Source organism: Argiope bruennichi, chromosome 7, assembly GCF_947563725.1.
Source record: "Argiope bruennichi chromosome 7, qqArgBrue1.1, whole genome shotgun sequence".
NCBI classification, from domain to species: domain Eukaryota; kingdom Metazoa; phylum Arthropoda; class Arachnida; order Araneae; family Araneidae; genus Argiope; species Argiope bruennichi.
This window is the reverse complement of record NC_079157.1, coordinates 108396466-108540644: the sequence shown is the minus strand read 5'-3', so window position 1 is coordinate 108540644 and position 144179 is coordinate 108396466. Positions and strand designations below refer to the sequence as shown.

The following is a 144179-nucleotide window of genomic DNA, read 5'->3' as shown; positions in this document are numbered from 1 at the left end:
CGATTGCATTGAATAGGATGGTTACGAGAAAATAATAATTATAAAAAAAAATGTTTACTCTATGCATTGATACAATCTTCATAAATATCACCTGTATGCAACTCTTTCCACCAGATAACGCCATTTGAATTCGTAATTTCAAATCTTAATATTATTTTTTTCTTGTAAAAATATTTAAATATTTATCACTTGCTTATACCATTGATTTGATTAAACTATTGTGGATCTGTTTTTTAAATAGAAAAAAGTGGTATCTTTATTATTTGCAAAGACAAAAAAACTATTAACTAACTTTCTATCCAATTGATAACTGTTTACACCTAAAAATAAAATCTGCTCCTTTTATAAATTCATTGGTTTAAAATGTAATTATGAAAATCCATTCCTTGCATGCTGGAATGAAATAATTGAAAAATTTTGGTACCTAGAAAAATTTCCACTCACTTATTATTTGAATGATGATGATGATGTTGTGTCCGCGTTACAACGGAAAGGGGGATGCAATAGCTTCTGAGGGCAAAGACCCCTGAGTGCCCGGAAGAAGAAGTCTGATTTCCAGTTCATATGAAGATGACACTCACACACTCGCTTGCGCAACCCCTTTTTAAAGGGGGCTCTTTTTCTCACACCTCACAGATAGAACACAGGGTAAAAAACAACCATGTCCGAACCAGGACTCGCGCCCAGGATGCCCAGATCACGGGGAAGACGCGCTACCCCTATGCTAGGACGCTGGCATTATTTGAATCATCTATCATTATTAAAGTTTGTCTATTAGAATAAACCTATCTCATTCGATTACTTCTATTGACGTTAGCGTTGTGAAGATGAAGTAATAAATATGCGAGATAAATTGATATCCCATTCTTGATTTTTCTATACTACTGTACTTTTACAAAATCCATAAAATAGAAAATAATGTGTTTAATCGTTCGTTCATTAATATTCTTGCAACAAAAGTCGCACATAACTTGTTTAATTGCTTTGACAGACCTGACTCCCCCTCCCCCCAAAATATTACACTTCATTCAATCCCTGAAGTCCTGGAAATCTACATTTGGCACTCGCATGGTCCGCCAGAAGTACACTGAAGTAATTATACTGCGCCATTCATACATAACGATTATATGACAATATTTAAAGTTGACATGGTCGTTTTCTTTAATCGAGGTAACTTTGAATCGAATAAAATTACTAATGCTTAAATTCGAACTTTTTTTTTTTGCCACAATTTGACCTCAAAAAATTGCGATTCTGCTATAGGAAGGAGTTTAACTAAGTTTCTAAGAACCAATGAGCAATCGCGAGTGGCAAAAGGTGTGGGGGAAGAACCTTTCCTTTTTAGGATGGCTTACAAACTTTCGCCCACTTAGGAGTCACTCTTGATAAATAGAAATGCATATGTAAACTTAATTCATGTTAACTTATCAAGAATTATCTACTGAATGTCATGATTTGTACATTTACTCAATTGCAAGTACAAATAATTGATTGAAACTGAATTGTGTACGGATTTTCTTTTCTTTTAAATATCTTTGGATTTCTTAAGTAAGAGGTGTGTCCCGAGCAAGGATGGTGCATTAGTTGTTTGTGAAATCTGATTCCGCTTATTTCTTATCTGACGACACGTAAAATTTTGTCCTGCAATTTCGTATCTTCGAATAACTATATATCTCAATCACATTTCCAAGTGATACAGACAGTAAGTAAAACATTTATTTACTTTTTATCGCTGAACTTCACTTATGGGATACTTTTTTTGTCTCTTCTGTTTACATATGTATGTGCAATTAGCTGTCTAGTTCTTGTGGCATGTTTAGTTTTTAATTTAAATATTAATATTTATTGTTAAATTGAATTGGAAATGTTTCAGAATCATTATTTTACAATAGCTTTATTGTAATTAATATATACTCTTAAAAGATAAATTGAAATAAGTAATTTGAGGGTGATTATTTTTGTTTTGAAACAATAATTACATTCACTTAATTTTTCTCCCTTTTGTTACATTTTAAGTAAATGCTTTTATTGTTTGTGTTATAAGAAAATAGATTTAATTCTTAGATATTAATTAGATTGTGATTCACTGTTGATGTTTTATTTTTAGTATTGGTATTCGATTGATAGCTAAGAGTAATCATGTGACTTATCTCTTGTCTCATAAATTTCTGCAAAAAAATAAATGCTGTCACTTTGTTTTTTTCTGTTGATATATAGAGTAATTTGAGTTGCCAGTAATTTGAGATAGCTTTTGACATTGATGAAGCTTCAAGAAAATTACTTTGTTTGTCAACTCCTTTTCTTGTTTGTTCTCCTTTTTTCTCCTTTAATTAGCAAGTATGCAGTTCGTTCAATTAGCCTTTTTTATTCATTTTGTATATGAGTCATATAATTTACAATATTAAAAAAAAAAAAATTGAACTAATATATTGTCATTTCAAAGTGCTACCAAATTCATAATACATGGAATAAATGAAATAATTGTTATAAATAATTTTAATGGAACGTGTATCTGAAAATTTATAATATTGAGTTAAAACTTAATTTGTAGCAAAAACAATTTAGTGAATCACAAGCTTCTGTTTTATAAATATTAATGACCAAATTAAGTGTGTTGCTCATTTATTGTGCAGTCAAGTTAATTAAGAGTACATTATATATATATATATATATATATATATATATGTTTAATATTATCCAACTTGTAATTGTATATTAATGTTTTGAGTGATTTCAATATTTAAATATGATTATAGCTTTGTAATAATTAATATTTAATGGATATTTTTTTTAATTAAGAAAAGACTGCTTTTGACAGTTTATTAAATTCCTTTGCTCTTCTTAAAAGTTGCCATCATTAAAAGTTCACTTTTGATGTATAATTATGAAATGATATATTTTAATGCACAATATTGAAAAATATTAATATATTATTGTATAAATAAAGGAGTAAATTCCTTAAGTTTATTTGAAAAGCTTTTTCATACCATTTTGTATTTTTTTAAGTATTAATTGAAGTTAAAAAGTAATTATAAATATCTCCTAAAAGATTATTTGTCAAAAGTTATTAGTAAAAGATCAGTAGTAAAAAAAAAAAAAAAACGTAAAAGCTATTAGAATTTATTTGAAATTCTGTCCATCAGTGAACTGCAATCCTATTTGGCTACATGTATCATTATAAAGCCTTGTATATATTTTGGATATTTTCTCTGAGACATAATTAAGCTTTCTATAATATTTATTGCATTATTTTGTTAAAAAGTAATCAAACTAGCGAATTATATTCAATTATATCAAAAGAACCAAACAGCATAAAATAAAGAAAAAGAAACAAACTGACTTTTTTTAGTAATACTATATGTAAATAAGTAATCAGATTAACTACATTCTGATTTCTTGATCCTCTAATATAAACATGAAGTGAGTTTGACTCATAGCACTTTGAGATTTATTAATAAATTGGAGACATATAGATTTCAAAGATGAAATCTAATCTTCAAAATTTGTAAATAATATGCCTTGAAAGAGGTTATCTTTTTCCTAGTTTTCCTAAGAAGAGGAAATCCAAATTATTTTTCATTACCATACCATTATTAACTTAATAAATAGTAATATTATTTGAAAAAAATTACACTGTTTATATGTTTTTACAGCATAACAAATATAAAACTTTGCAATATCTGAATTAACAATGCTTTCTGATGGATGGTATTATTAAAAATATTAATATAATAAATATTATAAAAAATAATAAAAATTATATAAATAAGTATTAATAAAAGATTTTTTAGTATATTATTATAATCTAAGATATTTAATATATATCATGCTAATTTGTCTAGTATTCTTATTTTTAAGAATTGAAGCTAGAAGATGATAGCAGATGGCTATCTTGTTGGAGACGGCTCCTGGGAGCTCACAGTCTTGGTCACAGATCTGCAGGTTGAAAGAACTCTCAGAGTCAAAGGGGACCTCCATATTGGTGGACTTATGCTCAATTTAGTTGAAGAGCTTGGTAATTATTTTTCTTGTGCTCTTTAACTCAATTTTTTTGAACTAATACTTTAAAATTGCTTCTCTTCTGTTCAAATCTAAGTGTGCTTCAATGTAAGAGATCTGTTTCTTAGTGACATGTCCAATAAAAAAAGTCTTTTGTAAAGTTTAAGTATTTAGTTGAATAACTTTGAAGTATTTTGCTAGTTTGTCATATGTCAATTTCTCTTAATACAGCCCTTGGGTTGGTTTTTAATGTAGGGAAATATTTAATTTTCCTTATTTATATCATTAAACATTAAATTATCCTTATTTTCTTATGAATATTATTTTATGATGAATATATCAGAATTGTATATCTATATGTGTAACTATTCATTATTATTTTTTTGCTGTAAGTGAATCTAATTTAAGACTATTCAGTCATCTAAAAATTTTCAAATTGTTACAAACAGAGTAGGATACATTAATATAGATTATGATCAATGAAATCAAATACTTATATAATCTTTAATACATCTGCTACAATCTCGACTACCTTGATTTATTCAACAAATATAAAAAGAATGCACACCCTAAGAACATTATGGAAATCTATTCTTTGCTTAATAGAATGCATCACACTTTAAAAAATCTTTAATTGTAAATCTAAATCTTAAAAGAAAATATCAGTAAAATGCAAATTGAAAAATAGTGTAGAAATTATATTTGAGGTGTAAAATTTCTGATAATTAGGTGTAGACCACATTGTCATGACCCAAAAGTTATAAAAATGTTTTATTATTATTATTATTATTTTAAAGGTAAGATTTTGTTGTATTGAGTTTGACTAATTTTATGTTTGGTTAAGTAATTTTAAATCTCATGATGAGTAAATATATATTGAGAGTTTTAGAGATAAAAATTGCATTGTTGGATACCTGTTAAAATACTCTAGCCAATATTTAATTATTTTCATCTATTCTTATCATTAAATAATAATTGAAATAAGCATGGAATTCCAAATTTTTAGTGATTCTATATTTTGTTAATTTTTTATAACTAATCTATAGAATAACGGTTTTATTATTATGCTATATATTTTCTCTCTGAAAAGATTTTCTGTCTTTCATGTCTTATCAAAATCATATATACATTTAAAGATTTGGGCTTGTATAAGATTGCTATCTTCAACATAAATGTTTTTAAAAGGTTTTTTTTTTTTTGAAACTTTTGATTTCCAAAACTTTTCCATTAAAAATTAAGCATGTAATAGGTCTTATAAATGTATTAGAGATATATTTTATAAATGCTATCTTTGATATGAGCAAGTAAAACAAAGACGCATGTAAAAGGAACTAAAATAGAACTAATACATATGATTTTTTGTGTTAATCATTTGAATTTTTCTGTCTGAATACATTTTTAAAAAAATATTATATATGCCATATTATATATTCCTAAAATTTTTAAATGCTTTAAAGGATTTATATAATTTTCTTATAAATTTTAGATGTTGCCATTGATTGGTCTGATCATGCTCTATGGTGGCCAAAGAAAAATATTTGGTTGTGTCGCACTCGATCCACTCTAGATCAGTGTGGTATCCAAGCTGATGCTTATCTGCATTTTACTCCAATGCATAAATATTTGAGACTGCAACTGCCAGATTTGCGATTTATTGATATAAAGGCTGACTTTTCTGCTAAAACATTCACTGCAGTGAAAAAGCTATGCAAGGAGCTTGGTAAGTTTTTTTTTTTGTCTTTAGTATTATAATTAGTTTAATAATTAATGTCATAGCTAATGAAATCATTAGCTATTTTTTTTTTTTAAGGAATATTATTAAAATGTCCATGTTTTGCATATATTCTGAATTAACATATATTTTTAATTTTTTTGACTTTCTTCTAAAGTATTTTTAAAATGCAAGTAAAATTCCTTATTGTATAACATATGTAAATTTAATGTTAAAATACTTCCTTGGTTGAATTTTTAATAGGGTCTTTTTTAAGCCTAGTATAACAAATATTTTGAATTTGTTTTCTAAAATTTTTAAATCTTGCATATTTATCCACATACTGTTTATATTGCATGTTTTTTCAAAAAATGTTTCCGTATACTGAAGCTTTAGATTTAAAATTACTCAACTTTCTCACACAAAACTTGTTTGGGTAAAAATCCTTTTGAAAGTTTGTAAAGGGGTGCTACTCAGGATCTTTATCTTATTATAATTCAAAGTTATGAGACTAATCTGATGATAATTCTTGTACAACTTTGTATAAATTTATTCATATAATTTCATCATTAGTAGGGCTTAATCAAAAGTATAAGTGATAATTTTTGCTTTAAAAGAAGCTCTGCACAATCGCTATTATAAACTATATACATTTAATATGACAAATTCATGATATATGTAATTAAACATTAGACTAAACGTTTCTTTAACTAGGCATAAGACATCCAGAAGAATTATCTCTATGTCGACCTTTGACATCTGAACATTTGAAAAGAAATTATCCTCGTGGGGTGGGCTGTACTCCTCGCCAGAGAAGCAAGGAACCAACTGCTGGGATTAACCTTAGTCAAAATAACAATAACAAGTCTGATGGTTTCTTAACTCCAGACACATCTGGGTCAGCTGGAACTCCTTTGAATACAGTAAGTTTACAACTTCTTTTTTCTAAAATATCATGCATTTAAATATTTTCAATTATTAAATGCTCAATGAAAAATCGGGAAGAACTCTGAGTATAAGATTTGAGAATGCTAAAATAAGAAATTGATGTTTCATTTATAAATGCATCTAAAAGATGATGAAATTAAAATTGAAATGCATGATAAATAAAATGTATTCTGCATTATTATTTAGCACTCTATAAGAAGTGCAAAATTGAAGTTTGTCTTATTTCAAGAAAGAAAAGTTTTTATGTACTTATGTTGGGGGAAATGATGTATATATTTTAAACAGTTTTCTTTTTATATTTTATCTATTATTGTAAAACACAAGTTCTTAGAAATTTGAATATTCAAATTTACAGATATATTTAATTGTTAAATTTTTGTATTAGACTTTTTAATGAATTTTAAAAAAAATTATTTAATGTAGAAGCAAAATTTTAATCAATTCAAGTTTTTACTGTTCCGAATTATTATAAAATGTTCGTTTTAAGTTCAGTTTATCATTTCACTGTCATATTCCCTTTAAGTCAAGCCTGTTTTTCTCTTTAAAATCAGATATATATATCTATATATATATATATTTAATATATGGGTGCTGGTTTCACTAACTGCTTTTGTTTTTAGTCATGGAATGATGGAAGAAATTACTCACCATCTACAGCTATGTTCAATGGAAATTCATCATTTCTGAATTACTCAGCGGATAGCAGCATGTCTGCTACTGATCTTCCTCTTGCTCACAGCCCTAGAACTCCAAATGAAGAAGCCCGACATAGTGTCTTGCGTCCCAAAAGTTTGGCAGAAAGAGCTCGTTTGAATGCTGGGTATGTATGACTTAAATCCTCAGTGTAGGCTTTGAATTGTTTTAGTTAATCTATATGCAAATACAAATATCTCCATATATTAACACAAACTTTATTTAATTGACTGACAGATCTTAATTAGATCTTTTGAATAAAAATTTCTTTAATTAATGAAATTGTAATGTTCTGTAAAAGTAACAATTCATGGTGAGAGTAATGGTATGAAAGAAGGAAATGCTTATTATTTTAATCACATGAGCTGAGTTTCACAATGAAAACAATAAAACAGTTTTTTTCTTTCTTTTTTTTACATATCTTGTTAGAATAGTGGGAAGTTTTATTAGAAAAATCATTACAAATAATTAACATGCTACATAATGTACATGTATATCTCAAGTTTTTTCTTTCCAAAATTTGCTTTGAAATTAATGATCTTTAATAATATACATTTGGCTCATGTTTGTTTTTCACAGTTTCTTATAATTTTAAATTAATGATCATAATCCTGAGAAAATATAATTCCCTAAATAGTTGTAAAAAGTGATTTTTCAATTCAATGAATTGTTTGATAGTTTTGAGTTAAATGAAGAGATCATTGTATTATTTGGGCAATTGAAAACATAGCACATTTTTGTCTTGAGACTTGCTCTAATCTAATTTTTTTTATATTTAGGTGGTTGGATTCTTCTTTGTCTATCATGGAACAAGACATTAGAGAGTTTGACACCCTTCTGCTAAGATTCAAGTTTTATTCTTTTTATGATTTGAATCCAAAGGTAATTATTTAGTCTTGCTTAAAAAAAAATTCTTAAATATAAAAAGTAATTATGCTTTTATCTTATTTTTAATTGAATTTCAAATAAGTCATTTTCAGATATATTCATTTTTACCTGTGCTTAAGTTTTATTATTTCTTATGAATGGTATATATTTTAGTATAATGAATATAATTTTAATATTGTACATATTGTTTTTTTATTCTTATAAAAGCAATTCTGTCTTAAGATGATCCATTGTTAGTAATATTATTTAGAAATTAGAAATTTTTACTTATGCAAGCAATAACTGATTTTATACTCAGAATTTAAAATTATAGTTTGCATTATTTTTATATGAAAAATTACATACTAATGCTCTGTAAGATTAATGTTTGAATTTATTTTGTAATTATTTCTTATTTGAATTTGAAATATTAATGAATTTTAGAAAAAAAGGTTTTCTAAATTCATTTGATTGAGAATTCTTTTTTTTTTTTTTAATCTAACAATTTGGCAAATAAATTTTTCTAATACTATTAATTTGGATAATATTATAGAAAGATTTTTAGTTTCTAAAGTACAAGTGGGAAAATTTAGTATCTTTTTGTCGATGGAACTTCCGGCTGCTCTTATTCAAACAATCTTTTCTTCTCCTAATGTTGCTACTGATAGTTGGGATGTACTAAAGAAGCCATAAACAGTTTTAGTTGTTTTGGAAACTTGTGTAAGTTGTTTGAAAAGTGTGTCTGACCCACCTGCTGCTTTAAGGCCGACTATTTTTGGAAACTGGCGTTCTTTCAGAAAGTTTGTTCCATTTTTTTTCCCTGTTTAAGTTGGGCTGCTTCCAGTTCATTCTCACACTTCATTCATATGCTCACTTTCACTTATCTTTTGGCCTTCTTTCATTCTTGTTTCGTCTGCTAACTTTAAGATAAGAAGCTCATTAACTCTAAGATTTGGGGTTATATTGCGAATTTATTAAACACTTGAATTGTTTCATGTTTATAATGGTGGAATTATATAAGTGATTTTTCTCTTATATAAATACTTCTTGATGTACTTGAGTTTTGAAATTTTATGCACTTGCATGGTGTTGATGACAGTACATTACTTTAAAATTTCCAAAACTTAGTTATTAAGTAATAGAATTGAATTTTGATTTCACACTGGTGGAAAGATATGGTAATAGGTTAGTGGAAAATTGATTTCAAGATACAACATTTATAGAAATTAAAAGAAAAAATAAATAAATAAATTTTTAAAAAACAAACCTTTTGTTCATTAATAAGCATTTTTTAAAACTAATTATTGTGTAATAAATAGTTTTTAAAAACACTTACTAAATTAGCATACTAAATTTACTGCCTACAAAATTAGATCAGTTTTATAGTAATGAATGTCTTGGAATTTGTGATACATTTAACATGTATAATCTTTTACACTTATCATGCTGATTGACTGTGATATTCTAATTAAATACAATGAAAATTTTTTAATGCATTTAAAAATAGTTCTTTTGATGCAGAATTTTTATGAAACATTTATTTTTTCTTTATCTCGGAGAGGAAATGATCCTTATGCACAAACATTTTTTGCTAATAGAAGTTAGTTATTATTAATCACTAGAATAAATTGATATAAAATAATTTTATTAGTATATTTAACTTTTATTAGTATATTTTCTTTATTCATTATAGATCAAGACTTGTTAGCAGATAGTCAAAAATATATCTAATATCAAAGGTTGCTGTAATATTACCGTCATTCTCATAAATTACTTGATCATGACATTTTTATGTATCTTTTGTTATATGGGAAAATGCTGTAATTATTCGCTTTCAAATAGATAATGGTGATTTAGATTAAACTTTTTTTGAAATCAGTTTAATGTAAATGGAATTAACCATTGATGTTCTCTATGACTGAAAAGTGTCCATTATATAATTTAATATAATAAAGAATGTTGCAATCAAATACATAATGTCAAATCTGAAATGGTTCTGCTGCCTTTTATTATTTCTAGTTTAAATTTGAATGTCAGTTATTATCAGTGCAGTCTTTCACTTCTGGCCATTTTTTATTGGATTGTGAAACTCACTTGACATATACTTTATTTTAAGAATAAGTAAATTATGCATGATGATGAAAATTAAGTATAATATGAAAGAGAAGTATAATGTTTTCAGCCTTTAGTGTGCTAATTTGAAAGCTCAAAGTTATTCAAAAATTTTTTTTCCTTTGTTTGTAAGTTTATATAAAAAAAATTCAGTGAATTTTGTTTAAAATATTGATAGTATTTTTATTAATGACATTACCTGTGCCATTAAAACATTAAGATAGTTATTTTGCCTTCTACTGAATCAAGTATGCACTTTCTGTAGAATACTTGATACATTTTAAGAGTGAAATATTTTTAAATGCTTTTATTTTTATGTACATTCTTTTTTGTATGATTTATATAACTGGGTGTGCATTATTGTAAATTATATGCTGTTACACTATTTATATACTTAAAGTATGAATGGTGTGAATGTAAAGTTAAACATATATAGAATTTCAATGTGTTGATCCTTAAAATGTATCATTTTTTTTAATTTAAAAGTTTTATTTCATTCTTAATTCTTGTGAAAAGAAATATATTAAACAAACCATATATTTCTATAGTATGATGCTGTGAGAATCAACCAGATTTATGAGCAAGCTAAATGGGCAATTTTAGCTGAAGAAATTGATTGTACTGAAGAGGAAATGATGCTCTTTGCTGCATTGCAAGTAAGTATTAATACTTAGAAAATTCTTAAATGCTTATTAATATGCAGAAAATTCATAAAATCGTATTAATGTTTCAATATTTTATAATTTCCATATGTATATAACTTTTTAATTTTATGAAGAAATTTTGTTTCTTTTATTGTATGATGTAGATTGTAAGTTATTTTAAATAGTACAAATTATATTAATGATTATTCTATTACTTGATATTTGAGTGATTAGGAAAATTTTGTTAATTCTTTATATATAATAAATTATTTGTATATATTTTTAAAATGCTATCAAGATTCATGTACTGTAATTTTTTATTTAATATTTTAATTATTTGGTTTCCATTTCTTTATTTGGCCCAACTTTATTGCAGCTCTTTTCCTTTTTAATTTTATTTTATTATTAATTGTTAATTTAGTTCCATTATTTTGTTTCATTTTCTTATTAGTTTTCTTTCTCATTTCTGCATTAATTTTGATTTCTAAAAGAAAATTCTAACTCTGGGTTTTAATTACAGTATGTAATTCAATCACTGAATAAAATTTAAAAATTTTTTATCAGTATTTTCCAACATTTATAATTCCTTTAACTCTTGATTGTGCCTAATTAAACTTCTCATAAGCAAAGAAAGCTAATTTGTAATATTAATAAAACTGACTGCATTGATAAAGGAATTCATTATACAGGGAATTTAATTTATAATGCTTAGGAGTTAAAAGTGAATTGATTAGGTTAAAAATGAAATGACCTGGATTAACAATGTTTGTTGAATAAATTTTTGATTTTACATTTTATTCTAAGTTTTATAATTTTTAGTACAGCATCATAAGAAATGGAAATAGTATTGTAATATTTCTATAGCAATAAAGCTAACATTTGCTCATGATACTCAACTATTCAAATGAATGGCACTTTCATCACACACCTTTTAGAAAATAATATTCTGTGAGCAGATGTAATCTCATATCTGAAATTGCATCAAGTTTTTTATGATATTTCCTCTTAATAGATATGCAAGATGTTCCTTTCATGAATGTAAGGTTCATGAAGATTTTATTCTTTTATCTCTCAGTTCTTGGTGCTTCTCTGTTTGTTATCCAATAGATTTTTAGATTTAGAGAATATCCTTTTCTCACATAAAATTGACAAAAGTTTATAAGTACCCCTTGTGTTTTGTATTTCCTACTATCATGAACTTTACTTTTCTCTACTTCTAATTGGTTAGCTGCTTATCCTTGGGGTTTCGGGAATCTGATCTATGTGAATTGGAAACTTTACATGAATTGAAAACCTCTGACTAATAAAGGATTATTTCAAGTGGTTTCTGTTTATATGCATTCATTAAGCACCTACTTTTCTATCCGAGTTAAATAATCTACGATTAGTCATTGATTGCTTCCCTTGTTTATTAGGTCCAAGTCAACTTGCAGGCAAACCATCCCCAACCAGATATATATCATGATGATGAAGATGTCGAAACAGCTTTAACAGATCTGCAAGTTACCTTGGAAGGCACTTTGATCAGCAAAGGGAAATCCAACATCACTAATGTGCCAGAACTCTCGGACTATTTATCATTTATGAAGTAAGGCACACATATACAACTTTTAATTGATATTTGCTTAATGTTTGATTTCATTTTTTAAAAATGACATTTTATTGAACAAAGAATTTGAAATTAATTTGGCATGTAATTAATTATATGCACTTGATAGTTAATTTTAGTATCCCACTTCCCCCCAAGAAATGATTATCAATATATCAACACAAAACAAATTTGATTTTGAAAAATTAAGTTTGCTTTAAAGGTTATCATAGGGAATTTGATCTTCCCCATATTGTGTAAGTGAATTTCTTTGATTAACTGATTTGAAAAGACCAGGTTAGCATTATGAGCCATATACTTAGAAGAATCTACTGTATTACCAAACAAGAAAAGAAACAATCTGTATTATAAGGAACCTTTGTTTTTAATCAAAATGTGTCTATGATTGAATTTTAAATATTCAAGTATAAATGAAACTTAAAGCTGAGTTAATTTTAAGATTGGAAGACAATTTTTTTAAATATCATATTATTTATTATAAAGAGTTACATAATGTATTATGGCAATTAATATTAAGAAAATTTGGTTTTTGTGTACAGAATTTAAAATAGATAATGTGTTGATTTGTTAATGCTTAAAAGCAGTTACAAATAAAATAATTGTTTGATGTATTGATCAGTTTTTAAAAAAAAATTGGGGAAGCTAATTAATTTATTTCTTTATTTAGGCCAAAACGTTTCACCTTGAAAGGCTTTAAAAGATACTACATTGTCCTCAGAGATACCTATCTAAATTTATACAAATCAAAAGACAGTGAACCAAATATGAGCATTAGTCTGAAAGGTTTGTAAAATTATTTTTAAATTGTTTTCTAACCTATTTTAAATTGAAGAATTTTTTAAAAAAGGTTTTGAATTTTTAAAAAGAAAAGCGTATTTTTCATTAAATCTTGTTTTAACTAAAGTATGTTTATTTAAATAATAAAATTGTTTTACAGAACAATTTTTCTTATACCTCATCGCATTAAAGTTTTAAGAGCAGAAAATAATTAAATACAACTTAAAATTTGCTGGAAATTTTTATTTCAGATATATTGAATTTTTAAATGCGAGAGAGATAACAGCATGAACACAAAAATATTGTAATAAATAGACTGCATTGATAAATAAATGAATAAATTAAACTATTTCAGTAAGTCTTTAAATTTCAACTATCAATATTATTTGTGTTTTGTTTTACTTTGTCTTTTACTAATAGTCAATATTCAAAATTGTGGAATAGAATTGAATTGAGAATAGTGAAAAAGATTTTATGATCTAATTTTATTTATTCTGACTGATGAAATTGCATATAAACAGGAAATAATAGAAAACTGTTTTTTAATGAATAAACTGAATAATTTCTATTTAATTTTATTATGATGTATGGATATATTTTAATGTAATATTTTTTTTAATCTTCTAACTTATGAAATAAAGTTGATTAATATTTTTCATACATGAGTATTTTTATTTTACTGTTATATATTTATTAAAATATTTGTTATAGGTTGTGAAGTTACTCCTGATGTGAATTTGTCTCATGGGAAGTATGGCATTAGGCTTGAAGTCCCTAATCATGAAGGCATGACAGAATATTGGATCAGATGCAGTTCTGTATGTATTATTTTGACTAGTTTGTACATTAAATAATGTTACATTGTTTTGTTTCTCAAACTAGATTTCATCCTTTCTTTTATAATGTTAAATAACAAATCATAAATAATATATTTCCGTTCAAATTAAAAAAGATATTTATATAAAATATAAAAATTTATTAATAAAAATATATTATTACAGGTATAAAAAGGATTCTTCTAAAAGCTCTATGCATTTTATCTTTTGTCTTCTATAATATATACATTTGAAATTAATTTCTTTGAAAAGATGTTAAGAATGCTGACATTTCTGTAGTCTTTAAGAGCGCACAATTTTTAATCAATTTCATTAAAAGATGTTATTCAACTATGTTTTCTGAAGATAAAGTGGAATTGGGAAGAAAAGAATGAAAAATCTTTAAACTAAATTCTTTAATTGTCTAATTTTCTTTCTTTGAACAATTCTGAAATATTTTGCTAAAGAAATAGTAGTTAACACTTTTTTTTTGGGGGGGGGGAGAACTGTATTTATCAACACTTATTCAAATTGATTATTTAACTTTAAAAAGAAAACTCATGTTCCATAGCAATGAGATTGTAGTTCTTTTGATTCTGCTCAAAGAATCGGTGAAAAAGGCTTGAATAAATAGAGTATAAGTTGCCACTCTTGGAATTCAATGCATTACTCAAAAGTGAGAACTTCATAAAAAAAAAAAGTAAAAATAGAAAATGGCCTAAAGCTTTACACATTTCATTATAAAAAAAAATGAGAGATATAATGCTTCCAGAATTTTATTTTTTAAATTCAATATGTAAAATATGCACATTCTGAGCATTCTTTTATTTTTAACATTTTTAATAAAAAAATTGTCGGTTCAGACATCTATTTAAAAAATACTTTTTGGAATCTGTACTAATAGAGGATTTATTCTTTATAATAATTGCTATATATAGAAGTAATAAATCTGTCAATGTTATTTAATCTTAAAATAAAATCCATTTGTTGATAATTAATGCAACTGACTTTTTTTCTGGTAAAAGTAATACTGCATTTAAATTAAAAGGATTAATCTTATATGCATGTTCACAACATACATTTTTCTTTTTGTGAATTACACTTTTGTTAATTCATGATATTTTGTTGCAGGAAGAGCAATATGCCAAGTGGATGGCTGCTTGCAGGTTGGCAGCCAAAGGCAAGACAATGGCTGACAGTTCTTATGAATTAGAAGTGAAATCTATCCAAGATTTCTTAAGTATGCAAAAGCCAGCTCCTGCTGCTGTCATAAGCCCTTCTCAGATTGATATCAATCCTGATGACATGGTTGCTCCTCGCTTTATACGGAAATTGAAAAGCCAAAAGGTACACCTGCTTCAAATTTCTCATTATTTATTGATGTTGTTCTTTTTTAGTTTTTATTTATAAATTATAAATATACACAAAATTACTTTATGCTAAGGAAGTTGTAATCCAGAATGTAATGCATTTTATTATTATTATTATATATTTTAATAATTAAAGATAATAAGATGTTTTCAAATGATTCTGAAATATCAGTTTCACATTTAAAACAAGTAGATGGAATTGAACTAAGTGTATTTTGTATTGGAAAATTTCATAATTGTTGCTCAATTAACCAACAATATTAAAATAATAGCGCATTGAAGGTGTAAATTTAAATATATATGTAATATTTTCAATTTATTTTAATTTTATGTATAATTATTTCCTATTTGCTCAGATTTAACCCTTTTTTCTGGGATACAAGGAATTTTTATTTTCCTACATTGACTCTCCACACATTGAAATCAAATTGCTATTCCAGCAAAATTTTCTTCTAAAGTTATATAAGTTTAAAATATTTTGCCATAATCTCTTTATCCTGTTTTTACCTTTCCATTTGGACTGTCCTAATGGCCAGTTATAGTTTGAACAAAAAAAAAAAAAAAAAAAAGTTATTTTATAAACGGTTGGCTTTCTATAAAAAAACATGAAATAATAAATAATTATTTAAAGGACTCAATGGCTGCTGCTCCTTTAAGAAAATATTGTTTTTTGTATATCATATAGATATAAAGTTTCTGTCGCTCAAATTAAACCAGCTTTGCTCGATTGGTGGATCAAGGATTTATCCTGAATATATTGATAAATTTTAAAGTTAATTAAGAATTTACAAGGAAAAATACCAAATTTACTTTCTCTTGCTTTGAAAGATATGGGGAGGTATATTTCTTTAAGTAATGTTGGCATAAAGTGAACAATTATAGTAATAAGAATTTTCTTGGATTTTAAAATACATCTATTACCTGTATCTGACTTTTGGGATTTAATTATATGTTCAAAGGAGGTTAGCAAAGGAGAATGGCATGCTTTTATGGATATAGACAATAGAGCTTCCATCAAATACTTATTTGATGATGTTGAAATAAAACTGACATATATTATAGAAGGTGAAAGATAATGATGAGAAGAGATTGATTGACTAATAAAGTTAACTGAAAATAAAGAGATGGATAAGTATTGGTTCCAATAAAATTTGCAATGCATTGTTCATCTATATCTGTATATGATGCAACTGAAAGTTTATTCTGCTCTAAGCATTCTAAATTTTAAAATTCCATCAACAATCTTGTTAATTGGTAAGCATTTGAAGTCATGCTTTCATCATCACAAAGAAATCCATGATTTCCATGTGATAAATTGTTTTTTTTTTTAAATATGATCATAATTTAGGCAATTTTTGATATTATATAATTGTGCTGGTAAATTGGAATAATTGATCAATAGACTAGACTAACTACAATTTCTAACGATAGCTTGAATAAATGGGACAAAACTAGAATACTTCTGATTAAGAGATTCTTCTAAATATTGAGAACAATGGAAGATATAGATATATAAAAAATAATTCTTTGCGTGAATTTTAAAAAATGAGCATTATTAACTGAACAAAGAACTGGTTGAAATACTTTTTGTCTATGAGGTTATGGACATAAATGAAGCAATTCTGGTAGAATCTATAGAGATTATCTCCAAATAGACTATTAACAAACATATAGGAATAATCATTGAAAATTTTCTAAAACTGAATTATTCATTGATCCTAAGTTTGCCTTATTGATTTTTCTTACTTATCTTTTTATGTGTTTATTTTCATTGTTAGAATTTAAACACATTGCTTTTGATCATGCAGTAAGATATTAATGTTTCTGTATATTTTGCAACTTTATTCTTTTTATGTGCTTTAATTTGTGAAGTATTGTGGAATTTATATTATATTAAAAAATTGCGAGCCTGATATTGTGCCACCTCTATCTCCAGAAAATGATGTCTTAATTATTTAAGTTTTGTGAACTTGCTCTTTCAATCTCTTTTTGTTTCATATTTTTAATGTCAAATATATATTGCATACTCAACAATGTTCATGGCTTGAACTTGCTGACAGTGATATCAAAATTTTACAGTACAACAACCATTTATTTGAACATATTAACGTTCAAATAATATATTTATCATAAATAAATATTTATCAAAACTTTTTACAATTTCTCTAACTATTCTAGAATTTATATCATTTTATTGTCTGAAAATGAATTTGTTTTGAGTCCATTAATTAGATTTAATAATTGCTCCATGAAATGGATTTCACAAAAACGATTCTAAGTCATATTTTAATGATTGTAAAGAAAAAAGGTCATAGTAGTTGGAGGAGATTGGAATTAAGGAGATGCAATAAATTTTGACCAGTAAATTGACTTGTAAATATTTGTTTGCATAATTAAAATGTTTTTAATTGCATTATTTTAAAATTGGCTGTAAATATAAAATCTTATTTTAGGTTCTATGTTTTCTTGTTTAACAAGAGGTTTTCATTTCAGATTATTCAGCGTATATTGGAGGCTCATGCTAATGTAAAAGATCTGAACCTTATGGAGGCCAAACTGAGCTACATCAAGGCTTGGCAGGCACTTCCAGAATTTGGAATGTCTCTCTTTGTTGTGAGGTTTGATAATAGCCGCAAAGATGTAAGTTGCTTGTTTTCTTCGATTGTGTTATACTGTTTTACATATATGGATAAGATCTAATAAGATATGCATTAATGAAAGAGAGTATTAGAGAGTACTGATTAGAGGAGTAATTTCTTATGACTTGTTAAAAAATAAAGATTGAAAGTAATATTTGGCAGTTTCTTTTGTTGAAATCTTTGCTAAAATGTAAATTATTAGGTGTATATAATCATACTATTTTTATATTTATGCTATAAAATGTAATTATGGTACTTTGCAAAAAACACTAATTAGTTATTGAATTGTTCTAAAAATTTCATTAAAGGTCACAATAACCTTTACTGTTAAAATTATTTAACTTGCGTTGCAAAGAGTAGTTTTAATGGGTTTTTTAAAAAATTCTTTTGCAGTTCTAGAAGCGAAATATTTTATTTTTCCATATAAAAAAATGTAATATACTGCTTTAATACTTTTGGGGGGTGTTAATTTTTTTTTAATTATATTTCATGGAAATATATTTTTTAATATTAAATAACTCATAAAGCTATTTTTAACAATGTATTTTGTATCTATATAGTGATTCCTAGTAGGAGGAAAGCAAGAAAAATAATATAATTAGCAACCAGTAAATCAGGGAAATTCGGTCAAGAGAAAGTCAGAGAAATTTTTTTCACAGTTTCTGTAGATATCCTGTAGTCTGCATAAAATAGTGATAGCAAAATAAATCAATAAGAATTTGAAGGAAATGGCAGAATCCCCCCCCCCTCCCCCGATTCTTTTTGGAAATATGACCAAAAAAAGTGCAAACTGGAAAATAGAACTTAATAAAAAGGTTTTTGTGTTAATTAAATTAGTAGCAACACAGTAATAAGAAGTTGATTGAATTATGCTCATTTTGTGTACTGCCCATTTTCTCTTTCATTTTGAAAATATTTTTATCATTCATTTTATATCCACTAGTAGAAAAACATTTGCTTGCCGAATTATTCTCTGATTGGTGATGATTAACACTTATTCTGTGCAGATAATTCTGCTTTCAGATGAAAATGGTTCAACGCAAATGAAAACTTTCTCATTTTTATTTAACTGGACTTGTTTCATATTTTTAATTGTAATCAACTTTTTATTTATTCTTTTTCTCGCTTGAGAGTTTTACAATAACAGGAAAGTAATTTTTTAAAAAGTTAAATTTTTTTACTATTTATAAAAATGTTTTTTAAAAGATTTTTTTTTAATAAAATATACTATTTATTCTGAAATACAATATTTAATTCTTGTTATAAATAGATTTTTTAAAAAAATTTAATTTATATATGGCCAAGTTTTGCTTCAATTCAAATCATAAGAACTTCTTAATTTGAGCTTGTATGAAATTTGCACAATTCTCCAAACTTTTCACTAAAGAATGATATTTGAGAGTTACTACAATTAAATTACTGGTTTTGCATACTTTGTAGGAGCTGCTGGGAATTGCGTTTAACAGACTGATGAGAATGGATCTCTCTACTGGTGACCATATCAAAACTTGGCGTTATAATACGATGAAAGTGTGGAATGTAAATTGGGAAGTCCGACAAGTGCGTGTCCAATTTGAAGAAGAGAATGTTGCTTTCAGTTGTCTGTCTGCTGATTGCAAAGTAGTTCATGAATTCATTGGTGGTTATATATTTTTATCAATGCGATCTAAAGACCAGAACCAGACATTAAATGAAGATTTATTTCACAAGCTCACTGGTGGTTGGGTATGATATGGTCTGTGTTGCCAAGCTGTCAAATGCTATTTTGTTAATAAAAAAACCTATGCCATTTCTTTTTTAATTTTGAGCGGTTAATGACAGATTTTTTTTACAGCAAATATTTTATTTCAAAAAGCGAATATGTAAACTTGCTGCTGTGCTTGTTTACTTTGTTATATATTTTCAGCTACAAATATATTTTAGATATTCTAAGACAAATCGTTTTCAAGATGTTCTCATTTGTAATGAAATTTTTTTTAAAGCCTAATGAAACTTATTTTTTGAACTTTGTAATACAGGGAACTTGGCTTTCATATTTTGCTAAAAGCTTGTATTTTTCAAATTGTATAAGATTGAAATTTAAATTCAGCCCTTACTAGTAAGTGCCTCATTTTTAATGCTTCACTTACAAAATAAGTTTGTGTAAATTCATATTTTTATTTTGTTTAAGTGTAAATTTGTATTACTGCCAATTTTGAAAATTACATCTGTATAAGCTCAGATTATTATAACTATATTTCATTTTAATATAATTTCAACATTAGTTTATTAGGCAATTTAATACATAGGTATAATAAATGCAGTTTTTTTTTATTGCTATTTGGTGTTAATAATTACTTGGAAATTTTTTAAGTGTTCAGCATGTGTATGAATTAAAACTTGATTGTTCCATGGGAATTTTTTTTAATGCAACTGGTTTTGATTTTGAGTGCTTGGCATTTAAGACTCAAAAATCAAGTTTTAAATTAGTTTTAAATATGTTAAATATGATCATCTTTATAATGGTAATTTAAAAACTGATAATGTGTTCTTTGTTTTTAATTATGTAGCTTGACAAATATGAATATACATATATATTTTTCTTACTTTCTCGTAAAAACTGTAGATTAACACATCTATGCTATTATTTGTTTTGATTTTTGATCATTTCTTCATTCATTTTGAAAGTTATTTTCATTATGTTGAATTAACCTTTATTTTATTTTTAATATGTATATGATAGCTTTAAGATTTTAAAGTATTTTTTTATATTGAGCTAAATGAAAAGTTTTGAGTTTTATATTGAGTTATATTATACATGATATAATACTTTTGATTAAATATATTACATTTTCATTGTGAAGATAACTAAGTTAATAAAAGTTTAATCAATATTATTAAAGATATTTTTTATTATTTTTGTTTTGTTTTACAAAGGTAAAATGTCTAATTTCCATAATTATCCTAATTTAATATAAACAAATATTTGAGTTTGTTTGGTGTGTCGTACTCTGAAGTAGCAATGTAAAATTTTACTTTATTCTCCATAGCAATAGTTTTGTAGTTTCTATTTTATTTAATGGCAATTTTTATCAAGTGGCAACATTGCTATTTAATTTTAAGTGAAGTGTATGGGATTGGCATCTAATCATCTAATTAAATCCTGAAAACTATTAATAAAATTTTTATCTGATTAATTTTAAAACATGCAATTTAATTGAATAATTATTTTTATATATTATATTTATGCTAAATAAATGAAAATTCAGTAAGTTTTTAAATATTTTTCTTTTCATTTGTATTTCATTTAACATTATAATTTGATCATTAAATTTGCTATTTCATGTTTCAGTTATAATCTTTATCATTAATAGTTAAATATTATAATTAATGAATAATGGTAATTTTAAAGTAAATTTAATGTTTACTATTAGAACTTAAAAGCTATTATAGTGCTTTGCATGGCATATTTACTGCTGTATAAATAAACAGATAGTGTTAGGATTTGTGTATTTTTCAGATTTTTAAAAATTTTGAGTTTATAAAATATTTTATTTAATTTACCTTATTGATGATTTCTGACATGTAATCTTTTGATGATTACGAGTAACTTATAATTTGAGGTTATAGATTTTCACATGGAGATTAATTCAGATGTTGATGATGTTGTGGCAGTGCTATGTTTTTTGTGTTTGTATATATGAAAGAACTGCCTTGATTGAAAGGTGATGTTGTATTTAAGAAAAATAATTAGAATGAGCTTACCACACTTTAAGAAAATTTAGCACAGAAGTTATTCACTGCATAATGGGAGAAAAAATTGTGTATAAAGTATAAATAAATCAAATGGGATTGTTATCATGCATATACATTTTCATAGTTAGTAATTTGTTAAATTTATATTGATCAAGTTTCTTTTAAATGTTCTAAGAACAATTCTTTTAAATTAATAAAGTTTAGAAAAACCGAACTTAAAATATGTTTTGGAAGTAAAAGGTACAAAAACATGTTTTAATTATGTAATTTTGTTTGATTCTAAGAATCTTTGTATCTCCTTATCGTAATTTGCTTTAAATGCAATATTTAGCATGGAACTATAAAAGAAATTTGGAACTGGATTCTGGTCAGCAGATGTGTGTATTCAGAGTTTCGTGTTCATAATCGTGGCTCTGGTCATTTACATGTGTAAAATCTCAAATCAGGGTCTTTGTCTGTACTGTTATTTATCATTTTTTGAAAAACCTGCTGAAGTTTTAATCCATTCCTTATTAACAGTGAGCAGATTATCAAAATTTATATATATTTTTATAAAATTTTGACAAAAAAAATTTCACTCATGCATTTATTTTTATTTTCATCTCTTCATGTATGTGTTCAGTATATTTTTATCTTAAAAAATAGATTATTTCATTTTCCTGATTTAGGTATTTGTGAATGTTTTTGTAGGATTTCTTTCGTTTCTTTTATAGTCAAAACAGTATATTTGGATTGGACCTTTTTTTTTTTTTAAATGTAAATATCGAGGAATGTTTAAGTATGAATTTATGTGTGCCAAGAAGTTAGTTGTCATTGAAAATAGTCAGATTCTAAATAAAAAGAAATATTATTTAATTACTTTTAATGTTTTAATTCATAATTTTTGTGAAAGAAGACTGAAATTTGATAATCTTCATCATTTTTGAATTAAATTTCGTTTTATACTCTTTTGATTAACATATGCTGCATATTTTATTTAATGTGGACAAATGATCTTTATATGCTGATATCTTAAACTATTCTCGTGCCTTACTAATGTCGCACAATGGTGCATTTTTGAATTATATATATATTAATATGACCTGTTATCATTGAGATTTTTGTGAAAGTATATAATCATATTTGTGTAATATTTGAGTATTAAAATCTGTGTTTGTACATGCCAATGTGTAAACCTTATTTTTGTCGTTTAGTGTTTTAACTTACACTATAGCAATACTTATGTATAATTAAATTTTGTTTAATAAAGTTTTATAATCTCATCCAAACTGTTTTTTAGTTTCTTTTGTACATTTTCTTGCCACTAATAAAAAGTTTCTATAAAAGTTCATTTAATCAAATGCAATTTCTCTAAATTACAAGAGTAAGTCATTTTTAACTTAGCCATATATCTTAGATATAAAAACTCAGTCTGAGTCTAACAATTTTTTTATACTTTCTCTAAAAAGTTTGACTTTGAGATTTTAACGAATCTTTTCATTTTATAGCTCCCTAAATCTGGATGGAGGTGCGTGGAACGATTTTTAAATTATTTGTTTTAAATACAATGATAAAACACTCAATAAGCTCTATTGGTGAAATTAGGTAAATGTTTTTTGCACAAAAATCGTAATTTCTATTGAATTTGGTAAAAAAAATTGATGCATGTTAACTTTTTGTTCATGTGTATGTGAACATAACTAAAAACTGCAATAAGCCAACTTCTGCAATTTCAGTATGTGATCTTTACTCTGAAACTGTAGATCATCTCTCATTTTTAGACAAAATCTATTATATGTCTAGAATTGTACTTATGATCATGTTGACTTAAAAATGCTATAAATGAAATTTTATGATTTTATCAAAATTGTACAAATTTGCCCAAAATTAGGAATTCAACAAGGTGCATAGTGTCATGAAAAGTGCTTAAATTTGAAAAGCGTTTTTTTTAAGTACCTTAAAAGTTCTTAATTTTTGACAAGGATCTTTATAAAATATTTAATTTTTCTTGAGAAGAAGTGCAGAGATTTTTTTAATTGTTTCTGTAAATATTAATAACAATAAATCGAAAGCATGGTCTTAAAGGTTTGTTCACCAGGTGTATAAAAAACGAAAAGAAGTCAGGGAATGAATCCAGTGTGAAATATATCCATGAGATTAAACTCTTATTAAGATAATGCTTAATAATTTTTTTTTTTGCAAGCTCCATTTTTTTTCAACAATGGGCATTGCCATTTATTGAAATACTGGAATAGTTACCCTGTAGGGGCAGTATAAATGCATACTTGTTGCGACTTGTAAAACATTCGAACTTCAATTTTTAGTGTTTTAGATGTTGAATAATTTAAGTTATGCCTTTATGGTTAACCTTTTATATGTAAGCAGATTGGTTTGATCAAGGGTGAATTTGGTGCACCAAGGAGATCTATCGAATATGGAAGAATTTGTTCCAAAAATACTAAATACTTGCTGTGTAGCCATTATAGAACGTTACATATTTTATCATCGTTCTCGTTAATAAGTCGATACTGTACTATATTGAGTTTAAATGTAATTCAATGCTGTCTGTAATTGTTAGTCTATTGTGCAAAATCAACGGAATTTTAAACTGAAGTCATGTTTTCAATGATCATAATTGCTTTCACTGTGGTGTTTTTTTTTTGTTTTTTTTTCCCATTTATTTGAAAATTATTATTTGTTGGATCAGTCTTGCTAAATTTTGATTTCATAAAGAAATATTTTATATAGGTTTTATATTTAAAATCTGTAAAGGAAATAGTAAAAAATTTTCATTTTTAGTAACCAGAGTTAAGAATCTGTCATTTTTTTAAAACGATTTTTGCTTTTCCTCTTTTTGTAACTCATAAAATTTTCGTTTACCAGTGAAATTTCTCTATGCACATTTGAGCAAAGGTTGCCTGATGGATAAAACAATGCGCAGCATAAACCATTGAAGTTATGAGCATGAAATTTGGCGGAAATTGCTTTTTGGGTATTAAAGGCTCATCAAGTACGGATTTTTCAAAATTTTCATTTGAAGTTTAATTAAAGAATAAAAACTGTTTCATTTTTAATAAAAATTTATGAATGAAAATTAAAAAAAAAATTATTAGCATCAAAGCATATTTGCACAAAAATTATTTTTAAAACGTCTTAAAGGCTATAAAAGATGTCCTTACAATGGTATCAATTTTTTGAATGCATTTTTTTCTTTAGCTTTAATAATTTTTGAAAAATTAGTTTCGAACACAATTCGTAACAATTATTTTTATTGTAATGAAATTCAAAACAATAGCATTGCTACATTGAAAAGTTCAGCACGTGTTTTTGCCGCTCTTTAACATCATGATAATTTTTTTTGTTTTATTTTAATCTTAAAAACTTTGAAGTAGTTCATTGTACTCTCCATTTGACGATTGTTATTAAATTCTGAGACAATGTGATATATTATCTGACTTCAAAGGATAATTTTGTAAAAGTATCAACCGGCAATCTTTTATTTTCATTTTGTTTCTAACTACAGTGTTGGCGTCTTTTTTACTTTGTGAATTTGAATCCATTATTTATGAAAAACTAGAAATTATAAAATCATTTTTATTTCTTCGTAAAATATAGATTTTTTTTTTCTGTATTTATTAAAAAAGCTAAAGTAAATTTAAAAAAAAAATTTATTTCTACATATAGATTAAGAAACCGATTTTTATTAAATTTTAGAAATGTGAAACATTTGGAAAATCCCTTTACTAAATTTCAGAAATAAGAAGCGATAAGATAATTTTTTATATTCCGATTATTTCTAAATGCTTCTATTTTTCATTAAAAATTTTTTGAAAAAATAACTCAATTATGACATTTTTTTTCGTAAATTTTGTGGCAGTTTTACCAATCTTATGATGGCAGCCATCCTGGGTTGTTTTAGCTCTTAGTTTTATAAGGGTGTAAATAAAATGTTCTAGATTGCTAAATAGAGATAGCGCTGGAGAAATTTTCACTTTCCATCCCAGCTATTTCGAATCTTGTTACTTATTGCATGTATAAAAATGTAACACAAAATGTATTAATCGAAATTAATTGGTAATTTGTTAATTTTAAGAAATATTAAAAAGTTCATAGATTTTTATTATTAATTTTATAAAAGTTGAATTTTTTTTGGTAATAATAATTTTTTTAAAGACGAGTTCTAATTTTTTTTTTTTAATCAAATCCAAAGCGACATAATTTATTTTAAAATAGAAGATACTGAGCAAGTACAGACGTAAATAATAAAGTTTAAAAAATACACATTTAAAATTCATTTTTTAAAAAGCTTCAATAAAAGTTATCTATTATTATGAAAAAAAATAATATGCTTAGGAAATGCGCAGGTTTGCGCAGCATGGTTATACAAAGGTGCTTAATTTGTTTTGGTTAAACTGCTTACTTTTTGAAGCAATTTCTCACTATGTACCTTGTTCAAGAGTTGATATTTATTATTATCTTCTGTCAAGAAAATTCAACTTGAGGTTTTTATATAGTATAAGAAATTTTGTGTTAAAGAAAATCATAAATTTCAACCCACGCATCAACATTTTGAATCTGAAAACAATAACAATAAAATCACTTGTACCATAACTGTTGTAAATGTGCATAATCTGATAACAAAGCATTTTTCAAAAAGAAATTCATTACCTACAGTTTTTAAATAATTCGAGGGCACTCAACAATTTTCAGATAGTAAGTTATGAGAGGAAGATATAAAAGACCGCAATGTCTAGACTCGAGTTGATTTTCCAGGTAATATAAAAAAAAAGTTTTTAGGTTGTCGTTGGTTTTATACTATAAAACCAATTAAACCGACGAATCCAAGAGATTCAAAACTAGGTTAGTAGTTAGGGATTTAATCAAAGAACTGTTGTGAATTAGTCAAAAGTATTTTTGCGTGGAGTTTGATTCGTATGTTGTTAGATTTTATGTTCGTTCAATTTGTAAATATATTATGTTGAAGTCACATTCAGTTAGACACAATATATAAGTATTTTTTAGAAATGTGACAGTAACTATATAAAGTTCATAACATTTTCATGGACACGCGCAGCTGTTAAATTTCTTAAAAGACAATGCATTTATGGTGAAACCTCGTTTAACGAAAATAATTCTTTTCCGAATCTTACTCGTAATGTGAAACAATGTTTTCCATAGAGTCTATATATAGGGTATTTATAAATAAATATCTCAACTTTACAGGACTATTAAAAGAAAACAAAATAAAGTACAACTTATTGCTCATCAAAAATTACAAATAACAGTTGGAAGTTTAAATTCAACACAGTTGTAAGTATTCATTGCATGTCCCTCCAAAAATAGGAAGGATATTGAAGCGGCACGATAACTCATCCTTTAATTTTTCCTGGTCAAGGCGATACAATAAGTCACCCCATACTTTTTCAGTATCTCTGATGTGGCGCTTTGAAATCCTGCAAATATGCATGTCTTAAATTCCTCAACGTCTGTTTATAGCAGAGGAATAAACATCTGCTGTTTGATTTAGGCCTAGAAAAAATTATAATATTTCCATATTCATATATCGGCATCCTTTCTAAGTTTCATACCAAGAAAGAAAAAATGTGGGATGAGTTATCGTATCGCTTCGATATCCTTCACATTTCTGGAGTAACTCCGATGAACAACAAAATTGTATTTCACAAGTCTATTAAAAGAAATTAAACAAAATTGGGATATTTATTTATAAAATAAGCTAATGCGCTCTTTTCCTGAAAAAAATACTCAAATAAATTTATAAAAATGTAATTTATTAATAATATATGGCATTTGCAAGAATGTTGTCCAAAGACATTTGCTTTTGCTTATTCTTCAGAATGTGGCATTTTTTTTTAATGAAAATGAGACATGGTTTTCGTTTAGTGAATAAATATTTTATTGTATTAAATATTCCATTGAGTTACATATTCTTATTATATTCTAGTCTAATACCTTTTACTATCTTTCTGAGAGTAGCATCATTCCATGCTCATAAATTTTTTGTTCTTTGTTGGCAAAAAACTGATTCAGGTGATTTTTGGTTTCTTCATTTGAAGTAAAGATTTTACCATCTGAAAAATTTTGAACAAATGATAATCGGAAGATACTAGATCTGGAGAATATGTGGCAGTATATCCCGTCCAAGCTGTAAAAGATTTTTGTGAGTCATTGAACTTGTATGAGGTCTCACATTATCTTGGTGGAATACTACACCTTTTATATTAATCAGTTCTGCCTTTTCTCTTTAATTGAATCTCTGATGACAGTACACTTCAGAATTGATCGTTGTGTTGTTCGGTAGATCCAATTAAAAATATTCTTTTAAATATTCTTAATGTAAATCTGTTCAAATAAAAACTCTAGTCTTGTTAACACCATTTTATTTGCGTGCACATTTTGTGCCACTTCAAGTTGACTATCACAGATTAGGACACCTCTCTCAATACTAGCATTGGATGTCAAATCTCGAACATAAAATACCGTTAAAACGAATGGGCAAAAATTTCTCACGCGACAGAAACGCCATCTATGAGCTTGAACCTGAAACACTTTTAAGTTCAGATTCTCCCTTTACTTCACATAACGTAATCCCCGTTGTCAGGTAAATTAAAATTCAAGATACTAATACTAAGTATATCATTTCTTATTTTCTATAAATATTAATTATATCTTTTCATTTCACGTCACAATCACATAACAAATGTAATGTAACATTCGCTTGCACTTTGACTGATATGGTTCTTACGTTACAACATTTTTGTACCAATGAGGTGCGTAATGGTTTAACAGATCTAGCGGTTCATTTAAAAATTATAACTTGTCCAGAATTGAATCCTTTATAGTTAAAGTATTGTTTCTATTAATGAAGAAATCTAAAATAAAGGAATATGACTGTTATAATTCACTGAAAATTATTTTTGAAATTTGAAAATCCATTGATATTTACTTAACCTTATCTTTTTTTTTTCCCATTAGAAAATAAAATGTACTTTATAATATTTTACTAAAAAAATTTACATTTATATCCTCACATAGAATTATTATACCATAAAAATATTTTATTATTAATTAACAAATAATTTGTGAATTATTTGTTTTATTTGTGAAAGTGAGTGAATTTACTTGAAAAAAACGAATTTACTTCAAATAGAATTTAATTTCGTTTTTTTAAGGAGGGGCAGGCAGCCCAGTTTGATATTTCTATCGATTCCATTCTTTCATGATTTTTTTTATTATTATCATTAGAATTCGATGCAACTCACATAGCAGACTTTCTGGTTACTTACGGAATTTTCTCTCAAAGTTTTATTGTAGAACAAAGAACTTTAAAGAGTGAAATACAACCATAAAAATAAGAAACTTTTAGAATAAATTTGCAAAGAAGATGAAACCAACAATTTTTTTCTCTGTTGGAAATCTTAACCGATTTAGAATTAATTTTCTAATATGTAATTAGTACGCGTATTGTAACCTAGATGGCAGCATGTTTCCCATTATCGACAGTTCCTAAACGGCACGACGATATACAACATTGTTTGAGATGCGAGGTTTGGACTGAGGACAAGCCTATTTGAAAATAAAAAAAAATAAATAAAAAATAAAAGTGAGATTTTTTTTTCAAAATTTATATTAAATGTTAACATTTAGTAAATTATAACAGAATACTAAGAATCCTTTATTTTACATGTCGATGAATATGATTTAATCTTTAGGCAGTATTATCTATAAGTGATTTTTTTTACTTATTTTACAATTCATGCAGACATGATATGTAAAATTATTGCTGTAGAGGATTTGAAAATAAATGAGTTGAAAACAGACAAATTATTTCGCATCTTCAAGCTATCTATCTTTTAAATTTTTTCATTCGTTTAATAAGAATACTAAAACTCTGGAAAATATTTCTGGTGGTTTCGCTCCTTCAAAAAAATAAATGAATTTTTACCTTCTTCTTATTAATAGTAGTAATAAATGCGAGAGGAAATGTCGTGATAAAGACTTATGAATTTAGAAATGAATATCGGAATATAATTAATTCATTCCAAAAATTAGTTAAAATAATTTTTTACTCAATGGTAACATAATTACGTAACAAAAGAACAAATAATGAAACCTTGATTTTAGACCCAAGATACTCATTTTAAATACGTATAATAAAACTCTGAAATATGTAATTGTTTATAACGTATAATATAACAAATTATAAATATATAATTTATAAGCATATAAACATATTGGTGTTTACTCTAACCATGATTCGATAGCTAATTTTTAAACGATTAAGAAAGGCAAATAATTCCCACTGGAGAATTGTTCTAAATGGCATATAAAATTTGTTATTTAGGTCAATAAATGAGTTTCTGAAAAGAAATGTTTAAATTTTTTACTACCTCTCGATCGTAAAAAACACATTTAATCTGTTTCGAAGAATAACCCTTCACTGTTTGGCATATCTTCCTAGAATCGTCTAAACTGTTTTAAAATAGTGATATATTAAAGTTTTATTATTGGATCAGTTTTAGTTGCAGAAATACGGAACTTTTTTTTTCCCCTAAAAGGACCAAGGGATAGATATCATAGCTTTTTCATGTGTAATTAAGTATCATCATCAGTGTATTTATTTATTATTATTATTATTGATAAAGAACATAAAATATAATTATTGTCATTTAAGACATTTTTTCCATTTTTTAAAGACATTTTGCATTCAAACTCAACGACAGACGATTTGATAATGCAAACTAAATAAATCTCCGTAACTATTCAATATTTCTCTTCCCAGAAATTTATCTTTACTTAAGCTGCGTCATTAAACTCACATATCGTCTATTATAAAAATAATATGTAAATAAAGAGTTTTTTTTTATTCGTTAACATTTATTTTTTATTTTTTCCGCCTTCACTTTTCCTCTCCCATACTTCTGTACAAAAAAAAAAAAAAAAAAAAAAAGCTTTTTTTTATGTATTTTCCTTATTCATAAAATTTGGCTCGTGAATTCAAGAACACCCTGTATATAAAGATATATAATACTTATAGAAATATAATATTGGTCTTTTTTAATATATAATGTGAGATTTCCTTTTTATTGTCTCATACTCGAGGTATAGAAAGAAAAAGTACTGTAATACTTAAAGAATTCGAACTCAATAATTTGACAAATATCCATATTTCAAACTTCCTGAAATAACGAAAAATATATTCTCATCCATCAAATAAGAAATGCGTCTGTTTAGCTGTCTAAATGCGAATAAACATGTGATCTATAAAACGTAAAAATCAAGGATAAAATTTGGTGCGCAGATTTGGAATCTAAAATGTTGATCTCTATAATATTTTAAACCAAATTAGCCAACGCATTGACCATTTGTGAGTCTGTACATGTTCATGTACATGAACGCAATAATTTGAAATATATGAAATTTGGTATGTGATCTTGCTACTAGTCAACTGCAGTTCTGAATCAAATTTTGATTTCAATTGATCCAAAAAATTAGCATCCAAAATCTACACTCAACTTTCTTCACTCACTACAAAAACACAAAACACTTATGTGTGGAACTCTGAAAATAAAAATCAGAGTACTCCTGACTTTCATATCGTTGAGAAAGGTCCATAATTTTCAAGCCGGGGGAGTAAAAAAGCGACATCTTTTTTATGGAATATGTGAGAAAGAAAAAACCACTCCCGCTGGTTGAGTTATCTCAATCGCGTAAATTGAGTTTAAGAGAGCTTGACAGATTTTCATCGATAGAATCTTTCCAATATTCACCTCTGTAGGATAAAGACCACATTTAAATTTCATTTATTTTATTTATTGTATTTGTAAATTGTTACATTCACATACTCATGAATCAACAAACCAAGAAGGAATCAACTAATTGATGGATACGATCTAATAAAATTTATATCAAATTATCGCGTTTACATACTCATGAATCAACAAACCAACATGGAATCAACTAATTGATGGATACGATTTAAAAATTTATATCAAATTATCGCGTTCACATATTCATGAGTCAACAAACCAACAAGGAATCAACTAATTGATGGATACGATCTAATAAAATTTATATCAAATTATCGCGTTTACATACTCATGAATCAACAAACCAAAAAGGAATCAACTAATTGATGGATACGATCTAAAAATTCATATCAAATTTATATCAAATTATGGCGTTCACATATTCAGGAGTCAACAAACCAACAAGGAATCAACTAACTGATGGATACGATCTAAAAATGTATATCAAATTTATATCAAATTTTACCCATCAAGCTGGCTGCACTTTTTAATTTTCAGTTCACATGGAGAAACTGATACAAAACCCAAAGACAGAGATTTTAAATTATGACATCAAGATCATATAGCAGATATTTTGTTCGCTTGGTTCGTTTCTTTTTAAGTTATCATGTCCAAAGGCAAAATTCCGAAATCTTTTTTTTTTTTTCTTTCAGAATTTGTAAGAATCCTGAAAAAGAATATGACGATCTATTAAAATCTCGAGAGAGAGTTTTTTGACGACTGTAGTATTTTTTCACTGTATAAAACATATATATATATAGAGAGATATAAAAATTAAATTTTCGAATTCAATGATGTTGAAGAAAATATCTCAGATTATTAGAATATTGATATTATTTGTTTAACTTCCTACTTTTTAGTAGAACTAATTAAATTAAAAATATAATATTTAATTTTTTATTAAATATTTTTTAATTAATATATTATTAATTATTTTTATATATTATTAAATATGTATATTAATATTAATATATATATTTAATATATTAATATTATATATATATATATATATATATATATATATATATTAAATATATATATATTAATATAATATATTATTAAATATTTTTTAATTAAAAATATAATATTAATATTGAAAATTGTTGAATTAAACTTAAAAATTTAGTATACACAAACATAAAAATATAACTATATCAAATATCTTTAAAAATAGCTTATAAACTAAATGCATATTTAATGATTTAATTTCTATTAACTTATTAGTGACTTTTAAAAAAAGTGTTACCTTTATCATCGATTGACGTGAAATATTTACGTAATGATTAAATAAAAGAAATTTTCTAGGACATAATTTTTATTTTTTTAAAGAGTAAAATGATACATCACACAGACTTCAAAAGAAATTGAGGAAATCCGCAGTAACCATTTATTAAGATGAAATTTTGTAATTTATATAGATGTTAATTTTTCTGTAACCCATTAACATTTTTATTCTTTGTTATCCTTTTTACTTACAATGCTTTAATGATACAAAATTTTGTAACCATTCAAGTGTTCGACCTCGAGATTAATGGATTTCTACGTTTACAATTTACAGTTTCTACAAGACCAATTTTTATATTAATGATTATCTACAGAACTGATAAGTTGAAAACAAGCCGGTTAAAAGAACACTTTAAGATATAAAATGTGTTTTCAATGTTGTGAAATTTCAAAACGACTTTCAACCAAACATCAACAAACCGTATGGAACCAATGGGATTAGTTTCTCAAAAACTTTCCGCATGCTCTCTAACAAAGGAGTCATCAACCTCTCACCGAATGAAAATTGTAGATCTTGGGTTAGGTCGAAAACATCCTTTTTAATTTCTTTTTTTCAGAATCCTGCACATAAAAGCTGTGTGTTTCGTAGTATAGCGAAGAAAATTCGTAATTGTATATTAATTGAAATGTGTTGGCAAATAATTCTTACAAAAATATCTATTTGGCGATTAATTGCTAGGATGCGGTTAATACTAGAGTGCTAGAAAATTGAATACGTGTTTTGGATGACTTTTTTTTCCCGACGAATTGAAATTAAAATTTGACAGAGAACTGCAATCAGTTAGTCTAGTTATATTAACGTTCCATTTTACAGCAACGCTAGGGTTATTTTGGGACGAACCTCCAAATTTTGAACCGCGGTCAGGTGACGAGGACGACATGTGAGCTGGCAGCCACCTCTCCACACCATGCCACACAAGCGGGAGGACGTTTGGCCCTAACGGATTTGCGATGGTCTTACACGACGGTTTTTCGGTGAAATCGGCTCACGAACCTGACACCCTCCGGTTCCGAAGCCGAGACCTTACCGCCAGGCCACCGCGGCCCTCCTGCAATTGCTGTCACAAAAATACCAGATTTCATTTATTTAAGTCATTGTATTTTTGATTTATTGCGTTTATATACGTGCAAAAAACATATAATAGACGGTCAACCCTTTGACAGATTTGGTTCAAAATTTAATAAGAAGCTAAAACTATGAACCAAATTTCATTTGCTTAAGTCATATGTATTTGAATTACTGCGTTTACATGCATGCCGAAGTACAGATTGACAGACGCTCATCCCTTCTCTTAATGAATCCGATTCAAAATTTGATGTGGGTCTATATTTGCGACGTTGAACCCTTATACCAAATTTTACTTGCCGATTTTTTGTGTTTTGTGAGGATCTTGCTTAACAGACAAGCTTTCTTTGAATGGATGTCTTCAAAAGTAGTTAGAAATCTACAAATTTAGAGTAAAATCCATATACCAAATTTCATTTATCGAGCTCAACACGTTTTTAGTTATCAGATTCAGAAATAGACAGGCATAATGCAGAAAATATATTTGTCGAATCCGGAGAGATCCGAGACATAGAGATCGGAGAAAATCATGGGTTCAAAATTTTTGATGATTACAATATTTTCTTTTCTTATATTTCGTACACGCGAAAGTAGAAAAGCATACAAATTGCAGGTTTTATTAAATGAGGGACAAAATTTAACTTTATTCACAACTTTTACGAATATTGTAGTAATTTATTATAAGATTCAAAATGTTTGCGCTCAGTTGAATGAAACGAACAAATTGTAAAATAATATCAATCTATATATATAAAACGCTAACGTATGTGGCATATAAATGGAGCTTATTACTAATTGCCGAATGGCAAGAGTCAAATATAAACAAAACATCACCGAGTTTCAGATTGCTTCTTTCATTAAATATTTTTATAGCTGCACTAAATCAAACGCTTCTCTTAGCTAATGAATGGAGCTAAAAATATTATTAAAAGTGTTCTGAAGATAGTTTGCCATGTCACCAAAGAGGGTATAAATTTTGTAAATTTATACCCTCTTTTAATTTATATAAATTTTGTGTTAAAGAAAATCATAAATTTCAACCCACGCATCAACATTTTGAATCTGAAAACAATAACAATAAAATCACTTGTACCATAACTGTTGTAAATGTGCATAATCTGATAACAAAGCATTTTTCAAAAAGAAATTCATTACCTACAGTTTTTAAATAATTCGAGGGCACTCAACAATTTTCAGATAGTAAGTTATGAGAGGAAGATATAAATGACCGCAATGTCTAGACTCGAGTTGATTTTCCAGGTAATATAAAAAAAAAGTTTTTAGGTTGTCGTTGGTTTTATACTATAAAACCAATTAAACCGACGAATCCAAGAGATTCAAAACTAGGTTAGTAGTTAGGGATTTAATCAAAGAACTGTTGTGAATTAGTCAAAAGTATTTTTGCGTGGAGTTTGATTCGTATGTTGTTAGATTTTATGTTCGTTCAATTTGTAAATATATTATGTTGAAGTCACATTCAGTTAGACACAATATATAAGTATTTTTTAGAAATGTGACAGTAACTATATAAAGTTCATAACATTTTCATGGACACGCGCAGCTGTTAAATTTCTTAAAAGACAATGCATTTATGGTGAAACCTCGTTTAACGAAAATAATTCTTTTCCGAATCTTACTCGTAATGTGAAACAATGTTTTCCATAGAGTCTATATATAGGGTATTTATAAATAAATATCTCAACTTTACAGGACTATTAAAAGAAAACAAAATAAAGTACAACTTATTGCTCATCAGAAATTACAAATAACAGTTGGAAGTTTAAATTCAACACAGTTGTAAGTATTCATTGCATGTCCCTCCAAAAATAGGAAGGATATTGAAGCGGCACGATAACTCATCCTTTAATTTTTCCTGGTCAAGGCGATACAATAAGTCACCCCATACTTTTTCAGTATCTCTGATGTGGCGCTTTGAAATCCTGCAAATATGCATGTCTTAAATTCCTCAACGTCTGTTTATAGCAGAGGAATAAACATCTGCTGTTTGATTTAGGCCTAGAAAAAATTATAATATTTCCATATTCATATATCGGCATCCTTTCTAAGTTTCATACCAAGAAAGAAAAAATGTGGGATGAGTTATCGTATCGCTTCGATATCCTTCACATTTCTGGAGTAACTCCGATGAACAACAAAATTGTATTTCACAAGTCTATTAAAAGAAATTAAACAAAATTGGGATATTTATTTATAAAATAAGCTAATGCGCTCTTTTCCTGAAAAAAATACTCAAATAAATTTATAAAAATGTAATTTATTAATAATATATGGCATTTGCAAGAATGTTGTCCAAAGACATTTGCTTTTGCTTATTCTTCAGAATGTGGCATTTTTTTTTAATGAAAATGAGACATGGTTTTCGTTTAGTGAATAAATATTTTATTGTATTAAATATTCCATTGAGTTACATATTCTTATTATATTCTAGTCTAATACCTTTTACTATCTTTCTGAGAGTAGCATCATTCCATGCTCATAAATTTTTTGTTCTTTGTTGGCAAAAAACTGATTCAGGTGATTTTTGGTTTCTTCATTTGAAGTAAAGATTTTACCATCTGAAAAATTTTGAACAAATGATAATCGGAAGATACTAGATCTGGAGAATATGTGGCAGTATATCCCGTCCAAGCTGTAAAAGATTTTTGTGAGTCATTGAACTTGTATGAGGTCTCACATTATCTTGGTGGAATACTACACCTTTTATATTAATCAGTTCTGCCTTTTCTCTTTAATTGAATCTCTGATGACAGTACACTTCAGAATTGATCGTTGTGTTGTTCGGTAGATCCAATTAAAAATATTCTTTTAAATATTCTTAATGTAAATCTGTTCAAATAAAAACTCTAGTCTTGTTAACACCATTTTATTTGCGTGCACATTTTGTGCCACTTCAAGTTGACTATCACAGATTAGGACACCTCTCTCAATACTAGCATTGGATGCCAAATCTCGAACATAAAATACCGTTAAAACGAATGGGCAAAAATTTCTCACGCGACAGAAACGCCATCTATGAGCTTGAACCTGAAACACTTTTAAGTTCAGATTCTCCCTTTACTTCACATAACGTAATCCCCGTTGTCAGGTAAATTAAAATTCAAGATACTAATACTAAGTATATCATTTCTTATTTTCTATAAATATTAATTATATCTTTTCATTTCACGTCACAATCACATAACAAATGTAATGTAACATTCGCTTGCACTTTGACTGATATGGTTCTTACGTTACACCATTTTTGTACCAATGAGGTGCGTAATGGTTTAACAGATCTAGCGGTTCATTTAAAAATTATAACTTGACCAGAATTGAATCCTTTATAGTTAAAGTATTGTTTCTATTAATGAAGAAATCTAAAATAAAGGAATATGACTGTTATAATTCACTGAAAATTATTTTTGAAATTTGAAAATCCATTGATATTTACTTAACCTTATCTTTTTTTTTCCCATTAGAAAATAAAATGTACTTTATAATATTTTACTAAAAAAATTTACATTTATATCCTCACATAGAATTATTATACCATAAAAATATTTTATTATTAATTAACAAATAATTTGTGAATTATTTGTTTTATTTGTGAAAGTGAGTGAATTTACTTGAAAAAAAAACGAATTTACTTCAAATAGAATTTAATTTCGTTTTTTTAAGGAGGGGCAGGCAGCCCAGTTTGATATTTCTATCGATTCCATTCTTTCATGATTTTTTTTATTATTATCATTAGAATTCGATGCAACTCACATAGCAGACTTTCTGGTTACTTACGGAATTTTCTCTCAAAGTTTTATTGTAGAACAAAGAACTTTAAAGAGTGAAATACAACCATAAAAATAAGAAACTTTTAGAATAAATTTGCAAAGAAGATGAAACCAACAATTTTTTTCTCTGTTGGAAATCTTAACCGATTTAGAATTAATTTTCTAATATGTAATTAGTACGCGTATTGTAACCTAGATGGCAGCATGTTTCCCATTATCGACAGTTCCTAAACGGCACGACGATATACAACATTGTTTGAGATGCGAGGTTTGGACTGAGGACAAGCCTATTTGAAAATAAAAAAAAATAAATAAAAAATAAAAGTGAGATTTTTTTTTTCAAAATTTATATTAAATGTTAACATTTAGTAAATTATAACAGAATACTAAGAATCCTTTATTTTACATGTCGATGAATATGATTTAATCTTTAGGCAGTATTATCTATAAGTGATTTTTTTTACTTATTTTACAATTCATGCAGACATGATATGTAAAATTATTGCTGTAGAGGATTTGAAAATAAATGAGTTGAAAACAGACAAATTATTTCGCATCTTCAAGCTATCTATCTTTTAAATTTTTTCATTCGTTTAATAAGAATACTAAAACTCTGGAAAATATTTCTGGTGGTTTCGCTCCTTCAAAAAAATAAATGAATTTTTACCTTCTTCTTATTATTAGTAGTAATAAATGCGAGAGGAAATGTCGTGATAAAGACTTATGAATTTAGAAATGAATATCGGAATATAATTAATTCATTCCAAAAATTAGTTAAAATAATTTTTTACTCAATGGTAACATAATTACGTAACAAAAGAACAAATAATGAAACCTTGATTTTAGACCCAAGATACTCATTTTAAATACGTATGATAAAACTCTGAAATATGTAATTGTTTATAGCGTATAATATAACAAATTATAAATATATAATTTATAAGCATATAAACATATTGGTGTTTACTCTAACCATGATTCGATAGCTAATTTTTAAACGATTAAGAAAGGCAAATAATTCCCACTGGAGAATTGTTCTAAATGGCATATAAAATTTGTTATTTAGGTCAATAAATGAGTTTCTGAAAAGAAATGTTTAAATTTTTTACTACCTCTCGATCGTAAAAAACACATTTAATCTGTTTCGAAGAATAACCCTTCACTGTTTGGCATATCTTCCTAGAATCGTCTAAACTGTTTTAAAATAGTGATATATTAAAGTTTTATTATTGGATCAGTTTTAGTTGCAGAAATACGGAACTTTTTTTTTCCCCTAAAAGGACCAAGGGATAGATATCATAGCTTTTTCATGTGTAATTAAGTATCATCATCAGTGTATTTATTTATTATTATTATTATTGATAAAGAACATAAAATATAATTATTGTCATTTAAGACATTTTTTCCATTTTTTAAAGACATTTTGCATTCAAACTCAACGACAGACGATTTGATAATGCAAACTAAATAAATCTCCGTAACTATTCAATATTTCTCTTCCCAGAAATTTATCTTTACTTAAGCTGCGTCATTAAACTCACATATCGTCTATTATAAAAATAATATGTAAATAAAGAGTTTTTTTTTATTCGTTAACATTTATTTTTTATTTTTTCCGCCTTCACTTTTCCTCTCCCATACTTCTGTACAAAAAAAAAAAAAAAAAAAAAAGCTTTTTTTTATGTATTTTCCTTATTCATAAAATTTGGCTCGTGAATTCAAGAACACCCTGTATATAAAGATATATAATACTTATAGAAATATAATATTGGTCTTTTTTAATATATAATGTGAGATTTCCTTTTTATTGTCTCATACTCGAGGTATAGAAAGAAAAAGTACTGTAATACTTAAAGAATTCGAACTCAATAATTTGACAAATATCCATATTTCAAACTTCCTGAAATAACGAAAAATATATTCTCATCCATCAAATAAGAAATGCGTCTGTTTAGCTGTCTAAATGCGAATAAACATGTGATCTATAAAACGTAAAAATCAAGGATAAAATTTGGTGCGCAGATTTGGAATCTAAAATGTTGATCTCTATAATATTTTAAACCAAATTAGCCAACGCATTGACCATTTGTGAGTCTGTACATGTTCATGTACATGAACGCAATAATTTGAAATATATGAAATTTGGTATGTGATCTTGCTACTAGTCAACTGCAGTTCTGAATCAAATTTTGATTTCAATTGATCCAAAAAATTAGCATCCAAAATCTACACTCAACTTTCTTCACTCACTACAAAAACACAAAACACTTATGTGTGGAACTCTGAAAATAAAAATCAGAGTACTCCTGACTTTCATATCGTTGAGAAAGGTCCATAATTTTCAAGCCGGGGGAGTAAAAAAGCGACATCTTTTTTATGGAATATGTGAGAAAGAAAAAACCACTCCCGCTGGTTGAGTTATCTCAATCGCGTAAATTGAGTTTAAGAGAGCTTGACAGATTTTCATCGATAGAATCTTTCCAATATTCACCTCTGTAGGATAAAGACCACATTTAAATTTCATTTATTTTATTTATTGTATTTGTAAATTGTTACATTCACATACTCATGAATCAACAAACCAAGAAGGAATCAACTAATTGATGGATACGATCTAATAAAATTTATATCAAATTATCGCGTTTACATACTCATGAATCAACAAACCAACATGGAATCAACTAATTGATGGATACGATTTAAAAATTTATATCAAATTATCGCGTTCACATATTCATGGGTCAACAAACCAACAAGGAATCAACTAATTGATGGATACGATCTAAAAATTCATATCAAATTTATATCAAATTATGGCGTTCACATATTCATGAGTCAAAAAACCAAGAAGGAATCAACTAATTGATGGATACGATCTAATAAAATTTATATCAAATTATCGCGTTTACATACTCATGAATCAACAAACCAAAAAGGAATCAACTAATTGATGGATACGATCTAAAAATTTATATCAAATTATGGCGTTCACATATTCAGGAGTCAACAAACCAACAAGGAATCAACTAATTGATGGATACGATCTAAAAATGTATATCAAATTTATATCAAATTTTACCCATCAAGCTGGCTGCACTTTTTAATTTTCAGTTCACATGGAGAAACTGATACAAATCCCACAGACAGAGATTTTAAATTATGACATCAAGATCATATAGCAGATATTTTGTTCGCTTGGTTCGTTTCTTTTTAAGTTATCATGTCCAAAGGCAAAATTCCGAAATCTTTTTTTTTTTCTTTCAGAATTTTTAAGAATTCTGAAAAAGAATATGACGATCTATTAAAATCTCGAGAGAGAATTTTTTGACGACTGTCGTATTTTTTCACCGTATAAAACATATATATATATAGAGAGAGAGATAAAAATTAAAATTTCGAATTCAATGATGTTGAAGAAAATATCTCAGATTACTAGAATATTGATATTATTTGTTTAACTTCCTACTTTTTAGTAGAACTAACTAAATAAAAAATATAATATTTAATTTTTTATTAAATATTTTTTAATTAATATATTATTAATTATTTTTATATATTATTAAATATGTATATTAATATTAATATATATATATTTAATATTTTTTATTAATATATTTAAATATTTTTTAATTAAAAATATAATATTAATATTGAAAATTGTTGAATTAAACTTAAAAATTCAGTATACACAAACATAAAAATACAACTATATCAAGTATCTTTAAAAATAGCTTATAAACTAAATGCATATTTAATGATTTAATTTCTATTAACTTATTAGTGACTTTTAAAAAAGTGTTACCTTTATCATCGATTGACGTGAAATATTTACGTAATGATTAAATAAAAGAAATTTTCTAGGACATAATTTTTATTTTTTTAAAGAGTAAAATGATACATCACACAGACTTCAAAAGAAATTGAGGAAATCCGCAGTAACCATTTATTAAGATGAAATTTTGTAATTTATATAGATGTTAATTTTTCTGTAACCCATTAACATTTTTATTCTTTGTTATCCTTTTTACTTACAATGCTTTAATGATACAAAATTTTGTAACCATTCAAGTGTTCGACCTCGAGATTAATGGATTTCTACGTTTACAATTTACAGTTTCTACAAGACCAATTTTTATATTAATGATTATCTACAGAACTAATAAGTTGAAAACAAGCCGGTTAAAAGAACACTTTAAGATATAAAATGTGTTTTCAATGTTGTGAAATTTCAAAACGACTTTCAACCAAACATCAACAAACCGTATGGAACCAATGGGATTAGTTTCTCAAAAACTTTCTCGCATGCTCTCTAACAAAGGAGTCATCAACCTCTCACCGAATGAAAATTGTAGATCTTGGGTTAGGTCGAAAACATCCTTTTTAATTTCTTTTTTTCAGAATCCTGCACATAAAAGCTGTGTGTTTCGTAGTATAGCGAAGAAAATTCGTAATTGTATATTAATTGAAATGTGTTGGCAAATAATTCTTACAAAAATATCTATTTGGCGATTAATTGCTAGGATGCGGTTAATACTAGAGTGCTAGAAAATTGAATACGTGTTTTGGATGACTTTTTTTTCCCGACGAATTGAAATTAAAATTTGACAGAGAACTGCAATCAGTTAGTCTAGTTATATTAACGTTCCATTTTACAGCAACGCTAGGGTTATTTTGGGACGAACCTCCAAATTTTGAACCGCGGTCAGGTGACGAGGACGACATGTGAGCTGGCAGCCACCTCTCCACACCATGCCACACAAGCGGGAGGACGTTTGGCCCTAACGGATTTGCGATGGTCTTACACGACGGTTTTTCGGTGAAATCGGCTCACGAACCTGACACCCTCCGGTTCCGAAGCCGAGACCTTACCGCCAGGCCACCGCGGCCCTCCTGCAATTGCTGTCACAAAAATACCAGATTTCATTTATTTAAGTCATTGTATTTTTGATTTATTGCGTTTATATACGTGCAAAAAACATATAATAAACGGTCAACCCTTTCACAGATTTGGTTCAAAATTTAATAAGAAGCTAAAACTATGAACCAAATTTCATTTGCTTAAGTCATATGTATTTGAATTACTGCGTTTACATGCATGCCGAAGTACAGATTGACAGACGCTCATCCCTTCTCTTAATGAATCCGATTCAAAATTTGATGTGGGTCTATATTTGCGACGTTGAACCCTTATACCAAATTTTACTTGCCGATTTTTTGTGTTTTGTGAGGATCTTGCTTAACAGACAAGCTTTCTTTGAATGGATGTCTTCAAAAGTAGTTAGAAATCTACAAATTTAGAGTAAAATCCATATACCAAATTTCATTTATCGAGCTCAACACGTTTTTAGTTATCAGATTCAGAAATAGACAGGCATAATGCAGAAAATATATTTGTCGAATCCGGAGAGATCCGAGACATAGAGATCGGAGAAAATCATGGGTTCAAAATTTTTGATGATTACAATATTTTCTTTTCTTATATTTCGTACACGCGAAAGTAGAAAAGCATACAAATTGCAGGTTTTATTAAATGAGGGACAAAATTTAACTTTATTCACAACTTTTACGAATATTGTAGTAATTTATTATAAGATTCAAAATGTTTGCGCTCAGTTGAATGAAACGAACAAATTGTAAAATAATATCAATCTATATATATAAAACGCTAACGTATGTGGCATATAAATGGAGCTTATTACTAATTGCCGAATGGCAAGAGTCAAATATAAACAAAACATCACCGAGTTTCAGATTGCTTCTTTCATTAAATATTTTTATAGCTGCACTAAATCAAACGCTTCTCTTAGCTAATGAATGGAGCTAAAAATATTATTAAAAGTGTTCTGAAGATAGTTTGCCATGTCACCAAAGAGGGCATTCAATAAAAGGAAAGAAGATATCAAAGAAATCAAGAAACAGGCTTCAAGCAAAAAGTTGAAGCAAGCGTAAAAGTAAGTTGAACCATTGTCAGATAAGGAATCATGGTAAGACTTAATAATTTCTCGACAAATTCGTGCCGATGGTCCAAAAAAACTTTCTAAAAGTCTACATTCCTGGGTGTATACCAGAAATATTAAAAATACGGCTTTTAAAGTTGCAATAAAAATGGTGACGATTTTGTTTGGCGAAAAATAGCATTTTGGTGCTCATATACTAATCTATTAATCTTAAGTTTAGCCATAATCATTATAACTTGCCTACGGAAATTGATTCTCATATCATCCAAAACAATTATCAAATAAAAATGCTCTCTGTATTATCTTTAGACTAAAAAAAATACTGGGTAAAAGTTTACAATTGGATGCCTCTTGATCTTTTGGCGATTTTTTTACGCCAACATCGGTGCTAAGGGTAAAAATTTTCGGTCTGTAACCCAAAGTAATGTCAATGAAAATAAAACATTATGGAAACCAGAAGTAGCACTTCATAGCTGAAATTTTTCGCCAATCGAAGGGGCACCTAAATCTACACTAGAATCAAATATTGTTTTTAGGATATAAATTTCATTTTTGTACAATTTTTCATTTAATTTTTATATATTTACTTCAATTTGTTGCACTATCTGAATGTCTTCAAATGCTATGATGGGATTCAAACTCTCCATCAAAACATTCAAGCATGTGTTTTCGCAAATCATTCAATCCGTAGTAAGATTTTCATTTCCGCTTTTATTTCGCAATATATGCGTTTTGTAAGTTGCAGCAAATGTTTTAATTGAATTCATGTGTTTTAGTTGTATTAAATTATGTGATATTTTTTCAAAGATATATATTATATTTCAAAGATACATATTAATAATTTAACTGCCTAATAAGTTAATAATCTGGGCGAACAAACTGGTCGCCAAACGCGGCTAGTAATAGCAAAGTACGACTAAGGAATACAGTGCCTTAAATCGTAACCACCTGTATGAAATAAGTTACACCTAGGGAAAGATTAAATGAAAACACTTTCAATTATTTGTATTTATGTATATTCTATTCACAATGATATTTAGCATTTGCAATAATTACAAAAACAAGTTTTTTGGTCAGTTTACTTATTCAAATTTCGAAGTTAGTTATGAAGAAAGTAAAGACAGAAATGGATTAATAGTCATCAATTTCTATTACTATTTTTCTTTTTTTTTTGCTAGAAATTATTATTTTTTTATTAAATCGCGGCAAAATTTAATATTTTTCAATATATGAAATGCCTGTTTTCTAAGATCAGTTACCCTAATCCAGGAAAAGTATGATTCTGAAGTCAGTTCATTTTTCAATGAACATTTTCTATAAATAATTAACGTTTATAGCTTTATCCAAAAATAAGTTAAAGTCAACATTAGTACTCTCTCAAAAATTTCTCGTGCACTCCCTAGTAAAGAATGTTGTCCCCTGTCCTACCGCATGAAAATTGTAGACCTTGTGCATGTTAGTGAAAGGGCTCAGATTTTTATTTTGAGAGTTACCCATTTTGAGCGTTTTGTGATTCGTAGTACAGAAAAGAAAAGAAAACCAAATACACGTTGTGTAAGCTTTTTTTTATTGATTGATTTAAACCAAAATTTAAATCTACAATTTTAGTAATAAAATTTCATTAATTTATTCGTTGTGTTTTTAAATTTATTGCATTTACATGAATTCAAAATTACAGAATAAGAGACAGCCAACTTTTGATTGGAGTTATTAACAATTTGATACAGATCTAACCGCTAAATCTGCAATAAAAAAAGAACCTTAACTGTTAAATATGTATTCCAAATTTTTTCCATCTACTCCTTTCCGTTTTATATCGTAATCACTTGTATTTGGACAGTCAGCCAACAAGTGAAATTTTTCCTGTAAATTTATTTCGTACAAATTTTTTTAGAAACCTATAAATTTATTGCAAAGACTCTTGTGACGTTTCATTCTTCTAATTTAAATCTTTTTTTAGTTATTGTGCTCAGAGACAGAAATTCATAGTTCCTGAAATGTGTTTTTCGAACTCAGCGATCTAAAAGGTGAAGATTGTTCAAAATTCTCAATGTTTTTTTTTTTTTTTTTTTTTTTTTCTTGATTGGAATTAAAATCAGACACAGACTAAATTTTTAGTAGTAACATTGAATACTGAACTTCATTGATTTAAGTCGCTGCGTTTTTGAATTTATTGCATTTGCTTCAAAATTTGGTACGGAATGTAAAGGCTGCTCTCTTTATTTCATTTGTCAACTTAAAGCTTTCTTGAGTTATAATTCCAAAGATATGTTTCTTGAACTCAAGGAGAATTGAAACCTGGAGCTCCATCTAAATCTCGAGCTCGAACTTCTTGACGATCACAATTATTTCTTCTTTCTAGTATAGAAATACAAAAAATTAGATAATTGATATTGTGACAATATACAATAAAACCGAAAGATGGAAATTCCCGCTGATTTCGTTAATTGCCATCCAACGATTTTATTCTCTTATAGTTAATTATATGTGTTTCAATGAAAAAACAGAAAGCCAACGTACCACATTGGATACACGACAGAGGGAGATCATATTACTTTAATAAACAGCAAGTTTAGAAGCATTTCTTTTTTTGCCATTCAAAACCTAAAGGCCTCTTACTGTTTCGGTCAATCAAAACCTAATCCCGCCGGAAGGAAACAGAAAACACAATATCAAACGGCAAAAACCATTATCCGAATCTCAGACATGCCTACCGAAGGTCCCCTTGATGATTATCATCCCACCCATCGGGACAGGCGTGACACAAAATCCGGACGGACAGAAATACACCTGATTCTTCAACAGAAGCCTTAAAAAACATAATTTCTATCATCCTTAACGGATATTCTGGTAAAGCACGTTTCCGGAAACCGCTCTGCTGTTAAATCACCTCCCCTGAAGATACTATTTTCCCACGCGCTGGACGCAGGGAGTGTGCCGCACCTGATGACACGGTCTGGCACACCCGGATTCACCATGTCCGATTTTGTCACCTAATACGGATCGGACCTGGACACACCCTGCAATCAACAGTCCGTGCAGTCACTGGTTTTGAAGTTAAAGGATGTGGAACTAATATTAGGGACTTAAGCTAAAGTTTCTACAAGGATTTCCGAAGTTTCTTTCTACTAAATGCCGATTTGGTTATAAGGTGGGTGTAGTGGCCGGATTTTGTAGGGTGTTTATGGAACGCTAAGTGTGATAAATGGTTTATGCAACTGTTTGTTCTCACGTCATAACTCTGCTTGCTACTTTTTAACTTAACAGCTTGCTGAAAATAGTTCGTATGTAGGTGATTCAAATTATATGGCCAAACCATATGCTTGGCGCAGTATGGTCTTTTTTGGCTTTTGAGCCATTAAGCCTATTTAAACCAATCAACTTGTTGGGAGTTCTATTTTGAAGAAATGAGTAAGCATTCAGTTTTTTTTTTCTGATCGATTTTCAACCTATAAAAGAATGCAGTATTGGAAATACTTCAACACTTTTGTTTTCTCTCTATTTTTTTTTTTTTTTTAAACTTGCATTTGTTTTTAAAAGGTCTAGAAATCGCTATACATTTCTGCCAAACAGTTACTTTTAATTTTGGCTCAATCGTTATTCAAAAAATCTTATGTTGCTAAATAATGAATACATTCAAATTTTTTTAAATATATATAATCAAAAGAAAAACATTTTATTTTATTTAATTAACTTTCCGCTTAGTTTCATCGGTCTGCTGACAAAACATATTTCGATTTAAGAAAATTCTTTTTAAATGTTATAACAATTATTGAAAAATTAGGACTGTGGTATATTGGTATATAGGTAGATTTAGAGGATTTAATATTAAACTAATAACAAATTTTGGATGAAAATAGTAACTTATTTTATTTCGCATTTCATCTTTTAACAAGAAATTGCTCTAACACATATTAATTGGAGAATTAATTGAATTTTTCGCTTCAATATTGAATCGTAGTTAGAAATTTTTTTTTCACATTTTAAAGAGATGTTCGGTCTCGCATTCATGTCAGATATGGAAAAAAAAAATCCTCAATATTCTTCATTGGGCGAGAAAATTTCGGTTCCTTTTTTCCTCTTATAGAAGTTAAAAATTGTGAAAAGTGGTATAGCTACTTGTTAAGTGATAATATTAAAATGATGCATATCAATGGACATTTAGAACCACTTTTGCAAGAAAGAACAAACATAACAAAAATTATAAACGTACTTTGAAGGTGGTTGGTGTCTAAATAAAGTGGTTTCGCTCTCTCTTTTTGGTTTCAGGTAAGTTCAATTGGCAACTTCCAGCCCTCCACACCTGTAGATTTAGAGCACCTACATATTTAAAAATATTACTTAACTTTATTATTTGCAGACTGAGGGATGATCAATTCGTTGATAAATTCGATTCGAATTTCGATAAGGATGTACATATTAGGTGCTAAAAATGTGAGACAAGTTTCATTTATTTGTTTTCTGAATTGCCGTATTTTCATGCATGCTAAAGTGCAAACACAGTCAATTCCATGAATTTGGTTCTAATCTTGATGATGAGAATCTGCATTTTAGGTGCTAAACCCGTGTTGCCAAACTTTATTTAATATACTCTTTACGATTCGTTGCATCGTGCTCGCTTGTACTCGGGCAACCGGACAGACAGATTTCCATCACATGGATTTTATTCTAAATTTGATAAAAACCTACAGATTTGGTGTGAAGACCAAATGCCAAATTTCATCCATTTAACTCGAACCATTTTTGACACAGACAGAATCGTCCGAAACACGGGCAGAGAGACATAATTCCAGAAATGTGTTTTTGGGACTGAAAGTGATCTGAAAAGTAAAGATTCGTCAAAATCTCGAGTTCCAATTTTTTCACGATTATAAAACGTCCTCATTGTATTTTTTATATAATTATGTGAAAGTAAAAAGGGAAAGTTTCTTCAAAAGGAAGCTAAAAAGATGCTACAACAGCTCATGGTATTATTTGGTCCAATAATCATTTTCATGTAAGTATATTTTTTTTCCTTCCAGAGTGGCATCTCTTACTTTGATCTCGTAAGTTTATCATTTTTTCCCGCGGTTATTGAATTGAAGAAATTCAATAAGGATTCATTATTAATGTGCTATTTACTACCGAATATAATAGGATTTTTTAATATCCCTAAGTAATATGCAATGCATTTTCTCAAAACATTTTACGGTTCTTGTATGTATTAAAGATATTTTATAAACTTATTTGCAAAGAGATAATGTCACTAAATACTTATTAGTTTTATTTCTACTATCTTTAGAAACTTTTTTTTTGTTTAAATCCTTATTTTTTTCTACTCAATGGGTCTTTATTACTGGCTTCAAGCTTTCTGGCAATTTAAATTTTTAATAATATTTTCGAAAGTTTCAAATTTTTTAGTACTTTTTGCATTTGAATTTTTCTAACAGAAGAAATTGAATTTGTTTTTTTATTTTTGATGTTTATTTTTACTTAAATGAAGTAATATTCATTACGTATGGAGTTTTTGAGAAAAAAAATACGACTACGTTCTAATCAAAAGTCGTATTACCTTTAGAAAAAAGGTGATTGATTTAAATCTGAAATTTAAAAGAAAGAATCTAAAATGAAGACAATATTTAACTGAGAAAACTTAAGGAAATATAGCAATATCAACCATAATTTTAATTTTTTGAATATCACTATTACAGCTTTAGTTTGATTAGTAAATATCATCCTTTTTACCTTGTCTTAACTAAACAACTATTGAACCTGAACTTAAAAAGTCAAATCATGCTTTGCATACCTTCTTCCTTTTCTTTAAATAATAATAATTTACAGTTATAAGCAATATTTATAGCGAATACAGAAGTATAAAGTAAGCTGTTAGAGCAATATTTTTTTTTAAATAGAACTTTTTTTTGTTGTTGGGAAGAAAAAGTATTGTTTATTCTTAGCGGACATTTCTTATTTTACTTACTGTTTCTGTTTACTTTACTACTATTTCTAAAATCTTTTCAATATGAAATATTTCAATATAAAGTATTGAGATCTTTTTGAAAAGTATTAAAGTCTTTAAGTATTTTTTTTATTCATTTCATCCAAATCTCACAGACATATTACCTATTATTAAATCCTATCTTTTGGAATTTTGAGGTAATTCTTTGATTGAGTAAAAACTTATTTTTTTGAAAAAGCTAAGCATAATGTATTTTAAAGGTTTGGGTCCTTACTTATGCATGAGAGAATATTTCCAGATCATGAAATACAAGTGTTTAAAATTCATCTCTCCATGTATTAGGATGCAATCTATAAAAGTACTACATTGTAAGTCTGTCAGTCATGTTTTTCGATTTATTAGTCACAGTTAATAGAACAACATTGAAAACGTTAGTAATTTTTAAAAATTAAAACGAATGCAAATAATTTCATATTTCAGAAAGTCATAGTGAAAAACATATTAAGAAAGTATCATGCATGCCATCACTTGTATATTTCTTAGAATGACGACATGTTATTTCTAAAATCTGCTTATTTACTAAACTGTTACCGGAAAAAATTTCTGCATATATAATGAAGATTATTAATATAAAGTATTAACACAATTAAAAAAATCATTTGGTAAATTTTATCAACTTTTACAATACTCGTCTTTATCCTTTCGCATGATTTTCTTGGTTTGTGTACCATCTCTGTGTCTCATTTTTTTCGTATTATTATTATCAGTTCCTTTTCAGTATTCAATTTATTTTACCAATAGTGGGTGCGATAAAAACAGAAGTCTCCATCCATCGAAGCCTACACTTCCTCACAAACTCATAATTTATTTTTTTTAAAACTAAAAGAATTAAATTTGTGCTTTTTAAAGTGCTATTATTTTGATATTGATGGTTGACTGGCTATCGGATACGAAAGATTTTACATTAGTTTGAAAAAAATTAAATATGTTACTGAAACTCCGATTAAACTCTTATTTTTATATATATATTCATTCAATATCATCATATAGAATCAGTAAAGATTTCGGAAATTTTACGGCCATTGGCAATACGTTTTAAGAGATTCTTCCTTTTGTAAATCGATTAATTTACTTTCATATTTCAACACTTTTTTAACTTCATAATTATGTTAAGGATTTATTTTAAATTGATTATTTTTATTTTAGTAAATTTGTTGAAATATATATCTATATATTTATGAAACGTTTATCTGAACTCAAAATTAGGCTGAATTTGTTAATTATTATCTGGCAACAGTTCGCATGTTGGAATTGCTTACCTGCTCTCGGAAAGTTTGAGTCTTCAACATCAATACTGTTTTTTTTGGGGGGTGGGTGAGGGAGGTGGGGAGCTAGATAATATGAAAAATAAATTTAAGTCAAATGGTTTCTATTATAAATCTAAATTGTCGTAAACAAGACGATATTCATCTTCAATCTTAAATAAAAGTGTAAAGCGTTTTTGTATTTGGAGTGGATTTTTGGAACTACAGGAGCAGAGCCAATTTTTGTCGCCTATCAATTTCTCTACCTTGAAGTGTAATAAACCACTCAGAATGCTTTGTCGTTATTTCTAAGGAATAATTTAAAACAATAGGATGATAATCTGACATCTTTTTGTGATAACACGTAGAGTTCGCCAAAGTTTGATTGACACGAGCAAATTAAACTTTTTAATATCAGACGTTTTCGGTGGTTATTTCATTATGTAATTCACATTAAGTAGACTAATTTTGATGAAGCACATTTCATCAAAACAAGAAAAGGGAAATAAATTAAATTTTGATTTTTAAACATCGTGGAACTAAATATTTTTGTCTTCTAACATTTACATATATATATTTTTTCCAGTCAAAAAATTTTAATTTTAGAAATTAGTTAATTTAATTAACTAATTAATTATTAAATTAGTTAACTTTAATTAAAAATAAGCGAGTTGTGATCATGTTGTGAAAACAAATCACAACGTGATTCTTAGGGGTAAGTGAGTGGAACGATTAAGGAGTTAACACTTTAGCACTTTCATTTTTTTTTGTTTCTTTTTCACTCTTTATGATTGTACTATTATGATAAGATCAACAATAATTAATCGAACGTAATGAATCGTAACAATCGGAACTTGACCAGTTGCACTTGCAATATAAATAATATTCTTATATTTTTTAATTCATAGAATTTGTATATTTTACAACTTTATTTGGCATCTAGGCTTATAACATCTCTTGGATCGGCCTGGCTGCTGCAATCGTAGGCAGTTGCCTAAAATTCCTAATCGGAAATCCGCCATTGTATGGAATCACACTTGTATCAATTCAGGGCTTAAAGTTAAGAGCATGATTATTTATTTGAGCCATTCTTCAGGAAGCCGGAACTGAAATAAAGATGGCAAATAGCTTCGATAATAAGAAATCGCACGATTGCGAACTGATGTCTTACTCGTTGGTTCAGAAAAAAAAAAAAGCATCTGAAGAATTGTTTGACTTTTTCTCCTTGGAAACGCAGTGAAAGAACACAGGAAAGCTCTCATCACTGAACTTTTTCTTTTTGCAACGCAAAACCGAGTCAAGATTTTTCTGGAATCTGTTGTATCTCAATGCCCGGAGGAACAAAAAGTACGATACTGACAGCAAGCAGAAGCGAAACAATGCGAAAAAGAAGTCACCAGTGGACATTCAAAACGCGATCGAGGACACATCTAAGTTTTTGCTCTCGTCCCAACAGCACTCGGAAAGTGTGTGTGGGAAGGGGGGGGGGAGATTTCAAAAACTTTTCTCTTTCTCCGGGAGATGTTTAGGATAAACCACAAAGCAAAAAATAAAGAAGAGAGGGAAAAATCAACAAACAAGTTGCAAGTGCCAAATGCGATTCCCTTGTGGACAGCGGAATGCTTCTTCCGTTTCGGCCGCTACAAAGCTTAAAAAAATGACCACCAAATTTAGAGAAAGACAAGGGAAAAAAGTATCCTTTTCCCCAAAAGGGGGGGGGAAAGTGGCTGGTTGTGTAAAATATATACATATATAAACAAATCAACAAAAATTTCGCAACTGCAGATAGAGGGAGGGTAAGGGACAAAAACAGGAATTGCGAATGGAAATAAAATCCAAAATGGCGGTCGCCGCCGAACAACTGGGCGGGAAAAAAATTAAAATGGAAGAGAGGAAAGTCCACGGGAGCGAAATGGGAAAGCGATGACTGGAGCTGACAAAGAAAGGGATGATGTGTCACTATTTATTTCAGATCTGATAGAGTGTGTGGTGAACAGGGAGGGGCAACAATGCAGAGGGGGAAAAATGACTGGAAAGAACACATGCCTGTCCGGTTTCTTTATACAGCAGAGAACAAGAATTAGGCCTAATCGCTGTTCGCCCGTTCTTAGCAGCTGCTCCGAAGCACCAACCTGTCTTCAGCGATGTTCTTTTTTTTTCTTTTTTTATTTTAGGTTCCTCCTTACACCCACACCTCTTGTTTGGTGTTCCGAGCAGACGACATCTGTTAAATTCTGATTTCGGAAGGAGAAAGGCAGCAACTCAACTCCCCTTGCGTTTCTGCCAACCGGCTCATCTTTTACAAGTGTGACATTGCGGCGGACCGCAGTTCTTCTGTTGAGTTGAATAGCTTAAATTTTTTAAGCTTTATTTACGTTTTCCATTTTTTCTTCTTCTTTTCTTTTTCGCATAGAGGCAAAAGAGCATTTCATGAGTGCTGTTTATGAATCCTGGAAAAATTCTCACACTGTTAAATCGATATTTAGGTCATAGACCCATTATTGATGTATGCAAAGCTGTATTTCATTTTGGAAATTTGAATAAAATATTCGCAGCGAAATTTATATCAAACACAATTACCGGAAAAACGCACGGCACAGGAAAGCGATGATGCCATGAGTATTTTTCAATCATCAAGCGTCCAGAAATATTATGCTCGATTTACTGATTTTTGCATGCATATTCTAATGAAAGTTATTCTTTTACAATCTAGTCGCATAAACAAGTGACGGGAGCATGGGAATTTTTCAAATCGAAGAGATATTCAAACGGTCTAGTAGATTTATAGATTAGAAAATTTAAATGCGCTCCATGTAATGTTGCTGAGAAAGATAAAGAATAAAAACAGCAACCATTTATTAAAATCTTTTTTTGAATTTTAAGATTAGATTTTGATTTATTGTTTTATATCGGGGTGCAAAAACACAATTCAAATAAATTCGCAATTAGAAATAATTCTTCTCGTTAAGTGAGACATATTCTCGTTAAATTTTTTAACACGAAAAACAGTAAAAAATTTTATCAACTGTATTTGAATTCTACAGGGGAAAAAAAAATAAAGTTTCATAATAATAATGTTTTTATGAATATTAAAAATAACACTCATTATTATTATAGTATAATTGATTGATAGTTAAAGTTAATTTTTTTAATATTCTGTCTTTGACATTTGGTTCTTGAATACGAAAATTCTCATCAGAATATATATGTTTTACTACGACTTTCACGTCTGTTTCCATCTGAAAATGGATTAGAAATTCGTTTGGGAATCATAGAATTTTTTTACAGAAATATAATATCAAGTTATTAAGGTAAGATAAATTTCTGCTTCTACGGGAACCAGTAACTATGAATTATTTATTTTGATGTTATTTTTAATTCCTCTACTTTCTACGAGTGAAAGATACATAATTAAATAGATCTGTGGCACAGTACTGTGCAAATTAATTGGGACAAACTCCATTTTTTATAAATTTCTTCATTTCTCGGGAATTTTCAGCCTCAAACCGGTTTCAACTGCATTTTCTTACAAAAAAGGGTTGTTCTTGACTAGTCTAAACTGGTTTGACCATGTGATCATCACATGTAGAGCATTTTACCATCAGTTGTGTTTCAGTTGCTGCAGGAGGTTATGTTTAGTTCTAATGCATATTAAAAAATGAAGGAATAGAATTGGTATCCTCAGTCAGCACACTTCAATAACAATGAGGAATATTGCTGCAACAGCTGGAGTTGGAAAATTGAGTGTTTCAAGGAGTATTAATCAGCAAATTTAAGTTTGGGACCTTTTCTCCAAAACGAAAGAGTAAATGTGGATACAAACGCAATACAACACCTCAGACAGACAAATTTCTTGTAAAAAACAGTAAAATGCGCCCTCGCAAAACAAGTACATATCTTCAGAGATAATTATTAGCTACTGGTGTGATCATTGATTCATTAACAATATGACGAAAACTTATTGAAGCAGGGGGATGGGTAAACCTTATATGCTGAAGGAGTGCTTAACTATTCTTTAAATTTTAGCAAGATGTTTCAATCCTGTTAATATACTGTAGAATGTTCTCGCATAATACACTCCAATTGAATTTCATCAATTAAATGTTGTTATTTCAGTTTAATGATGTAATTTTAGTAATTCCAAAAATTAATAACTCCATAAGAAAGAGTACAGAAAAATCAGCTTTTGGTGGCTTTATAAAAAAAATCGTTCGATTCAATTAATGTTTTTAGTTTAAATAAGAAACCTTTTTGATGATAAAATGCTTTTGTATATTATAATATTTTTATACGTTAAAATATTTTTTACGTTAAAAATGTTATACATGAAAGTATTCAAATCTCGGACAATGCCAGATGTATTATATAGTTTACTTCTATGCAAATTATCGCAAATTAGTTGGGCTAGTTTACTACTATTTAATAATGGGAAAATTCATAAATTGCTTTTTTAAGTATTCCAATTCATATAGCAGTTAGATTAAACAATAGTTTTTAAAACATTTATATTTGGTTTCATTCCATTTGTAAAAAATTCCTTTACCAGGAGATATAGAAACAATTTTTTATAACAAACAATACCATGAAGTGTGTAAAATCTTACTGAGTTAAATTTAGTTGATACTGTTTATAAACTAATTTTAGTAGGAAGATGTAACCGGTAATTAAAGACTATGACATCTAAAACATAAGAATGAATCATTTGTGAATTGTATTTAAAAGTTAGACTTGCCTTTTTTTCTCTTGGATACGAAACACCGTAATCCTAATGAATGAAATCAGCTAGACAAAAGTCTGCTTATCTCTTACTGCAACCCCCGGGGGGGGCACCTCGAAATGAGGATGAGATGCTTCCGGTATGGTGGTTGGTTGTCGCCACCCTGGAGGGTACACTAATAGGTGGGGGATCTGACTCCTTCCATCGATGACAGGACGTACTTCCTTCGGGGAGGGTTGTACCGTGGATGGTGACGGAGCTTAGGACTATTTGTTCCCTCCAGTGTTGCTGTTGCGACAGTCCGGTCATTCAGTTTTATGGTTTAAATCCGTGTGCCTTCGTGGCGGGTCGGAGAGTTAGATGGTTGACATGTCTCTTGCTGCTCTGAGCATACAAATAATAAAATTAACAAGCCTAAACGATGAAATTTGATAAATGGTTTTATCATTAGAAAGGAAGAGGCTTATAAAATTTTTCGCCAATTCCATCATATGATTATATGTCTATCACTACATTCATTCAATTTTATGTGGTTGTGATGACCAAATATTTGAGGAATTTAAACATGTAATTTATCCACCAAATTTGTAGGCAGCATCCAGTTTTTGACCAAATTGATCAAAGGAAAGATGTATTGTTCTAAAATGTAAACATAATGAAATTGTGAACTTAAAGAGCATAAAACGCATCATAATATGAAAGTATAGGAAAAGAGGAAGGGAAGTTTGTATACCAGCTATTATTTTGAAACTGTTCCGTAGTTCCTTCATTATATATCAGTACTATTAGTAAATAAAAATGCACGGGGATGTTGACTCTATACAAGACAGACCATTTAACTTAGAACTACAGACTTGGCATATATATAAATATTAGAGAGTGGAATTGTGCAACCTTAGAGTATTTTTTTTTGAAATTTTAATTAATTAAAAGTAAAGCGAAATCTTGGCTTTATTTTTCGTTATAGTTGCTGAAAATATTATTGAACAAAGCTGATTTTGGCAACATTTTAAAATGAAAAAATAATTATCTTTTTTTTATTATTCCATTTAATTACGCAAATTTTTTTCTGAATTTTGATAATTTAAAAAATTGCATGGTTTTAAGCAGCATATTTTATTATTTCAGTGTGAATTTCACTGCGTTTTCATTTTTCATCAAATGTTTGATTGCTTGTTTTTTTTTTGTTGTTACAATCTAAGGAAGAAAAATTCTGCTTATTATTTAATTATCGTACATGAAAAATCAGAAAGTAAGACTATATTATGAAAAATAAAGTGCGTGCAATTTCAAATGGATAATCCAGTCACTCTAGTTTTAAAGGGCACTATGATATCATGGGATTCGGCTCGAATGAAAGGGTTCATGAACTCAACAAACAGAATATGTGTAAGGTAATTAACATTGTTTTAATGTATTTCACAATATGATGCTTAAAAATATTCTGTTGAAAGGATAATGAACTCTTAATTATACATAAAAGATTTAATTGCAATCCAACTTATATTCTGGTGAACCAGCTGGTCACCAAAAGAAGCGAGTCTATAATGTTTAGCCACATTTTAGCTAGTTGTGGAAGCATGAATTTTAAACAATTTGAATAATTACGTGAAAATTCTGAATTTCACATATTCGAACATGAGCTAAAAGTTTTCTCTCATATCACGCGTGACTGGGAGAGTAGAAAGCAGGTGATGTATTACCAAATGGTAATCGCAAGTGAATCACACGCGCAGTGGGGTAAAAAACTGACCAAATCGTGTCATTTAATTCTATGCTCTGTAATCCGCAGCTTGAATTTGTCACCCACAACAAAAGATAGAAATAAAAACGACAATTTTTTTCCCTGTGTCCACTGTCGTTTCAAGCGCCGCTTTCGAATGCTGATTGTTCGAATCGAATTATTTGGTGGAGTTTCGGCAGCTGGACACGAAACGTAAAAAGCAAAGAGATCAAAAGGTCATTTTGTCCAGTTGTGGATGTGTCTAAACGATGTGTTTTTAATGCGGTTGTGTAATACGGTGGTTTCGGTGCAGCTGTTTCAAACAGCAAGGAGAGAATGGGGGGGGGAGAGTGAAAGATAGTAAAAAGTCAGACGATTTTGAGTAGAGGGATCGTTTGTTAATTTCAAACAAATCTGAAAAAATCAAACGGTCTGTACTGGAAATATGTGTAATTTATACTCAACTTAAGTCTGCATTCAAAATTTGTACTTTCTTGTATATGGTGTAATATAAAGTATATATATAAATGCAGTAATCGTAAAAAAAATATGACTTCTAGATTTTGTAAAATATTCATATTTTAGAGTTTGCCGAATTCGAAAAATTATTTTTAAAATTACCTTATTATGTTTTCATTTCTTGAGAACATTATAACTTCTACGCAAGCTAGATGGATGAAATGTGGCTAGTATTAGTATTATAGAAGTACGCGGCCTATTATTAGTAGAGATTTTCTCTAAATTTTGTTTGAAAGCCTCCTATATAAAAATCTGTCTTCTGTCCATCCGTGTCCAAGTGAATATGATAAAAATTAACATGACAAATTTCGTACTTTATTTTAAGATAAGAGTTTTTAAATTTTATATGAAATTTTGAGCCATATCTGCCAAAAGATTCTTTCCGATTTGTTTATTCGTAAGCAAGTGAATGTGATATTTCAAATGAATATATTATATAGATATATAAAACATTTGTCTATTTATGTTTTCGTATGTACATAATGGATATAAATGGAAACTCAGAATGATGGATACTTTTATGGAAATTTAAATTTATTCAGTAAGTGAGGAGACACTCAAGTGGCTTGCTCGAATTTCTTACGAAGCTAAGCAAAAAACGTGACATTTTTGTACAAGTATGAAGATTAGTGTTTCAGGATTAGGTAGAGGAGAGATCAGTGCTTCTTATTTATAGTCATATCATATAAGTCAAGTTCAAATGATTTTTAATACTTTTAAAATGCATTTATTTTTATCATGCGTTTTGCGAAATTGTCTTATTTCTTAATTACAAATTATCGAAAAAAAATTATCGGTATGGGAAAACTACTATGAATAGCATAGTACTCTGAAAGTTATTTAACTATTTAAAAAATGAAATTCAACCAGCATGTGATCTCCTCAAAAGTTTTCCGCACATCCTAAAATCTCCCTTTCCCTTTCCCACTGCATAATAGATGCTGATCTTGGACGCTACGAGTGCTCAAGTTTTAAATTTCAGTGTTTCGCACATAAGCGTTTTGAGCTTCGTAGTTTAGAAAGAGAACTAAACATGCATTTGTCCCTCCTTGACCGTCAAAATTTGACAAATAACTTCATTGTGTTTATATGCATATTATATATGTGCGAATTGAGTTTATATGCAATTATATGCAAGGGAATATGCAGATTGATAGATAATTACCGTTTTGAAAGACGTAGCTCAAAATTGAATACAGATCTACATTTAAATGGATTAATATAAAATTACGTAACAAATTTTATTCGTTTAGCTTCTTAAGTTTAGTTTTTTGTAGTTGTTGTGTACAGATAGACAGAGAAATTTCCTGTACATGGATTCAATCCAAAATTTGATAAAAAATCTACCTATTCGCCTTTAAGATTATATACGAAATTTCACTTGTCTAGTTCAAAGCTCTTTTTTAGGTAGGCGTAATTCCAAAAATGTATTTTTCAGATTATTCGGGGGGGGGGGGGGGAATCTGAAACTTGAGGATTCATCATGTCGAATTTGAATCATATGATCGAATTTTTTTATAATTACAATATTTTTTCTTTGTTTATTTCACTTACAAGAAAATATAAAAAGAAACTCTTCAGAAATTATTATATAACCCCTTCTGTTTCAACATAAGCAAATGTGTCAGAATTTTTTCTTTTCTTTTTTTTCCATTTAGAACATGAATTATATTTTTCATTCGGAAAAATTTTCACCTGTTCAGGTTTATTTTTCATATTCGAATAATAAAACCATTCCATTCTAATTAGATACACGAAAGCGCACTGCGAGTGGAGCTTGGTTGTGTGTTTATTGCATGACAAGGTCGACAATTTGCCAGTAGGATTTTCAACTGCTCAGTGGCAGAAAACGATATTTTCTTTTTTCACAGTTACAGCTGTCTGGTAGCTCACAATGGCGGAACAATGACTTCATTCTCATGTTGTAAGTAAAAAGAGCAAATAGTCATATAAATATAATCAAAAATTAAAAAATAATATTTGAGTGAAATGTTTTAGTGGTCTGTTATATTATGATTAATTTGATTTATCATAGTAAATATTATCTGTTACAGGCTTCGATCATTGCATTGTTATTAATTTATAATTCACAAATTTCAAAAAATAAAATACTTCTGGAAATACGAGCAGTGAATAAAGTATATTCTTGTGGTGAAAAAGTAATTTATTTTGAAATTGTACAATACTTAATTTTTTATTTAATTTCAACTTAAAATAGTAAACTTTTTGATATATATGAATAATTGCATATCACTGAAATGTATTCAAAATTCACATCTTCTAATACATTCATATAATTCATAGAATTATATTCATAATGAATTGATTTAATAGAATTATATTCGCATGATATATATTAAACTTGCTTCGTCAATTTCATTTGGGAAGGAATGGAAAAAGATGCATCTTCACCGCAAAAGATTAGACAGTGAACAATTAGATGTCGAGTAAAGTACCCATTTATATTTATCAGGTGACTATGGCATCATATCAGTTATCCCCATTCTATTTATAGACAAAATTAATGATTCTAACGCAGTTTGAAAACTTTCCAGAAAAATCTTATTCTAATTTCCATGTTTACTCTTAATTTAAAATTAAAGCAGTAAAAAAATGTCAGATTCGTTTTCGATATCGTTTGCTAGTTTAAAAATAGTTAATCAAAAATAATTAAGATGACTATAGAAATTAACGCTGTTCTTTAAAAAAACCTGAAATAATCAAATACAATTTTTCGCTGTCATTATAAAATGATGAGGTAAGGAACTCTGATGGCACAACAATTCTACATTTATGAGGGAAAAAAAGCGAAGAATATCTTTTTTTATTCTTTACGTTTTCAGGAAGTGTTGAAAATCAAAAGAAATGACTCGTTCTCCAAGTTGTATTTCACGCCTCTTCATGTGGAGTCATTTTTCACAGTTTGAGGGTCAGATGCATGCTTTCAGAAAATCCCTCAATACATCATTTTCTCTCCCTCCGTTATGTTTAGGAAAGTGCATCATTTACGCTCCCGGTCTATTACACTGCAAGCAGCAATGACTATCGACCGAAAAGCAGTGAATGACAGTTGCCAAAATTAAGCAGGCAATTTAAACAAAGTATGCCTGGCTTCAATGCATTTATTAGCTCATAATTGTCATTAAATTAGATTTATTATTTAAAGAGCCTTTATCTACATTGTAACTGACTGATACAAATCTGATTTGCAGTGAATTCTCTTTTTAAATTTTAAAATTATTTGATATTTTATGAAATTACATTTAATTTCGTAAACAACGGAAGTTGAAATATTGTTTTATCCCAAAATTACTCATCCTTTTAGTGTTTGAGATTTAATTTTCCATATAAATTTTAATTGTTTCTATTTTAAAACATTTCTGTTGTTCTTTGAATTCCTTTAGAAGACTTTCAAATAATTAGATAATTATTACTATCGTATATTTTTATATCAAATATATGCGAGTTAAAGAGTAACAAAGAAAATAATATTACTTATTATGAGTATTAAAAGCGAGAGCCTTTATTGGTGATGAGAATTAATCATTATTATCCTATAAATAGAGATGTAAATCAAAAATTATATATGACGAATCTGTTTTTTTCATATAAATTATTTCAAAAATAGGAAAGGAAAAGGTAATTAGAAAATAAAAAAAGTTCGTTTAGATTTAAAATATTTTATTGCACACAATAATTTAATTTTAACGTTGACATTTTTGTTTCAGCAGAATGGGGTTTTCTATTGCAATTTTTATTCTTATTGTACTGAATTATTTTTTCTTCGGTTTCTTTCTTCTGTTATTTTTTATGATCCAAAGAGTTTGACCTACAAGTTAAGAAAATATATTATTCAATTTAATGAAAATCGAAGACCAATGCTTTGCCAATAGACGGGGAAGTTAAAGATAAAGTTGAAAAATGAAGAAAAAGTTGAACCCAATTAGAATAAGTCTTTAAGTTTATCTACAAATGCACAAATAGAAATGTTTAACAAATTTTTAAATATTTTTTTTAATTTTTTTAAATTCTTTGTTTTAAAAGTTCTGTTTATCTAGAAATTTTCTTTTTTTTCTTTACTAAACAGAAACCTTTTATATATTTAAAAAGTGCTAATGTGTGTTTTTTTATTGAAAATCAATCAGAAAATAATAGAACTCAATTTGCTCAAATTGCTATAGACATTTCATTTTTAAAAGTATATTGTTGTGCAACTCTTTAATCTTAAAATTTTTAGATCATTTGTTATCTTTTCTATCTACAAATGAAATATTGAAAACGCGCGACAAATATTATTTGCTATGAATACATTTAAGCAGCTTTGATTCTGAGTTATTCATTTAAAGCGCATAAAAAATAGAAAAAACTTGAAAATAGCATAAAGCGATAAAAAAAATTGATTTTTTTTCTTCTCTGATTAAATATAAACATTAAAAAAGAAAACTACATGATGTTATCCTGATATTCTTGTTTAAACAAAATATGAAAAACTACCTCACAAAATACTTTTCTTTATCACTTTATATTGATTTTGAAATAGACTTTGATTTTTGCGAGTGAGTGTTTTTTTTTACTTTTTTGTTAATTAAATTTCAAATATAAACTATTCGCCCATTACTGTAATTATTTAAAAGCAATTTAAAATTAAATTATCAATTTAAAAAATGCTTTTAATTTTTTGTAATTATTTTTGAATGAATTGAATGACATCAATAATTTGTATCTTAGAAAAATAATTTATAATTTTCATATTTAGTAAAGTAATTTCAGCATTTAAGTACAGTACACTCCCGATTATCCGCGGAATTGGGTGGCGCGGCCGCCACGGATAACAAAAATCGCGGATAATCCGAAAAAAGCTAAAAACGGGTATAGCAAAAGAGAAAACAGTCATTCCAACTTTGAAAAACCGTTTTATGTACAATAAAACGTAAAATAAACAGCAGGAAATGTTTAACTAACGCTTAATATTTTAGTATATCACTCAAAACTAACCTAAAATGCATTTTGGTAATGAAAACAGAAAAGTGCTTTGTACTTACGAGAGGCGTCAAGGATACACAGAAAAATGAATACATATGTACTGTTTTAATACTGTAATGTATTATGTAATTACAAAAGCATAACTGTGAAACTGCACCTTTTTGAAGAAATGAGTAAAAAAAAAAAAAAAAAACTTTGTGTGGCAGGCGCGGATAACCCGCCCGCGGATAATCGGGAGTCTACTGTAGTTTGATTTTACCTCCGCTGTAAATTTAAGTAGTATCTTTTATTGTATTAAATAAAATATTATAATGCGACATTCGACAGAAGTTAAATAATGCATAACAGAAATGAAATTTAAATATTTATAAATAATTTATTGTTAACCATTATAAATTTTGCCCAAAAAATTTTCAATTCTATTTTTAAAAATATCAATAAATTTTAGTTAACTCATTTACCTCACCAAAATAATTCAGAAAATATTCGATTTTCAAATGAATACATCAGAAAAAAATAATAAAAAATATGACAAATGAAATACTATAAAACAGTTTTTTTTTATTGTAGGACTCTCAATTACAAATTGCCTTATTCATTTGAATAAACCTAGATTCATTTGTACTTTGACATATGTTTTTTATTTCTTTTTTCTATAGCAGTTATGAATTTTTTGATGACTTATATTACATGTAATACCGAAAAGGAATTTACTATATATTAAATAATAGAGTTGAACAAAAATCCAATAAAATGAATTTGCTTTCATTTTGTACCATAAATTTCCTAAAATACAATGATTCTGAGATGAGAACAACTCCAAGATTATCAGCACCAGAATTTTTTTTGTGTCAAATTTCATCTTTAATTGCATTTTGATACATAAGATTTGATGTTCTGATCAAAATTCCAGAAATTGTTGAATCAATAAATTATACCAGCAGAATTACTCTTCCGAAAACTTTCTCACATATGCTCTAATAAAGTTATTATCCCAGATAATGCTTGATGATTCTTAATTAGTGAACGTCAAGTGCAATAGTTACGAAATATTAACCTGTGGCGCGAATAAAGCTTTTTTACTGAATCTAGTATCGTGTCATCCTTGGCGAATTATTTGGCGACTTATCTCTTCCATAAGGGTAATAGTATCCGAAAATCGAATTTGTGTTTTAGACCTGTTTTCCCCAACCGATTGAAACAAAAATTTGACACAGTGCACTTGTAATAAAAAAAATCTAAACCAAACCAAATATAAGTTCATTTATCATACCAAATTTGATATATTTAGGTCTTTGCAATTTCGAGTTATTGTGTTTACGTTTTTCTGAATGTGCAGACAGACAGACGGTCAATCCTTTATTGAATTTGGCTCAAATTCGATTAGTGTCTATATTATAGAGATTAAATCAGTTTACTGAGTTTTATCTATCTAGCTTTCTTTATTTTATTATTATATGTTAACTTATATTCAAAAAGGAGACAGGCAGATTTCTGCTGAATGAAGTTTGCACAAAATTTGGCGACAATTTATAAATTTGGTTTAAAGGCCATTTATTGAATTCCATCTGTCTAGTTCAAAGCATTTTTGAGTTATCTTAGTCACAGACAGATTGAGGGACATACATAATACCAAAAATGTGCTTTTTGAAATCAAGGAGTTCTAAAATGTAGAGATTCGTCAAAATATCAAGTTTTTTACTATTACGATACTTTCTCCATACTTCGTATACGAGAAAGTAAAAAAAAAAAAAAAAAAAAAAAAAAGTCAAACGAAAAATCATAAAATAAAAACGGTTCTGAAATTTGTGGCTCGTTATCCGATTTCCTGAATGATTTTTAAGTTGTAAAAAAACTGCCTTTAAGTGATTAAGATTTTTCTTAGCTATGGATAATTCTGTGTCATGATTTTTTTTTCTCAAGATATCTGTTTGCTATGATTCATTATAAATTTAAATACGTTTCTACCTAATGATATTTAGCTAACAGAAATAAGATTTACCAAACACAATGATTGTCAGAATCTGGACGCTCTGAATATCAGATATCAGATCTAACTGGAATTTTACGTTCGAAAATATCTTCTGCAATGTTCTAAACAGTTTTTTTTTAAAAAAGCAAAATATAACTGAAAAAGATTGCAGAACAAATTTGCCTTTTATTCTGGGTGATAAGTGTCTTATTAAGATATAACAGATCTTATTAAGCCAAAAAAGATCTTTCTAAGAGATAGATTATTTATTCTTCATCTTCTTGTATATCAGATTTTAGATCTAACTAGAAGCTTAAAAAAAAAAAATCTGAAATTTTTGGCTGGGAGTCAAATTTCCTGAGAGCTTTTTAGGCGGCAACAAGCCCCTTCAAAATGAAAATAAATTGACGCCCCGGCGAACACGGTCTCCGAGCGGAGGCGCTGAGAGCAAACCTGTGTCTGGGGCTCAGTAAATTAGGGGAATTTGTGCGCCCCGGCACCACGACCCGTGCGGGGCGAACTGCAAATGAAATATTGCCTTTAAAGTAAGCCCTGGCCTGTCTCGCTAGTCGCCCCTAGCTGGAAATTGTTCATGGTTCTGGCGAGAAAATGTCGATGACATAATACGCAAAACTTTTATTCTTTGATAAAAATCTATGAACTTTTGGAGGTGTCAGTTTAGTTTCTGGGTTCTTTGAATGGGCTCTGCAGGAAGGAACAAGTGTGAACAACTTTTCGTGCTTACTGGTGGGAAAGCTAAGTCATAAAATATGCAATCTATCTGTAATATTTAAAAGCTGTTTTAAACAGAAAAATAAAATTACAATCAGATGCAACTTGGTGGAACTAGAATAAATAAAATGTTCTCAATTCGAATTCATTGTTGAATTTCCTATTACTATAACGTCAAACTATCAACTAATTCGAAATTATTTTGGTTAATTTGAAGTCTAAGACGAAATTTGTAAAAGATTGCTTTTATTTCTGAATTGTTTTTGTTAACGTTCAACGTTTTATCCTCAATGGTTGGAGGAGAGTAATGTGTTCATGGCCTTTAATTTACGAGAAGATTTTGTGGCTCAATGTAAATACGTTATAAAATTTCTACATTACAAGATGTGAACTGCACAGCTCATTTTGAAATTTTATTGTACACTAGTCGCCTTAAGTGACAAATTAGTTCAACGGAAATATTGGCTATATTTTATTATTTCCGATAAATTGTTTGTATATAACTTACATGTCCATAATTACATCAACTTGTCTAATATTATTAATTGTTTTCCTTAGGTTCTACTTAACATGCACATGAATTTCTATAATGAAGACAGATCTATAACATCAAATCGCTATTAAAATTGTAAATCTGTCATTTAAATTTCGTAACTACTTTTAAATTCCTTTAAACTTCGTAACTACTTTTTTATTTGTCATGTATATTACACAGATATTAAACAGAATCCCTCTTCTTTTCCTTTCAAAACTGAAGAAAATCACGCGATTAAACATGCGATGAAGTAATGAAATCGGTTTGAATTTCAGGGTAATGTATTGTTGGAACTTCGGCGAAAAAAATATTTAAACAAAAAAATTTAATAAAACTCACGTGCTTATTAAATTAGCATCTTTTATAAAGACAATTTTCAAATTTTAAAGCGATGTAAAAGTTATTTTTGTGCAATAATATTTTCAGAAGTTATCGCTGAGAAACATTAAAATTTCGCTAAATTACCTTTTTAATTAATTAAAATTAAAAAAAATTGTTTCTAGAAGTATAGTTTTGCTCTCCAAGATATATCCAGTTAGTACATATTTATACCCAGATTCACTAGATACTCTTCAGTAGATCTAATAGTCAGGTCTGTAGAGCGTCAACACACACATCTTTATTATTAATAGAGGTTTGTTGTATTCAAACTGATGCATACTGTTTGTGTGTTAAAATTACTTATTAATTGAAATTATTTTTAAAATGTTAATTTTTAATTAGAATTTCTATTAAAAATCAATTGAAATCCTAATTCAATTTTCGCATTTATTTAAATGACTTAATATAATCTATTAATAATAATTTATCAAAATGACTTACTTTTTTATTAATTATTTACAAAAACTATTATATATTTAAAGCAAATCATTTCTATTACTTTTAATTTAAATATAGCATTTTCTTTCGTAGAATTTATTATTAAATCCATCTTTCCTCAATTCAAATTTCAGAAGATATTATATGTTTGCTGTATTCTCATCAGCATCAAATTGGTTACGTTCCTTTGCATATTTCAACTGCACATATTTGAAAGTTTTATGGGCTAAGTTTTCTAGGATCATTTATCGTTTGCTGCATTTCCTTGTTGCGCAAATATAATTAAACTTACATATATTAGGAATTACCGACCTTTCTTCTTATCTTTCTTAAGTTTAAAGGTACATCATACACTTGAAACAATAATGTATCTATAGCCGAAATGGAGTTAGTTTTTATGACATCAAAAACAGAAAAAAAAAACTATAACCTGGCTATCCCGTCCTACCTAAGCATCATGGGCTTAATTGATCGACCATCATTGCTACAGCAAAACTGAGATCTCAGGTCCATGACTGAAAAAAACATATCTACTGTCATGACCGATTTCCTTCCCATAGGAGATACGTCCCGTCATTGGAGTGGAAATATCTTGACCCCTCAACAGTATTATCTTTGCCAAGTAAACGAGAACCTATTTATTGCAACTTCTCCTCGTTCAAGATGCCTACCTAGAAGAAAAAGATACAGACGTAACTATACTTCTCATGCTATTACTTTGTGTTTTGACGTACTATAATGTAATTTTTCTTCCTACAAATTAATCAATGGATTCTAAAATTAACTTAGCTCGGTGATCTTATTTTGCATCATGTAGTTGTGATTTAACTCCATTGTTTAAATATAAGAGAAAAATTTTCCTTCATATAATAACGTTTATATAGGAGAATTTGGAATGTTTTTAATTCGTTTTCATCCATAATTAGAATTTTTCTGAGCCTTTGAATTTTCAATTATCATTACTTAAATTATGATAATAGTCGTATGATTCGAGGTTATTTTTGAAACCCTCATCACTCATTTCAGAGAAACTGTTTACAGTATAAGCTGTTAGTTGAATACAATAGAAATTACATATTAATGAAAGTTAGAAAAGCAAAATGTAGTCAAAGTTTGAAGTTAATCACAAAAATAAAAATGTAATTAATATATAATTTTATAAATTATTTAGGAAGAAAAAGATAAGCAATATCAGTGTAAAAAAAATTGAACATCTATTTTTATATTGAATTAACAGTTAAGCAATGCTTTATAACGTAGTGAATGTGAAAAATATTTGGTCGTCCTCTAAGTAGATCAAAAGTCATGTAAAAAGTAATTAGAATAACATCCATGTGAGCTGATGAAATTTCTTTTTCCTTCTCTTTTTTTCTTTTCCTTTCTTTATTATTTTGTTTTTTGTTTTTTTTGTTTTCTATTTCACATCTCTTTCACGTTTGGTACTTAATATTTTTACACCGTGATCTTCTCTTAAATACATTTACATTTTCCCCCCGGATGATTAGAGCTTTGAATAATTCCAAATTAGCTCTCAAAATGTAATATAGCTCTATAAATATCATAAAATATCATAAATATATAAATATCATCACTATAAGTATCATTATTATTATTAACTATAATAATAATAATAATCTTAAATTGTCTATTTTTAGTACAAAAACACAAATGGAGAACTAACTTATGTTCCGTTGAATCGAACCACGTACGTGATATTATAATCACGCAATAAACGTAAATGCGCATGGCATTTAAAATCGAATCTAAACGATGTCTTAAGCTTTGTTGCATGGTCACATCTCTGTTTTTGGGAGACAAAATGCAAAACGGATTCCAAAATTAAACAGATGCGCTCTGTTAAACAGGTGTGTCAAATGAACATGAATTCTATTGAGGAAAAACCGTCGCAAGTAAGCCAAGAAAGGAGATTAATTAATTAAAATCGATTAATAATCATAACATGCAGTAAAAAATTGTCATTTAATAGAATTTGGCTAATTTGGCTGTTAGAATCATAATAAAAAAATTCACTCTATTCAAATTTCAAATAGAAAAAAAAAACGAGTTTAAAAATGACAAAGAAAAGAAAGCCATACTTAAATAGCAGTATAGACTCATTTTTAATTTTCTATCGTTTTAAAAGAATAATACATTAACTATTAAACTTTACATTATTTCAATGCATTCAGGTATGATAGTTACAAATTGAAAACATTTTAATAGTTTAAAAATAAAAATTTCAATAAATTAGTAAGTAATTTTTTTAAAAAAATGTATTAATATATTCTCAAAAAATAAAGAGCAATTTTTCAGCACTTTAAATATACAAATTGTAGGATGAAATTTCAAAATTATTATTCAAAATCCATTTACAAATAAACTATAATCACAATTAAAATGTTCAAACGGCTTTTTTTTTGTAAAGTGAGAACATTTTGATTGTTGAAGTTTATAAGAGTTAAAAAGATTCAGTGATCAAATTACTTTTCCCTGGTCACCAAAATACTTGTTACTGAGACAGAAATTAGAACAATTTCTGCCTTTTTCTTTTCTCCAAATTTTATAATGAAGTTAAATAAACCAAATTTCGAATTTGCCAATTCTACAGTAATTTGTTTATTGAACACAAGAAAAAGCATTCAATGAAATTAAATTTTTTTCTAGACATATTTCTTTTAATCTAAACATTCCTAGACAAATTTCATTTAATCCGCACGCATATATGAGCATTGGTTGAGCGTTCTTTCCTAGCTTTCTATTCGTATAAAATTTTCTTTGGAGCTTAGAACTATTTCCAAAAGAGGGAAAAAATCTTTCTCCCTACTTACTGAAGAGAAAAAAAAAAGTCTCCCTATCCCTAAACAGTGCTTTGTTTTTTGACATCTAAGAGCAAAGCGCATTTTGCTGTTAACACAAATCTCAGCCTAATAAAAAGATCCAGAATATATCAGCCCTTGCTACTTGCGGTCGAGAGTGTAAAAGTAACATTGCCATATCACTACATCATATTCTCGCCTGCTCCGATACCGCTGCCATCATTCTTTTTTATAAACTAGGCCTAATGCGCGGTTTTGTCCCCATGGGAAGAAAAAAACAATCTTTTTTTTTTGTCGGTGTCTTTTATCGTCTGCAAAAAAAGAAATAGCTGAAATGTCAGCGAGCTAAAAGCCATTCGCGATAAAATATTTTTTTTTTCTTTTAAAAATCGTCTGCTGTTGCGATAGAAAGCAAAGAGGCTGATAAATTTTGGAATTTATAATCTTAATTTTACTTTCGGACTGGCAGCAAAAAGGGATTTTAAGATCAAGTCATCGAAGTGGCTGGAGAGAAAAATCTGCTATCTGGTAACAGTTAAAGTTAAGAGAAACAAATATTAAACGACTCCTCTTAGAGACAGAAAAGGAGATTTCAATTCCTTTATGTATTAGCTATTGGTTAGGAATAGTGAATAGTATATTCATATCGATAAAAAGATATGGCAATAACATTTGTTTGAAATTGAACTTCTAACATTAAAAAAAATCTCTTTAGACCTTTGAAATTTAAGTAGTTTTAAATGTTTGTGCTTATATCTAAGATAATGAATTTTTGATGATGAAAATAAATTTTGACGATGTAAGTGAATAACATGAATTGGAAATTCTTTTCAAATAAAACGAAATTGAGATTTAAAATTTTATTAAAGAATGTTTGCGATTTTTACTTTCAAGATTGCATTATCTTTTATGATTATGGTTTCAGTTAACATGTTTGTTAAAATGATACATTTTCTCTTTTTCAGTCAAAACAGGAAGGAAATTCAAAAATAATGCACAATTTAAATATAAAGAAAATCTAAATCCGATAACTTATTCGCCGAACCAAAGTTCTAGAATATACATTTTCAAAATAGATGCATGACACGCGAGTTAGGTGGGGTTTTTTTTTGTATTATTCTTAAATTATTTTCACACTTATTTAATAAAGTAAATAAGAATGGATATTTTGAAGCTTAGTTACTTCCGAATTTTGTTGTAAGGTCGTGCCTTCGTGTACCACTTTACATTCTTTATTTAACTTCTTTACAAGATTTAACCGCACATTTTATTATTTTATCTCGTTTCATGTTTATAAACATAGAATTCTATGCCCGATTTTTTCACTTGCCTCTTGACATTCTAGAGCTCTAAAATGTTGTAAAGTGGCGTGTTTTCTATAATAATGAAATATTTTCGTATTTTCAAAACTTAATTATTAGTTTCTGATTCATTTTAATTATGTTTTATTCTAAGCTCGCCGCTCCATGTGGCAGCAGTGTGAGAAACAGTGTCACGATATATGTTAGAGTAAATTTTAAGTTAAAGCATAAAAAGTAGGAATTAATGAAAATAAAAAAGTTTGAGGAAATAAAGAAATGAAAAGCAAAATATAATATTTTTTTATCAAGAAATTGGAGCTCAAGACAAAAATGTATATATATGAAACAATTAAAATGATATACTATATGAATCTTATAAAAAAGAAAATTGAATATTCATTAAAAATTAAATTATATTTTGAACTTTGTTGAAATTCAATATTTGCATCTGAAATTCGTGCTTTTACATTTTCGTTTTGAACTGCAGTTATTTTGACTTAAAATCTGCATTAAATATTTTATATGCATGTGTATTTTAAAATTTTGAAAATTTAAATTTAATGCTTTTTTGAAGTTTGCAAAATGGAATTTTGTTGATCTTTTACTTAGTGACTTCTAAAGCTTAGAAATATTGCACAGTTGTGTGTTCTTGATGATAATACAAAACTTTTATGCTTCTATAGTTTATCCTTCTATAGTTATCTATTGATTGATTGATCTGAATTAATTTTTTCCATGGTAATTGACATACCTGGAGTTAAAAATCTTTCATGCAAAATATTTTTATCGTAGGAACTACTCTTGTATAAATATTATAATATACAAAATATTTTAAGACATATTATTGGGAAATAAAAAATATAATTGTGGAGTAATCCAAAACTTTAAACGTTGCTCAACAATACAGTGCTAATTAATTTCCCTATTTTAAAATCAGTTGCTTTAAAATTTCTAAGGAATTAATAACAATTGATTGAAAAACTGCACAAAAATGAAATTATTATCATTGAAAAGGATAAAATTCTAATTTTAAGTTGATGTAAATTTTTTTGGAATATTCTCTTCTGAAAGTTCTATCGAAATAATCAGATTAATTTTCAATAGCCTAAAACCACTGCTGACATCAAACATCTGTTTCATTTACTTACAGGAGCTTTATTATTCTTTCTTAAATTACGTTCTTAATTACTTTAAAAAATTAAATTCTTATTGTTAAATTACTACTGTGGAAAAAAAATAAATTCCTATTAAAAATGTATTAAAATAAACGGAAATAAAGAAAACATACTGATAGAACAATTCAAAATTAACAAAAAATTTTAAGACGTTTAATTTTTTCAAAATTAATAGCAAATGAAAAACATACTATACAATAATGAAATTAAAATAACTGAAAGGTAAAATTTTGAATTTTAAGATGGTTTAAAAATATTTTATCTGAAATAATTTCCTTGAGGTTTGTGTGAAAAAAGGCAAAATTTTGGTTAATATCTAATTAATTAAATATTTGATTAATTTTTGAATTTCAAACACGTTGACAGTATTCTTTATCTTGTCTTAAATAATAAGTATCCAAAATTTGGTCCAATTCGATCCAGAAATAGATTTGGCACACAAATACATACATACAAAAATCTTCCAGAAAGTAAAGAGCTAGTTAACAAAATTTTTTTCACTAAAAATACGTTTAGTGAAACAAATTTTTATATTTTAAGTGATTTAATTTATTTTTATTTTCCCTGATAAAAAAATTAAACAGCTATTTAAACGACAAACATTTCTTAAAAATCGAAATATATTATAAATGTGACTAATATTTAAATTACTTCAAGATATTTTATTAGCTTTATATGCTTTTGCAAATTTTTTTTTGAACACCAGATTTTTTGAGAGACAAAAAATGGTTTTTTGCTTTTTGACAAAAAATAGAGCGAATTTATTGAAATTTTCTATTTATTTTTATTCATAATATATTTGATATTGTTTTGATAGGTTGTTTCTCATTTGGAAATATTTCTTGAATTTTCTCAAACCGTAGGCAAAAATGTCTCTCTCTTTTTTAAAGCACACATACTTTAAAGTTTTCTTCAAAAATCCATGGGTATCTTTCATATCTCTTTAGAGAACTATAAAAAATGTGCGTTTTGAAACTAAGAAAGTTCTGGATCGGACGGAAAAAACGTTGTAGGTTTGCATATTATAATTCCATACTGGCTAAGACATGTAAAAATATTTCCACTCTGATTTAATTGAGCAGATTTTTAATGCGTGATATATAATGCGGGTGATACTGTATCAGTCTAATACTTTGTAGCATGCACTCAAAAGTATCAAGTATGCAAAACTGATATAGATTAAGACAATTAGGTAGTCGGTATTAACTCGATATTTTCGACTCGATTGATAATCTTGACCTTATACGTTTTCAGTCGAGTAATGCTATATTAGTTTGATACAAAATATTAATTCGATATAGTTCGCCGTTCTGTGCCAGTGGATAGAATAAGCCTGAATGATGGTTTAAAAAAACTATATATTTCATTTCTAGTTACAAATGACATTTATTCCATGCAGTGTGGCAGATGCAATTGAAGACTATTCGCCTTCTTTTGTATTAATTAAAAACACCACATTTTGTCCTTTCCTCTTCTAAACCATCCATCCATCACTGTGAAAATCAATTCATGAAATTCGGGAAGATCTCGGACCACCACCGTATCATTATAAAGTGGAGATCCCAAGAAGCGAAATATCAATTTGGAATCATATTCTTATCAAAATCAGCAAACAGTCTCTGCCAGGGTCGGTTGATAATTTGATCAATATGATAATAAGTATTAAAGTTTGATACTTGTATCAATATGATAAAGACCATTCTGATAAAAATATAGTTATCAACATGATACAAAGTAAAAGATTGTACTGGTGATACTATACACATATGGTATGTTTTATAATTACTTGCTTATATTGATGATGATGATGTCGTGTTCGCGTTACAACGGAAAGGGGAGTGCAGTAGATTCTGAAGGTAAAGACCCTTGAGCACCCGAGGGCACCTGCATATATTATTTCTTACCATTACCTGCAAGAAAAGTATTTCTGACGCATTTGTTTATTTTTTACTACAATGTTTATTAAGTGTTCAAGATTTATGAGATATTCAATGAATATAGAAATGTATTTGCTTTAAACATTTTGTTTTATATTTTACAAATATGTAACTAAAAGATATAGTTATTATTAGTAAATTAACTGAAAACAAACTAAGCATTGAACATGAATATAATTTTCAGAATATAACGATTTAAAAAAATCAGTATCAATCTGCTCCTGATTCAATCTACAAAACGGCAAATCAACTCAATCCTAATCTCAGCGTAAGTGTGAGAACAGATACCCATCGAAAGCCCAATTTCATTTTGACAGAGAAAGAATCACTTACCGGTTGTATCAGGTACAAGAGAGCAACAATATCAGCCAATACCTGATACAACTAACTATCAAATCAACCCTAGTGTGGTAATAATCGTTCATTTATTTTTCATGAGCTTTTTCCCTTTCTGGATATTTTGGAAATTTTTTTTTTGAAAAATTCTTTTTATAGAAGCATTTTTTAATTGATAAAATATAAAGAAATGTAGAAAAGAAATTTTTTTTTTATTAAAACGCTTTAAGTATAAAATTTACGCCGGCGTCCTGGCATAGGGGTAGCGCGTCTTTCCCGTGATCTGGGCGTCCTGGGTTCGAGTCCCGGTTTGGGCATGATTGCTCTTCCGTTGTTCTATCTGTGAGATGTGTGAATGTGCCCTCCTCTAAAAAGGGGTTGTGCAAGCGAATAAGCCATGCGTGAGTAGCAAAGTCGTACTCTTGGCCTTAGTTGGAGCTACTAAACAAACAAGAGACGCTCCCCCACCGGCTTAAATCGCTGTCTTCGCAACAGCGGGTTTATCCATAGCAAGTGCCATAAGAAACAACAAGTATAAAATTTAGATTTAAAAGTTAAAAAAATATTTATAAATAATTCTTTATTTTCATAAATATTTTTACAAAACATACTCTAAAGAAGCAGAATTATTAGCAAAATATTTATCGAGGTAAAAATGAAAATACCATAATTAAATATAACTCTCAGTCTATCTATCTGTTCAATCAACAATTCATTTTATTGCTTGATCAACTGAATAGTTAACACAATCCGATTAGTTTCTCGCATTACGGCAATCCTTAAATTACATTCAATAATGTAACTATTTCGCTTTAAAAATGTTTTATATTAAATATGCATGCTTTACGCTTGTTTGTAGTCTAAATGAGAGACCGTTTTGCAAGTAATGGCAATATTATATATTTAAATGAAATTGTTACAACGAAAAATCAATGGCATTTAACGACAGGATTATTTATTTAATGCGATTATTTTTTTAAAAAAAAATCAATATTTTTACGTTGTTTAAGAATTATACTATAGAAAATATTAAATTTTTATTAGTGCAGATTACTTTAACTCCGTTGCACAAAAAAGCCTTTTTTAGCAATATTTATATAGAGTCATTGGTACAATTTCACTCAAGATATTTTTTTGTCGTGTGACTATTTAAGCCAAATTTTTGCGCAGTAGCTTCTGAGGGTAAAGACCCCTGAGCACCCGAGGGCAGAAGTCTGACTTCTAGCTCAAATGAAGATGGCACACACACACACTCGCTTGCACAACCCCTTTTTACAGGTTCGGGGGGAGGGCTCATTCACGCACCTCACAGAGAGAACACAAGGAAGAGAACAACCATGCCCGAACCGGGACTAGAACCCAGGACATCCAGGTAAAGGAGAAGACGCGCTACCCCCTATGCCAGGACGCCGGCCACTCAAGATTTAAAAATATAGATAACTTAGTGATACGGAAGAATCGGAATCAAATGCAGTAAATGATTCATTCCTCATAATTTTCAGAATTTCGTAAAAGTGGTCTTCATGAAAAATTTTCTCATACTCTCTAATAATCCATCTTCATAAAGTTATGGACCTTGAATGAGACCATGAATGCCGAAAAGTACTCAGATTTTTATTTTAAGAATTTCGTACATAAGAGTTTGGTGCTTAATGGTATAGAAAAGAAAATCAAACTGGAATTTTGAATACCTTTTCTTTTTTTTACCCATTGAGACCAAAATTTGTTACAGAATGATTTTAATAATATAACGTATCGAATTTCATTTATTTATGTTATTGTGTTTTCGTGTTATCACGTTTACACGTATTCAGAAGTACAGACTGACAGACGGACAGTCCTTTGACGAATTTAATTCAAAATTTGTTAAAGATTTACTCTTTAGATGGTAAAATTGTGTACTCAATTTCCTCTATCCAAGTCGTTGCGTTTACATGCAGGAGGAAGGACAAACTTCAATACGTTAATGATGTGGTACAAAATCGAATCGATCTAATTTTTTTTTTTTTTTGACGATTACAATACTTTCTCTTTGTATAAATAAAAATAAAAATCAGAAATCGGAAATTCTAAACTTTCTGAAGATTGAAATGGTAGCCAAAGGATTGCAAAAAATGAATGTAGATCCATTAAGAGTAATTTAACAATTTACTGAATGAAATTAACCTCCATATTTTTTCCAGTTGCAAAGATAAAACAACAAATACATTTACTTCGAGATTTTAATCCGTGTTTTCAATAATAATTATCTGACGAACTTCTACGAAGCTGGTTGCGAATAATCGGTTAGTCCTAATTATGCCACCAGTCCGGATCTGTTTTTTACAATTCCCCAGACGATCTTCACGCGTCATATATCACTTCTCCGACACCCTTCCTTCGTGATACCACCTCGCAAAAAATAAAAGAAGGAAGATCCCACAGAATTTGAAATAGTAGACCCAAAAGGGGAGGAAAAAAAAGGAATATCGTGAAAGGTTTCCGCATCCCGCCACCACCGCCCTTCTCCGAAAAGTTTTCCAGCAGATAAGTTGCCAGCATCCTGCGCGATTCATCTTAGTCAAGTCGTTTGGAGAATGTTGTTCGGGACACCCTGTCACTCCCCATTGGGCGCAGGGTGCGCCAGCGCCACGGGGGAAGATCTTGTCGTTTGGCACTGTTAAGCCAAGAGACATTTGATGTTATTAACACGGCTTAAGCGAGTCAACCGCTGATGAGTTTCTTGCCTTGGAGATGTCGCCTGACGATTTTTTCTTTCTCCCTCCACCCCCTCAGACGATAAAAGGAGCTCGCGAAGTGACTTGAACTTGGAGAAGATTAACGCCGTGATAAATGATTCTGGCAGTTTTGGTGCCTGGGCCTCAAAGAGGTACCTCAACAGACGATATTCCGAAGGATGGGGGTGAGGGATGTTGACGACAGGAGTATGTGACGCACGTGTCTTCCGAAGTGTAAACCAATCTTCGGAATTTCATTCCATGCTTGTTTCGCTAATAATCCTTTTTGGAGTTTTGTACCAGTCACATGAGTTATGGAGGGCTGGGGCCCAGCAAAAATGTCGGTTGGCATTTACGTCGGTGGTGGTGCCTTGCCTTCTTTGCAAGTCATTTGTTAACTGCCGAAGTCACTTTGGAGCATCTAATAGTTAAATATGTTTATTATTGTTTGTGAAAGTAGCAGAAAATAAATGGCAAGTGGGAATTTTAGTTCAAAACCGATCGTAAAAAAAAAAAAAAAAAAAAAAAAAACTTTACGCTGCGCGTCCTTCAACTAAAATATAGCTTCATTTCAGTTTCTTTTTTAAAAGCGTCTGAAATACTTAGAACGTAGAGGTAAACGTTTAAATAAATAATTCATATGAAATGGAAAATAATAACAAGTAATACAGTGAAACTGAGATATTTAATCGCTTTCTCTTGTTCTAAATATAGAAGGAAAAAATATTATAATCATCAAAAAGTTGGACTTTAATAAATGTAAACTTTTAGAATATTCGTCTTTTATATTTTTCTGAATGTGAAATTCCAATTTTTGGAAATGTCTCTCTATTAACGCAACAAGTTAGAAAAATAAATGGCGATAAAAATCTTTAAAGGGTAAACTACATATTTGTCAGTACAGATAGGAGAAAATGAGCATAATAAACTGCAACAACACAGAAGAATTAAATCTGGTATGAAGTCTTAATGCTAACTGTATAAAATTTGAATAAGTTCCGATTGAGAGTGAACTGTCGTCAGTCCATCTATATGCAAAGGAGTACAGTAAATCTAAAACGCGACGAATTAGATTAACGAAATATATGCTTTCACCTATAAATATTAGACTTGAGTGAAATTAGGAATATATGCAAAATTTTTCATTGTAATTCTTTGCTTTTTTAGATTATTATATTTGCATACGAATTGACAATTTTTATTTTTTTGTCGGATTCAAAGATTTTCATAATTTTTTTGTATTTGAGTCTAATCAATCTTAAAAACTTGCGTGCCATAAGTTGCAGTAATATATATTTATGAAATTAATAATATTTAATTAATGCATCTATGAAGGGGCTTTTTTAAAATAAAACCGAGAAGAACAACATTCTGAAACCATAAGGAGAGTTTGACAAAAGGGAATATTGTTTAAATTAAATCAATTTGAATTAATTATTGCTTAAAGAATGGGATCAATTTACGATCGCATGACAAGCGTCAAACATGCTCTATCTCTTTAAAATGTGTGTCTCCTGTGCATCTGGAAAGAGAAAAACGAATTAACTTACGTCACAGCACAAAAAAAATATATATATAATGTACAAGAGTTAAATATAAAATGACATACGCAGTCACATTTGTGACTCATTGTGACATCTTGTGCATTTACCAATTTTTTTTCTATATTTTTCGATGGCTGATAACTTAGTTATGATTATTATAATAAGAACATGCAAATTTCCTTAATTTGAAAATGTATTTCATTTATCTTCACCTGCGCCATTTCGATCTTATAACATAATATTTAATTTTGATTGACGATAAAATTATGATTTAGATCTTTCGAATTCCGAAAAAAAAGATTTTCCAAACAACAGACGATATTTCAGCAACTGGATCTTCTGCCAGCTCCTCGAACCATGAAAATCTCAATCGTTGGCACCTTGTTAAGTGCTGTTGTAGGGTTGAGGTTCGAATAACGCGGTCCGTTCGGTGGTTTCACCTCCCCATAGGGACCGAAACAGGAGTGCTCCGCCACGAGGTTTGGCGGTTGCGGATAAAAATCATTTTGGTAAATGGAGAAATGGAAAATCACTGATCGACTCCATTTTTGACCATGTAAAGATTCAAACTAACAATATAAGAAAAGCTACTAAATGTAGCATTATGCTAGGTTAGGTGCTTGGAATCTACTTGGGATATATTTAAAAAATGATTGGACAGCAATTGACAGAAATTTGACAGGAATAAATCTTTTAGTACAACAGGTAGTTACTGTATTATTTAGAAAAATAAATTTCTCAATAAGTAATGTATAGAATGTCAACTCTAATAATAGCTCAATAGTCGATTTCTAAAAGATTTAATCCCATTTAAAAAATTCTTTAAGTGATTGGAAAATTTTTATTTAATATTATTTGAGGCATTAAATGTATTTGGGAAAAAATTTCGATGCTTAAACTTTTAAGTAGTGTTCGAATTATATTTGTCACCTTTAATAAAATATTCTTGACCCATGAACATTTTTAAAAAATACTTCCAAGCTTTTGCGAAAAAAACTGACGAGGTGCGAGTTTTTCAATTTTGTTATTTAAGGCAATCATCGACTCATTTTAGGACACACCATCTTTTGATTGGTCTTCTTCGATGTGATCTTTGAAATGGTCTAATATCGTCCAAAACATTCAAAGTTCGGTCACTTTGGGAACATTGTATTGAACTTCTTTCTTTCGGTTAGTGGGTTACAAACTGTGCTGCGGATCTGAAATTACGAAGACAAAATGATACCGAATTTCATTTATCCAGTTTAGTTGACCCCCGGGGGGGCACCTCGAATGAGGATGAGATGCTTCCTACATGGTGGTTGGATCTCGCCACCCTGGAGGGTACACAAATAGGTGGAGGATCTGACTCCTCCCATCGATGACGGGACGTACTTCCTTCGGGAAGGGTTGTACCGTGGCCGGTGATGGCCCTTAGGACTCCACCACAGTTCCCGCCAGTATTGCTGTTGCGGCGGTCCTGGTCATTCAGTTTTATGGTTTAAATCCGTCTGAATTCGTGGTGGGTCGGAGAGTCAGATGGCTGACTTATCCAGTTTAGTGGTCCCAAACTATGGAATGTGTACCCTTGAGGAAATTCAAGGGGACCGATTAAAAATACGCGAAAATAATGTCTATAACAGGTAGAAATGTACAATGTCAGATAATAATTGAAAAAAAAAGGCATAGAATTTTGTTTTTCCAGGTGAATGTGAAAAGAGATAGTTATGTAAGCCCAAAAGCATCTTGGGTAATTGTGAAAGAAGAATACTGAGTATATTCACCTATTTTCTTCTTACGTGTTTATTAATAACAAATATCGCAGCTTCAGATATGAAATTATATTCTTTTTCATTTGAGCATATTTTTATAAACTCTAGGAAACAAACTCAAGGATTACACTGAAATTACGTGAAGTTAGTTTCTTCACGAAGAAACTGCATCTTTTACCATAAGATAATGATAAAAGAGCTGAATGCCATTTTATTTATTTGGATATGGAACTATAACTTGTTATTATAAACCAGAAAGAATGGTTTCCCTGAAATTTTCTCGTATGTTCTTTAATAAATATATTAGCGTATTGACAAGCGCCAAAATGTCGTATATTAAAGTCTGCATTTGTGAGTTTTCAATTTTACATGATGACTAACAGACTGTCAAGTCCTTGACGGATCTGGTTTCAAATTCCATCTGTATATGTATTCTTTAGATGTTATATTTGTGTATTTTCAAATTTTGTCATTCTGTCTTCATTTTTTTTTAGTTATCATGCAAGCTTATATTCCGACAATCCAGTCTGACAGGTTTCCTCTGAATGGATTTCATTTAAAATTTGAAGGAAATTGTGAATTAGTGAACGGATTTTATACGTCTTTGCTCAAATAATTTTGAACACAATGTTTTCATGTTCACAGACAGACAAAAATAATTCCAAAAATGTTTTATCTGACATAAAAAAAATATGTCTTAAATGTGGAAATTCTTCAGAATTTTCAATTTGAATTTACTGACATTTAAAACGGCATTTTTTTTTTTTTTTTGTTTTTTTTTTTTTGTATATTTCGTACATGAGAAAAGTAAAAATGGAATAAAATGTAAACTCACAAATAAATCCTATAATCGTTTTTATACAGACTGTTTGACTCTTTAACTAATTGTAGCCTTTAACTTTATGAATAGAAATTTATTTTCATGAATGGATAATTGGAGAGAGGGGAACGGTATGGAAAGACACTGCATCTTCTGAATAATGAAAGTGTTGAAACAGTTAAAAACATTTTTTAATTTATTGAAATCAGAGAAAAACATTAGAAAAGGAATATAATTGATATCAATGAAAATTTAAAGTGAAATAAAAAATAAATTTTATGAAATAAGAATCTCCAACGTTATTGAGAAAAAAAATTCAATTTCAAAATTTTTTAGTTAAAAATTTGACTTAAAGCTTGGAAATCCTTTCCTTAATAAGCACTTACTACCCAAGAGGTAACTACGTGTCAAATTTGGTATCTCTTGGTCCAACGATCTAGTCTTAAAGGCATTTTAAACAATGAATAACATCATGAAATAGCATGATGCAACTAACAAATATAAATGAAATCATTCGAAAAAAAAAAAAAGGGAATGTGATTTGATAAATTATTTAGAGCATCCTCAAATTCGAATAAAGGATGTCAGGTATATTATGATCTATAAATGAAAATTCTAAATTAGTCTATATTTTTAATTTATATAAAACTATAGATAATAGCGATTTCAATAATACACAATAGATGAAAACGGAACCGAAAATGGTGATATTTTAAACTGGTAATTTCATTTATATAGTAAAGTTATTCGAAAATAATATTTGAACTATTCTTGTCTTTTCTGTGCATGCCTATCCAAACTTTACTTATTCCAGGCAATTATGTTAAAAAGATTTCGAAATCGTATTTATTTATAGCTTATTTAAATGATTAAAGTGCAAGAGCATTTGTTAAATGCATTTTCTAAATTTTACTATGAATGGTGCATTGAAAACGTTATATTTCAAAAACAATTTAATAAATATATTGAAATTTTATATACATGTATCAATAACCTTTGAGGATGTAATGAACCGCAGATTTTTAAATAGCTTCATCTAGTTATGTTTCAAAATCAATTTCATTTCAAAATATAGAGAAATTTTGACAAAAAAAATCATTAACAGTTTTGAATATTCATAAAATATTTATTTACCAAAATAGTTTTTATTTTGCGATATATTACATTTTAGATAAATTGAGAAGTGTATAGGCAAAATGGAAATTAAATATTTCTATTATTTTTTATTGATACTTTTTTTCATAACATTTAAAATTTTGCGAAGATTTTATTAACTAAAATGGGTTCTTATTTTTTCAAAATTTAATAGTAATGTGTACATTTTCTTGTCTTCTAATTGTGACCTTTTCTAATTATTCTGGGTTTTAGGTTCTACAAAGATATTTTTAGTGCATTTTTTTTAAAAAAAATATTCATTTCCGAACCAAGTAGGATTTTTCAAAATCTTGATGTGGTTCAAAATGGAGCTCTGAATCAACTCCTTGCCTGAACGCATGTCTGGCTCTTCCACCTTGTTTCCCGTGCATGCTAATTCTGCAGGGATCGTGTTTGATTGACAACATGAGAGAAAAAAATTATTTTTCGCCCCAGAGAGCCTTGATGTCATAAATCATGCGAAGGACACAAAATGGTCGCACGTGTTTGCGCCCCTCAAAAACTCCACCCCCTGTCCCATTATCTCTCCCTCTCACCATCCTCTATGACAGGAAGGATGCGGATGATAAAAACGAACAATTAGAACGCAAGGGGATGCTGTACTCATACGAACCTACTATCGACCGTTCAGAGAGGAGTTATGTTGAAAAGCGAAACCGCATTTAATGGTAATTTAGCTCTATATTTGATGCGCATTTCTGAGATTCACCTGTTCAAAAAAAGGTCATTTCATGCACTTTTATTTAACTTGGTTTCTTTCATGTTGAGAATTTTTACAATCGCGTAAGGGAATCTTGTATGAATTTTTTACTCGTTTCCTGATAGGCTAGCTTTGTGAAAATCTGTGTTCAATACATCACTTCAATATTTTTAGAAATCGATTAATTTTAATTAAATTTTGTCTGTACATGATTTTGAAAATTTGAAAAATCATTGATTATCAGATTCCATGAAAGTTAAAATAAATATATGTAAATATATGTATATCTATTTATAATATATAAGGTTTGGACGTAAAATCAGTATGAATTTGTTAATCGGTATTGGTAATTGGTAAATTGTTTATATGCTTGCCTTAGCAAAAATCTAAAACAACGTCGCAACCCCTTTTTTTGTTTGATTTAAATAAGTCAAACAGTTTCGATTGTAAATCGATATCGTCGAAAATGAGAAGATAGGGCAAATGAGTGTTGAGAAATCATTCATAAGCGGATGCAGGCGGAATGAATATAATAGAGGTATAAAGTGTTTTATGTACAGAGCTAACTTATCGAGCTACAGGGACATAGTTGTAGAGCTATGACAGTACTTTGTTTCTCTATGTTTGGCACGTTTCAGGGAAAAAAAGGAAATTCAAATAAAAAAAAGTAATACGAAAGATGAAAGGAAGAGGTATTTACATTTAGCAATGGGGTGAACTCAAATTATTCGTGAATTGGGTGGAGTAAAACCACTGAACTTCCTGCATATCAACCCTTAGTGAAATATAATCGTCGAAAAGTGCTAGCTCCAGAATCATGAAAAGACTAATAATTTTCATTTATAGGCAAACAGTTAATTGAAATGTATTAATGCTATATTATGAATACAAATAATGGTCAATTAAAAAAAAAGAGTGAAAAGTTGAATTTGAAGTTAAAGTTTTGTCTCAGTTTTTAAGCCTTAATTCATTTTTCGATTACCATTGTGTTCAAAAACACTAAATTGAATGTACTTCAAGGTTCAATTCCTCAAAATAACTTTTTTTACTTTTCAAATGTAACCGTAATTTTAATTAATTAATTTATTTTGAAAATAAAACTTTATTTGAATTTATAGAATAGCACTTTTTAATATTGCATTTCTTAGGTTTGCTAATTCTGATCGATAGAAAAGTACTTACAGGCTTCTTTCGTCTATCCTGTTTATTCCAAAAAAATCGAATTTTTCAAAAATAAAATAATAATTTATACTTATATATAAATCTCAATGTGTGTGCATGTGTGTTGGCGCTCTACAGAAAAGACCATTTGACCTACAGCTACCAAATTTGGTACGCGTATACCATGGAGGTCGGGAATGTGCATCTGGGGTCCTTTTTTTTGAAATTTTAATTAGAATTTTAATTATTAATTAAAAACTTTTCCCGCCAAAAATTGGAGATATAAAGGCCTTCAGTCGTAATGTAATCTGTATAATATTCTGAGTGAATTGAAATTTGAAGTTTTAAAATATTTTAATGAAGAAGCTATTAAAGTAGGAATTACATAAAATAGTTAATTATTAAAATTTTAACGAGCATTAAGATTGGCGAACCGGGTGGTCGCCAAAGGCGGCTAGTAATAAAATAAAATTAAATTTTAAAAAAAGAAAATATTAACCCAAAAATTTTTATCACTTATTCTCTTCAATAACACATACTTAGCTGGAAATTCAAAAATTTTGCTTACATTAAGAGAAAATAAAAAAATAATCTTCCGAATTTAGGCATTTTAAAATTTACTCCTGATCTAATTAAATTATTATTATACTCTGTGACTAATTTTATAGGTATTTTTAATACATAATTTTTAATTTAAAGTTTTTCTCTCAGATTAATTTTTTTTAGTTGCTAAGAACCGACTTTAATTTCTGAACTACCCTCACCTCCTTATCCGGTGGCATATGGGGCTGCGGTGGCCTGGTGGTAAGGTCTCGGTTTCGGAACCGGAGGGTTTCATGTTCGTGACCCGATTCCACCGAAGAACCGTCGTGTAAGGGGGTCTGTTGCACGTTAAATCCGTCCTGACCAAACGTCCTCCCGCTGGTGTGGTGTGGTGTGGAGAGGGGGGTGCCAGCTCAGGTGTCGTCCACGTTATCTGACCGTGGTTCAAAATTATGAGGTCCGTCCCAAAATAGCTCTAGTGTTGCTTCAAACGGGACGTTAATATAACCAAACCAAACCAAACCAAACCAAACCGGTGGCATATCTGGTGGCAAATTTAAGAGATCTAATTTGAATAGAAAGCTCAACGTCTTAAGTCAATAAAATTGCTATTATATATTTTCCACATATTTTGCTTATTTTTCATGGTAATTCGACTGGACTGTGGCTGTGAGGTCGAATTCCACTTCCATACCTGACATACCGCCTACGGGAAGAGTGACACCGTTGATGGTGATGATCAATAGGACTCGCGATTAGTTCTCGCCTCCATACTTACAGCGATGGGGATCATTTAGATTATACGCATGCTTAGGACTAATAGAAAAAAGTCCGAAGTGGTTCACTTTTTAAATATGCTCTAACTCTTTGTATAAGTTAAGGTTAAAAACTATTTTTTATTTATAACTATTCAATTGCCTATATAAATATGGCTTTGAAAAATTCACAAAGAGAATTCGAGAGCTCTCAAGCAAAGAGATGTAGTTGTGCAATTTTTTTGTGAGACATCTACATGTGTAAATCTTCTCACTTATTAATAAGGCTTTCCTATCCTTCAACATCTTAAGTATCATCCAAGTCGATCGTCTTTTCATAAAAGAAGAAATCTCCAAAGAATAAGAACTTTGCAACTGACAAGCGTGTTATTTTATTTCCTACGGTCACAAAGAAATTATTCTTTAAAAAAAATTCTGAACAAATGAAAAAGATTATTTTCCTTCAGAATTCTCAAACCACACCCTAACGCCAGCAACCCTATCCCAAAACAACGAATTCAGATCCATCCTATTCATCGTTTGGTGATTCAGACCACACAATCAGACGCCCACCTGGTAAAGTGAAAGTGTGCATCCGTGAGCATAGAAGCACCCATTAAGTCAACAACCTGCTCTGAAGCACCCTTTTGGAAGAGACGTCGCGGCCGGTGGTCCGCCTCATTGATAGTCAAGAGAGTCGCAGGTATTGTGCCGGACGATCAAGAACAACAAATAGGGACACTTCAAAAGAAGAAGTTCCTTGTTCCTGGTCGATTGCAAATGCGTGACCACCCGTTTATGAAGCAGGCAGCATGGATGGATGAGGGGCATCCTTTTTTGTATTTCAGTTCTCTGTTTTTATCTCGTTTTTTTTTTTTTTTGTACAATCAACATGTGTTTTCTTGAATATATGCTGAATATAACTCTTCTGCTTTTTACTCTCTCACATACATAGTATAGAAAGAATAGCCAAGGTCTCGTTGAAACCTTTTTGCATACTCCCAAATAAAGGCTCATAAAAATTGTAAACCTTGTGGCGTGAACAACATAAATTCTCAATTTTTTATAGATACATTAATAATATAAAAAAACTGCTCTAAAAAAGAAGTATGAAAGGGTTACTAACCTGAATAACGTAATAACGTACTTAACAGAAGATGTCTTAAAAATTCAGGTTCAAGCCTAACGTCTATGAATTGATAATTCTTTTTCAATCATCTCCTGTTATGGAAATCATCATGGAAAAAAACTTGAATAATATAATGGATAATCATTCTTGAAATTCAAGTATTTGAAAACTATGTATTTTTGGTTTAATTTTACAGTTCCATAGTGAATTTATTAAGTTCCCATAAAAATTATGACCATTAGATCTGTCCATGAAAAATTCAGATAATTTTCTTTGAACAGATCGTTCAAGGATTCATTTATTACTTAATGAAGTCTTTAATTCAATTCTTAGATTTTCAAAGAAAGCTAAACGAATCAAGTTATAATGAAACTTATGGACAGTCAATGAAAAAATTCGAAAAGCACATAATCTTTTTTGTTTATCGTAATGCTCATTCACTCTTTCTGCATTATGGATATCTTCACTGATAAATAAAATAACCATATCATGACCATTCTTGGATATCAAACCAACCATTCTTGAATATCAAATATTTGAAATACAAACTGCTGATATTACACCAGTCACCTACAACCATATCCTGATCATTCTGCAAATCCGTATGCAAAACCACATCACAGGCTCAAGAATACTCTTTCCGCATGATTCTGAAAAAAAAAAAAATAAGAGAGGGAGACGAGACGCACTAGATAGATCTCGAAATGGATAAATATCATGATCTGCGTGGCAAAACATTCCTGTCACTCAGGCAAGATATTTAAACCTTGTTACCTCTCGTGTTGCCTCTTTCCGGGTTGACATCGAAGACAACAAATATTTGTAACTCTATTTATCAACTTTTTCCTGCGGAGGCGAAAACTGCATTAGGGTTGGCAGGGACGTAATCTTTGCCTCGTATGCAGATGGGCTTCCTGCACCCAAACCTTAATCTTATTTCCGAACCACCTTCTTTATTATAGGGCTGCCTCGGCATCACTGCGGAGGAGAATGGTGTGGTTTGAGATCTACGGGTATTTTTCGAAATAAAATGGGGTTTTCATATGGTTTAAAATTTTCCGCACTGATTCGTCAAGTTTGTTATCATGAAAACAAAATGACTATTTATGAAAATCTCACATTTTTTTTTTCCTCTTTGATTGTAATTTTAATTAAATATTTAGATTTCCTTTGTTGAAAAATAATGACAAAATTGCTTTTTTTAAGCACTAGAAACGGTCTCTTTGGAACTTTCTCACATATTTCCTAACAAAGATGTTATCCCTCCCCACTTCCACTCTAGAAAATGTTAGACCTTCCACAAAGTCTTGAACCCACATAAGCGTTCTGTGTTTTGTAGTGCAATGAAGAAAATGTTTAGAATATTTATGCAGAATATTTAGAAATGAAGAGAATATTTATTTTGGACATTTTGAATGAAAACAAATTTGACACACAATAAAATCCCCCTGGGGGGGGCAGCTCGAAATGAGGATGAGATGCTTCCGGCATGGTGGTTGGATCCCGCCACCCTAGAGGGTACACAAAAATGTGGGGGATCTGGCTCCTCCCATCGATGACGGGACGTACTTCCTTCAAGAAAGGTTGTACCATGGTCGGTGGGGGCCCTTAGGATTCAACCCCAGTTACAAGTGTTGCTGTTGCGGCGATTCGGTCATTCACTATTATTATTAATGTGCCTTCGGGCGTGTCGGAGAGTCAGTGATATGACTTTACACACAATATTTGTGTCACAATTACTATTTTAATAACAAGATCACATATCAAATTTCATTTATGCAAGTTGTTGCATGTTTGATTTTTCACGCTTATATGAATGCGAATGCACATAACCAAACAACTGTCAACCTTTGAAGAATTTGATTCATTTTATATGCTTAAACAGTGCACCAAGCCTTTTTTTTTTCTTTGCATCCACCTCATTACGTTTTGTAGTTATTGCAATCAATTTATTCAGTTAAACAGGCAGACAAACTTCCTGTGTATGGGTTTCGTTCAAAATTTGACATATTTATATATTGAATAAAAACAAAACACACCATATATACGTCTACATTAAAGCAGTTTTTGAGTTATCCCGACAGACTCCAAAAATGTGTTGTGGACTCAAGAAATCCTGTAACGTGGACATTTGTGAAAATCTTGAGGTTTATTTTTTTGACGATTAAAATTTGTATTTAAAAATTGTATCTGATTCTTTAATACAAAATAGCACATTATTCTTTTTGCATGATTTTAATAAGAACAAAAATTAATTGCTTGATAAAATGAAGAAAAATAAACAAGAAATTTGCCAAGGGTAAATATCTATATTAATTAATATTCTGTCCTTCAGGTACAAGAAGGTTATATTCGACCGAGAGCATCTGCATAACATTTATTTACTTCACTCAAACTTACTCGCCAGATCAGCGCGAGAAGTCTTGATTCTCAGTTTCAGATTTATTATCTCAAGGCCTTAAACTATGCTCCAAGTAGTATTTTACCATGTTCCCGGCCTCATCGAAGTTCCTCATTAAAATAAAATCTCAGAACAACATTCTACCATTCCGCATCCTAAACTCCACCTACAGGTTACCAAGAATGTACGGCAATGGTGGAAAATCTATCTGCGTGTAAAATTATGAATGGAAGTATATAAAATGTGATTCATGTGTATTTAAACAAATCTTAAGGTTAGATCAGGTATTAAGAAGCTATTTTCACAAGAAAATATGGGTAACTCCAAGTAAAGTTATACAGTTACAGTGTCAAAAAAAAAAAAAAAAAAAAAAAAGAGCGAGAGAGATAGTGAATTTTAAAATGTATAAAATTAGTGATAGACATATCTGTACATATATTGGCATGCATAATAATAAGCTAAAAAACATGAATCATTTATTTACGATTGTTGGAATGCAAGATATCTATATCGCTCACTGATGATAATTGGGTTTGAGTTTGATGGAGTTTACTGGCGCTAAAACCATTTCTGATTATGCAGCGCCAACCATAAGATAAATGCATACATATGGTCTATGGTATATGATAATCGGAGTTAAATGGTTAAAATCATGCAATCTAAATATTGGAGAATTACTATACTTTCACACTGTGTACTCCATGCAAAAGTAAACGAAACGTATGAATTAATGTGGACATCTGATTGTTTTTTACAATAAATTTGATTTTTTTGTATCGAAAGATAAATAAATAACCTGTTCCAACATTATTCGGAATTATTTTTATTATAATTTGCTGTAATTACCTCAAATTAATCATTTAGCAAATATTGAAATGTTTCAGCAATTCTCGGTATATCTGCTCGAATTTTTATATGAAATTATTTTTAATTTTATCAAATAAAAGTGATGCGTTTTCTAATTTGTAGTGGAGAAAGGTTGCATTATTTCAGTTATCGACTAGATTAGACCTTTATTATGATAGTTCGATTAAATATTTGAAACCGTAAAGCAGTGTAACAATGTAAATGTGGTTTTTGAAGTAATTTTTACTAGGAAACGCACCGTCATTGACATTAGAAACAAATTGTTTATATTTAGATGGGATCAATTGAATGCCTTGATAAAAAAAAGGGCAGTCTTTACGTTATTTTAATAGCAAAATATACTATCTGATCCTACGAGGAGAAGCTTGTTGTTATGAAAATAGTTCAGACGATTATTTTTCTGTATTTATGAAATCAGCTGAAATCGGATTACAAACATTTGACAGGATTATCGATTTTTTTGATGAATCAAGAATTTTTGAAAATAATCAAGAAATCAGCTAAAATAATAAGTAGTCTTCATGATTGGCATCAAATTAAGTTATTACTTGCGTGAATATATTTAAAACCAATCAAAAGAAGCTAAATGCTGACTCAAAAAGAGCAAAAATTAAAAACATGCTGGATATTACGGGGTTATAAATGTGAAAGTTTGGATGGATAGATTGATGGATGGATGGATGGATGTTTGTTAGTCAATCACGCCAGAACGGAATTGGATGAAATTTAGCACAGAGATATATTATAGTCTGGAATAGGACATAAACTACTAATTATTCCGGTTAATTGAGTGGTTTTTTATTAATTAAAAACTAACTTTCCCGCCAAATGAATAGGGCTTCAGTTGTTTTTCTTTCCCACGCTAAAGAGCGTAGGCTAAGCATGTTTTCGATCGATTATTTCAAATAATTCTATTCATTTTCTTAGTGTTTGATGTATTTAAAATTAAAAATTGTTAATTAACCGGTCTTTCGGATTTCTACTCTGCATTGCGTTACCCTAACTGGCGTAGAAAATTCACGCATTTGCGTTACGCCAACTGGTATTGAAAATTCTAACATGCGTAGTGTGTTCTGATTGTTGACAACTATATTTTCATTTTAATTAAAAATTTAAAAATTATGTGTATTATACTGTTGTAGCTATTTCAAACTTGATCGATAAATAAAATAGACTTGACTTGATTTTAAAGAAATACGGACTTGATTTTCTATTTTGTTTTATTATATACTTTTAATAAATTTATTTATAGCTTTAAGTGCATCGTTTTTTAGGTTAGTTTTAATTTTTTTATTTATTATTTGATACTTTTTTAAATGCCCAGAAAACGCAAATCTAATTTTTCGAAGAGGAGTAATAAAGCTTGGGCTATAAAAGTAGCTAGAAGACCTATTTGCAATTTTAGTGAGCACTTGCGGACTGTCAAACCTCCTCCAGCTGTGGGATACATACAAGGACGCTTTATAATAAGATATCGTGTATAGGCTGGAGGGCACTCACAATGACCTAATCATTAATGGAGTTTGGTATTGATTGAGGAAAAAATGATTTCCATATCTGGAAAATGTCTAGCTGATTTCGGCCTACACAAACGCAGTGAAGAGGAGAATTATCAAGCGAAGTTGTGAAGGAGCTAAACTACGACACAGCGGTCTTAGAAGTGCATTTTAATGAAATGACACTATGATTATTTCCCAAGTGTCGTCACGTCTACGAAACGATTCTGCACCGAGTAATAGTGGGGAGGAGGGATTATTCTTTTTTGACGCACCAGGGGGTACGGGTAAGACGTTTGTGCTGAATCTCTGTTAGCCCAACTCCGCAAGGACCGCAATATAGCTCTGGCTGTAGCTTCCTCGGGCATTGCTGCAACTTTGCTTAACAGTGGCTGGACTGCACATTCCGTTTTCAAATTGCCGCTTAATCTTGAAAGCGAAGATACTCCAACATGCAACATCACCAAAAACAGTGACCGGGGAGTTCTTTTGCAGCAATGCAAGTATGGGACGAGTGCACAATGTCACACGAGCATGCATTAGAGGCGTTAAATCACAACCTGCAGAACATCCGCGGAAACCAGGCCCTGATGGGCGGCGTTGTCGTTTGGCGCGCAGGTGATTTTAGACAGATACTGACAGTTATTGAGAGGGCTGGATGAAATAAACACATGTCTCAAAGCGTCGCCACTGTGGTTTAGGACTGAAAAGCTCCATCTTACGAGCAACATACGCGTTCAACTGTACAACGACCATGAATCAGGTGTCTTTGCAAATAAGATTCTGCATATTGGAGAGGGAGAGGATGCAGATGGGATAATTCTATTTTCAGAAGAATTTTCCGATCCAGTGGCTACAGAAGATGAACTTATCATGCAAGTTTTTTTCCAATTTGTAGGTTAATATAAACAATGAAGAATCGTTGTGTGAGAGGGCAGTGCTGTCTCCAAAAAACGAGTGAGTCAATAAAAAAAAATAAGACATGATCGTCGGAAATTCAAAACTACACACATCCATAGAAACTGTAAATGGCTAAGGACGATAATACTGCCCACCCCGTTGAATTTCTCAACTCCTCAGTGTTAACAGGTGTATCTTCGCATAAGCTGGAGCATAAATTTGGCGTTCCAACTCTGCAGATGCGTAATCATGATGCACAAAGACTGTGCAACGGCACCAGGCTTCGTATCAGAGAGCTCGGCTGTAATATTATAAAAGCTACCATTACTACAGGAGCTGCTAAAGGAGTTTTAATTCCCCGCATATCTGTTATTCCAAACATCTTGTGATTTTGTTTCAAGAGGTCGCAATTTCCCTTAAAATTGACTTTTACAATGACGATCAACAAATCCCAGGGCTTATTGTTGTATACACTATGGTATTAGAATAAAAATAAATGTTGAAATTTTCCCGTAGATCTTTCTCAATCAGTTACAAATTTCTTGATTATATCATATCAGACTTTGCTTTCACCAACACTATAATGATACGGTTTGATAACATTTTACACTTTAATCAGACCGTCAGTTCTCATACAGACACATCAAAATTTCCATGCGCACAAAGTCGCGGGTAATAGCTAGTCATATATGCTAGTCAAATATACAATGGAAGGAGAAAAAATTATAACGAACATAAATTTTCATATACAACTGCTCAATATATTATATGCTGGTGTGAAGTTGAGAATTAAAAAAAATTATTTTGCTTTTATTGTGCTTAGAAAAATTCTGACTTAATTTGTGAACCTAGTTTTTTTTTTTTAATGTATCGATGCTAAAAATTTTAATGGCCTTTTTTTTTACTACTTTTAAACGCATTTCTTTCAAAGGTAAATACACTATTTCAAATGAAGATAGACTACGAAAAGATTCTACTCATTTTTATTTATACGAAATGTAGAGAAAATATTGCAATCGACAAAAATAAATAAATAAAATTAATTAAATAAATAAAAAATAAACTCTAGATTTTGATGAATCTTCACATTTCAAATCTTCCTGAATCAGAAAAACATATTTTGGCATTATGTTTGTCTGTCAATCTGTCTGTGAATACGATAACTCAAAAGCTAGACAGATGAAATTTGGCACATGAACCTATAGCCTAGTTTGTAGATTCCTATCAAATTCTAAGCGAAATCCATTCACAGGACATCTGCATGTCTGGCTGTTCGAGTACAAGTGAACTCAACAACTACAAAGCGCAAATAACTAGACTGATAAAATTTCGTATACAGGTTTAACGAAATTATAGATTCTTATCGAATTTTGAACAAAATCCGGCGAGCGGTTGACCGCTCGTCTTTCTGTACTTTCGCTTGCGTGTAAATGCAATAGCTTATGTAAGTGAAATTTGGTTTGTAATCTTCAGCTTATATCAACTATAATTCCGATTCAATTTTGGTTTCAGTCAATTCGGTAAAAGCCATTCAAAATATACATTCTTACGACATATTCAGTAGAATGCTAGATAAAGGCCAAATATCTGTATTTCGTAACTATTGTTCACTAATGTCCTGCAAAGTAGTTGTGGCTTTATTGTGTGTGTGTGGGGGGGGGGCAAAAAATTTACTGGTGAATAGGCGAGAAAGTTTCGGGAAGACCACTCCACCCTATTACATTTATTTTTGAAATTACTTCTCGTTCATGGTATATAAAAAGTATATTTGGAGTTAAAACAAAGTTCATCCATATTATTGCTGAATTATTTGTCTGAGTGTTCATTTGAAAGCGCAAAAACGAAACTGAGATCTGATTTTTATTTTAACAAAGATCCAAATCAGAGATCAGAGATTTCCAAACTACAATACACCTCTCTTTAAACTACCAGGCGATCAATTCAAGGATATTAGAAAGATTGTTGCGCTGTTGATTATTGCAGAAAACACGAAAAATAAGGAATTAAAAGGAGGAAAAAAAATAATAAAATTTGGTTTTCATAAGTTCATGTCAATAACTGATGTAATACAAGTTCGAGAACTATTTGATAACAGTGGAAGATGAGAGCAAAATGCTCAGTGTTAAAGTAATAAAATATTTAATATATTTCGGGAACACAAGTCGTATATGAATATAAATAACAAACATCATAATAATCTAGCTTAAATATCTAAAGCTTAGCTTCATAAAATTAGTTTAAAGTTTGCAAAGAAATTATTTGCAATGTCAATAGTTCATTAAAATATATCTTAAGTTAATGCAAAATTATATTATCTTTTTTTATTTAATTTAGAACGAGGAACTCGTGCAATTGTAAATCAGAGCCTGAATTTATAAGAAATCACTTCTCTGTCTCGCTTAGAAGAATTGCGAACCTTACGCAAGACTGTGAGCCTAGGAGTTCTCGGATTTTTACTTTCAGAGTTCCGCAAAAGAGTGTTTTATACTTTGCAGAATGAAGAAAACCAAATATGCAGTTTATTTTGATTATAGATTAAAATAAATCACATACCAAGTTTTATTTATGTAAATCACTACGATTTTGAGTGGTTGCATTTAAATGTATGAGAATGTACACCTCAATGGATGGGCAACCCGTTTGGTTCAAAATTAGATATAGAATATGATCTCAAATCTAATATCAAATTCGATAAAAATCAACAAGATTGGTATAAATGCTACACACCAAATATCATCTATCTAGCTCACTGTATTTCCAATTTACCTTGTTCACAGACAGGCGAATATAATTCTACAGACATGTTTGCCGAATTCGGGGAAATCTGAAACGTGAAGATACGTCAAAACTTTGATCTCGAAGATCGCATTACTTTTTCTTTGTACATTTTATACAGGAGAAAATTAAAGCAGAACCAGACGTAAAATCAAAACTAAATCCTATAATGTTGCAAAATACAAAGTAGTTTAAGCCCTGAACATTTTTAATGGAAACTTCTTTGCGTGAAACGTAGTTGGGATAGCAAGGGACATGAGAGTAATGGATATTCGAAAATGTAATAAAGAAAATCTAACCATTGGATATAAGAGCACATAAAAGTTGGGAGCCTTTGAACATGATAGTAATGTACAAAATACTTTGTCAATTTAAAAATTAAGTAAATTATTCAATTGGAAAATTTTTTTTCGGTGTTCTAAAAAATAAACTTTGCTAAACTACATATTATCTAGGTAATATGTAAATAATTTAAATTCTGCAATACAGGGGTAACAAATACATATATAAATATCTAAACGTTAATACTATAGTTACCACATTTGGCATCTTCAAAGTCTGGTCACATTACACCATTATCCCTCTTAGAGAGGGTGTCGCGGATACCTTGATACGCTTTGCATATTCTTTCGGCACGGGTGGGAGCAATCAAGGCCGACAAATTCCGGACCTGCTCGGAAGGGGGACGGAAAGTGAATCACACCCGACGTCAGCAGTCCAGATTCTTCGGGCTCATTCCATGCGGATTGCGCCTCCATGCTCCTCTAATTGAAGCGGAGATATCGAAAAACGAATATTTTGTTACAATAACACTATTTCGACTTTCCGATGTTTTTTCATCACGTACAAACATGACATTGTTTTGAGAATGAGAGTGCTAATGCCTGTGAAAGGTAATAGTTTTCGGCTTTGCCAGCGATATTAGATGAAAGTTTTTTTTTTTTTAATGTCTGGGATCATCAGTTTTATTTTTGGTTTAATTTGATATTATATAGATTCTCTTATAAACTTGATGAATGTGCTGTCCATAGCAGAAAATCATATTATACAGAGCATGCGCTGAATTCATGCTGTAAATTCAGACATATCGCTAAATTATTACTATTGTGAATATACTGACAGCAAGATCTCATTTATGCAAATATCCACTACTAGTAAACTTTCTTTACTGACGCGAAATCCCCGAATAGACTCTGGCCTTTCTGAGAATTCTATTCCATGCTGTCCTATTCTTGGCTAAGTTTTCCAGTTAGTCATCTTAAAAATTTTCAAGCTTTTTATCCATGCAGCCAAGCTTTCATCTAAGTTTTAGTCTCCTTCTTTTTCAGGTGTTAAATGAAATGGCTTAGCTAAAAAGATCTTTTTAGAGGGTTCAATTGCTATCCAACCTTATTACGCGTCCTGCCCCTTTAATTCTCTGTATTGCTATTAATTTAATTATATCTGGCTCTTTAGATAGTACTTATATATACGAATTCGTTCTCTTTTCCCAATAATTATCACATTTAATTCTACAAAATATACTGCTTAAAATTCCTCTTTTCAGATATAGTATAAATCTGTTTATCTTTTTCAGTCATTGCCCGTGTTTCAGAAGCATATGTGAAAAAGTGTCTAATCAAAGTTTTGTAACTGAGTGATTTGGATTATCTATTGATGAAATTAGATTTTAAATATTTTTGTTGTCTCCTAAAAAAAAAAAAGTTAGCAGCTCTAGCGTTATACTCATATATCTATAACAGATATTTTATTTAAATTATCTACATAGAAGATTTATACGAGTACCTAATTTAAGTTCAAATAAGTAAATTTAGAAGCAGTAGGTTTCAGTAAATGGAATTAAAAATTGGTAAATTAACAGAGAGTAAGGTAGATTGAATGTGTAAAAAAAAAAAAAAAAAACCCCATCATTAGTCTAAGTAACAGCGGATTTTGCTAGATTGAATTAAAAATCACAAGACTGAGTAAAAGTAGTTTTCACCGAATCATTATTCATTTCTGAAAACGGAAACTTTTAGACCACAGATTTATTTCTAAAGATTCATGCTATATGAAGATTTTTTTACCACCGATTGTACCTAATTAAAGGTTCCTGTCCTCACGTATCACAATCACTATCATGCTTTTAAAGTAGGCCGTTTAATTCCTACTATCATAATGGAACAATTATCATAGGTATAATCCTTGAGAGAGTTTGTCACTGCACAGATAATGTATATATGCAGCAACCAATCATTTTCGCATGAGAGATAAAAAACGCATCTCCAAAGAATTGGGACATCCGTAACCACGAATCACTATAGAACCAAAACACATGTTGTCCAAGCATCCTGCAGGCTAGAACTCCATTTTACAGCTTTTTTGCCGGATACTTTAATTTTAAAGCAGAAATAGTTAAAAGCACCTCGCTATTAATATTGCTAATAAAACGTAATATTAGAAGGTATTACATCCCACATGCCCACTAGTATTCAGTTTTACTAGTGGGCATGTGGGATGTAAGAATTGTGTGAATCTAGTTATTTTCTCGTATTATGAAGAAAGCAAAGTAGTGAAAATCGTCGAAAGATTCGACTTCGAGATTTCGATATGATCTTTACGTTTCAGAACTCCTCGAATTCAAAAATTATTCTGTTTTTCTTTAAATATGATTAATAAAAAATTCTGCGAACTGGACGAATAAAATTTGGTATGCGACTTTTACAGCAAATTTGTCACTTTCTATCAAATTTTCAACAAAATTTGTTCAAATGCAATTCATCTGTCTGACTATATAAATACAATAACAATAAAGCACGTTAATCCGTTTCAAACATTGAATCAAACCCATCAAAGACTAGATCGTTTGTAAGTCTGTACATCTGTACGCATGTAAACGCGTCAACTCAAAAATACAATTATTTAAGTTAATGAAATTTGGCATGTTATCTTGCTACTAAAGCTATAATTCTGCTTTCTTTTTTTTATTTTAATCGGTCAATAAAAAAGCCTCCATAAGGCATAATAATTCAAATGCATTTCTTCATTATTTACGGCACTCATGTGCGGGATTCTGAGAATAAAAATCAAAATGTTATTGACATTTTTACAGCCTTGCTGAATATTCAGTATTTTTATGTAGAGGGGGTTACAATAAGAAAATTTTATTAAGGTATATACGAGAAAGTTTGGGGGAGATTACGCCCACTGATTGTGATAGGCGACGAATGTTAATAAGAGCTTGTCGGATGAGGCTGAGTTTCGCTTTTTCACAATACGCGATATCTTCGCTTACAAATATAATACACCAATAAAGAATATATCAGATTTTTTTGTCACATCTGTACATCATGTATACATTCCTTATATTCATAACAGATGTGAAAAATATATACTCTATAAGCCAGTTTTTTTTCTTTTAAAATTAGGAAAGCTGAAATAGCTGCTGGTATCGCTTATCAATCGACGATAAATCAAAAACTGTGTAAAAAGAGAAAAAACGCGCAGAGTTCACCATGATCGTACTTTTTACAACTCCATCATATCTCCACAGCCTGCTCTCCTATTCATACAATTCTTTCTTTTCGGCAAATGCTGTTGTCTGTACGAAATCCAAAGTCAAAATCAACTCATTCAGAATGACACAATAAATTCGCCTTTAATAAGATCTAGAATCAGTAAATATTTTTATATTTAATATTGTAAATATAAGAACTGACTGCTTTTATATGAAGACAAAATTTTTTGTGCACCTGACATTTTGGAAAAGATGGGTAGGCGATCAATAAATAAAAATTGGCCAGCTTATTTGAGTGTTTCTTTTGTAATTTTTCTAAAAAGAAAGAAAAATCTAAATGGACTATTACAATAAACATAATTATTTAAAATCTCTCTCTCTTTTTTATTAAAATGATTGAAAATATTGAAATAGTCCAAAGAGGGATTGCAAATGGTTAAATGTCTTGTGATTTAAAAAATGGAGAGATAAAAAGGTAATATATAATTATTCAAGATGAATTATTGCAAAAAACTGTTATGTAATTATAGTTATATTAATTATTTATAGAATTCAAAATCCTTAAAATTTTTTAATATTTGAAATTTTACTAGTATTGTCTCAAATTACAAAAATAAAACTATAATGAAAAGGTTATAAAATATCATTATGAAGTTGCTTATGCATTTTATTGTAGGTCTAAATTAAGTAGATATCGCAATTTGAATCAAGATTCGTTGGCTGGTTGTTTTCGAGCCTTCTCTGGAACTAAATACTAAAGATTTTATTTCATTTGAATGTCTTCAACCACATATTCAACTCCAAATGGTATCAGATAGATGAATTCTGGTGATTCGAAAACACAGTCAGTATTATTTCTGCCAAATTCTTAAGTAATATTAGACATATTAATCAGAGTATCTTGATTCAATGTATTAAAATTTAAAAAATATATACATATTATTTTTGTTTATCTATTGTCAACATAAATATATAATTGGAAAGCAATAGTTTTTTCTTTTTAAACTTCATATACAAAAAATAAATAAAAAAATATTCTTTTGTAAATTAATTTTTAAATATTTCTGTCAATACGAGGGTTGACGTAATGAAAATAATAATAATAAAATAGAATTTTAAACATTCGTTATTATGAATGTCAATCTGACATATACAATATATTTCGTCTTATAAACCTCTTATTTATTTCATTGCCTATCAAATACATAGATAACTTTTGGATTTCAAATACATTCGTTATATGAATTTCGAAACATCGAAATTCATAAAACGAAGTCGCCTACATATTTTTTATATATAATGTTATTGTACATTAAAACTTTTTACCATTTCAATATCTGAAATCACACCAAGCTTAGAAAATCTCGGTACATATTTGTACACAAAATATTGTAATTGTCAAAAAAATCGTCTACGTCTCTCTGATAAGTCTCGATATTTTAAATACCATTCTGTACGAAAAACCTACTTTTTACTTATTGGTATCCAAAATATGGAAAAAAAGATTACTGTAATCATAAAAAAAAGGACCTTGACATATTTCCATGTTTTAAACTGCCCTGAATCAGAAGAACACATTTTTGCAAACATGCGTGTGAGCATGATGACTGAGAAAGGATTTGAGCTATACGAATGAAATTTGGAAGAGTCTTCATAAAAAAATTATAGATTTCTATCAGCTTTTGAACGAAATTTATCCAGAAGAAGTTTGTTTGTTTGTCTTCCAGAGTACAAGTGAACACGATGACTATGAAATGCAAAGAGCTGGACAGTTAAAATTTGGTACACATATTTAGGCATCTAAAATGCATATGTGTTTCAAATTTTAAATTTATCACTTATGAGGCTGACAATTTGTTGTCCTCTTCCATGCATAGAAACGGTATAACTGAAAAATACAACGATTTGTATAAATGAACTTCGACTTATATATGTGTGTGATTTATAAAGATAAAATTTGCTATGCTCGGCCTTGTTACTAAAATTGCAGTTTTGTGTTAAATTTTGGTTTCAACCGTTAAAAAAAGAGTGATCCAAAATTCATACTCGGTTTTCTTCAATATACTGCGATGCACAAAACTCTTATATGTGAGACAGAAAATAAAAATCTGAGCATTCGTAATATTCACAGTCTTGCTCAACATCCACAAGAGAGAAGGGATACCTTCTTTATTAGAGTGCATGAGAGAAATTTTAAAGGAGATTGCTCCTGCTGCTTGGAATCACGATTTTCCGTGAATATAATAAGGGAATAGCAAAATTAACAAGACAGATAAAGTGTGCAGTCTTTTAGTCAAAATTCTTGTATCTGTATTGTATATTATAATAGTATAACAGTATAGTTTATAGTCTATATAAAATTTTTAACGAAATATGTCAAAAAGAACTTTGTTCGCATATTAATATGATAATTAAGAAACGCAGCGAATTAGACAAAAGAAATTGGACATATGAATTTATTCACTAGAAAAGATATGTATCATATTTTGGAGCTAATCAATAACACTTATGTATGACTCATTGATGGCCTGTATATTCTTGTGCATTTGAACGTAATAGTTCAAAAAATTAATAACCTAGCTTGATAAAACTAGATAAGCAATTTTTGGTCTTAAAATTTTTGATCCTGTGGCGACTTTGGATCACAGTAATTTCTAAAAAGGAAAAAAAATCAGGACGCTTCCTCCCTATCCGATGAGGAAATTAATCAGTCTGGATAAAAACATGGTCGAATGAGTTTGAAATCGGTAATTAGCCGGTAATAATAATTTGAAATGGGTTTGGAATTATTACATATAAGTATTTGATGTTTTTATGATTCTATGTCTTCCAGTGTTCGTAAAATATTTTATGATGATTTAATAAATAATTAAAAGGCAAAAGGTTTGATTATTAGAAAGACGCAATAACAGAATTGAGTATTTCCACACACAGATCTAATAAATTTAAACACAGATCTAAATAAGATTTCAGATCTAAACTGGTAAAGGGAGACATTCAAAATGTGGATGCTTTTCTTCATTATATTTGAGCAGACGAATTTTTACATTACACTACGAAGTTCAAACCTTACCTAATTGAGTTTGAATTCGAATAGATCCTGGAACTCCTGCCTATTGAATGACAGAATTTATTTACTAGAAGCTGTTTTATATTGGTTAGACGTAGAGGCATTATTAAAATTCTTTTGTCGTTTCAACACCTGAGAGTGCTTCAGAAATCTCATGATAACCGAGAGAGATATTTTTCTTATTCCCCCTTTAAAACCAACGCCCTCCACCCTTACCCCCATTTCAAAAAGAAGCTGCATCCCAGTCGCCAACTCGAGAGTCGGCGTCAAGGCTGCTTTTGCGGGGTGATAAATTACGTTAAATGCAGGATTTGATTTCCCGGTCATCATGCCTAATTATCATTTTGTGGTCTCTCATTCCCGGAGACTCCATCTATCTTTATTAAGACCCCTCCATAGGGAAGGATACTTTTACACAGAGCCCCCAAATTGGGGGGAGGGGGATTTGATTCAGAAGGAGGGGGGAAGAGGTAATGCATGGTATCATCAGTCGTATTTGCATATTCTTGGATGGAGGGAAGACGCCAAGTTGGCGTTCGTCAAACCCCTTCATTCCACCCCGAGCTGGCTTGACTGTAGGGGAGGGTTGCGCGATAAAAATTGTGGCTAATTTTAAGGGTCGCGGTTATGTGGGGAGGAATGTGTTAAAGGTGTCGCTCTGGGGACTGCTGTTACTCTAAAAGTCATCTGCGCCACCTTTTTCCATCTCAGGAATCGTCCTGGTCACTTCTGTTGTCATCCAGGAGAATGGCGGGGAGGGGGATAGGAAAATTGGTTTGGAAGATAGATTGTCCTTGTGCGGATAAATGTATCGTTTGGTGAGGTGATCTTATAATTTTTGGAAAATTATTGTTAATTTAGATCAGTTGAGAGAAATACGAATCAATAAAAAGAGGGAAAATGTTGGCCTTTTTTTCCTTTTAATTATTGCATTATCTCTTACAAATTTTTTATATCTGACATTTGATTGCAAAATTAACTCGGTCAATTTATTTTTATTTGCTTTTCAAAGTAAAATAATTACACTTTGTCGATTTAATTAATTGTGATTTCTCAAAATTAATTCTCCAGTAATAGTTTGTTTTTATTGAAGAATTTTCACCTCGTACCCGTATTTCGTAGTATCTAAAAATATTCAAAAACTAATAATTACTCAACTTGAATATCAACAAATATTCTATTGTTTTCAGGAGGGATAATCTTCCTTATCTATTCTGGCTTAAAATATATTCGAATTAGTGTGCTTTTAAAATGTGAAGTTAAATTATTTATTCACAAATTAATTCTACAAAACAATAACTTTGATTTCGATAGATGAATTTTTTTCTCCACTTTATAATTTCGAAACTGTAAAAATTACAGATTTTAGCTTCCAAAATTTTCACAATTTTTTCTATTAAAATTTGTTTTTTTTCAAATAGGGCAACATAGAAGTAGATTTATTGGTTTACTGTAATTTGTATCTTGGTAGAATATAATACAACAACTTAAAACAACATCTTTATAAAAAATGGCCGGTTGCTATCAGCTGCTTTGTTTTTTGAGGAAATTCTAAATTCAATCACAAAAATATGAAGAAAGACAATATTTTTTCATATATAAAGTCATTCTGATTGGTATGGAAGCTTGTAAATTTGAAATACAATTTAATAATCAGAATGACCTTTTAAGTTCTTTGAATAGATAAACCAGGATTAGGATCACTGACAACTTAACCAAACCCTTGAATTTGTTTTTAAAACTTGTAATTTCGATTTTAATTTTATTTGGTTATTTTTCCCTCACTGACAATTCACTGAACAATAAAAATGAAAGTAATAAGAATAATAATAAACGAGAAATAAGATAAACAATAAATCAAAAAAGTAGGCAAAAAAAAGATGTTGGGTCATCATAATGTATAGCACCTGGAAAAACATCCCAATTTCTCACTGCATATAGCTAAGTGGCGCATTGGAAGGCGAAAAGTTCAGTTTTCTTCTTTTGAACTGTCTGGGTTTACGCTCGATCGAAAGATGCATTTTTATTTCTTTCTCGCTGCCTGCCCCGGCAGTAGTATACGGGTACCCTTATAGGACACTAAAATACACTATAAAGATTCACTAAAATCATATTAAATGTCAAAAAACACCTCATTTCCGAAAACCCTCCCCCTCAAAAAAAATTTGACAAAATTTTTGTTCTGTTTAAAAAAAAAAAAAAAAAAAAAAAAAAAAAAAAAAAAAAAACATTCATGGTTCTAAAATGAGGTGTTTTTCGACATTTTATATGATTTTAGTGAATATTTATAGTTTATTTTTTATTGTTGAATCAAGGTATCCATATAGTACTCATGTCTGTTAGAAGAGTACGGTGAATTTTGGCTTTAATGGGTTATTGCAGCAGAAGACCGACTCGAGTGCCTTTATTAAGAGCACGACATCGTTTGCAACGCCTCTTCTGGGCTCTTGATCATATCGGTTGACTCTAGACGATTGAAAAATCATCGCCTGCTCAGATGTGTCCACGATTTCAAGTAGTAAGAATTGATGGTCGGTTTTGAGTGTGGCGCAGACCCCCGAAACCATGGCCCCAAGTGGTCAACAAGACACTGTACAAGCTGGTGGTGGCTCCAGAACGGTATAGATTATTTTTACATGGAATAGACTGGATCCTCAGGTACAAATGAATCAATGATTGACTGGAAATGATTTGGTTCAACTACCTGGAGACCACTTGTAGCCATTTATGGACTTATATATTTAAACAACGAGGAATTTTTATGGATGAAACGCGCCATGTAACCTACCCACAATTGTTTGATTGGTTTGAAGAACATTCTGAACAATTCCAGCAGATGATCCCATCGAACATTTATGGACAAAATCGAGAGGTCAGTTCGTACACAAAATTCTGCACAGGCAGCACTTTCGCAATTATAGAGGCAGGAGGACTTTTGCAATTATGAGGCAATAGAGGCAGGAGGACTCAATATTTCTGCAGGGGGCTCCCAACGACTTGTTGAATCCGTGACAAATCGAGCTGCTGCACTGCTTCTGGCAAAAGGAGATCCGACACGCTCTTAAGAGGTACCCCCATGACTTTTTCATCTCAGTGTATCATCAGGTTGAAATATAATTTTTTTTCCCTTCTTCTAAATAGATTATATGAGATTAGATATATACGTGGAGATAAGTATGTGAACAATACATGAAACGATGGATTATCGAAAGTTTTATTTTTAGATTTGGCTGACTATCTTTATACAATTTTAACATTATGAAACTATGGTGTTTTAGAAATTATAAGAGCAGCAGAAAATGAATTTTTCTAACGCTTTTCCTTCAAATATGCAAAAAATTCAGTCTTTTTTTTTTTTTCCTTCTTTTTTTTGCGCTTTTTGTAACATGATGTTAAATATTGATCTTTATTTGATTTTTTTTTTAGTTTGAAATGAAAACTAAATTATTTAAACGCATTTTATTTCAGAATTTTTTAAAAAATTATATGTTATCGTATCTTGTGTTCGTAGTATTCATAATTGAATAATTTTGTAAGACCCTTGATTCACGCGAGTAACTTTCCTTTGGACGGTCAGAAAAGTAATAAGAATTCAAATGTACTCAAGAATATTAAAGAAATTGGTCAGAAAAGAAATAAAAAAAATTATTTTACAAATACTTTGGACACATTAATAGAAAACTGTATTCTTTATTTTGAAGCTCCATTCGACAATTATTACATTCCCAGTATTAAAGTCAGATGTATAAAGTAAGTTGATTTACTTTATAGAAAAAGTTTATATAATAGAGTTTATAAAAGTAAATAAAAAATAGATTAGAATAGAGTTAGAATAGATTATAGATAAGAATATAAAATAGACTATAGACTATAGAAAATAGACTATGGATTAGAATAGAAAAAATAGTTTATAAATAGAGTTTATAAAAGTTTATATTTATATAGAAAGTTTATAAAATAAAATGAATTATTGAAATTGTTCAGTTATAATTTTTTTCTAATATTACTGCTATTATTTTTTTTTATTTCTTAAAAATGCCCACAGCTTATTGATTAATGATATTTATTATAATTAAAACTGTTAAAAACTAAAAATAAATCTTTACTGTCATTTTCAATTTAAAAATTCCCTTGCTGTAGTACTCAATCGAGTTTTCTTAATTCGAACTTTTGAATAAATTGAATTTTTAATATAGTCTCATCAACTTCGAATGAGAAAATTCTGCTATAGTCATTTAAGATATTCTCGTAAAAGTGAAATTCTTATTATATAAAATTAATAATAACTTATCTTTATTATCACAGAATTAAAGACTTTATTATCGCAGGTCTTCATTTCCGCACAAAGTAGAACTTTCCTTCAACGCAAATATTTCATAGAATAAAAGAGACTAATGAGACGATTCGACAGGGCATTCCAGACACCTTTTCACCAGGATCTCCCAAATGTCAACCCTCCGTTAATGTGTTCGGGTGCAAGGACGTCCAATCGGATCCCTGCAAATGATCCGAGCGGCCGTGGTTTTCCTTAAACAATGATGCATCGGAGTCAGGGGTCGGCCAACTCTGTTGCCTTGACGACGCCCGAGAATCCTTTAAGCGTCTTCATCGTCCATCATCTCTGGAACGTCGGGGGAAAGATTAGTCTGGGGGAGGGGCGCAGATGTATGGGGGCGCCCCCGGACAGGGGTTGGGGGATGCATTAATCACCGCAGACGAGAAAAGAGTTCTCTCGAGGTGGTTGGCAAACGATCTTCTTCGAGAGGATGAAGGGCTATTGATGAAAGAGCCTGCTTTCATCGGTTATGTTATTCTTCAGTCAGTTGTGAGAAGAAATTAGCTTTTCAAAACCTTACGTTCATAAAGAATTGTGATCGCAGCCCATTCATTGTTGTTCGATTTTGACATTGTTATTAGGAGATGAATATGTCACATGCCATGAGCAAAATTCAGGCACGGGATACTTAGGGAAAATACGACCCTCCATTATTTTAATATTACAAACTTTCTTAATGCATTGTATAATATTTCCAAGTGTTATACAAAGTAACAAATAACATTTAGATAAGATATGGAAAGTCGCCTTTGATTGAAAGCTGCCTATAAAAATATATAGAAGAAAATGGTTATTATGATGAAAGGGCTGTATTTAAAAAAGAAGAAAGCAACTTTTTGAACAACTTATTTTTTTAAATGAACTAAATGACACTGTTGACAGCGACTAGCTATCTTGTCTATATTTAATACCATGGAAAACTATTTAAATTTTTCAAATGAATTTATAGAAATAGATATCAAAATTGGGAAAAACTAAAAAGTTCTGAAAAATAACATCAAATTTATTTTTAACCCGAAGTTAATTGTTAAAAACTGCAATTGTTCGAAAAAAGCAATCATAAAGAGTAACTAAAAATAATTTTAAAATTAACTTTCAAGTTAATAATTAATTAAATAGAAAACAACAATTTTTTAACGTCGACATTACTAAACACATTTTCACCTCATATAGAACTATAATTTTCGCACTCTCTCCTGTATAAACGAAATGATGTTTCTGAATCAAAAATAGAAACTTTTTTTTTGTTTTGCTATAAGTGTTTTTCAAAATATCTTATTATAACAAATATAGATGTATTTAGAAATTAGGTTCATACAAAATTTTGTGTTATTGAATATTATTGTTTTGCTTATAATGAATATTAAAATTATTAAGAACTTAATGGATTGCCTCTATACGAAAGAAGTGTGCATGAAATTTATCGTATACTTTATTTAGGCATTCTTTGAATTGTTGGAATTATATGCGTTATCTATATAAAAGAGATTAAAATATTTGGATTGAATTTTCAATTTCAAAGTGCAAATATTTGTCTACTTTATTATTTTCTATGGAAAAAAAAATATCATTATTCATTTCTTTTTCCAATTTTTCTAGAAATCAATTTTTTACATTATTTTATTATTATTATAAATCAGATTATAATCCTGTTAAAGATCTATTGCTTGTTTTTTTTATCTATTTATAAATTATTTATATATATGTATTGGATTTTATCTTTTATTTTAATTTGATAATTCATAGGTCTGGCAGTTCATTGGATGAATTCATCTTTATGGTACCCGATAAAAATTTGGCTATGCTAGTGTTTATTTATTTGAGCATAGAAATTTTTAAAAATGCATTATCGTTAATATTGGTCTGTAAAGATCATATTATAGAATAATAGGATAAACATAGTTTTTCAAGATTTTGAAACAGTTTTTATTTAATTAAAATTTAGATTGCAGTTGCTGTTCACATAGAGTTTTAGGAGTATTGGATTGACTGAATAGGAAACAAAAAATATTCATACACTTACCCATATATTTTTCTTATAAAATATAAAATACGCATAATTAATTTGTATCAATTTAAGAGTATTTAAAAATTAAATCAGAAGTAATTAAACTAATAAAAGTATATTTATATAGGGTATCCATTCTATACTTCGCTATGTTGTTAATTTCTGATTCATTAGAAATAAGCGCATGTTATGGAAAAATACTTTAAATGATTTTTTTAAAAAATGACATATTAAGCTATTTAAATACAATGCAGAAAGTTTTTATATTAGTAAGTTAGCGAAATATTTTTGACACATTACCTTTTTAAATAATTAAAGTCCCATTATTCTGAAAATAAAACTGACAAAGTTATAAAGCTTTGAATTTAACTATTTAGGTGAATCAACTAACAACTTTTTGGGTGAATTTATTGATTGTCGGATCTTCTACCAAGCGATCGTTGAAATGCTCTAAAAGACTTTAAAATCATAATCCATTAACTGTTATTTGTAACAGAGTAGAGGATTTTTATCTAAAATGTCAGCCTATCAAGAATATTTTACGAAAATTGACTAATAGGACTGGTGGACTTATTTTTTTCTGCAGTGCATTTATCATTTCAAGTAACATTAAATATAATACTTTAAGTCATTTGAAATACGCTTTGCAAGGTGTCTTTATGTGTGTCTTTAATAGTTTAAAAGTTAGCTATTTGGATACGATTGGAGTGGAAATCTTCGAAATAAAATTCCAAATATTATTTAATAAGAAAAAATACTGCTTTTTGAACTTGTATGATTTTTTAAGTCTTTTACAGATCCATTTCTTATACAATTCTCAAATGCAGCAATTCATTACATGAAATCCACTGCAGGATGTGGCATTGCATGATACATTGTTCTTTTTCTCTTTTGAAAGAGAGAGAGAGAGATCCTCTGCAAATGTCTAACGACCTAACACTCCAAAAACGATTATCAAGCCTTTCGCCAGCGGGATGTCTTAAAAATAAACCTATTAACATCTATCTCAGCATCTGGCATCATCTCGATCGCGGATTCACGTGGCGAGCACTACGACAGTTCTTCCATTTTAAATTATCCTCATTGCGGAAAGAACACAACTTCTTGTGGACGATGATGGTAAAAAAATAGATGTCTAATTGTGCTCCCTGCCGTCTAGATATAGGTTTTTATTCTTTACTTCAAAGTTCTATTTATTTTTAAAAGTAACGAGCATCTCCGAGAAAAAGAAAAATAATCAATTTGAAGAACTTTTATTGCAGTTTCATGCCTTGTTTTGGCAACAATGAAATGCCATTCTTTTTCTAAGACGAGATAGGAATTCCTTTTCGAATAATTCTTTTTAAGTGCTATTTTTTCTTTCATTTGCAGACGATAATATATAAAATCATTAAAAGATGAACAATAATTCTTTTTAAGTATTATTTTTTTTCTTTCATTTGCAGACGATAATAGATAGCATCATTAAAAAATGAACAGTGTGAATTGCGGAAACGTATGGCCCAGAATATAAAGAACTGATGGCAATCTAATGACTTGAAGAAACCTGGTAAGATTTATAATTCTGTTTTTTATAATATGAGAAGATGACAAAAATGTTGTTTCTTAAAAAAAATTTGTACTTATTCGATGAAAAACTAAATGTGACATTTCGAAATGAAGGCTCTGAGCAAATCTGAAAATTTAAAATATAGTGCTTAATAAATATGGTGCAACAGTATTTATTTTTGCCGTATGTGAAAGAAGGGAATTTTATAGCTTTCAATTTGTAATGCTGATGGTAAATATCTGCTTTACTCTATTAATCATTGTTACGAATTCAATCAAAGATGCTTTATCTTGATAAGAAGAAGGAAAGGAAGGAAAAATTCTATCCATCCAGCTCTTTTCGTTTTATAATTATCTTTTTAACTTGTAATCGGACCGACAGATTTCCTCTGTACGGATTTTGATTAAAATTTGATAGAAATCTACAAATTAGTGTAAAGATCCTATTTTCAAAAATCAAATTTCATCCATCTAGCTCAAAGCATTCTTGAATTATCTTTATCATGAACAGATAAGCATACATTTTCCAAAATGTGTTTTTTGAACTCAGAAGTCTAAAATGTGGAGATTTGTCAGAATCTCGAATTCGAATTTTTTTTTGGCAATTACAATACTTTCTAAGTAATAATAAGTATTCTATCTTTTCTATGTACAGTAAAATACTACAGAATATTTAAATTACGCAGATATTTAGTTCATTACATGGAAGTGTCCAGCATTCGTTATCCAGAAGGAAAGGAAAGAAAAATTTTATTTATCCAGCTCTCTTCATTTTGTAATTATCGTTGTAGTTTAGAATTTTACACTCCTTCACATTTTTTTTTCGATAAGGCAAATAAGTATGCATAAATTGCATTTGTTCGCTGAATTCATCATCGTGCCAGAATATCTAATGGTGTAATTATAATGAAAGTTTTGGAATAAATTTGTTTGATTACTAAGAATTAAGAACGAATTTAAAGTAATAACCGATTCATTATCATGCTTGCATTACGTAGCCGTACATAATTAGTGATATTACTGTTGCCTTGACTTTTTTAAACGTAGCGAACACAAAAGAAAGTAAGAAATAACTATAACAAACTGAAACAAAAGTTTACACACTTAATAAACCAACCCAGCATCCATTTCGTGCTCATCTATATTTCTCATCTACGGCTCATTTCGTCGAAAAGAGCGCGAAAAACAACGAGACAATAATAATAATAACAAGAAAAAAGTGCTGAGTACACGCATCTAATATGACACCGAATTCGCCTGCTTTTCACTGCTTCTATGCCTCATGGGATATTCCCACCATAAAAGCCAAGAACATTTTACTAAGAATTCCAAACCAGGCAAATCATAGAACTTTTCTATTCTTTCCCCCTACCCCTCCCTTCTTATATAGGAAACTTCCCCTACTCAAAATGATCAAGGAATATCTTGGCTTTTGCCGACTTTCTTTTCTTTCGCACGAAAAACCGATGAATATTTCAGTTTGTTTTGTGGCATCGGTTGTCGAGCAGAAGACAGAAACCTTTCCGCCCGTTGCCATTCTACGCGGTGTAATGTCATCAGCACGTCCATAAATAAATAACGAATTCTCTGATTGTGGCAGCATATTGGACCAAAGACCGGGACACAGGATGGCGGGAAAAAAATGAGTTCTAGATGTGCTTCAGATAGATAGATAGAACGTGTTCTTGCTGGTTTTCGAATCTAGAGGGAATAGTCTGCGTTTTCAAAGATGGATGAATAGCAGAAAAGAGGTATGGCGATGCATTAGAAAATGTCAGTCTTCATTAGTTGGCGACGCGATCTGGACAAAATTTAGATGAATCCGGAAAAATAACACAAAACTCAATAAGAAGTGAATATTTGTTGTTTTCCAAGAAATGGTTGCATAATAATAAATTCATCATTTTTTGGAAACTTCTGGTGTATCCCCTTATGAATGGCATCCGATACCGGTTATTTGCTATTTAAAATAAGAAGCGCATTTTTCGGTATCAAGAAATCAGAATATTTGAAAGTTATATTTTAGTGATAATCAAGATATAGTGTTTTTTGTTTAATCTTCAGAGGCACGCTTGAAAACCACATCATAGGAAAGCGCTTTAAAATTTGAATTATAAAATTTGATTATAATATTCAAAACATTTGCTATCACATAATTTTAAAATAATGTAGGAAAGCTGATTATTAAAAAGATTTAAAAAACTAATTTTAAACTTTGATGGTACTAAAACTCTGAGTTTTAATCCTTGATGGAATTAAAACTCTAAAAGAAATTTTACAAATTATAATGTTGATAAACGCTCGAATACCTATTAACTGTCTTAAAATGTATGAAACAGTGTATATTTTTAATTTCTCAATCATATTAAATAGCTTTAAAAATTTCTATCTCAGTTTTTTTTTTCCGTTTTCTGATGTCGAATCAATATTTAAATATTCATAAGCATCAGAATATAGAAAATTCTTTTTTGACAAGAACCTATCTGTTAGAACTTCTTTTAAACATTTTATTGCACTAATGTCTTTGTACAAGCTGCTGAAAACTAGTTGATACTTTGAAATTTTTTGTGCTGACTAATAATTAAGGAAAGTTTTTCAATTTTATTTTAAATATTCAAACTTATTTCCTTAATTCTTATGGCCGTTTGATGGAAAAATTGGTTACCGATTTATGTTTACTCCCTTTATGTTTTTTTTTTCAGACCACGAAAATTAATGGAGTTGGAGGCAGTACATTGAGACAGTGCTTCTTCTGATAAGACTCTGGTAACTCATGAGTAGCTTCGACTATCTTAATACCTTCATTGAATGAAAAAAAAAATAGTGTCAAATATACTTAGTTTTTTTTCCCCTCTTGAAACTCAATTACACAAAAATATAATAATATTTTCAAAAAATAAATAAATAAATAAAATTACATTATCTTGTACTGAATTCTTTCTCAAACTGTATAAAATAGCTTGCTATTATGTTTTATGCATTATATTATATTTTGAATCCATTTATTTCTGAAAAAAAAATAAGCATCCTTTCATTATCATTCAATCTATTAATGTAAACAAATGAATTCGTAAAAGAGATTTTAAAAAAAATATTTGCCAGTTTCTTTTTATTTGTCTCAAAAATTAATATTTGTAGAAATCTGTCAAATTATTTATTTTTTTCAGAGTCACTTTTGGTTCAGGCTTTCATCACAAGAGAAAGTAAATTGCGCTCTCTAGCAGCCGGCAATTAATTTATTTTACCATTTGGTTGTGGAATTCGTGTTTTTTCCCCTATATTGGCTTCCTGTGACTACTTAAATAAAAACAGAATAAAAGGCAAATGTTATTTAATTTACCTTTTTTAATTATTATCAGAATTTTAACTCCCTGTCTATTTTCAGAAATGGAAATCTTCAACGGTTTTGTGCATGCAGCATTAGATTTGTATTTTACTAAAATAATTCAGAGACATAAAAGACGAAGATGTTAGTTTTTATCAAGTAATAATATGCTGAAACATCCTTTCTTTTGTATTTATTAATTTGCTCTAAATCTGTTAGTTTAAAAATTTTATATATATATTTTTGTTGTTTGTTTGTTTGTTTCTTATGGCACTTGCCACTGACAAGCCCGCTGTTACGAAGACAGCGATTTGAGCCTGAGGGGGACGTCTCTTATTTTTTATAGCAGCGCCAACTAGGGCCAAGAGTACGACTTTGCCACTCACGCATCATTCATTCGCTTGCACAACCCCTTTTTACAGGAGGGCACATTCACACATCTCACAGATAGAACAACAGAAGAACAACCATGCCCAAACCGGGACTCGAACCCGGGACGCCCAGATCACGGGGAAGACGCGCTACCCCTATGCCAGGACGCCGGCATATATATTTTTAATATTATGGATAACACATATTAAATATATATATATATAAATATATTTTTCTTCCTTTACATATTATATCCCTCCCTTCTCTTCAATAAATTTATCCCAAAGGGATAGGCGTGGTTTTTTGAAATATAAAAAGTATATTTGAATATAGAATATTTATAAAGAAGTGTCATCTCATCTTAATGTTAAACAAGCAACCACGAATAGAACTAATCGCTTTAGAGTTGACGTCTGCATGAATTTATAAAAAATTGGAAAGAAAAAGAAAGTTATCTGAAATATTATATGTAACTTAAACTATTTCGTTAAGTATATTTAAGACAATTAAACGTGAAGAAAAATAACCATTATTTTAATTTTTCAATATTTTGAAATTATATATTTTATTTCCCGAAATTCCCTATATAAGAAAATACCTCAGAATTTCAATAAATTGCGCGAGAAATATTAGAGATTTAAAGTTGAAATGCATGCTTCTTTTTTTTTTTTTTTTTTTTTTACATCCTTATGCGCAAAGATAAAATAGTCAAAACATTCGACCTCCAGAATTTGAGAAATCTACGTGTTTGAACTCTAGTTTCTTAAAACACCAATTTTGAATTATGACGGCATATCTGTAAATACAGTTACTTAGAAGTGTAATAAGTGAGACGAATGAAATTTGATATGTTATCCTTCCATTGAAATGGTAGATTTCTGGTAAATTATGAATAAAATATTTCTTGAGAAATCTGTCTGTCCGTCTGTAAGCAAATGTACGCAATATGACAAAAACACAAATAGTTGTTGGGTGGTGAAATTTAATAGACAGTCTTTGCACTTAGGTCTAATCTAAATTTGACAGGGTGTAGCTTGTTGTTCGCCTTTCGATATGTTTGAAAAATATAACTCACAAATATTGTAAACATGATAAATAAATTTCAGTAAGCTGTTTTGGCACTAAATTTGTTGATCCATATTGAATTTTTGATGCTATCGGAAAATTTATTCAAAATGCACATTCAATTTGCATGAAAAAATCGAGCTGGGAAGATAGCTAGTGGTTATAATTACCTTAAGATTTTTTATAACGAATTCATTATTAGATTGTTTCTTTGCGCAGTAGGTCTTACAGTAAGGAAGGCAGATTTACAGATATTTTTAATGCATACCTACTGAATGTACACCAGATAAATTACATCAGACCTTGATGATAAACTTCAGAATAATTTGAAAACTTGGCAACGAATTTCCCAATTTAAACCATAATAACGGAGGTCCTGGAAAATACCAGATTTTTTGCATTATCCCTGCTAAGAACTAGAATCAAACATTCTGCTAGAAAATTTTTTGGCCTGCACGTGATAAAAACTCGAGGGGCTAAAGCGAGTCGGTCGTTGATTTTCTTTTTGGAGCAATGTCTTGAAGCGAGCTAAGTGCATTCTGAAGGCTATTGTGCTATCGACGTTATTTAATTAACAATTTGCTATCTATTTTTGCGTACTTTTCGACTATACTTTTACTACTTGTGCTTTATGTTTTTCTTACAGAATAAAGTCCTGTTATCTTGCTACCAATCCTGTTAGATTTCTTACACTTTAGGCTCACTTGGTAATTTCCATAATAATATTTTGTTAGTTTAGTTTAGTTTAGTTAGTTAATTTATAAAAAGAAATAAAAAAAACTTTTAAATCATTAAACAGAGTTATCTAAATAATTATTTAATAACATAATTTGATATAAAGAAGAGAAAAATAAATATTAAAATAATAATTCGATTTTAAACTGTTTATTTTGAAAGAAAACAAAGATTATCATGAAGTGAATATTTGTTACTACAAAATGATATAATTTAATACATTACCAACAATATATATATTGGATGATTAAATATTGACAATATCTTATAAAGGATCAGAACTGAAAAGGAATCGCGGTTAGAAGCATATGTTTTAAGAGAAATTGTACTTATCGCTTTTGATATATATTTCAAGAACTCGATCTTCAATGAACAAAATTGACACTTGACGGAGAACTCTAATATCTGCATTATCCCCTCATTTTCAAAACGCAGTCACCACTCCATCAAAAACGGTTCAAAAGTCAATAATTCTCTTATCTTCTGCTAAATTCCATATTCGTCTTCTTCACTAAACAATGAACATTTCATCTTAAAAATTTATCTTCCAAAATTTCCAACGCCCTTAGATGGATTGCCAAAAATTTACACCATGTTAAGAGAAGCCAAGAAATAATGTACACTTTTCAAGTGAGTTTATCAGTTAGACTGGTGAGAAAAATAGTTCCCATTTTCTTCCAATAAATCCGCATTAAAGTTGAAAAAGATGGTCTCTCTGCCTTCCCCTACGAGTATCTCTTTTCGATCAGCCTACTTTCTTTGCCGTCTAGTGAATGGGTGCTCAATTTGTTTTGGTGTCATTGCATTGATCCTAAAATCGTTGTGGATTGCAGCGATATGATAAGGGCACAATTAATCTTGGAAAAATGAATTTGTGCAGCCGTTTTATCGCCCGGGCTGGTCGAGTAAAAATATTGGAGCTCTGATAGGCTGACAGAGTGCAGGAGATTATGGCTTTTAACGGAAGACTCGAAACTCATTTTTAACTTTAACGGCTAAACTGAAAGTGCGTGTCGTGTTTATCTCTGGTAATGCATTGGGTGGAAGACACATACTCGATGTGGGAAAAACAGGACGAATTATCAGGAGTTGAAAGTGGCACTAAGTACTGCCACTTTCAAACGGAAAATAATTTGTAAAACATCCTCGCAAAGCAAGCTTTTTTAGTGACATATACTAAATTATTTATGTTCAATTCATTTCACTAGATTGCGTTAAAATATGGTAAAATGAGCAAAAGCATATTAAACATTAATAAATTAAATATGGTAATCTAATGATATACATTATAATTAAATAATTGTTGACGTAATTAATTAATTATTAAAATAAATAAATTATTAATTTGTAATAAATACCGATTTGTTATGCTGGCATTTTTGATGACATTCAATTCTTAATTCATTCCTTTTATTGTTATTATGCTTATTCTTTCATGGATGCCCAGCTACCTATTTATACGTATACCTGCCTACGTATCATCCTTATTATCTGATTATGGGTCAAGATGAAGAAGTTTATTCAAAATAACCTTCGTGTTGCTTACAAGTAAGGACTTAATATAGATTGTTCAATTAAAATTTAACCATACCAGCAATTGCAAATGCAAGAAAAATAAAAACAAAATACTATTGCAAACTATGGTCAGAAACAGTATTTAGATGAGTTAGGAGATGCTGTTTGTCGTGTTATCGTTTGATTTCAGTTCTAGTCACTAAAAGTTCCGACTGTATAAGGAGGATTTGCAATCTTTTGCGAATGCTGAGATGGCGGACGTACTGCCCTCATCGACGAATTTCCATTGACGTTTAAAATACCCTCGAAACGCAAAATCACTCAACACTCCTTAGTTTAGTTTAGTTATATTAACGTCCCGTTGCGAAGCAACACTAGGCTAATTTAGGACGGACCTTGTAATATGGAACCCCGGTCAGATGACGAGGACGACACCTGAGCTGGCACCCCCCTCTCCACACCACACCAGCAGGAGGACGTTTGGTCTGACGGATTTAACGTGCAACAGACACTCTTACACGACGGTTATTCGGTGGAATCGGGTCACGAACCTGAAACCCTACGGCTCAGAAGCCGAGACCTTACCACCAGGCCACCGCGACCTCAATTCCGAAACTGGATATTCGTATGTATTGCATAGGGCATCATTTGATTCAAGTCTATGATTCGCACCTACTATCTAATTAGGTGACCACATTCCTACTTTAGTTAAGAGATTGTAAAAAAATTGCTCATCGAATTAGATAGAAGATGTGAATCATAAACATGAGTCGTAACAGCGAAAGTATTAAATGCCAAAATACTCAAAGTTTTCAACCGAGTTGATAGTTCTACATCTTTGTCTATACTATTGCTCATTTGCTTGGCTTTTCCGTTCATACATTCCCATGAGATTCTGGCTTCCACCTTTTGCTTTTTACCTTCTCTCTGCAGTTTGTTCCCTTGAATTTGAATCATCATTACTAAACTAAACCAAGACCTAGACTATACGGATTATTTCATTTTTATATATACAGTCAAGTCAGAAAAGTCTGGAGCTATCAGTTAAATTCTGTAATCAAATACATTTTCGCCATTTTTCTTTGAAAAAAAAATATGAATATGGCACATGCTCATTTGTTGTAAAATTATTCAATTAGGGCCTTGATGAGCTCTGGTGACTGCACATGAAAAAATTTTAAATTCTGTAAAAATAAACTACGAATATAATAATAAAATTATGTTTATATATCCTGTTGTTGTTGTTTCTTATGGCACTTGCCACGGACAAGCCCACTGTTACTAAGACAGCGTTTTTAAGCCGGTGGGGGGGGGAGCGTTTCTTCTTTTTATAATAGCGCCAACTAGGGCCAAGAGTACGACTTTGCTACTCACGCATCACTCATTCGCTTGCACAACCCCTTTTTACAGGGGGGCAAATTCACACCTCTCATAGATAGAACAACGGAAGAACAACCATGCCCAAACCGAGACTCGAACCCAGGACGCCCAGATCACGGGGAAGACGCGCTACCCTTATGTCAGGACGCCGACATGTTTATATATCCTTGAAGAATAAGTCATTTTTGAACTAATTCATATAAAATTATATGCCAATCAATAATGTTAAAACATTGATATTTGGGTACAACGAGATGCAAAATACATTATTCTATCCATGCCGGTGTCCTGGCATAGGAGTAGCGTGTCTTCCCCGTGGTCTGGGCGTCCTGGGTTCGAGTCCTGGTTTGGGCATGGCTGTTCTTCCGTTGTTCTATCTGTGAGAGGTGTGAATTTGCCCCCCTGTAAAAAGGGGTTGTGCAAGCGAATGAGTGATGCGTGAGTAGCAAAGTCGTACTCTTGGCCCTAGTTGGCGCTATTATAAAAACAAAAAACGCTTCCCCACCAGCTTAAAATCGCTGCCTTCGTAACAGCTGGCTTGTCCATAACAAGTACCATAAGAAACAACAACATTCTATCCATGTAACGAATGATTCATTGGCATTGATAAAATGGAATTTGATTAATTCGAAGCTGACTGGAGTATATAGAAAATAATTAGGATTACAAACTTGATTGTACAAAGAGAAAGAGTTACTTTCAAAGCCATTTTATTAGTAGACGCTTCAACCCTTACTTAACACGCTGACAGCCATATCACCCACATTCAGACAACACCAAAAGTTCTCATTCATTGTAGAATTTTACGCAAGTAGAACACACCTTTTAGTTCATATCTTCTTGTTTTTATTCCAATTAAATTAATTAAATATATATCCAATTAATATTGTGGATAATGTATCCAATTAATATTAATTGGATATGTTAAATTATATCCAATTAAATATTGTATTTTCAATTACAATTGAGACATGGCAAAGAAGTAAGCATCTAATTATATAATAAAGGCATTATAAAATAATGGCATTTTTCTAGACAGCGAACTTGTTAAAAACAGAAACACATATTTTGATAACTACCCGTTGTGACATCTTGATACTCGTTTATTGGAAAAAAAAGGTTCGATTACAACAGATATGCTCAAGAATTTTTACCAAAATTTTCAAACCAATCTGATAGTGATTGCGATTATAACTCCGATTCCAATTTACACATTAAATATCGATATTGTATACCTGGCACGCACTTATATGGAACATGGAACAATATCAAATGCGATTCCAATTTAACAGCTGATAAATGTTAAGTGAAGAGATTGGTTCAACAGTAATTTGATCTGTATATACTTCAAAATGAGAAAGACAAATATCTCGCAACTTAATACGACGCAATACAGCTCTGGAATTGAATGTAAGCTAGTCCATTGTAAGTAATATTATTCCATAGTAAATAACATTATGTCCAAACGATTAGTAATACTAACTTTGAAGTTACTTTATAAGTATATATTACAAATGCCTTCATCCAGGTATTTCGAGAAACAAATATCGTGTTTCGCAAACATTTGAAACGACGCTCATTCCTTTAAACTAAACTTTGAGGGAAATTTCTGAAATTTGTGAATTCTGTAGTAGCTTTTACTTTAAATCAAAGTTAATTTTCAAGGTTATTTAAAAGGATCTAATGATTTATCGTACAACTTTCTGTAAGCAGAATTGAATTTGAATTTTCACTGGTGATAGCTGTTTGATCTAAATGGTATTTAAATTTCAATTAAAGCTATAATCACAAGACAGTTTAACTAAGTTTAAAGACACATCACTTAGCTTCCTTCAAACTGTCCGTTTGAGGTAGCTCTGACAGTCCACTCAAATCTTTTTTTTATGTACCTCTAAGACACTGTCGTCATTTTTACATTACCTAAAATCAATGAACAATAATTCATACATAGGTTATTTGTTATTCTAAGTCGCTGTAATGCAATCTTTCTAGAGTCAAATCGATAAAGTCAATACATTAGTACGACTTTTCTCTGCAGGGGATTTGCGGCGATCCGAAAAAAAAAGGGTCTATCACGTTGTTCAACAGGGCCAGCGACCGCTGGATGTAATTATATCGAACAAATTATCATTAGCTATTTTTTCTGGTCTGTGAGAGGTCGATTGTCAAAATCGTTTGCAGCCCTCTGAGTGGCCAAATCGAATGTTGCGTGTTCTGGAAGAGGGAGAAGCGTGAATTGCATGTGTGGGAAAATGGGCTGCTGGTCCGTCTCGACCAAATGGCATTTGTGTGGGCCATTTTTTTGGATCGATTTGTATCTCACAATTAGTTCCTGATTGGCTGTTGGAGCGTTCGTAGACAAAGGCAGTAATTATGTATTCATTTTGAATTGTGAAATGTGTCATTGTAAAGTGATTATGCAAGATATCAGGATTATAAAGGCTTCAAGCAGAACCCTTTGCAGATTTTTTACTTCGAATAATTAGAACGTCTAATTTACGGTGTTTTTGTTTATTTGTCTGTAACTTGCCCTCAAAATCTCATTTACATTTTGGTCTTCCCTCTGAATTTCGGTAACATTATGTAAACTCTAGTAGTTATTTTCAATTAAAAAAAAAACTCGAGCAGTTTTTTGCAAAAAAATATTTGCATAAAAACGACATGATAAGTCAGGGTTAAATATGAACTAACTCTGCACTGTTTTTTTCATTATTGTGAACGAAATATAAAAAATGAAGATACTAAAATAATTAGAAATGGACCTTATGGTTTCACGAATTCCCTCAATTTATGTCTCTGAGTATAAGCAAAATTTTGGAATTATATCTATATATTCTTGGACTCAATAACTTGAAGATGCAAAGAGCTAGAGTGAAATTTGTTGCGCGGATTTTATGATTACAAATTATCAAATTTTATATGAAATTTACCATCAGGAGATTTGCCTGTCGCGGCAAGTAAACAAGATTACTAAATAAAGCAGCGTACAAGATGGATGAAATGTGTCACTTTTCTTTACCATTAAAATTGTAAATGTATACCCCATTTAAAATTAAATCTGTCAAATAATTGATATCTATGAGAAGATGCATGTAGGCGATAACTCAACTCAAAAACGTATCAAGACAGATAACTGAAATTTGGCATATAGGCTTGATAGAAAAATTGAAGATTTGTGTCAAATTTTGGAACGAAATCATCTACATTAAAGTGGGTCTGATATATACCTTTTCTCTTACTTATTACAGAATACAGCTAAATGTAAAATGCTTTATATAGCATGCATTTACGAGAACGTTAAAGAGATATAGTCTATATATAAAGAGATATTCAACGGAAATTTTATTTTCATGTCTTTCTTGAAATCATTTCCCCATTGCGAATATATTTCAACGCGATAGTTCCGCTATTTATTTAATAAAAATATTTTGATATAGGCATAAAAAAGTTTTTACGTATCAAACTATTTCTGATGGGACTTTTCTGAGTTAATTTTCTGTGTCCATTCTTTTAATTATATTTGGAATCAGTAGTTATACTGTAAAAATCCAATAAGAGCATGTTTTTTTTTTTTTTTATTTTAACAAGGATTATCTTTTAAATACTAAAAAATAGAAATTACGCTTTTTTGTGGATAATTTTATATAATATTAAAATATTTAAGAATTTTTAAAATAATTTAATGTAAATGTTTTTATTAGCTATTATTTTGTAGTTGAAGAATATTTGTTGAAATTCTTGTCCCAAATTTATTTCTAAATGCAAAATCGTTGCATGGTTAAGTTTTAATGATTATTTCGAATTCAAATTAGGCATCAGCAGTTTGTGAACAGTTTTTTTTAATAGTAGCTAGGCAATGTTAAAGAACTTATTCCTACGTCAGGAAAGACATTTTGTGGAAAGACAAATTTAATTATTTCAGAACGTATACTTTCTTAATTTCTACAATTTTTATAGCAGTTATTTTTCAAACTACTATTATTTGAATTTGTATTTAAAAAATAAAATATTAAAATTCATTAAAATGCGACATATAAGTACAATAAATGCATAACTAGTTTGGCACCATCGAATATGACAATTCATTACACTAAAAGAAATCAAACTAATTTTAACTAGACTGCTTTAATAAAGTTAACACCATTTGCTTTGGAATGTAATGAACTTTATGATGAATCTATTTTATCGCTGTTTCCTTTTTAATTATCATTGCCCGTTCAGTTCTGACCTTCTCTGCTTCAAGAGAAAAAAGCATTTATTTCTTAATAATTTATTCCTAAGATTTTATCAAACTGTTTTTTTTTTTCTTTAAAAATATATTTATGATGTTGAAGTCTCTTATCCAGTTCATTCATACCATTTCACTCCAAAATTCGTTCCAACGAATTATTTATTATTTACTGATTACAATACAAGGTCATAATTCTTTTATCTCGAAGGACAAATCTAGTTCTAGGACGATCTTTGATTCTAGATACTTAACAACATATGCTTTGGAATTAAATCAGCCTTATGACGAATCTGCTTTATCACAATTTTCTTTCTAATCGCCGTTGTCCATTCATCATTCTGTCTTTCTCTGCTTCAAGTGAAAAAAAGCAGAAAACACAAAGGAAAAAAATGGCTTTTGTGTGTTTGATCTGTTTTGTGTGTGGACACCAAAAGTTCACAGAGGAGAAAGACTCACTTTCAGTTATGTGTCCACCCACCCTCTCTGCAGTAGTCACGTGCCTCAAATGATAAAATATAAAAGAGAAATCGAAGAATGGTGTGCAATGTGTATTCGAAGTGGAGGAGGGGGGACAGACCAACGATCAAAAAGTCAGCAGCACTTCGAAAGGAACAACGACCCTCTCCCCTACCTATCCCTTCCAAATACACACGCTGTAAGTTCGAATCCAATAAAAAATACGCGTGTGAATGCCGTGACAACATCTGTGGTTGCGTGACACACACTGTAACCGTAACCTCATATCGTATTCCCCACCCCCTGGCGTAATTATCTTTTGCTGTAACTTGATATGTTATTGGTGAGTGTGGGTTCTGTGGAAAAGGCATTGCAGTGCCATTATGAAGTATTATGTGGATGAGATGGCAACGGGTAAATGTATGCGAGGGGGGAGGAAAAGGAGGGGGTGGAAGATGAAATATAAATATTAATGATTGCATTTGTGCTTTCAGGTTAATGCGACGTTCCGAAAAAGACGGTCTAGTTTGTCAATACGTGACTCTTAAATTTGCTCATGAATTGAAATGGGATGAAAATGCTGAGCACTTGAAAATAAATATTAAACTTACCAGTGTAGAAATGAGAAAATCATTATAGAAATGAGATAATCATTATATATGAGATAATCATTATAGAAATGAGATAATCCTTAGATATGAATTTTATAGCCAAGAATTTCAGAATTCGGAACATTGCACATAAAGCTCTTTCAATTATTTTTGTATTAAAGAACCCTTATCAAAATTGTTTCACATTCCATTGTATTCACTAAAAAAATTAGCAAAATTTTCTCTCCCACGAATAAATTCCCTAATACTCAGAATCGATCAATGGCACACAAATGAATCATTACTCATAAATTTTAGTTGGCATAGTATGGAAGATTTGAACTTTGTACCATTAAATACAAAATTTATTCATTGTAAATGAATCGGACTCAATCGTCAAATAGTTGTAAATAACTCGTCATGAGAGTAAGATTCTATTTTGCTAACATATTGCGTTTTGACCACCAGGAATATGTGAATTTACGCTGTTTTTATTCACGCCTCTTTAATCATAATTCTTGCATATCGAAATCTGATCATCACTCTTGCATATTAAATTTCATTCGTCAAGATTCCTTTCTCTGCCTTGCGTGAAGAATTTTTTTTTTCTGTATTAATCAAAGATTTAGAAATAGGTCATTCATCATTCGTGTAAATTAATCGTCATTACTTGTAGTAAATTGAAAGCAATTCTTCAAGGCAACATACTATATTGGTATGACGTGAGAAATTTGTTGCCAGTAATTTGTGAATTTTTGTTGATTTATTTTTGTACATCGAAACTGTGATACTTATTCTTGTGCATTTAATATTGTTCAAAATTCTTGCACGTTGAAGTCAAATCATCATTCTTGTTGAAGAATGAGTGAACAAGAATGATGATTTGATTTTGAATGATCATTCTTGTTGAAGAATTAGCATTCTTGTTGATCATCATTTGAATGAGCATTCTTGTGGAATGATCATTCTTGTTGAAGAGTGATCATTCTTGTTGAAGAATTAGCATTCTTGTTGATCATCATTTGAATGAGCATTCTTGTGGAATGATCATTCTTGTTGAAGAGTGATCATTCTTGTTGATCATCATTTGAATGATCATTCTTGTTGAAGAATTAGCATTCTTGTTGATCATCATTTGAATGAGCATTCTTGTGGAATGATCATTCTTGTTGAAGAGTGATCATTCTTGTTGATCATCATTTGAATGATCATTCTTGTTGAAGAATTAGCATTCTTGTTGATCATCATTTGAATGATCATTCTTGTTGAAGAATTAGCATTCTTGTTGAAGAGTGATCATTCTTGTTGATCATCATTTGAATGATCATTCTTGTTGAAGAATGAGTGAACAAGAATGATGATTTGATTTTAAGACTTGAAGAAAAGTCTTTAAAAAATTCTATTTTATTTTATAGATAAGTAAACGTTCTAGCACATCCAATTAATCAATAATTTAAGGGCTCATTACTCATTGTTAATTAATGTAATTACTTGTCAAGTATTGGGAAACAGTTCGCCGTTACTTATTGTAATTGTTATTTATACACTGCTTGTTACGAATTATTTTCTTTGCGAAATAACTATGAGATTCATCTTAACATTTTCCTATTTTTTTTTTTTTTTTTTTTTTTTGCTCTTTTGTAAAAAATGATTCTTTTTCAAACTCCACGAATATATGAACGATTTAGTAATGATAATAATAATGACTAATCAATATGGATCTTCGGTGGGCAAAAATTTAACTCTATTATGAAAGAAAAAAATTATTTCCTTTTACAAAAGAAAAAAATCTAACACGAAATGTTTAATATGATAAAATTTTAAGCTTGATTCGTATGACTCCGTTGCATCTTTTGTTCCATTTTCTGTTTAACAATTTTTTCCCCATACAATTCACAAAAAGAATATCAGCCCAGTTATATTATCGATTAAATTATATTATAAAATATAACTTCGCAATCGTTTCTAAATTATGGTTACAAACTCTTATAATTATATCAAAGGGTTATTTATTTTATCGTCTGAATTTTTATAATGCTTTTTGCCATCATTTTTGAAACAAGTTATCAAATGTATAAATTGTTTCAAAATAATACAAAATGTGAGATATTTGCATTGAATTTGAAGCAGAACTAATTGGAGAATTCTCAAAAATTTTAAATAAATAAATTTTCGAAATGAAAATTTATTTATTTTTTTAATTAAAAGTTACAGCAAGAAAACTGACTCTTAATTTAACAAACTTGTGTTTATTTCAATAGCAAATGAATAGAAAAAAAAATGTGTAAAATCAAGCATCGTATTAAAAAAAATTTCAAAAGTGTTACGTTAAAAACACAAGGATACTGTATTTATGCTTTTCAGCAGGACTGAAAAATAGGCATTTATTTGAAATATTTTTCATATGCCTGATATTATCTAATTAGGCATTTGATTTAAGGACTTATTTGGAAAAAGAAAAAGATGGAAAGCAGAAAGTGGGTCACTAAAAGAAAGAGAGAGAGAGAAAGAGATCGAAGTATGAAAAGCAGTTTTAATGTTTTTTTTTCTTTTATAATTATATTAACTGAGTTAAATGTTAAGTATGAGAAGTATGAGTAAGCGTAAAATGTGGGGGTAAGGTAATGCTTGTGTAACTTTTAGGTAAATCCAGCACTGATTATGATCGACCCATTACAAATATAAAAATTTCAGAATCCTAGCACATCAGAAAGCGAAATGAAAATTCCACCATTATAAACATGAAAAAAGGTCAGCAAAGTGTAAAAAGAAATAATTTTTAACTAAATTTAATTAAATATATATTTGTTTTAAAATTTATTACATAATTAATTTAAGTAGATTTTTTTCATTTACCATTAATACTTTATTTTATAAAGTCGCAATAAATTTTTCAGGACAAATTTAGAAATATGTGTCAGCAATTCTAAATAGTTAAAACCTCACTGAGTGACTTCTTTCATTGGACTCCTCAACACCCTGAAACGTTTAATCGCTCATTGAATTCAGCGAAATCGGGAATGCTTGTTCCCTCAAGAGCAAAATTAGAATTCATTACCTCAACCTTTACGAAAACAACTTTCCTTCTCTTCACCAGAGAATTCTTTGTTCTTCCCTCAGACCAGGGGTGGGGGTGGGGGAAGTTTGCTTGCATCAGCTCAATTATTCAGCAACTTGTGGAGCAACCCCCCATAGAGGCATTGTTCCTCAAGAAAAGGGGTGAAGAGACGACTGTCTTCTGTGTTCCCTGTGCACTGGACCCTTTCTTTCTGCCAACAAAAGAGATCAGCGATCCATCCTTTGGAAGTCAAGGAGGCGTTGCTTTTGCTGCAGGGAGATCTTCCAGAGGATATCCGAGATGAATTTAGATCTTAATTGAATCAGATCTATCCAAGTGCAAATTATATATCTTACCCAGCAAGGCGATGTATTCTCTGAAGGAAAGCAAACTTTGTATAGAAATTTACAGAACTAGAAACTTTGTAAAGAACTTTAAACGTGGAAAACTCTTTTCACGATTTGTGCATGCTAGTAATGGCGTTTTTGAAACTCAAAATTGCAGACTTCCATTGGCAGCTTTGTTTTAGGCTGCTTAGAAATGTCATGTGAGTGGTTATGATGCAATGCGGTTTTTAACTCTGAATTGAAATCACTTGAGAATATCCATTACAAACATTTTCATTGAAAAGAGGAAAGAAATGAATGGCTAAAATTTTTACGATGAGAAATTTCAGAAGTTACACACTCATACTCAAGTATTTTTTTTCTTTCTTTTTTGAAAATGATCTTAGTTACCTTCTTATAATTCAAATCGCTTATATAAATTTAAAGATAGAAATCACATGGAATAAATTCTGGTGAATAAGGTGATCAACACGATATATGGTGCAGCCACGATAACGATGTAGGTATTGATAGATTGCGATCTCAAATTTCAAATTCATTACTAATGATTCAGGTTAATTTTTGAATGTTGACAACAACACCCGTAGATATAATGATGCTTTTTCAATTTTTTAATATGAATTGTAGGATAAACATGATATATTGGAAGCTGTCCTGAAAAAAAACGGAAAGGACTTTAAACAATTTTCTTATATATCCTCTTTTATTGCACACATTAGTAACTATATTTTACTTTAAGAAATTGTTGGTTGATTAAAACTCACTCTATATTTTTCTGTAATTATCGCCGGGGAACACCAATGTTAGATAGATAATTAAAATGCAATAGTTACAAACTATTAAAAAATAAAGGCAATCTTGATTACTTCTAAACTTTTTTTATAGATGCTAATAGAAAGAAATATCAAAATAGTTGGCATCATCAAAAATGGGAAAACAAAATACGATAATAAAATGCCATCAGCAGAAAAAGCGATCTTTGTTTCGACTAGAAAACTTTTGTAGATACTAAATGAGATATTTTGATTGCATAACACACATGCCCAACATTTTTATTATTTTAATCTCTCATTGTTTATGGTGTTTTTATATGAAAGTGAAGAGAGTAAAGAAATGACAATTTTGCAAGTTTTTGTATTTTGAAGTTAACTTTCTGTTGCAGCAAGTTTTTTTTTTTTTTTTAAATCTACAACAGTTTTTATATTATTATTATTAAATATGTAGCGGATATACATGGCGTTGCACAGAATTAAAATAATTTCATGTCTAATATATTTAATGTGCAAACTATTTTTCTATGAAATTTTACAACACACAAAATCTTTTTATCGTCTAAAATATTCTTAATTAAAATGCAAATATCGATTGAATTGGATAATTTTTTTAAATGGTTAATTTTTTTCCGCATTAGTAAGTAAAAATCAATCATCGTTAATGACACAAATTATTAATCTACTTTTTACAAATTATTAATTACTAACTTTTTTTCAGTATTCTTCGAGAATTTTACTGATGTATTCCGACAAAATTCTTCGCTGGCATTCTTACTTCTTCAGTTATAAAATTGCTGTTACAAATATTACACAGCTTTATAAACCAACACAAAGAGTTATCAAAAAATGAAGATAATTTAAATCTCACTTCTCAATGTTGCTTGGCAACGGAGAATCGATGAATTTCATTTTAAAATGTTCAGCGTCCATTCAATTGTCAATTAAACTTTTATAACTAATAAAGAATTAGGAAAAAATGCAAATAAATAAAATTTCATTAAAAAAGCATAATTTTGAATGTTAAGATGATGTACAAATATTTCTTGTTGGATAAATTGCTCTGAAGTAACTGCGAAAAAGAGGCAAAATTTTAGTTAATATTTAATTAACTTTTGAATTTTGGAAAGTTGACAATATTATTATTATTATTATTGTCTTAACAAATAAGTAAAAGGTTAAAATCGGAATAATTGCTTGAAGTAGATATGGAGTAGACAAATACAGTCACAACGGAATTTTCTTTACTAATCTCAGATTTGAGTCTTTACAAATTTGGAAACTATGTGGAATCCTTCAACCAATTAGATATTAACTGTCAAAACTTGTTCATTTCATCCATATCTTATCGGATTAATTTGGAGCCACTCTTTTAATCCGTCAAGCTCCATTAAGAGCACGTACTCCCTGACAAGCTTATTGAATTCCCTCAGCAGATAATTTTAGAACTGCTGTTTTCAAGGTCTATGGGATGAAGCAATTGTGCTCTACTGAGAAGGCGAGGGGAAGGGGCGATGGCAGCGCTTTAAAAAATCTCTTAAGATTTATCCCCTTTTCTGTAAGGAAAACTATTTAAAATATCGATTAATAAATGTTATTCATTTACGGAATAAGATGAAAATGCTTTTACGAAAGTGCCCTTAGAAGATTAAAGCCATATTGAATAACAAATAATACAATCTTAAGAATTTGTTTAAAATTGGTTTAAAAAATATTTAATTTTATAAGATATTTTGCTGTTTGATTAAAAAATTATGCAAAATTTGCTTAATTTGAAGTTTCTATGAAGGAAAAACTGGTTTAAATATAAGCAAGAGAAAAACGACATATTTCAAACTAAGCTTTGCAGTAAAGATTTATTTTTTAAGGTTTAGCAGTTTTGATAAATAATAAATAATGATAAAGAATAAATAATAAAAATGTAATCAAAACATGTTTTATAGTTATAAAAATAATTTTTAGCAAATAAACCATTATAATAAATTAATTAGATAAAACACTTTGGAAACAATAATTAATCAATAGAAATTCAAGGTAAAGAAACCAATTCACAGTAAACAACTTAAAATTTAAAAAAAAAAATGTGAAATTGTGATATTTTATAATTTTTACATAAGAAAATATAGAGATTGCTGATATATTTAACTGAAGAAACACTTCGGAAACTAAATAATTTTTTTAAAGATTTTGATTCAAATAAATTAAAATAAATTTGATTTATGGACAATATTTAAATTTTTTGTTAATAAGAAATTCAATGAACCAGAAAAAAAAAGGGACATAGCTGGGTATTAGATACACGTCGTTTTAGTATGAAAAATTAACTTGAATGCTTTACATATGAATAAATAAATAGGTAGTATATTATAACAGAATCCTATTTCAAAATAGAAAAACTGCGATCACTTAACATAATTAAGAGTTATTTGCAAAATGAGAAGAAAAAAAGATCATGTTTCGTTTTAACTAAACAAACGTTTGAAGTTCTTCGGTTTATAATAGAAAAACAATTTTAATGATTCTCATGTCATGGTGGTCATAAAAGCAACTTTCAAGAGGACAAAGGGCTGATTATCTCTTTTCATATCATAGAATTTACTGCTTCTTTTTGTCTTCAAGGCCAAATAGATTCCCGTATAAGTTCCCGAATAATTCCGGTGTAGAGTTTCTTTTTGCAAAGCTTGCCAGTTTCCAACTTTGATTGCAATAGCTATGTTCAACTTTAAGCAGTAAATGATACTAGTGAGGTTTAGCAATTAAATTTCCCTTATACCTTCCCTATAAAAAAACAAGCGATGCTTGTATAAGAGAAAATAAACCTTTTCTAATCGATATTCTTTTCAAATTACAAATGAAAATTCAGCAACGTCATTTTCATCTACCAAATTATGTCACGACTTTCAAATTTTGAAAATAAACATTAAAATTAAGTTCTAATAAAATAATAATTACAAATAAATTAAGTCGAAAATAGTTTTTCTTTTCTTTCCGTTTCTTTCTTTCTTCCCCCTTTCCTTTTTTTTCTTCAAATATTTTAAGAATTTCGCAGAAATTGGAGATATGAGATGTTTAGCGACATTGATATTTTTCTTCAGGATTCCAACGCAGATCATTTTTATAGGTTAAGAAACCATATTCTGTAAACGCATACCATAATTAATCTTTGTTTAAAAAACAAAGAAAAGAAAACAAACACTGCAAGACGTTTTATTTGAATAATTTCCCGATATACAAACTCTTAAGAGAACTTTAAATAATGCATCAAATTGTGTTATTATGTGAGTAAATCGAAATCTTCCAGTGTTTTTTTTTTCTCAGTTATCAACACCGATGGAACGATTATACTTCATATTTGTACGAACCATACAAGAATCAGCAAGGTAAATGGCCATTTGACAAAGATTTTGCAAGCTCAAACTCTTCTTTCTTGAGTACTAAGTTGCCATATCATTATTTTTTTACTAATGTATTTATTTATTCATTGTAATTTTCTTTGTTTAATTTCATTTATTTATTCATTGTGATTTTCTTTGTTTAATTTCATTTATTTATTCATTGTAATTTTCTTTGTTTAATTTCATTTATTTATTCATTGTAATTTTCTTTGTTTAATTTCATTTATTTATTCATTGTAATTTTCTTTGTTTAATTTCATTTATTTATTAATTTTATATTTTCATTTATTCATTTTATATTTCATTCATTTCTTTATTTATTATAACTCGTGCTACTACTGCTGCTCTGTAGATTGTGGAATTCGAAATAAACGGATGGAGAGAGTGAAAATTTGATTCTTTCACAAAATGAATGCATGCCGTTTGGAGAACCGTAAAAACGTTCCGTATTTCTTCATCGCAACAAGTCAAGAAGATAAATTTATCAAATATTCATAATACTATTATCAAATTATCAATAGTATTATCAGTAGTATTATTATTAATAGTATTATCAAATATAGACAAAGATTTCAGTTATTCTTTCTAACGAAACAATAACTGAAATCTGAATTGAACGAATAGAAACGAATTGAATGGAAGCAACTATTCTCAAGATTTTCACCATTCCATTGAGGGATGTGTTCTTTAATATCAAATAAATATGTACTAGCATTTCGATTTATACAATCTCTAATCTAAACCTGCGAAAATAGTCTCTTCCAAATTTTCTCTTATACCATCTTATAGAAATATTTCCCTTTCCTCACTTAAAGGTTGCGAACCTTTGCCAAAACCATGAACACCAGGAGTGCTCAATTTATATTTTCAGATTCCCATGCATGAGTGCTTTATGCTTCGTAGAGAGGAAAATCGATTATACATTTTAGGTGCTTTTATTTTTAACCATTGTGCGAAATCTTGATACAGACTATTGTGGTTGGCATACACAACTCCAAAAACTACAATTTTATATTTTTGAGTATCGCATTTGTTGTCCTCAGATGTCTTGATCAACACACGGTCATTCCTTTGAAGGATTTGGTTCACAATTTGTAACAGGTTTACAAAATTTGTACAGGTTTGGAAGCTGAAACTGCGTACCAAATTTTATCCAATTAATTCTTTATGATTTATAGTTGCTGTAGTCACTTGCACACCCACTAGCAAACAGACACAATTTCTATGAATGGATTTTGTTAAAAAAAATATTAAGCAATCAACACATTTTGAAAGAAGTCCATATACCAAATTTCATCTCTCTAATTCATGGCATTTTTGAGGTATCGTATTCATAGACAGAATAACAGACAGACATTTTAAAAATCTGTTCTCCGAATTCAGGTGTAAACGTGAAAATATAACATTTCGAAGTGATTTTTTTTTTCTTATGATTCCAATATTTCCTCGCTGTATAATCTGTAATGGAGAGTGTAAAAACATAAGCAATATTTATAACAATTTATAAAAGTTTCGAAGGAAATCAACTGCTCAAGAAACAGGACAGTATAATTAAATTTCAATTAAAATTAGATTTAATTTTTTATTTAAATTTTCTATGTGTTTACGTTAAAGAATAATAATATTATAAAAATCAGGTCAATATTAATTAATTAGTTACTTTAGATACCCAAAATCACTTTCTTCAGATTTGGATATTAGTAATAAAATTTTAAAATGGGGAATTTTTTCTAACTTTAAATACTGAAACATATAGTTTTATTACTCTGAGTTTATGTTATTTGATCAATTTTTCTAATTACCAACTAATTTGAAACTGTAAAAAATTATTTAAAATTTTCTGATACTTTAAATAAAGTTTAAAATATCTGAATAATTTATTTAAAATGCATTTCTCCTATACTGTTAAAAAAAATTATTTTTACAATTTTGAAATTTCTTTAAAGCATCTTTTAAAATCACTTTTTTAAATAAAGAACCAACGTCAAAAACTAAATTTTTTCTCAGAAGAAAATCCCTAGCATCCGAAAAATAATCCCTCTTTTGAGAAACCAAAATCCCCATTTCGCAATCCTGTAAAGGGAGTGGTCGTCGCCTGTGGTGACCCAACCCCATCCGAGTGTTTGTCCACCGTGCCCTACCTACGAGCAACCCTGCCCTCAGGTGTGGCGGACCAATGGGAGGCCAGCGATCCCTCCTCTCTGACCAATGGCGCGACATGGCGCTGACCCGGCTGCAGAGATGTCAAGCCATAGGCCTCTCCCGTATTGATTGCCGGGCAAAAGGGCAAACAACAACACAAGACGGCGTGCTTGGCGCACATGAAATAGAAACGGCAGCTTTCTGGGTTTGGCGATCGCATCTAACTTCTTATTCCACTGTTCTTATGTATAAACCGAGTCAATTTTATTATCTACTAGCCATGTTTGGCGACTTATTGGCTCTCAGGAATTAATGGTGGCTAAAAATATTAATTAAATATTTTGCGTAACTTTTTCATAATGGCTTTTTTAGCGAAATATTTTTAACTTCAATTTTTCATAAACATTTAACTCATGTTAGTTTAGAAATTTTTTTTTTTACTGTTCACAGCGTTATGTTTTTTTTAAAAAATATGATTTACAAAATCTTAATACATTCAGTTGTATAACAGGAAAGAGTAGAAGTGTTTTAAAATGGGTGCACTTTAAAAAAATTTCACATTTGCTTGATTCTGATTTCAAATCTTAAATTGAAGGTAATGCAAGATTTAAAAAAAAAAAAAATATTAATAGAGTCTTGTACTGAAATCTACTCAACATGGCAAAATAAATTGTATCCTCATATTTTGTTCATCAAATTTTTTAAAAAAAATATAGGCTTGATATATTAGTAGCAAAAATGAAAACGATTTGATCTTCATTTGATCAATGAAATGTAAAGAAGTAAAATATGCCTAAAATATTTTTTAATAAATAGAAATAAAAATATCTTTCTCTGTATATATGGCATATAATTTATATAATTGAAGGGATATTTAAACTGTAAGATGACCTAAAACTGTTTTTGGCATTGTAATATTTTTTAAAAATAAAGGTGAAGAACTGTCAAAATTTCGACTCATTTTTGATTTTATTAGAATTAAAGTTTCAGAAACGGTAATAACTTCGAGGTGTACATTTCCAACCTCTAATAAATATATGTACATGTTAAATTTGGTAACTCAAAGGTCAAACGACCAGGTTTCTAGAATGCCAATATATGAAGATACAAATGCGTATTCATCGTTATTGTTAGAAGTAAGGAGATGTAGTTTGTTTTATTTTGAAATCAATAAAAAATAAATAAATAAATGAAACAAAAACTAAGATGTTCATAAAAAATGCAGAAAATCACGGAACTCAGATACACTAACATAAACTTAAAGATAAACATAGGTTCCACACAAAAAATTATTTTTCTGAAAGAAGAATAATCCATTTGGTTTGCCATGCAAGTTCTCACTATTAAAAATTTATTTTCAAATAATAATAAGAATGCAGCCAATGAAATAGTAATAACTTTAAAAGAAAATACTGTTGCCAATTTGAGGCTATCATAGAGCCAAAATGAATTCCGCTTTACTCGATATTGTTTTAATTACAAAGTTGTTAGATTTGATATGTTTCAAATAATTATTATAATAATGATATTATGATAATTATTGAATGTATATCATCTCTTGTTAAGTGAAAATCATTAATTCATCTTATTTGATTAATAAACTAAATCGCTAAAAGTGTTTCCCAAATAAAAATTTTTATAATCAATTTTTCTTAGGAGTAATATTTTCTATATTTAGAATAAAATTTTTATATATCGAACAAAAATGCTCGAGCTATAAAAAAAAGTTAATGCCTCTTGCTGTCAAAACGTGTCCATGCGTTTAATTCCTTTATTATAAATTAAATAAACAAAAAAGTTGTTTCACCTATTTTTCTTGCTATATTTAATATACAGTGTATAAATATACAGTAAATTGGAAAGATGCTTTTAAAAAATAACAATACACTTGTAAATGAGTCATATGTTATCATTTTATGCTCAGAGAAACAAACCTTAATCTGCTGGTTTACGTGTGATTCGTCCGTAGTTCACAACCTAATTACACGTTAAGTAAACCTTACCTACTATCCAATTAGTTGACCCTTTTATAGTTAAGTGATAGCCAAAAAAGGGGACAATCTAATTAAATAGGTAATTCGAATTACAAGCGTAAACTATGGCAACGGACGTGTTAAGCATGAAGATGAAGCAAAGTTTAATAAGAAGGTTAGAAAACGGGGTGAAAAATAAAGACCCATTTTTTCCTTTCTGAACAAACTGAAAATTATTTTGAAACAGCTTCAGTAAAAGATTATATCTAAAGAGATTTTAAGGGTTACCTAGAAAAATTGTTTTAATAATAATTTTTTCACTCTAGTAAACGAAATATAAAAAATGTATAGCAATCGTCAAAAATTTCGGAATTAAGATTTTGATGATTCACATTTCAAAACTCAACGAGTCGGAAAAACACATTTTTTACTATTATATCTGTGTGTAAACGAGAAACTCAAAAACTCTTTGAGCCAGTCGGTTAAAATTTCGTATATGAAAAAATTACACTCAAACTTGCAGATTTTCTATACTATCAAATTTTGAACGAAAGTGAAATGACGACAAAAAAAAAAAAAAAAAAAAAACTTTAATTAACACTAAATTAACAACAAATGAGCTTAAAACAATATTTTTTTAAATTCTTCTTTTAGACACACTGTTTGTGGTGATACTAAAGAACAGCTTCCCAGTTAATTTATCCTTTTCGAGTAACGGTAATTTTTCGTCTCTCGGCTAGCAATCTTCTGAAAATCTAAGCAATTCAAATGTTAACCCTACATTGCCATATGTTAAAAAAAAATCCTATCTCGATAATAAAACCATTTTGCTAATTAAATGTATGAGTTAAAAAGAAACAAATCTTTTTCTCTTCAAGCTCTAATTTAGACCCAGTTTAAACTCTTTAAAACATGCTCATACATATAAGTAATGAACATGTAAGTAAGCTATGGCAATAAAGGAGAATGGACACGTGTGTGTCTACGTGTCTTTTGGCGCTCTACTTGGCCAAATTTGATCCAAATATACTCATGGAAAATTAAAATGCTCACTTCGTTAATATGTTTTAAAATAAATAATTCAAAATGAAGCGTTATTTGGGGCAATTTTCTTTGATAGCTTCTAAAACTAAAATAAATATTGCACAAAAATAATGTTTGCCTAATTTCCCAATTTAAGTAGTATTTTTATTGCTGCAAATTTAACTGTGCGAGTTGTTTCTGATTTTTCCCAACTTTTTAAAACATTTTTTTTGAGTAGGTTTCAACTAACATTTCTATTGTTGATGTGAAATTGAAACCATTTTCATTGTTTCGTCAAATATTAAATAGCACGATTTTCTTCCATTGCCAAAAGCTAAGGAAAAAAAAAATCTATTTCATGAAGAATAAGAAAGTTAATTGCGAATGCCAATTGCGCGAGCAATAACCTGCAAGGAGATGATAAAATACCTCGACATATATATTTTTTAATGAAAATGTGATATCAAAGGAGTTGGTTCTCTTAGGAAAAAGTTCTAGTGCACAATAAAATGAATAGGTGTAAAGCAATAACTAAATAAAATAACATTAATGCATATTACATTCTATACTTAGTATTCAGACTAAGATGATTGCAAAAAACATATTTTTAAGTTCTTCCCAAGTCAGGAAACATATTTTACAGCCCTTCCTAAGTCACAAAAAAAACATCTTTATGAATCTTTACGTTTCAGCAGTTCATGAGTTAGGAAAACATATTTTTCAGCCCTTCCTGCCAGAAAAACATATCCTTAAGTTCTTCCTCAGTCAGTAAAACATGTCTATTACTTATTTTGGAATCTTGTATATAAATCTGTGAACACATTACCTCAAAAGGCAATGATCTATCTGCATGAAATTTGCTATATAAGCTTTTCACCAAATTTGAAAATATCTTCCAAATTTGTAATGAAATCTGTAAATAGGAAATCTTTCTAATTTCCGTTTGCTTTTGCCTCTTATAAAATGGAACTTTCATGCAATTTTTAATATTAACTACCTGCATTTGGCGGGTAGCTTTTCCGTTGGGAATATTGGTTATGCTTACTTTCGATTAAAATTCTTATGGATATCTTAATGTTTACGATTCTTTTTTAAAAAGACTTTTAAGAATCAAGTTATTACAGAATTAAAACCATGTTAATTTAATAGATTAATACATTTCTACATTTTTGTTTTATAGGCTAATATAACTCTAGTCATATACACAATACTATTCATATACAGATTGTATTGACTAATACCTTTTGTATTAGTTGTATTGACTAATACCTAACGTTACTCTAATGGCACTTCATTATTCGTCTTGTAAACTATACAGATACCAAACACATTTCTTATTTCTTAAGTTTCAACATTTGAAGAAAATCCCACAATTAAATAATAGATGGAATAATGGTAACCTTTTGAATTTCTGTCCATTAATGCAATCTATTGAAAATCAAGCAAAAAAAGAAAAATATTGTACGATTGTTAAATTGCTATTATTAAAGAAATAATCTTTATAATTTTAAGATATTGCGAAAAAAATTCCAAAATTTATAACAAAATTTTTTTAAAGAATCTCATCGAAGGTGCACATTCTCAACTTCCAAAGTATATTTGTGCCAAATTTGGTAGCTCTACTTCGTATTGTAGAGGGCTAGAACATATATATGTTCATCTTATTATAAGTAGATATTTAACATTCTATTGTTAAACTATACAGATTTATATAATAAAAACCACGTAAGGGGAAATCATTTCAACATACTAGAGCACATTGACTTTTGTAATTCCATTGCATATCCTATTGCACATTGTTGCTCATATCGTTTGGAACTATCTTTTTACTGTTTCAAATATTGTTTATATTTTACTTCATGTTTTTCAAAGAAATATTATTTGTTAGAACTTAAAACTTAAATTAGGATTTGAAGAGGAAGTATCAGCTACTTACATTTTGTGTAAATCATTTAATATCTTTTCTGCTTACCTGCGAAACATTATTTTTGTTAGTGCTATTAGAGTAGGCATAATCTAAATTTATTAATATTTTTAGAATTTTAAGTATGCTTTGTTAATTTAACTTAAATTTTTAATGGCTATAAGGAGTAAATTTTGAACGTACCTAAAGAGGAAATGTTGGAATAAAAATATTCACTCTGATGGGGATGTTCTCAAAGATACATCCATACAAGCTCTTTTGAACTGCTTTGAGGTTTTTCTCTTTTACTACATTATAAAGCATTTTTCTTTTGACACTTTAATGAGAAAAACGTATTTTTTGGCACTTTTAAGGCAAATTTTTCTTCATAAATTCGGCTAAATAGTATTTTTAAGCAGTAGAAATAATACAACCAGAATATATAACTCATCTAGAATAAATAAATAACTCAGTATTCAATCCTTTATAATGATTAATACCATTAGTATTAGACCTAAAGGAAGGCGATTCACAGACTGATGTGGGCATAAAAATTATCCTTCGAATTTCTCAATCTATTACTTTGATTATTAATCGATTTAAATTAAAAAATAATTTGTTAATAGAAAAACTGAAAAAATTTTTATTCAGTGGTCAATTTGACAACATTTTCGAATGACAATCTTCTATTCCCCCCCCCCCTTAATACAACACCCAAAAATAGAACAATAGTCTCTTTAAAATGTTATGTTTTTAAAAAATAATAGAGGCAGGCAGATTTGTTGTACTAAGTGATACTGATGCATGTTTAAATAACATGCACATTTATATTCATTACTTAACTATGATGACATATGAAGTGACTTCATCACATATGCCTTGGCGGGGAAGGATTCAGCACCCATTGGCCTGTTGCTGTAGAAGCAGCAGCATGCAAAGCTCCATTTTCCCCTTCACATGTTTGCGAATCTCCGAACCCTTTCTCCCTATGACTGAGGCCTGAATCTCTTTAATGTATGGAAAATCCCCCCAGGCTTACCTCTTTCGACATCACTTAGGCAGTTGCTTTTAAGGCGAGAGATACAAATGACTCGCGATGGAGGAGAAATGGTCACTTGACCACCGGCGCCGTGGTCAGTGGCCCGTGAACAGTAAATTGATTAAGTCGTCAGCCCACATACCACCGCGATTGATTATATTTTGGGAGAGAATTCTATATTTTTATGTTTTTCAGTGAACTGATCATGTTTTATGTTTGTTGTTTTATATTTTTATGATCATGGTTTATGTTAAGTTGGAATTTTATACTCGACTTTATTCGATACGAGTTCTGAAATTTTGAATGTATGTTATTTTAATGATAATATTTTTATATTGTCATCGAAATACGATATGTATTTTATGGTATTTTAAATATCATAATTAATTTATTAATTTTTAACCATTAATTTTTTTTGTATTTTATAATTGGTTAATCGATTGATTTTATTAAAATTTTATTCCATAAAAGAAGTACCATCTAGTGGTATATTTGATGGGAAAAAAATAGTTGGTTATAACAAATAAAAGGACGAATTATGAAATGTGTTAGAATGTTAACACAGAAAATGATTATTTATGAAATAAGGAATTTTTTAAGCACAATTTTATAAGTTTTTTAAAAATTAATTTTTTGCAAAAATAACTAGGCAAAAATTGTATATATAAAAAACGAGACATTGAAACATTCTGATGAGAAAATTAAGTCACAATGTATATCATCATGCGAAACATAATTCTTAAGCATTCTTTAAGAATTCTTTAAGAATTCAAAATTAGATAAAAATTTCGTCTTCTTTATAATTTACAGTGACACTTTCACATTTTTTTTTTTTTAATCTTTTCTTTTACTTTTTTTGAAATTAGTTTTTTTTCCCTGTTTGTGTAATAATAAAAATAATAATTACTGGCTTTATAAACGTAACCTTTCTTTGGTTCACTGTATTTGTAACGAAATAATATTCTTGGTAAATAATTTCTTATAAATTGAAATGAAAATCTATGCAAATTTAGAAGATTTAATAAAATGAAGAAGCGAAATATATTTTTTAATTTTTTATTTGAAGTTTTTTTTTTAATACTTTAAGAAAAATATTGAATCCTTTCTTTTTCTTTAGAAATGTGGTTCATGTTAATCGAATAGAAAAAAAAAAATTGTAAGAGACAGCCCTGCAAGCATTACAAAGTTTATATTATTGAAAAGCTTTGAATCATATTCCAAAGGCTTGTATCTATTGGGAAGAACTAAAAGTACATATCTGCATTTTAAATATATTTGAAGAAATTAACTATCTTTCTCATTCATTCTTCTTTCAATTAAATACAAATAATAAAGTTAGAAAGTGCGAATTTATCATTTGATTTTTTCAGTTATATTGTTGGGAAAAATTGTCTTTTTTTCTTAATTAACATTGAAATTATGACCTTATTTGCTGCGGTTTTAAATATTTGAATTATAGTTACTAATTAAAATAAAAAGAATTATTTTGAAAAAAACATCTTTTTTTAATAAAATATACATTGGTACTTGTGTATTAATTGCATGTCATTGATGAATTTCAGGCTCAATCGCACACCATTTGTGAATACAATCAATAGATAAACATGATATTTTTGACGACCACTATCTTTTTTTTTGGCGATTAATCATTTTTATGCTTTTAATGCTACCCGTACTTGGATAGAAGCTTTTTTTAATACAGTATACTTTCAGTAACACAATAGACATCAAATCAAAGGACCGTCAAACTAACAAAAGCTCCGAAATTGCCAATGCATTCAGTAACAAAAATAATTCATTAAAATAACAAAATTTATGCTTATTACACAAAATATGCAAAATTTATATAAAAAATTATTCCTCATCTTAATGAATACTGCAAAATGTAATTCAAAATTGGAACAGCAAGATATTTTGTCATTTTCATAAGTATTTTGGATAGAAAAGATAGATAAATATAGATAAGTATTTTAGATAGAAAAGATAGATAAGTATAGATAAGTATTTTAGATATAGATAATAGATAAGTATTTTAGATATAGATAATGGATAAGTATTTTAGATATAGATAATGGATAAGTATTTTAGATATAGATAATGGATAAGTATTTTAGATATAGATAATATCGGCGTCCTGGCATAGGGATAGCGCGTCTTCCCCGTGACCTGGGCGTCGCGGATTCGTGTCCCGGTTCGGGCATGGTCGTTCCTCTTCTGTGTTCTGTCTGTGAGGTGTGTAAATGTGCACCCCTGCAAAAAGGGGGTTATGCAAGCGAATGTGACGCACAAAGTAGCTAAATCGTACTCTTGGCCTTAGTTGGTGCTACTGAAAAAATAAGAGACTGTGGGTTAGTGCTAGTTTCAATTATCTAACCTACAAATTTGCCTGCCTAATTTAAAATATGCTAGAGCTAAGAAAACAAGGTTTAAGTTAAAGAAAATTTAATTACAACATATTTACAAGACTTTGTACAATTGCGAGATTAGTGAAAAAACGCTTAAAGATTCAGTCAGCATCGTTCCGGTCGCGGCAGCGTTTTTGTTTTTCTTTGTTCTCTTCTTGCTTCGCGAGCTTAAGCGTGTAGAGAGCGTGCGCATGAGACTGAAGGAGTCGTTAATTTGCATACTTGCCGAGATCAAAAATAACCACAAAGCGGCACTATCAATTTGATTTGAACCTCGTGGCAAATGTCAGTTTTTAGTTGCACACTGTAGTACCGCTGTAGGGCTCACTCGGCTTAAATCGCTGACAGATAGCTGTCAGCGGGCTTGTAAAGTGCCCTAAGTCCCAACACAACAACAACAGATAAAGATAATAGATAAGTATTTTAGATATATTTTTGGATAGAAAAGCATAAATTAAATCTTTCCAACAGAGTTTAATTACATTTATAGAAGTTTACTACCCAAGAAACAAATATCTGATGAATATCAAATAGATCCATAATGGTTAATGAGACCACGTAATTAGTGAATGCATGAGTAACTTTTCCTTTTATGTATATTGTCACGAAGAAAATACGATTTTAGAAAATAATTTGTTTTATTTTAAAAAGGTAAATTGCCATACAGGAGAATCGAATACATGCCAACATATGATGCGAAATAGTAATTTTTTTAATGATAAATATATTCAAAAGAATTTTCAAACTATGCAGATTCTGGAAAGTTTTAAGCTAATTACTTTTACATAATGTTTTAATAAATGAATATTTATTAAAAAATCCATTTTTTACGTTTGAAAGTAAATTATTAATTATAACTAAGGAAAAGCAGAACTTTTGCCGTTTCTGATACCCATGGTGAATTACAATTCAATCTAAATTACGAATATTTTTTTAATTAACAGTATGTGAGAAATATAAAATGAAGTATACCTTTTAACAAAAAATTAATTAAATGGATTTTTTATTACAATTTCTCATTATTAAATTGTTTCAGAAAAGGTTAAAAACATCAAATCGCTGAAACTTGAGAAGCTTAAAAGAGAGAGGGAGGGGGGGGGGAAGGACACACCAAGAAATTAATTTTTTACCATATGTATAAAAACAAAGCGAACAAGGATATAATACTAGGTTCTTATACTGTGTGCTGAAGTGTATTTGAAAATCAAAAAATGCATTTACTTTAATTATGTTTCAAAACATGCTAATTCTGTCGATTTCTTTAAATGGGCTGATGGCACAGTTTTAACGTGCTTATTTTTTACAGCACGGAAGTGTATTTCTTTAAAAATTTTACTGTAAATTTTACATATAAACTACAAAAATAAATTTTTTTTAAAATTAAGACATCCTTTTGTCCCTGTATATTAAAAAGGAGTCGAGTGTGGACTTAAAGTATTCGCCAATCTTCCCTTATATGTGGAGTTAATGTAAATTAAATATCATCAAATTTCCAGCTGCATAGTTTTGGATTTGAGAAATCGACTTCTATGATAAATACGATAGTTTTGGAAGGACACCAGAGTCATTTATTTCAGTGTGAGGTCTGTTTATCTGATCATGATTAAATTTGATCGGGCTTCAAGCCACATCTCATTAGTTTGCAAACTGAGAAATCGCTTAATCTAATCGCAGTTAAGAATTGAAGATTCTCTGTCTAATATCCTACAAGAGGCTCCAAAATGGTACATTAATCTAACAAACAAATTACGTTATTAACTATCATAATTCCAGCTTTCAAAGAAATCTGTATTTATTTCATCTGCCTTTAAACGAAACTTGAGAACAACACCAGCATTTTTTTTTTTTTGAAGCGTAACTAACCAAAAATGACAAGTTGTTTTACAAAAATACCACTTGCAAACGATATCCAAACATATTCGAATTCTTTTATCGAAGTGAAAGCCCCTATGTTACAACTATGAAAGCACTCTTGTCATGTCACGCACACCGCACAGGGAGGCCTCGATACGGTCCTGTCAAAAAGTCACTTCTTAAACAAAGAGAGAGAAGAATGAAAAAAAAAAAAAAATCCATTTTCGTAGCGAAAGTTGTAGTTCTTCCTCCCCCGCCTTCCCTTTGGCGTGACATTAAGATCCCACGTCGCGACATGACCACTTCCCTCATTAATCCACACGCGATCACGTGATAAACAAGAAGGAAACAGTTCCTTTTGTTGGAACATTTCGATCACCCCTCTCACCACCCCTATCCACAGGGCAGGTCACAATTCCATCTTCGTACAGACGATTCTGTTACAGCCATCTGCTGCAAATCCAATAGATTCCCTACTCTTTTATTCCAAATACACAGTTGTAGGGAGCATTGCGGGTTTATTGAAGTGAGTGTGAAGCCTTTGTGTGCCCCCTTTCTTGTTGGTGGTTAAAGGACGGGGGGAGGAGAGATAAGGGTTAAGTATGATCTTTATGAGGGAATGATTATCATTCGTAAGAAGGAAAGGCTGCGTCTTTATTTAGGTTCAAATGTAGAACTCAATTGATTGTGGATAAATCTACATAAGTTGAAACTGATGGATTCTTTATAGAAGGCAAAAGATTATATACATAGTGAGATGTATTTCTTTCTCCTTTGTAAAGTGTACAAAGAAAAAAAAACAGTG

The 144179-nt window shown here is 29.5% G+C and overlaps 1 protein-coding gene and 1 long non-coding RNA gene across 3 annotated transcripts; both read left to right on the top strand.

The window, feature by feature from the left end:
* The first annotated feature begins 1325 nt into the window (after positions 1-1325).
* On the top strand, positions 1326-23178 carry LOC129975608 (unc-112-related protein-like). Its single transcript, XM_056088678.1, has 13 exons — positions 1326-1702; positions 3859-4015; positions 5486-5719; positions 6425-6633; positions 7279-7478; positions 8131-8233; positions 10879-10986; positions 12390-12562; positions 13251-13366; positions 14072-14178; positions 15307-15522; positions 18039-18185; positions 19625-23178. The coding sequence occupies exons 2-13, from the start codon at positions 3874-3876 to the stop codon at positions 19913-19915; spliced, it is 2046 nt and encodes a 681-aa protein (XP_055944653.1). The 5' UTR covers positions 1326-1702; positions 3859-3873; the 3' UTR covers positions 19916-23178.
* Positions 23179-35221: 12043 nt separating this feature from the next.
* On the top strand, positions 35222-112638 carry LOC129974843 (uncharacterized). 2 transcript variants are annotated; one of them, XR_008784976.1, is made up of 3 exons: positions 35222-35335; positions 109694-109797; positions 112499-112638. It is a non-coding gene; the product is annotated as an uncharacterized LOC129974843 (long non-coding RNA). The 2 variants fall into 2 exon arrangements; XR_008784975.1 differs by lacking the exon at positions 35222-35335 and adding an exon at positions 109338-109413.
* The last annotated feature ends 31541 nt before the right edge of the window (positions 112639-144179 follow it).

Excerpts from the sequence above, each read along its gene's own strand:
- LOC129975608 (XM_056088678.1), top strand. The coding sequence starts at position 3,874 with ATGATAGCAGATGGCTATCTTGTTGGAGACGGCTCCTGGGAGCTCACA. Across the intron at positions 14,179-15,306 it reads ATTGGATCAGATGCAGTTCT|GAAGAGCAATATGCCAAGTG; the intron begins GTATGTATTATT and ends ATTTTGTTGCAG. Across the intron at positions 15,523-18,038 it reads GGAAATTGAAAAGCCAAAAG|ATTATTCAGCGTATATTGGA; the intron begins GTACACCTGCTT and ends TTTTCATTTCAG.